We start from the raw sequence: 127,204 nt of genomic DNA, 5'->3' as shown, positions 1-127,204 counted from the left end.
TTTATAATCTGGCTAGATGTCAGACATTTTTTACTTTTTATTGCCTGTCATTACATTTGTACAACAGTTTTAACTTCTGTTTCAGCTTCTGCTTATTTAATTTCTATAACACTGTTTCTCTTCACCTGTGCTGATCGATTACAGCTCTGTCTAATCTATGATCTTTGTACTGTAACTGTTGTCATGTTGACAGTGAACAATATTTCTCTGTGGGAGAAATGATTTGGTTTCCATGCTGATTTATTGATACTTAGTGATGTTATTTTCTTAACTTTTCATCCTTTACTTTTGATATGTTGTGGATCTTAGTCATATATATGTACAATATAATGGTAATGTACTGTAATATCAATGTGTGCAAACAATAAATGGTGAATGAAAGCTTGGGTTTTACTGTTCAGATGATGTCTGTGCAAAGTTCACACATACTGTATTTTAATGGTAACATGACTCTCAGTCACTGAGCAGTGTTGTAATGTTTACGCTGGTAGTCTAACCCAGCGTGAAGTGAAGAAGCTGCTGGTGTAGCTGTGGCCACAGGAGGGCAGGGCTCCAGAGAGCTTTGAATGTGTTCTGAGTGTTGTCACTGAAGATTATCAGAGCTTGTAGACAAGTTGAAAAGCTGATGGTAAGGTACCCCATGTCCTCAGGAAATTCCAACACACACGTTGAGATGGAGCACCTGCAAAATTATTGGATCTGAAATGAAGCAACAAAGACCTGACTTAAAGCTTTAATATGAGGATGTTTGCATCCACATCTGATAAATGGTAAAGATTGTAACACACAGTGGTTTCGCCTACTTAGTCCCACTACACCTCCAGGAGGCTAGGCGGTGAACTCTGGCGCCCCAGAGTCACCCCCCCAGAGCCAGTTCACACTGCTCCTACACAATCCAAACAGCACTGCCACGTTCAACTGACCCAGGCCTGTTTAGGAGATGCTCCAGGTAGTGGCCAGTTCCGATGCTACCATTTAGCTAATGCTAATGCTAACCGCTAAGAAGAACAGAAAGAGACAATACAGTTCCGATGCTACCATTTAGCTAATGCTAATGCTAAATGCTAACCGCTACCTGCTAAGAAGAACAGAAAAAGACAATACAGCTGGATTCACCTATACTGTTAATGTTAACTGCTAGATGCCAATACTAACTGCTAAGATACTATCATACTACCACTGCTTCAGCTATTGTTAGCTGCTACAATGCTACTACAGGCCTAGATGCCACATGTAACTGCCAATTGCAGCACTACCATCATCTAGTTAATCTAGTAAATGAGATCAATGATAAATCAGTCGAGTTCAGACATTGCTGACCTCCCTGGTTTTAACAAAGGGTCAGAGAGATGTTGTGGTTTACACTAAGATGTTATTACTGGTCCATATTCAGTTTTAGGTAAACGTCAGCTGCTCTGTCCTGCTCTTTATTGGATTATGAGAGGTTTACCAGAGACTTGACGTCCATTCCCCTAAATTCTATTGATTCTGCTCTGGATTAGCGCACATGTAGTTTGGATAAAAGTGCAATGTAAATGCACCCACTCCACAGGATTGAACCACATTACAAGGTGCTGTCTGTACCCCCTTGCGGCCAGGGAAACATTTCTTTACACTGTTCTTCCATTCAATGCACAGTCAACCCAGTGCATTTGCTTTCCTTGGCAGATGGTTGGCACCCCAAACTAGCCAGCCTGCAGCCTCTGGTCATGGCCTTTTCACACCCACATGTAGTGTCAGGACTGTTTTTCAGAGAGCAAAAAATAAAGAGATGCATGGGGTGGAGCACCAGTACACAGAAAGTTGTGATGTATTTATAGTGAAACCCTTCCAACCCTTGACTAGCATGTAGGGCAGCCTATATGCATGTTGGTTTATTTTATTCTAGTATCTTAATTTTATTTTATAATCTTTCTTATCTTTCTAATTATCTTGTTTCTAACATGGGGGTTGCAATGCAAATTTCTTTGACATGTCATGCTCAATGACAATAAAGAAATCTTGAATCTTGAATCTTGAATATAGCACTGCATCACCTTTTCTCCACTCACGCTCGTTAAAACAATTTTAGGTCATGTCACCCACCCCTAATATATACCATGCCTGTTGTTTTGCCATACAGAGTCCAACATGCTCTCCTTTTTGACTAACTGGCTTTGTGCCTGAATACCAGGATAGTGTTTGCCTTGGAACCAAATTTAATCTAAATTATAGCAAAGAGTGGTTCTTAGGGCCCCCCACAAATGCCATAAACAAAGAACTTTTTGCAATCAGACCTCCTTTAGAGGTTGCACTGAGACCAAGGCCCATGGATGATTGTCAGTGGCGTATAAAAAAAGAAGTACGGGAATAATATTTTTCTCCTTGTTTTTGCAGTCGTTCTCAAAAGAAAATTGAAGCTTGTGATATTGATCTTACAGATCGAGCACTGAAGGAGTTTATTGTGGACTTTGAAAGGATGTATCGCACTTGTAATGTGTCACTGAGTGTGCCACACTGGCAGCAAGTCTCTGGAGCTGGGAACCTTAGGTACCAATGGTACCCTTTTGTCATTCTTCATGCCCATTCAAGTGGCAAAAAGAGCCTCAACAGAAAACAGGCAAGACCTTGAAGGAAGCAGAGCATAGTGTAAAAGAAGCAGCAACACCTTAACTTCAAACCAGCTTCAAGAGAAAGTACGAGTTTTCTGAAAGCCTGCAGGGCTTAAGGGTTGCTGTTTAGCTTAATATTCACAAAAAACAAAATTCAAAAAACAAAATATCCTTACATTTTACATTATGTGCAATATTACAATAATATGGACTGAATTTAAGTTCTCTTTGAACTGGTTTTGAAACGTGTGAAATGTTTCCGTGACAATAGATGAAGAGAGATGTACCAAGCTTTTACTCTGTTAGTGCTTCCTCACACATACGTGACCATTTGTAGAGTTGTTGCCGTCAATTCCCTCAAAATAAATTGCATTTAGTGGGAAATATTTAACACAACCACATGAGAACATACACCTGAAACAATAAAGAAATAGGAAGTTGAATACCATTTAATGGTAACTGTATAAACCAATTCATTCTTCTTCATTCTTCCTCTTCTTTCTTCCTTTTTTTTCTTCCTCTTCTTTCTAAACTTTTCAGGATCCAACAATTTCAAAACACACGCTCATAAAATGGTGTGTATTTCTGTGTATGAAATGTATTTTTTTAATGTTGCAGCACTTAAAACCATGTAAAGAGGATCAAAGTTTGAGTACTGTGAAATGTCACAAAGTACATTTAGTAACATACTTATAATGCACTATTGAAGAGTATTTCTGAAGTGAAACTTTAGTTTAATACTTTAGTACTTTAAAAAAAGTATATATGTGTATATATTTAGTTAAATAACAGTTTCAGTAAACTTTTTTATATTTCTATTATATATTATATTATAAAATGTACATGTGAAGTGGTACTTAAGTGCAACTTAAATGCTAAAATACAAGTGCCTGTTGGAGAATACTTTCTATAAATATAGTGTAAAAAGCATTAAATACAATAATTAAGAATAGATTGAAAAAATCTCATTTAAACTGAACTTTTGAAGCGTATAGCTACATTTATAAAATTAAACATATATTTAAAAAATGGTGCAACAATGTGCTAAATAAATGAATAACAAATTCATTTGCGTTGCAAAAATGTGTTTTGAATACACGTTGATTCTATGACATGTTTGGAGACAAAACTGATTAAAAATGTGCTTTTTTATTAGACCATAATGATGCATTGTTTTACACTGCAATAGATTGTTTTGAAATCAACAATTTAAATGAACAAGCACTTCTCAGATAGAACAGGCCCTTTCCATGTGATCAGCGATTATTGAGAACACTCTCTGTACAGCTGGAAAGTCAGTTATGTCTCCACCAATCACAGCCTGTCAGCACAGATAGCGGCTGATTGCACAACCATATATGAAAGAAAGAGGAAGACACACATTTCAGACTGAGCACCTGAGGACACCTGAGGACAACCCATCAAGGTACTTTACGGGTAGATCAGTGCTTCAGCTGCATACTTTGTGATGTTAAGGCTGTTTTGCTAATGTAATGTTCTTCATAAATGCTCTCTTATTAGTTTGCACAGTTATTTCAAGCTTCTGATATGTGTCATTTGTAATGATTGTGGAAAGGGTTGTTTCATGCTTATCTGTTAAAGACTTAGAACGCTGCCATCAAAGGGGTTGATTAACCCTTGTAGGTCTTTGCCTCTGCTGTTAACACTAACTCAAACACTGTGCAGGTCTGTAGGCAGCTCTGACTGTGCAGTTACACTATATGACTAAACCAGGCTTCAGTTAGCCAGATTAGCTCTAACTTTATCCTGGATCAGTTTGTTAGGTTCATTCAGGTTCTGTACCAACACACACACACACACAGTGGGGTTTCCATCACTTCAGAGGGCACTAAATTGACCTGTATTCTTTTCCTGGATACTGACTCGGACCCTAACCACTCCTTGCCCAACTTATACCCTCAACGTAACCTAAACCGAACCTTACACAAACCTTAAAGCAAATCTTCATCCTAAAATTGCATCATTCGTCTGTTTAGCGTCTGTATGAAACTGCCAGAAAGCCTTCTAACACACTGTTAATGTTGTGAAACAGTTGCAGTATGGTGCGGTTCAACCTAACCATGCATTCAACCTGACCTCCTCCCGACGTCGCTTTTTAAAATACCCGACTTACTCTGAGTGTCTGATATTGCTGCGGTTGGGTTTACATTGGAGTAAATTGAAAGCCCTGTGTGTCTCTATGCAACAGCAAACCTTGTGCATCTGTATGTGAAGTTGAGGGGCTCAACAAAATGTTAGTATCTGACGACCTCAGAAAAAGAACAGTCTGCTACACTACTTTAGTGGGAGAATACCAGGGGGATGAGCAGTGAGCCGTTTAAAAAATGAAAAGATTCTCACTGAAATATGTGCTGGTTGATGGATCAGATACACGCTGACTTAAACACTGACTCATAACACTGTAACATCAAGGAAAAGCAAAGAGTTCTCCAAACCTAAAAGTGGAAATACTTGTTTCCTGTTGGAAACAGTTTCTTAGCTGGTAGCTGCCTAATTTAATTTCCTATGTTAACAAAAAATGAATGCCACTAATGAACATCATGCATGGTCACTAACAGCTATTAACTGTAAAAAGAGCTCCTCTCTGAAAGCTAGTCAGTGTCTTTGTTTTGATTATTTAACAGATCACAACCAAAACCTACATTTCCTACTTTTATGTATTCTTGAATTTTAGATTGAAAAATGAGAGCTGCTGTGTGTGCCTTCCTTCTCTTGCTGACCCTGTATCAAGGTATGTGTGTTTCTTTTCATATATCCCTCAATAATCCCAAAGGTAAACTACAATACAGCAGCTAAGTTGCACATCAACAATGTGATGCTGTGACTTTCTGTTTATATAAAAGGCCTTTACTAGCTAAGAAATCCACAAAGTTTTCATTGGATTTTGACCTGATTTCATAAATTACTTTTAATTAATACACTTAATTTTCATATCTGTACTGTTCTCAATTTACCTCTTTGTGTGTTTTTTTAAATGCATGTACAGTATTTAGATGGGTTCTATTACGCTACATATTAGGGCTCAGGCCCCTTTGTGCCATACCTGTCAACACTGGGATTTTAAAATAATTGAAATTTTCCAGCACTTGGTCTAACTCCCAGCACTTAGACCAACAAGGACTGAGTTAACTGGTTCCTACATTCAGTGGCTGCAGTTCAGTGGTCAAAGTTAGATACCTGGCTTAAAGTGAAATGCTGTTAACATCACTGTGTTATAGAAATGAAAACACAAAAGGGCCAACAAATTCAGCACTTAGGGTTCAAACCCCCAGGGGGCAGAATCCTATTTTGTTTGTCAGTTTATTCATATTATTATTGTTATTACTGTTAATTGTTTTTGTCTTATGAATGGGCTCAGATCTATCATTATAAATCTTGTTAATTATCTTCAGGCCATGTCTGAAAATGGGCCCAACCAAGCATTTTGAGTCTGACCTATAGGGGGCGTCACAAACACAAAACCCAGTGGATAGAACTACACTCATTTAGGTGTGCATGCTCTGGATGCAAGTATTACAGTTTTTTTCAGTCACTTAGGTGTTTTTCTCAGATCAGAATGAAAATTCTCATAACTATTAGTTCAACCGCCACAACATTTAGTGATTTTTGCACAGCAGAGTAGTAATTTCTCCTTCCTCTGAAGCAATTACAAATGTTTCTGGACATGTTTCAGTTGCTTTCATACAATTCTCTGCTGTTTTAAACATTATCATTTGCTTATGTCACGTCAGTCAAAATGAACTATACTGTCATAATGAAAACATAACAAAGCTATTTGACTATCTTGTTCATACACGATGGTGTCAAGACTTCTCATTTTGATGACACTGGCAGTTTCATTGACATAAATACTTGCTTTTGAGGGATGGACTGTCCATTTTTAACAAGTGATGTGCTTTTGCAGGTTATCCACGAGGTTTTGCAGTTTGCACTAATTGTTCTGAGAAATGCACTAACTGTTGTGCAAATTTTAAGAGTGATGTGAGAAAAGCACCAAAGCCATTGAGAAAAACTGTAACCAAAATCTAGTGGGCGTGGCCTATTAAATATTTGCTTATAACTCTAGATGCCTTTGTAAAATCCTGATTAAACTCACTGGAGACATCCTGTGACATATCAGTGTGTAGTTATTGAAATGCTGCAGTTTTAATGATGATGAAACAGTTGTGTGATTGATAGTGGTCCTTGTTTTAACACTTTTAAATTAGTTTCATCACCTTTGTGAGGCCTGAAATCTGCTCGTTGCTACTCACAGATTTAACTACAGCCAATTGAGCTGCTTCCTTCTTCTGAATGAACCCAGAATCGCCACTTGTGGCTATATTAGTTATTTATTTTCAAAAGCAAAAACGGTGGACTCTCAGACAACAAGCTTTGCCTGCTGAAGATCATCTAGATTGAGACGTTGCATCGGTAAAAGGTTTTGGGAACTTGCAAATGTCAGTGAACAGACAAACTCTTTTTCTTCATATTTATTTTCATTCACTTCCTTCTTTGCTTCAATATGTTCCACAGCTGTATGTTTCATTTTGTTTGCAAATGCTTTTGATATATCTGTGAATTATTTCCTCTGTGTGTGTGTGTGTGTGTGTTTCTGTGTTCATCCCAGGGGAGGCACTGAAGTGTAACTTCTGCCTCTCAAAGGGGGATAACCTCTGCACCCCTACCTCCACCCAGACCTGTACAGGATCAGATAACGCCTGTGGTGCCATCATTTTCCAAGGCCCGCCGGGTAAGTCTGTGGAGGCTGGAGTACGCCACCAGATAGATAATTACCATTTTTCTGTTGTTAATTAGCTTTTCACCTCTCTCTTAATTTATCAATATGCAATTCCTACATTTATATTAAAAAGATGCAAAATATGTCAAACACATTTTTGCACAGAACTTGGACTGTGGATTTTGTCCTCCCTCATCTTTTAATCCAGACCTAAATGTGATTAAAACTGAGGTAAAAACAAACCATTAGATTGACATCCAAGCCACAGTAGTCTTGAATGTGTGTTGGTAATGGTGACACTGTTAACCTCTTCATTAAACATGTCCACATACAAGGTTTAATTATACTTTTTTTTTGTTGTTGTTGTAGAGAACTCTGTCCGTCAGTGCATGAGCATGGCGGTGTGTCAGGGCTACATCGTAACACCTGGTGTGATCGCTAGATGTTGCAACACCGACCTCTGCAACTGAGCCTCTTCACTTCAGCCTGGGACCGAAAGATCTCTGATCAAAGATTTCTGCTGTTCAAACTGTACTCTGTTTGCTTCATATTGCTATTACACTGCTGCCATGCAAATAAAAAAGTCTTTTTGATGTTGTGAAATGGAATTAAATGACATTGGAATGCAGCTATAATCACATTGCATCATTTGAGTGAGGTCAAATTTAAACCAGTTAGGATTAGTACTGTTTAAAGACACTAGATGGCAGTAGAGCACTGTGCAGGACAATGAGCATTCACTCTGCTCACAGCTGCACATTAGTGTTTTTTAAAAAGTGTTATTGAAAGACAAATAATGAAATTGACTGACATTTTGACATTTGAGCTTTGATGTAATTCTTCCTTAAATGGTGGCTTTGAATGACTTGTGGTGAGGCTTATCATCTATTAAAGACAAGTTATTTCAGCCACAGTTTAATCATGGATTATCTACTGAGCAGAACATATGCAAATTCAATGCATTTTCAGTCACAGGCAAAGATCAGCAGAAATAGAGATAGATGTTGTTGCGTGACTATCAAAAACAAATTAGTCACAGAGAGGGGAACACAGGGATCTGTCAAGGAGGGACATTCAAAATAGTTGCTGCATTTTGACTTGTTTATTTGACCCTTTAAATCCAGGTTACCTTCAACACAGAATCTTTGCAGATGGACTTACATTACTGGACTACATGATAGTAAACTTGGCGGTCAACAGAAATACCAGCCCCTGCCTCCTCTCTCCCAGTACCAAGCAAACAAATTCACAGGCAGGTGCAGGTGATATTCATCAGGCAATCACTCACCCCAGTGACACACACACACACACACATACACACCTAATGGCAGGTGAGAAATACATCCCTGCCGCTACAGATGTGTTCTCCTCTGCAGCAGCACTCAGCTTGCATGCCTTATGAACTGATGGCTTGGCTTGTAACTTGTGAGAGTAATTTCGGACACAAAGACTGTACATTAATCAGTCTGTAAAGCAGATTCAGTGCCAGCCAGAGCTAATGTGAGAAAAAGTTCAAGAAAATCAATGAAAGAGTCCCACAGTGTATTTAAACAATGTTCAACTGGCTCACTCTGGCAGGAGTTTTGTTGCTTCTACCAGCACTAAAGAAAACACTGTGCTGAAAACTGTAGATGTGTAAATATATACAGTACCTTTAAATACTGTAATATTCAACCTCAATCATGTGTCTACCGTATTGAATTAAAGTAGATTTCATAAGACTTTTTGGACACTAATCAACACAAAAAGGCCCTTTACTTTTCAAAGCGAAAACCGATCTCTACAAAATCAACTAAATTAATAGGAAATGTAAATTACAAAGTCTGCAGATGGTATATAGTACATGCTCCTTTGGCGGCTGTTCCAGCCTTGAGTCAGGGGGATAGGTGTTTATCAGCTTTGCACATCTGGGCACTGCAGTTTTTCTTTGCAAACCAGCTCTGTCAGGTTAGATGGAGATTATGACCGAAAAGCCTTTTTCATGTCCAGCCACGAATTCTGGATTGGATTGAGATATGTATCCTGCCTCAGCCACTCTGTTTATATCACTGAGCGTAGGCTGAATAATAGACCTCTCAGCATAATGTTGTTTTCAACAGAACCACAAACTACATCCTCATCATGAAGTTCTCTAAAACATTGTCAATAAGAAATAAACATGTAACCTTCATGACAGTAGGATTCCTCTCAGGATTGTTGAATTTTACTGCACTACTTTAATTTAGGTGTACCTAATATACTGGCAAGTCGGAGTATATTTCTTTTGTTTTACTGTGTGTTGAGTTACTAAAAGATAAACATAAAAATGTTGATCATGCTTTAGTTGTCAGAAGTGGATACTTGAGGAAAATAGATGTTGTCCGTGAATGTTTTGCAGATAATTTGAACATTTTGCAAATGTTCATTAAGAACATTTCCTAATTATGTTGATAAAAAAAGTTATCTTTGTGGCATAATCCTTTGTCAGTGTATTTGATGGTGATAATCAGTAATTAAATAGTAGTATAAATGTTCATTTTAAAAGACAGAGTTGGTGGTGGTCGAGACTGGATGTGGTTCTGTCATTCTACCCATCTACAGTTGAGACCTACAGTGCAGCTACATGCCTTAAGAAATGATTGAAATGCAAGTATTGGGTGTTGGGGGTAATCTTAAGGGACAGAATAAAGATCTTATCCACTACACTGCTGACATTTAAGGGAGAAGTAAACCGTTGTAGGACCAAATCAACTTATTTCTAACAAGAAACCTTGAACAACGCACCTGTAACTTCATCTAGGGTCTAGTGCGACATCTAGTGGTAAGGTTGTAGATTGCAACCAACTGATCCCCTATTGTGGCTGTGAAAAATGCTGCTTAGAAGTCTCTTTATCGTCAGTGTTTGTTTTGTCTGCAGAAACATGATGATGCAACATGATTTTGTGGAAGAGGACCCTCTCCTTCTGTAGATATGAAGAGCGAATTCTGAGGTGTCAAAAACATGATTCTGTTGAGAGAATCTCAACACACTAGACCTTTAAATAATCACTCGAAGCTATTTGTACATCATGTATAACCATATCTTACCATATAATCTTGGATTGTACATTGTACAAAAAAAACTTCCATCGATTCAGTTACAATTCAGTTTTATTTATATAGTGCCAAATCACAAGAGCCGTTGTCTCAGGACCCTTTTCATACAGAGCAGGTCAGAGGTAGAGAGAGATCAGGACTGAGTAGAAACCACAGATTCAGAAAAAGTTACCTTTTATTAATTTGTAGGACACATTAAAAAGCTCATAGATTTTGAACCAGAGTTTCACAAAGAAAGACATTTATGTGTAGGTACAAATACGCATAAGGTCATATTGGTCAATGACAAAGATGTGAAAAAAAAAGATTAAAACAAACAAGTTTAAATATAGTTTTCAAAACGAGGCATCAGATGAAGATGAAAACACAACTACAAGCCAGAGGATAAAAGTTGGTCTTAAGGTGCATCTTAAAACCATCAAGAGACTCAGCTGGACTCTACGGAAATGAATTAGAAACAAGGTCAAATGTAGTTTAACACCCAGTGAGTCAGATAAATATAAAAACAGGTTAAACACAATCAGAATCACAAGGAAATGACTAACCTCCTCCTTCATGACGTGTGCCCCATTAATTGGGCTTCCCTTCAGTAACAAGTGCCTGGAAGCACTGTGGAAATACCATTCAGCTGTCTGTGCGGAGCCCCGCAATAAAACTGGGATTCCACCAGCACATGCAGAGAGAAAGACAATGGAATGGAAAACACGTGATGGGAAATCCACAAAAGAGTTGGATTCCTGTGGGTTTTTTAGGCAGAGACTCCCATCTGATATTCATACGTCATTAAAGGAATATTTATAACATCTGGCCGTATTTTTTCTAACTTTGTCCATCATTTTTGTCAGTTGCATTAAATTGTACTCACTCACTCAAGCTAATTACTGAGAACTGGGAGCATTGTGACGTTGCAACAATGAAGTCTGATGTTCAGACAGGTTGTAAACAAACCAACAGTTCATCCAGATTTTCTAAATCAAAACTAAAAAATGTTGCAGATAATTCCTTATTTATCATTTACCTGTGTTCTCTCTTCATTAACCTGTCTGATTAACTGCTCATTTTTGTTGATATACCAGACTTTTTCAAAGATGCCGTCATGTTCCTGGTTTTCAGTTAATGATCCATATCCTCCTACACCCTAACGGAAGGATGTAATTGATATAAAAGAACTATACAGCAAAATGCCCATGGCCATTCTCCTGCTGTTGACAATGTACAATGGCAGACAGGAAATTTTGAATTCTGAAATTTCATGGCATTATTTCAACCTTGAAAAGTCACTATGAATATATAAGCTACAGACACTTGGGCCAAGCATTGTAAACACAGACTTCTCTCATAGTTAGATGAGAAAAATAATTATTTTACTGTTATTGTCATCAGTTACAAGCTTCTTCGATCTGAATAACATAACAATAGTCTTTTAAAATCAATCCTATCGATATGGTGACTCACTCTGAAAGCCTATTTGATGTTGCCTGAGTACAGACCTTTGAATCTGCCCACTCCACCTGGTTCAGTTTACTGATTCAACATGCACTGCAACATGAAATGCAGGTTTCACGTCTGAAAAAGCAGAAGAAACCCCACTACAATTATCCAATCAGTGTCATGGGCTGGACCAACACCATCTGTCAAGCTGTTGAGGAGACTGTCAAACTAGGCGGTGGTGATAAAATATGAATTGAGATGCCTATTTCTTTCCTAATCTTTTCAGAAACACATTTTACTATAGTGCTTAGCTGTAATATGAGAAAGTCTGTGACTCAGCTAGTCAAAACCCAAGTATCGGCCAACTTGCAATGTGTCACCCACCAGCTGGATCTTTCACTGGTCCAGTGCGTCCAAGATACTATAGCCTCTTGTGACTGGTTAGGGAAAATCAAATCCCCTCCACCATGGAAATTGCTTAGAATTGAGGCATTGTCAGACAGAAGACAGGAATGTAACAAGTTGACAGTTCTGATATCTGGCAATGTTTGATGTCCCTTATCATTAAACCTTTAAAATAGATTAGTGATCTTTGTATATTGTGGTTATTATGAGTTTTGATTTTTTTTTTAACACTACTCAACTCTTTTCTATTGCAACTTTGGATGAATTTGGTAGGCCTTATGTTTTAGTAACATAATTTTCTTGAAATTTTCTGTTTTGTTGTGTGTATTTTTTTTTATCATAGCATATTTGGTTTATTCTTGTGTATTAGATCTGTTCTGTCAGATAACATGTACCCACATTGTGAATTTTCTGACACCTGTAAATGTATTGCATGCTTGCAATTGGAAGAGCTTCGTACAGGATTTTATTTATAGTTACTGTACAAGAGTACAGTTACAGTTATTTTATTCACTTTATTGATCCTCCAACCTCTAGGCCACAGATGCCATTACACAGTAATGACATTAATAATAATAGCTGCTATGATAACAATCTGAATATAATTAATAGTAAAACTAGTATATGATAATACAGTATGTATATGGTATATGAATGATAGTATATTTATATCATATTATATGATATATTATAAGTTAATGTTCTTCTAAAAAAGCTCATTTACAGTTGCTTAATGATTTTGCATTGTCACGTTCAATGGTAAATCCATTGTAACAGTGCCCTCTAATTTGGAAGCTCTGGTTTTACTTTCAATTCTGGTGGAAGCTTCCTTTCTGCCAGGGATTGATTATTCTACTGCAAAGAGTCTTTATTCAGTGTACTCTGCTTCTCTATATCTATTGATAAAGTATCAAACAGAATGTGGTGACGGAGGTGTGTGTTTGAGAGTGTGTCTTCTGATTTTTTGAATATCATGTTGTATATTTTGCATTTTAATATGTTCTCATTGGGTGCAGCGACTTCCATGGCATGGTCTCTCTTGTAAAGGAGACTTTTGATTTAGTTTTTCTCCATCGTTTTGAAACCTGCTTCATGTTGTCTTCACTATCAACAATCTCCAAAACTTAAAGGAGAAAACATGAGCAGCCCAGACCGACCGATCACAGTTTTTGTCTTAATTCAGCTCCAATGTGTTAGTAAGGTGTTAGTTCACCATAAGTTTCCAGAGCAGGAGGGATGAACAGCATTCTTCTAAAAGAGTAATTGGTGTTTAGTGATAGTGATGAAGAGAATTCTGCTTTCCATTCTCCCACCCGTGTCCAGCTGGGTTGAGACCTGGTCACTGTGGAGGTCATAGCATATGATTCACATCATTTTCATACTCATTAAACCATTCAGTGAGTCTGCATTTGTAATGTTTCTACACGTATATTAGTTACTGTGCACAGGAAGGAGCCCCAGCCTTAATGAAGCCTTTATTACACATTCAGAAAGACAGCTGTCAGCCTACACTTTCCTATCCTGGCATAAAGGGGGCATCTGGCATCTGCCAATATTCAACACTGCCACATGGAATTACACCCATTTGCCCCTCCACCGCCACCAGTGTCGATGGCTCCCTGGGGGCATCTCTGATTGGCTGCTTTTTCTAGGACTCTATCCACACAGATCTATCTAATCGACGGTGGTGAGCCTTTATAAAATAAAGCCTCATGTTAACTAACTAACTGTATTTCACATTTTGTAAAACGCCAATATTAGCACCAGCACACTGCCATACACAACTGAAACACAATGAGTCAATTACACTCTCCTAGTCTGTTGTTTTTAAGCCAAGCCCTCAGCAGGGAGCTTGCAGGGATTTTCTCCATCCTATTATTTGTGGACCACCACAGCATCAGCTCCACACAGATCTGGAGACACTCACTTCACTAACACCATATTCTAGGAATACCCCTAGTAGATGCAAAACAGAAAGCAGTTCAGAGATTTGGTTGTGAGCTGTATGTTAATTTCTAAAGTGGGTATACTGAGAGGGATTCAGTCAGTTGGGTCACACACATGAAATTCAGTTGGCTTCTGAGAACACCTCGTTGCCTTCTAGTCTATGAAGTTGTACATATAGATGTGTAATGAACCTGACTCTATCTGAATTAGAGGTAAAATCTCTCAGCTGCAAAGGCTCATTAGCCTGAAGACACAGTTAAGAGAGCTAAGAGAGTGTGAGTGTGTGTTTGTAAATGCTACGTGACTGGAAGAAGCTATCTCGTTAACACTGCAGGATGCTCCGGCAGCACAAGTGGGGCCCCTCGCGCCTGGCACGAGAGAACCGCCAAACCGAGGAGGATCTCTTCAGAGTTTCCGACACGTCATGTTTTCTCCTTCCCCTAGGCAAGGAAAGCAGCAGTGCCCTGCCTGCTTATAAGAGATATGCTTGTGGTTTCTTTAATAGAGGAATCCATAAAAATGCTCTTGTTTTGCAGCTACCAATGAACTTTACAGCTGGGATTCCCTGGAAAATATATTGCCTGTGTCCTCCTGAAATTGGTTGCAGTTAGGAGAAAACACTCTCACTCTATGGGAAAGACTTCCACCTGTGTGTTTAAAATAACCAATTCACCAACATAAATGTTTCCTCTGCATTAACAGAACAGCAGAACAGTGTGAGAAGGTTTTCCCCTTGTGCTACAACATGTTGGCTTACTGCACAACCACTGGAAAGACGACATAACAGCTACAGTGGCAGCGTGATTTCAAATACACTCATATGATTCTCAGTGTATACTGTAGTTGTCACCACCCCTGACTGTTCTTGTGATGATGGGTTGTACTTCCATTCTGGGTTCCTGCACATTCCTAGTGGAACTTTTTACTAGAGTTTGGACACACAAAGGAAAAAATGAGCAGAACACATTGTTTTCAAAAATGGTCACACAACATATCTTTGGTCATATTGAAGCACAGACGTTCAGTGTTGACTCGGGGAAATACTATATGGGAAAAAACAATCTAACTTCAATTCACTGCCTTTTTAAGATTTCACATCCCACAGTCTGTATCAGTGATTATAGCTGAATCATGTAATCAGTGAGTAAGTGTAGAGCTTTGGTGGTCATGTGTGAGGAAATATTGGAACTTGTGTGTGTGTGTGTGTATATATATATATATTTTTTTTTTTCTCTTTTTTTGCGTATTTTCCATACATGCATGGTACATACTTCATTGGTCACTTCTTGCACAATATTTCCTCTTGTCTCTTATGGGTCTGTTCAGCCTGTGGAGAGAAAACAGGCTCTGGATATTCAGGAGAAATCTGGAGTGTGGTCAGACATTAATTTTGCAATATGGTGACATTTCCATGTGTAATTGTTGACCTTTCTTAATGTTCTTTCTTTACTAATAAATTCCTACCTGTTTTGACTGAGACCACAACTGATTTTATTTTGTGCCACTATTCAAACATTTGGAATGGTTTCAAAACAAGGGTCCTTGTTGAACAAGTCTGTAATAAACAGCAAAATATGTTTCATCTGAGTTTTTGTTATAGCAAAAAATCCATAAAACAGTCCATAAAACAAATTACACATTGCAAACAAAACATTGTAATGTTCACAAGAACTTGAGTTGAAAAAAGATCTAATAGATTAGGTGATAATATATGCAGTATGCTATATTACCATTTTGGACTAGGAGCACAAATTAATTAACACTGAAACAAACAATAGGGTTAATAGGGTTAATAGGGTAGACTAAGACAGACTCTTCTAAATCAACAGAGACTACCAGAAGCATACCAGTGGGACTAAAATAGGCCTAACAACGCCACTGGTCTTCGGGTCAATTTTGACCCGTTTTCAAGTGTTTGCATATCATATAGTAGATGGGAAGACAATACGAGGGTTAAAGCCGAAGCCTGTAAGCATCCTGACTCATGTTAAAGCTCCTCCCTTTGCTATATAATCATAGTTAAACTTGACTTCCATCAGATCACTCTCCACCGCATCCTCCTGCTTCACAGCCCCACTCCTGGACGCGAGGAAGAAGATGTTGGCCGCAAACATGACGAGCCTATCTCTCTGGACTATTTTCCTCCTCAGCTGCGGTGTCTGCGCCAGAAAGCACCACGATAACGCTGATGATGATGAGACCTGGTCGGAAAGTGTTTCCAGGGCGAGGTGCGCGTCGCGGTGCCTCAGTCTGCACACGGCAGCGTCGCTCCCCACTCCGCTGCAGGTGAGGACGCACGTGCTTGAACTGCCCTTCTTCTAATAAAGTAACTTCACAACTAAGCTGCTCAGCCATAGCGATTTTAAGTTTATTCCGCAAAATTTATGGTACTTTAAATTTATGTCAGAGCCATTAAAGTGATAAAGAACAGGTCGACTTTATAAGTAGATTGTTACGACCCGTATTTACTTTTATTTGGTGTCCAAATAAAGGAGACCAGATCCAGTAATCTAAAAATGCCTGTATATGTTGCACTTTTGGGCCTTAGTAAAGTCAAATATTAATCCAATGCATTGTACCAATCTCATTTAGGGTGCAAAATATAAAAATATACATGTTACAGATGTGAAAATATCTTAATATTTGCTACAGGGTGAATACTCTTGCGTATTTGTGTGTAAATATTTTAAAATCTTGAGGGGAAAAGGAGAAAAGCATGTCTATTTCAATCCCAGCAAAATCCCTAAAGCAGCGTTTCTCATCCTTGGCACCGCAATATTGACTCATGGAAAACCGTCCATGACCTCAACGCATCATAGGGAAGTGTGAGGTGCAGGGCTCCATCTGTGACAAGTGTTTTTGGAAAAGTCGGAGCTTTGTTCCAAAGTCCTTGATGTGTTTATGTAGCACTGTCTCTTGCCCTTGCAGGCTCATACATAGCACATTCAAATTCTTTGCTGTGTCAACCAGAAAAGCCAAATCTGCCAGCAGGACAGGATCTGACAGTTCTTACGTCAGTTGTCCCTCTTCAGCCAAAATAGCCAAATTTCCTTTCTGAGAGAGAAAAAGCACTGCGGTGTCGTTGTAGTGGATAACATCTCCATATTCCACATCGATGTCGAGCAGGCGTGCCATCAGTAATCATTCGACTGACTTCACGACACACTTCACTTAGTAAATCAATTTACACATAATACGCAATAATAACATGCAACTAACGTACAACTAACTGATGATGTTATTTATGTCAATCAACATTTAATTTCAGTCCTGTCAGCATGTTAATCATGTTATAGTAATAGTAATATTAAAGTAAGTAATATTAAATTCCTTTCAATCATATAGACTTTATAATCACTCATGGGAGTAGCTAACTAGAAAAAGAAAATTAATTCCAGCTAATTCACGCTAAATGTTGTGGCAGTAGCTATTTTTTATTTTCATTGTGAAGCATGGTCTCTTAGACTGCAGTGCTATGTGCAAGGGTGGGGAGATTGTGGCAGGTATCAGGTGTATGGGGTGACTTATAGGAATGCTGATAAGAGTTAATTGTATTATAGTCCTATAGCATAAATAAAGCATAAGATGTTGTCCCACTTTACCTGACCAAGGCTGTTCAAGTAAACCTCAACAATGCTGTTCAGGTAAAGGGACCAGAGCAGACATTAGGGTTACTGTCATTCATACAGATCCCTCATTGGTCAGTTTCACACACACACACACACACACACACACACACACACACACACATTGATAATGCAGCGAGTCCCCTTTTTGCTCCAGGCTTTGGAGTGATGCGGACAGCATTCCTTGGTCACTTAGACCAATGATAACTGCACAGAATAATTGTCCAGTCCACATAAAAAGGAGAAATCAATCTAAATCACCACTCCTTAATGCTCTCTTGATAATATGTTGTTTTTATCTCCACCAAAGTATCTCCTGGCTTTAGCTCCAAGTCCTCAAAACTGCACCAGTCTCCATTCTAACGCACCAGCATTGAGGAGAAGTGAGTGAGTGGTAGTTTGATCAGCATTGATCTGAAATCATTGGCTGCTGAAGTGTGACATGCCCTCACATTGACCTCATGGACACGGGTGGGATGGGTTGGGAGGCGTCCGGGTCAGGCCATGACTGGGATCATCTCTCAGACCCATTGACTGATGGGATAAGGTCAATGTACATGTCCACTTGTCTTTCCTTATGCTGTTATAGATTATCTGTCCACATGAACAATATGTCTCTATTGCTGCTATAAGTTATTTCTTTGGTCCAACAAAGTTGTGGAAGTGGCAGCTCTGGTCTTTGGTCTTGTGGCTCATTCAAAATCCAGCTCTATCCTTGACCATCTCTTGACCAAGTTGTTCTCACCAGGGTATGGTCTCTATGAATGGTTTTAATGCCTCCTCTTCCACCTTTAGGTCTGACCTCATAAGCAGGCAGACTGGGCATCCTTCCCACTGCAACAAATGGAGTAGAACTGTGCTTGACTTCCTTCCCCTTTCTTCTTGAGCAAAACTCTGTCACCAATTTCCAGAGACTTGAATCCAATTCTTTTGTCACATGCTGTCGAATTTTTTTGGTGTGTCTTGTTGGCTGTTTCAGAGGCCAGCTGACTCTGCAAATCTCCACTCCACTTCAGCAAATGTTGCGAATGGCTGTCTCCCTGCGGATAATAAGGAGTCTCCGACTTCCAGACTCCCATCATCATCAGGCAATTCTTGAAGTGTTGAATAGATCCTGACGGGCAGGCCATAATGTACAAAGTTCCTGTCAACCAAGATCTTTGTCACAGTCTGAGCCTTCTGGTTCTGATTTGTCCGTGCTTTTAGAGTTGTGTCCCGTTGAAAGGAAATCAACACAGACAAGAACAAGGCACATGCATGTTCTGTTTTTTGATATGTGCTCCAAAGACTTTAACTGCACGTGAACTAGGAAGTTGTAGATGCCTGGAATGCAAACAGGAGAAGCTCCCAAATGATACAGAAAGTGAAACGTCTGAAGGACTGCCTTGAGATGCAGACATGTTGACAGATGGACTTTACACTAGTCTTTGGTCTGTAGTGTTGTCATTATCAGGGAAGTTCCTTGAGAGGAGGTCAGCATCTCTGTTGTACCTGCCTGGTCTTTTGGCTAGGGCTCTAGTTATTCCCTGATACATCCTGACCCTGCTTGGGTCTTTGAAGAAATATTTTCCATAACTGAGGAGGTTCACCATTCCAATGAGAAGATATAATGAAAGAGTAAAGCCTTAAAATGGTTTTGGAGATGACAATAGGGAGATGCTGGAAAAGATATGGAAACTTCAGAGCGATGTCATTTTAATTGAATTTATTCTGCCAAGGACAGCAGGGACCATTAAGAAAACCTTGTTTTGCCATTTTTAAATTCTCTATTGACACATCCCAAGATAGTTGAAATGGTCTTTATATGCCGAGTGCCTGGTTGAGAATGGCCCCACTTGGAACTCAGCTGCATCCTGAGCTGCATAGAACCTGCTTCTCCCTTCAAACCACAACTTTGCTACAACAAAATTAGTACTGAGCTCTGAACCCATCCAATAAGGGTTTATGAAGATGTTATCTGCTTGCTGTGAGATGCCTTGTCTTCTGTAACCTACATTCAGCCCCTTCTCGTAGGCTCATTTCTTTTTCTTTGTTTTACCAGAATTCAAGTTGCTTTGTCCCAAACTTAGTGTGTTAGACACTCTTGTCTGATCACCAAGAGAATAGTGTTATTGAACTATGAATTAAATCTCTGGACAAATAATTAAAGTGCTTTCTTAATAATTCTCATTAATGCCATATAAAAGATTAATAACTACTTTGTTTTTTCCCACAAACTGAGCTACATTTTCCCACTTTCACCTTTATATAAAGTGGGAGGTTACTGAGCTACAAAAACAACGTTTTGTGAAGTTTTAAAATAATCTCTGAATATATATGACAAATTGTGCAAAAATTGCATCATTATATTCTTTTTTTCAAATTTCTGATTTCTTCTAAGTTTCTGATCAGGCATTTACACCCACTTCACTCAGTGGTTGGCCGGGTGTCTCGAGGCGAGAAAGTGGGTGGAGTTTGAACTTCTCTCTATCTTGAAAGTGTGCAGCATATAATGCTCTTATGTACTGTTATTATGCGCCACCCTCCCAATGACTATTGTTTTTTTCATGCCACCTTTTGCATGTGATTGTTCAGAACAGTAATAAACATAAAGAATGTTAGCCCATACCAATTGGCATCCAAGCAGCCGCTTCCCGACATTATTACTACTGCAGCTACTACAGCTCCCTGGTTAGACACTAAATTGTCTGAGCGGCTCTACTGAAGCATAGTGTAATGATTTACAGTGTGGCTCAGTTAGTCCTGAGGAGGTTCAGAGAGAAGAGCAGCCTTCACTTTACGAACACCCAACCCCAGAGGAGACTATTTTACGCAGCTCTCCATCAATAACGCTCTATTTATTTATCGACAGAGCAAATGTCAATGTTTGAAAGGCCACGTGCAAACTGTGTCAGACAACCACCAGCACTCACAACTGTCTATAATCCCAAAATGTTCTGATAATGGTTCTTAGAAATAGTTTCACTCATTGTAAAATGAAAAAGAATATACAAAATATTCAAAAAAAGAACAAATGCTCTGTCCTACATATATATATGACAAGAAAAAAAAAACAAATCAGTTAATGTTGTTCAACTCTAACCTTAATACTGGAGTTGCCATGCAAAAAGAAATTATTTTTAAAATGTTGTCAGTGAACATAATGTAGGGTTTTGCAGTGTTTTCATTTATTTTCTCTCTCTCAGCTCCATTTTTGCAGAAACTTTTGAAAACACATTAACAAACCACACTGTTGCACTGGGTGACATGCTCCGTCATTGCTATGAATGTACACACACTCCAGTTTATTGTGATTCAATCCCACATATACTGTCCCACTGCCCCAAATGCTCATTAGAGAGAGCTAATGAGAGTTTTTTAAGAAAAAAACAAACAGAAAGACAAAATATTTTTCATAGATTTATACTCTGCTGTTGAGGTTAGGGATACACTGTTGTGTGTATAGATAGATAGATAGATACTTTATTCATCTCCAAAGAGAAATTTGCAGTGTATATTTAACACCATAACACATCAAACGAATCAAAAAACAGGAGTGCTGATATCAGATTTCCTTTCAAGTCACATTGAAAGAGTAAATCTATTGTAGCACTGCCTGATGTGACTCGACAAGCGATTCTGCACTCATTATTTTTCAGCCAGCAGCCTCAGGCTCACAGCAATCCGTGAAGGACATCAAGTCCCACAGACTTGAGGAAAAACAGCAATTCGTCTTTATACAGAAAAGTAAAGCTTGTGCTATAACAAGTGTGAACTCAGGTGCTCTATGATGTTCTCTTGACAAACTGTAATTGTACTGGCTGCCCCTGAGTTGTGACAGCACTGTAACCTATAATTAGGGCATTGAAATGTATTCCTGTGCACTTATTTCAGTTAGACCGACTTACTAATTCATGCATCTCTCTTTGTCTCCCTCTTACACTCTTATTCAGAATAATGGCTCCTTGGGCTGGTGTCATAATCATAAACAGTGTGCAAAGGTAAGTACCCAGTGTTTTCCACAGCACTCCTTCCTTGTGATGTTTCTGTCATTGCATAAACTCACACATAAGACAGTGAGCACTCTTTCTCTTTGGCCCTCTATTAGTTGCTTGAAGTATTCAGAGGCTGTCTTCCAAAGAGAAATGACAGCAAATGCCCCCAAACATTTGTTTATGTTAATGTGACAGCACCCTCTAGTGGCAGGAGGAATTAGGAGACTTATGAGCCCATGCAGCAAATGAAGTGAGGTATGACAGAGTCAGAAAATTCACAGAGGGTAGAGGGCAGGGTGGATGAATGGTCATTACCAGCCTTAGCTGCATTTTAAAAAGGGTTTTGAATATGTTTTCACTGTTTTTGGATTATTTTGGTATTATGTTCATCTAATGTCTAAATTTCAGGAAATTAAGATCAGATAATTTCATTTCACATTCTGTCTGTGATCAATCAGCATTTGGTGTTTTTAGATATTTAACAGCCCCCACAAGGAATATTGTCTTCTTGTTGAGCAATAAAGATATTAACACGTCCTAGAAGCCTCTCACTTTGGTAACCATGCAGTTGCAGTGATGTGTATTTGTGGTGACACGCTAGGGCATTAGACTTCTGCCCATCTTATTAAGAGCTTCTAAAGTGAGATCACTAAGCCCTTTAATGAACGATCACAGGGAGAAAAGCGTTTTCACTGCAGTGTGAATGATGTCATGATACGCTACGTCATGAAGAGCTGCTTCATCCTGTCATGTGCAAGGTGCATCATTAGCTTTTTATTAGCGCATGTTGTTTCAATTGTTTTGTCAGTGGAGGATCATACATCTGTTTCACATCCTGAAAACAAAGTATTCATGATGTTTTTGAATAAATAGCTTAAATATACTGAAACAGATGAAGGGAAATTCACAGCAGACCCCTATAGGTCAAGCTTTTACATAGTAGAAAATGGATCAGAGTTATCTTGCTGTAAATTAGTATATTTAATGAATGCATTAAATTAAATGTATATGTATATGCAGTTAGTCAACTTAATTTTGACGATGCTAGTTTCTTAACAAACCTGTGATCTCACTGTTTGGTGTGGTTACAGGTGCAAGAACAGGTCTGAACAAATCCAACCAAAGACATCAGTGATGCTCGGTGTGGTCAGAGGTGTATGTCACATGACTCTGTTGTGGTGATCAGATCAAGAAAAATAGATCTGTTGTTTCAATTAAACTCTGGTGACCGACAGCAGGTCGTCCTGCACGTAACTGAAGCGTATGTGTTTATTTATGTTCTCTGGTGTGGTGAGGGGTCACAAACAGATAACTGATTACTGGCATTAATCATATAAACTTCAGTGCATTCCTCTAAAAGACTGCAGTTTACTCCAGAGCAGCGTGGTAGTCTGTGCACTTAAGTTTTCATCACATCAGGAGAGCTTTGAATGCAGATGTGGTAAACAGTGTCAGATCTGCTCTGTGATGACAGGAGCTCTCTGAAGAATTGCTACTGAATTCAAAGCTCTTCCATCTTGTCGGTAGCTTCTTGATCAAAGGCCTGTTTTATTTGTTGAAGCTGTTGCTCAACTACATGAGGGTTGCGGTCGGCTTCGTTCGGACGCATTGTTTATTTTGTTTTGGATAGTTCGTTAGTTGACATTACAGCTGATCATACTGTGGTTTGGATTATTCAAAGGGTCACTATATGCTAATTACGACCATCTGCATGCTTAAATGGGTCAACTTAGGTCTTGAAGTTTGAACTTTTAATTTTTTTATGCAGTGTTGTGATGCATGGGGTTAGGGTTAGTCAGAACTGCGTGTCGGAAGTGTCAGAAACTAGTGATCCAACATTTATATCTACCTCACTCAGTGACTGGCCAGCTGTGCAGAGGTGAGAGAGGAGCCAGGTGTCAAGCATTTCTCTCTTGTTTTCTCTGTGAGTGCAACACGATTAATTTCTTCTTGGCAACGCTGAAATGTCATACCCATTTTTAAATGACAGGAGAAAACGTTTGGAGCTTTTCCGCTGGGTGAGCAGCTTTCATTCAGATGAGCAGCCGTCATCTTGGAGTTTGGAGTGCCCAGTTCCCATTATACACCCATAGTTATAGTAGCTAGCTGCGCAACATTATGGGTCAGAGGTCTGTGTTTAGATATCAGCTGGCCAAAATATATTTTAACATTTTCAAAAGAGCATGGTTGAGGCCTGATCTTTGAAATTTTTCCTCCTTCTGACCCAGTAGGCAGTAATGGATGGAGGGCACCGGCCTTTAACATGCTGCTGCCACTATCAAGGTTTGGTTGTGGAAATATTCCTCATGCCTTGTTTCATGCTTGAAACTTTCAGTAATGTGGCAATAGCAGTATTGAAACATCCCTGTACACCTCTTAAGCTCAGAGAGGCCTTATGAGAAGCTGGTTGAAGCTTGTTGCTGTGAGACAGCCCATCACTCTGGCTCGTGACCGTTTTGCCCCGTGTCGTCCTCATGGACCCTGGTGGTAATGACTGCTTTAATCCTTCTGTCACTATCTCCTCTGGGCAGACAGCCATTTGCAAGTGCCAGAGTTGATTGGCAACACACTCCCACACAGTCCAGTTCAATTCAGCTCTTTAAAAGGAGCTCAGGATGGCTCTGCTGTAGCATTGGAGCCGTGGAGGGAAATTGTGTATATGCACTGACCCTGGTGTCTTACTTCACAACCGAAACAATTGGCATCAGGCTTGTTGTAATGACCTTTTAGGAGCACTTGGCAGCCAATAGTTGACTGCAATACTCCCTGCATCCTTGTTTTGATGCCTGACTGAGAGCCAGACATCCTTTTCTTTCACTCAGAACTCACATTTTCAAATGAATAAAAGTACTTGTGAAATAATTTGCTTGCAGTTCGCTCCTTGGGAAAAGCTGAGGCCTTGTCTGTGGATGTTTAAAGGTCTGGAACACTTTCAAAGACAGTGCGAGTTGTTGAAACAGGAAGCCAGACAAACACAGGGCCTGTTTGCTCTCAGAGGGTTTGTCTGGGCAGCGAATCAAACAGTGTCAAGCACCAAAAGAACAGCATTTCGCATGGTCAGCAGAGAAGTTGTTTGCCCCATTATCTCTGGTCGGTCCTGGACGAGCGGTACGTACAAACTGCCAAAAGACTCACATACACACACACAGTTTTACGCTGCAGCCAAATATACACAAGTAACAGTCTGTGACTGAAAAGAACAGCTTGGATTCCAAACCAATTCCAATTTGGTGCTAAACTTCGCAGAGACAGAAAGATCTCTGTTGCCTTTACCACCAGTAAAAGCTAAGGTGCTTTCTCAAATCTCTCTCTGCTACATCACAAAGTTCTCCCTGGTCAGCTTTATTTGTGGTATTGTGGAATGGAATGCTTGATTTAAGCTTGAAATGGAGCGGAAAAACTGACACTGAGATGACGCTGGGAATGGCACGAGGGTGGGAATGTCAGCCTGGATTAGTGGACGAGTTCTCCTGTGGAGACCAGGAAGGGGAGATGGGAGATGTCAGGCCTAGCACAGGGCTATCAGACATGCTTCAAGGAGTCTTCATTACATAGCAGGAAGAGCTGCACTCCACGTGCACTGTGTAATCCATTTGGCAGCAACTTTTTCCCCTCTCCTCTCTTACCCTGAAGTGCTGCACAACACTGGCACTAGACACTAGAAAAGCCCCTGAAACAGCATTTTACCATCAGACATTACAAACACCATGTGGCTGTCAAACATTAAACCAGGAGAATAACAAAGCTTACAATAATAACAGAGCATAATTATGCATATGTGGAATATAATCAAAATATGGGAGGTTAAAGCAAGGTATTTCTGTGGAACTGACATTACTGAGTCAGCTTACTGACTTGATAACTCTTCTTAATAAGAAGTTCTTATGCGTTGAAACTCTGCAAGTCCCAGACAATAGCAAGTTTTGTCAGAGGAAAACTCTCCATAGGATTCCCGAACTGGCAGTGCATCTTGATGGGGAGAGTCCTGCTTTTAAAGGGGATGAAAATAGTGAATGTGATTCACTACTGTGATTGTCACAGCCTCCAACACACACACCTATAAGCAAAGGATAATGCCCGACGAGGATGAATGGAGGCGTGAACCGTTGTGTACCGTTAAAATCCTAAGTTTTTCACAAGAAGCGGCTGAGCGGACTATTTAATATCTCTCGTTGTGACGCGTTGCCAAGGTAACCAGCTCTGGCCACAGAACCTGCAGCTCAATGCCGGCTCTCAAAAACTGGCAACACTGTATTCTCATCCTTCCTTAGTCGACTGGACAGACACATAAAACAGTCACAAAATGTCGATGAGAGTAGTGGCAGTGTAGCTCTCAAAGTTGATGTCCATGTTTTTCTGAGCTAGGAAGTCTCAATGTTTTAACTGCCCATTTCGTGGTTTTCTTTGTGATTACCTCGTCCTTTTCATCCTCTAAATTGTTCAGTTCCTCCGGTGTCACCTCCTTGTGTCGCATCTCCTTCTTATATTCTCTTCTCTCTTTCTCTTCTGCTGCATCCCAGTCTTCAAAATGATCAAATTCACCAAATAGGTTAAATGAAACTATAAAATCACTCGTGTGTTGTCTACTGTCTTGCCGTTGTGATAAATAAACTGTGAAATAACATATGTTAACGTATGTTCTGAGTTTCTGTTGCCACGGTTACCAACTAGCGTTTGAGCCAGCGCAAAAATTTAGAACAATCAGGCTATTTGACCGGAACTTCTTTTATAGGTGTCCTATAACAGTTTTTAACGGAAACCCTGCAGCCAATCAGAATCGAGTATTCACCCAGACCATGGTATAACATATGTATTCTTTCTGACCCCGTCCCATGCCCAAGTTTGCCACAGGTGCAGCAGGCAAGCCTGGCACACCCTGACGCACCATGCAGAATGTACTTGACTGTGATCATTTTGTGATCTGCTGCAGTGTTCACAAAAATAGCTCTGTAGAGTAGCAATGCGTGGATTGCAGGTAAATCCATGAGCACTGCTGATTGGGCAGGGCAGGTCATAAAAGTGAACATTCTGATTAGTAGTGAATGCGTTGCAGGTGGGTGAAATAATACACCATCATTAGACGCTGTGCGAATTTGAGCACGAGGCACAGCAGCCTAATTTCTTCGATTATTATTATATCTCCCAACATGCTGACCTGATTGGTCAGGATCTAATGTTAAATAATATTTTTTGGAGTCAAGCAGCTGTCTAGCTTTCTAGCTTTTCTCTTAGCTGCCAGTTTCTATTTTTAGCAACTTTAGCAGCTTTAACTGTGCATATACATTTGTGTTGCAACCACATAACTGCTGTGAAAATGAATTGTCAAATAAGCAAACAAATAAACTATTACTAACAACTAAATAAAACAATGTGATAATTTGTTAATCCTTTATATACTACCATATACTCAAATTGAAAACAGTACAAAGACAATATATTTAATGTTTTATTAACTTATTGAGTTTTGTAATCTGAATTTGATGTCAGCAATATGTTTCAAATGAGGGGCAGGGGCAAAGAAAGACTGGGAAAGTTGCTGAATGCTCCAAAAACACCAGTTTGGAACTGGTGCTGACACTGGTAAACAGGTTCATTGGTAACAAGTGGCATCCTCTAAAGGCTCGTCGTTCACAAGCAGCAAGGTTCACCACTTTGTGAAACACATGATAGTATAAAGGAAATTATTATAAGGGCTTGGGAACACTTCGTACAAGTAAAGTACAAGTAAAAAGTTCCAGTCCTTGTAAGTTAATTCAGCTTACTATACATTTCCCAAAGCTGGGAATACACATTTGAATCCACATTTATGATGAGGTCATATGGTGTGAGACCACAACATCCACCACAGACATCGGATTAAAAAGAACATCTTCAGCACTAAGTAATGCTCTGCGTCAGCTGTATTACGACTAGCTTACAACTAGCTTGTTGCAGTAGCTGTTTCTATGGTGAAAATTCTCAGGAGCTCTAATGCTAACTTCATAACTATAACTACCATAACTTCATAATTACTATAACTTTGTTGTTAGAATCTGGCTCATCAGCATGAATGAAATACATCATTTCACAAAACCATGTCATATAATTGTATATGATTTTACATATCTTCTAATTAATGTTATTGTAACGTGCAAAGAGTAAAATGACAGATGAGACAGATGAGTCTTCACTGTGAGGGTGTTTTGGATGAAGAAATACTACTACTAAAATTAACACAGTCTGTAAACCCTCAATCAGACAACTTATGTTATGTTGTAATATTGTCGTAAACACATAATAAAACATTAATTCCAACACAGTCTGACCGGACACCATGACTTTTTTAACAGTAACAAGACCAGCTGATCCCAGACCTGTGCAGGAGAACTGATCAAAGTAATACTGCTATGTAACTGGCTGTCGATATCTGCCAGATGACTGGAAAAGACAGTGTCGTCTTTTCTTCCAGTAGTGTCAGGACTTTATAGTACATGTATTATGAAACTGCTCACATAGACAGGTAGTCAGGAAGTTAAAAGACAAAATAACAGAGTCATAGTAATTCATGGCTGTGTTTTTTGTTAAGTTTTCTTTGTTAATTAAGTATCTTTGCCGTTGCCCCATACATTTAGTGTTTGTCCATGTGCTGTCTTTGTTCACGTCCAGGTCATGTTTCATGTTAGTGTATTCCTAGTGTTGTCTCAGCCATGCCTTGTTTCTTGTAAGTGTATTCCTGATGTCGTCTAAGTCATGCCATGTTTTATGTAAGAGAGTTTTTGCATTGTCTTAGTCTTAACCCTCGCCCCGTCGTGTTTGCGTGTTTTGTGTTTTTGTGATTGTGCGCTGTCTTTGTCTGGGTTTTGTCACGTCCTGTTTTATTTTGAAGGTTCATGTTATGTGTCTTTGGGTTACTTTACTTCCTGTGTTTTCTGTCCCTGTGATTGTCTGATTGTTTCCACCTGTGTGTCATTAGTGTTCCTGCCCTGTGTATATAAGTCTGTGTCTTTCCCCCTGTGTTTGTCGGGTTGTTGTCTCTGATTCCTTGTTGTCCACGTTCCCTTGCCATAGCTATAGCCATAGCCATAGCCATAGTCCTGTAAGTGAGTGTTCTTTGTTGTGTTTTCTTTGTTCATGTCCGCGCTGTGATTTATGTGATTGTCTCCTTGGTTTGTCTTTGTCTTTTATTTGCCACAGTTCCCGTAAGTTTGTTTCTTGTCTTTGTTCCTGTTTATGTCTTGTTTTATGTTAGTGTTCCACCGTCCTTAGTGTTGTCTGCGTTTCCCTTGTTTGTTTGAGTTCCATGCCATAGTCCGTTGATGAGTGTTATTTGTAACATTTATAACTTAGTTTCTGTTTTCTTTTAAAAGTTTATAGCTTAGCCGATTTGTTCTCCTCGTTAAGAGCGATTTTCTGTTTGATTACTTTGGTTGTTTAGATTCTTGTTCCTCCGTTTGCTAGGAGTGTATTTTGAGTTGTAAGTTTTTCATATCTAGTTCTTTCAGTTGGTCAGTTCCGTTTTTCATAGCCCTTTGTGTTTTCCTTCTTCGGGAGTGTTTTTGGTTTTCTAATTTTGAAGCCGTAGTGTTTTAGTCTAATTTGTTTTTGTTTTTTACCCACGCCACTGCCTAAGTTTGTTCCAAGTCTTGTCTTTGTCTAAAAGCCCGGTTGTTTTCTCTGTTAGTAAGTTTCTTGTGTTGTTTCTAGCTCCGTTGTGTTGCGTGTTAGTGTTGCCCTTGTTTTATGTGTAATCCCTTTTACCCCAGTGTGTTTATTCATAGTTCCCTGAGTGTTGGTATGCCTTCGTGTTCCTTGTGTTAAATAAATGCGTTAAATTATATCTACGTCCTTGTGTCTGCGTCTGGGTTCAACCCATAGTTACCCCTTAAATCCACACCTTCCTGACAGGTTGGTGAAAGAGAAACTGCCCTTCTGGGCAGCCATTGCCTTCAATTTATTTTACCGTTCATTTTGTATGAAATTGAAATCTTTCTGCTTACTGTTGTCAAAGTTGCATTGCTGTTGTGTGCAGTTTTAAGTGCATATTGGTTTGACATATAACCATGATACAAAGGACTTACTATTAAAGCAGGAATTATACAGCTATGTCAAGCACGTTTCCAAACCTATGTGAGTTGATTTTTATGTTGTAGTGGAATGAATGAAAAACAACAGTTGCCTGGAAGGTCTGGAAAAAATTTGTAAATAGGCTATAAAAATGCTGGTCATGCTTTGGAAACTGCTTTGGGGCATGTTATATTCATCATATCAGAGTTGGTTGAGAGTGACTGGATCGTGATTTTTAAAGGATAATCTCTTCGTGTCACTAACGACTTTTTGTTGGAGCCTTGGCATATAGTTATATGACTATTAAACATAAAAGTGGGATTTTCCATATTAATATATTATAAAGCTACACTGAATGCACAAATGAGGGAATAGAGGGGATGGGGTTGTGGTTCGTCAAGGAGGGGTACTGAATACGTATACGGCAGAGCTTTTACATTTGCAAGGTTTTTAACAGTGAGCGCACATCCCTTCACAATCTCCAACAGCTGTTAAAAATGAGCCGGTTCGACTATTTCACTGGGAGATAACATACCACAGGAAGGTGAGAAAAGCCTGTCCCTGCCAGATATTTTATAAAGCTGCCACTCCCTTAGCTTTGGACAAAACAAGTCATTTTTTTAAACCCTGTTTACTACAAAGCCTCAACGCATGTTGTTCTTGAAAGTGTTACACCCTTAAAGGGTCATGGCTACTCCTTTTCTTCTGCAGGGACAATATGCAATGAGGGGCTTCCCATAACTTGAAATATTAAGAAATTTGTGTGGCTTTGGTTTCTGTTATTTCCACAGTATTTTACAAATGGGGTTTCACTAAGAGAGGCCATGCTGATAAGATGCAGATTTATAATGATTTAATGCTTTTTATGGATGGAGGAGCTCATGATGACGGAGGATAATACATTAGGATGAGGGTCGAGGTATGAAGGGATGAAGGGATGACAGTCAAGGGATTAAGGGATGAGGAGATGAGGAGTGAAGGATGAAGGAAAGGAGGGATGAGGTTCAAGGGATGACAGGATGAGGAGCAAAGGATGGAGGAATGGGGGTTGGAGGGATGATGGTCGAGGGATGACAGAGGGGAAGAAGGGTCAGGGATGAGAGGATGAAGGGATGGAGTGCGACGATGGACCTGCTACTGTAACGTTACGTGCTAAATCACAGGTGTTAAATGGAATTACATTACAAGCTCCAGTGTGAGCAAACTAAAAATAATAATAATAATAATCAACATCAACATTAAACCATACATACAAATGCAAAGGCAATAAAACGCATGCATTTAAGCCCACCAGACATAATAGTACAGCCTGGCACAGCAGCCCAATAACTACATACAGTCACACGGTCACAGAAACATCAGCATAAAATCTTCCCTAGTGCTGTAACTTTGCTAAATATATTGAGTATTGAGTTTTTTGAGTATTGTGCCCCCTCCAGGCCACAAGAGGGCACACTAATATGAAATGCTGGTATCGAGTATGCTTCATATGCTTCCTCATCCTGCCTCATGATTAAGATGTAGGCTGCATAAAGCTGGGAACTTATGAAATCAAGAAGACTTTTACTGCTGGTCACAAGATTAAGAAGATAGAAGTATTTAAATCAACATGCAAAACCATCATTAACATGAACAGGCTCTGAAAGTCTAAAAATTAATCAAATTGCAGCAAGCCTCAACAAAATCCACAGACAGTACAAGAAGTCTCTTTGGTATTCTTCAGCATACAGGCAAGGAAAGGGTTAGCACTTCACAGGTTGTGGAGCAGGTCGAGTAGGACGCCATTCACCTTGGAAAATGCATAACTGTGTGTCCAGCGGGATACATCACCAAGTCCACAGCTGCAGAAAAATAGCAGCTGGCACGTTGATCTGAGGTCGAATTTGCATCATCATCCATTCACTTACTGTCTGACGAGAGAAGTGATTTGGTGGGTGTGAATTCCAAGCAAGTGGACACTGGCCCTCCTGAGGCTATGTGTATGACCTGAACATAAGATATGGACAATCCAGGAGCCTGTCGGGGCCATCGCATGCGTTTCAACAGCCCAAAATGCAGTCCAGCATGCCAAAAAGCTGTTTCAGCAGCTCCACAGCACACCGTGAAGCTTCGCATTTCGAGAATCTTATGTCATCTATTTAATGTCTTTCCTTTATTATTTGGCTGTGTGTTGTATTTGATAGGCCTTAGCTGCATCACATTAAAAAAGTCTAAGTGACCAAAGATTATAGTTAATGCCTGTTTTCAGTGGTAGTAATGGCTTTTTATCCACCTGTGATGGTTCCATGGCAGCAGGAGCCTATTTTCTTCTCTACAACACAATATACTGTATATGAGTATCCAAATTCCTGAGACAATTTCTCTGCTGACCTCAGTAAACTCAGAGTTTACAGTGATTCTCTAATTTTCAGCCAGCTTGCCACGTCCTTGTGATGCTGCTGTACGTTGCTCTCCTTCCCACTGTTTCTCACAACAGCATGAAATTACAATCAGTGTACACTCGCTCCCCTGGGCTGCCTCTGCTTACCGGTGCAGGATTCAACTTTACGTTACAGAGGGTGATGCTGTTAATTGGTGACACGCTCCAAAAACAGCCAGAGAATGCAAGATAACATTCATTAGCTTTCCCTCACTTTTTAATGTGTGCATACATATACTGTAGCATCAGCCAATTGAGAATATGCCAATGCTCTTTTACTGACTTTGGATAATACAGCAAACAAGATAAGACAGCGACATGTCACACTGCTTGTTGAACCAATTTGCTCAACCCTGTATCCTACAAAATATGTTTAAATGCTTTTTTCAAATATATTTTGGAGGAAATGTAACTACAACTTGGAATATGTTCACTGACGAATTTTCAATGCTTCCAGTTCAATTAGTACGGAGCCCCTAAAGTGTCATGAAGAAAAAAAAAACTATATCATGCGCACGAGATGCTAAAATGTGCGCACATTTTAATAGCCCTCCAGGTAGAACAAGTGTTAAACACCTGGAGTTGATAATAAACTGGACTAGCAAAAATAAAAATAAAAATCCAGTGAACATCGACTCTTGACATCAGTGTCCAGATGCTTCAACTGTGTGTGACACGTGTGTGACGTAGGTGCGACAGCTGTCATATCACTCAATTTACAGCTGGAAACAATGTAGCCTAATTATATATGAAGGTCTGGGAGACCACTGTGGTTGTTTTAAAGGGGATTAGAATGCTGGCGGATCTATTGTTAAAGGACAAGCATCACCTGATGCTGGATTCATGGTCTGGGTGATGGGGCTCTCTTAGGGCTCTTCCAACCCGACCTTCTCCCACATGCAGCCCCGGTGTGGACAGGTAGCCGGTCATGAACTTCCGGCCAGTGGCGTGCACGGGGGACAGGGGGGGACGACGGCCCCCTTTCGTGGCCCAATTGTTGAAAAACGCGTGCTAAAGTGCCACCTGGGAGCCAAAACGCGCATTAAAGTGCCCTCTTGGGAGCCAAAACGTGCGCTAAAGTGCCCTCTTGGACACCAAAACGCGCGCTAAAGTGCCTTCTTGGACACCAAAACACACGCTAAAGTGCCCTCTTGGAAGCCAAAACGCATGCTCAAGTGCCCCCTGGGAGCCAAAATGCGTGCTAAAGTGCCCTCTTGGACACCAAAACGCGCGCTAAAGTGTCTTCTTGGACACCAAAACACGCGCTAAAGTGCCCTCTTGGAAGCCAAACGCATGCTAAAGTGCCCCCTGGGAGCCAAAATGCGTGCTAAAGTGCCTTCTTGGACACCAAAACACGCGCTAAAGTGCCCTCTTGGAAGCCAAAACGCATGCTAAAGTGCCCTCTTGGACAGCAAAACGCACGCCAAAGTGCCCTCTTGGAAGCCAAAACGCGTGCTAGAGTGCCACCTGGGAGCCAAAATGCGCATTAAGGTGCCCTCTTGGGAGCCAAAATGCGTGCTAAAGTGCCCTCTTGGACACCAAAACGCGCGCTAAAGTGCCCTCTTGGATGCCAAAACGCATGCTCAAGTGAAGTCCTTTTCGCCCCTGCCCTTCAAAAAGTCTGCGCACACCACTGCGGCCGTTGATGGTTCCCTCCGTCATGAGATTACACATTTATTGGTAGTGTTTGCTATATAATATTTGCAATATACTGTAGAAATCAAAATAGTGTGTGGTTCCAGCGCTGCCATGTAGCCTTGCCTGCTGCACTGCCCGAACTGCTGCGCACAGAGCCATCTCCAGGAGTCACCCAACCAATTAAAGATTAAAATCAGATTCAGTCGTGAATGGAGCCCGGCTGTCTATTGTTGTTGCTACCTGTCTGTATAAATCAACAAGTGCATTAAATAAAGCGCACGTTTTATTATCTAGTGCGCACGATATACTTTTCTTTTTCTTCATGACACTTTAGGGGTTCCATAAATTAGTGTCACATTCGTAGACAGAAATCATGCAGGGTGGATGCTTGTGCAGTTCATTAAAAAGCACAGAACTTTTACTCAGGAGAGCAAATGTACAGGGCTGGACTGAGGACACTGATGTTGTGTCCATGGCAGTATTTCTAAACATTTGAGAATTTAATGACTCAGTTACATACATTGTACATACTCACACAGTGAGGAGAAGGCTTTGACACAGCTTTTAGGCTGCAATGGTAGGACTTAATTTAAATTAAATGATAAATAAACTGTCATCTTTTGAGATTTTTTTTTTAATTCCAAGAAAAATATAATTTGTGAATGTGTTTTGTGGTAGCTAGAAACATTTCTTAGGTGGGTCAAGTTGTGCCTATTCATAAAGCCTATACATAAAACCTTCAAAGGCAGTCACGTCAACATAATGATAGATGGATCAGTTTATTCGTCAAAGTAATCACCTCATCATTTTATGGACAAAAAAAACACAGCCACCACATACATACAAACTTTGACGCAGCCATTATAGGCTCATTCTCTTCACATGTTGCCTTTCGAACACTGTGATATTAATGGACCGGATGCGTTGATGGCTAACTTATTTTACAGTGCTCTTGATTTGAAATCTATCGCGTGCTTGTCTAATGTGCATTACCTGGAACCACTGTCTGATTCACAAGGTGATGCAATGTATTGACTATTTAAAGCCTAAACTGTGCCATTGGATGACACCAATAAAATGAAAGATAAGAATGGACACATGCCCACTTTGACATGGTGTCCATGCTTCTGTTTATCTTCACTTTACTTTACTATTCCTTGGATATTCCCATGGTGTTCACAATAGCCTGTGGGTGCCTGAGCTCCAGAGAACCCATGGATGGCAACCTAAACAAAAGCCTAAGAGAACAGCCCTTTATTTACACATTCAATCATACTTATACATATAAAATAGTGAAATTTGATCTCTGCATATTAACCCATCCTTAAGGAGCACTGGGCAGCCGGTGTGTCCAGCTCCAGCCATATGCCAGTGCCTCAGTCAAGGCACTTGCTCAATGTATCTCTTGACTTAAGATACATGTGTTGATAGAGGGGGAAACTGGAGACTAGTGATATTTTAATCACCAATTTAATGACTAATCAGTCTACAGAGACAGATTCACCTCAGCCTCACCTTGTTCATATCTGACTGCAATTTATATCATTACTCACAATTGTTGCTTTCACTTCCACAGTGCCTGGAGCCCTGCAAAGATTCCTGGGAGATGAAGAGGAAAAGCAATTGCAGAGAGCTGTGTGAGGTACACTAGAACACATCCTCACACTGTACTGTTTAAACATGCTTGTTTTCACAAAGTAGAGCTGGATCAGATGGCTGCAGGAGGTGAAGGTCTGATGCGATCACCTCAATATTATTTGATCACTGGGGGTTTTGATTAGACACTCTGCATCAACTATTACACTTTGAGGAATTAAAGTGACTAAACTTTCAGCAAAGACAAAAGTCTAAAAAATGATTTTGGATCAGGAACAAAAAGACCCAGGATCAGAATGAGCAGGTCAAGAAGACAACTACACTCAAATTGTCATGTATTTGTCCTGTATGTATGTAGTAGTATTGTTCTTTCGGGGTTGTTAAATTCAACCAGTAGTCCTTCTAAATGTTTTGGATCTCATTCAAATATTTTCACGTTTTGTATGCTCAAATTAATGCATGGATGTTGTGTTATGCTTGCTTGAAATCCTGGATTAATCAGCTAAAACTGACACTTTTTGAATATCCAAACCATTATTTTAACAACTATTCATAAATGATCCATCCCAAGCTGTCATTATGTAATCATTCCATTATGGTCATCTCTGTAATATTTCTGTAAGGAATATTATACTGAATATTATATTATACTGCAAGCAGTCACACATATTTTTTTATGTCTAAAAAATACATGTGATAATCACTTCAGTACCTTGCACATTTGTATCACTAATCATGAAATGAAAGCCTGGTTTATGCCAGAAATTTAAGCAAATAAGAACTTACTCATTTAGCCTTTCCAAACTTACGTAGAATCCTTCTTATTAAATAAAAAAAGTGCAACATTAGAAGCCCTGAAAACAAATGTAGTTCATATTGAAATTATAAACAGTTAAAGGGAAAAGAAGTAAACTTGTCCCTCCAACCCATTTAGCGAGTCTTTCCCAAGAAGCACTGGGAGTGTGTGACCAGCTGTGAGTTCCTTCAGTCAGTGTTGGCAGTGAAGCAGGGCAGCTGTCCTCCTCCGGAGAAAACCAGTGGCTTTGCAGCGGCTTGTGTGGAGAGCTGTGATCATGACCAAGAATGCTCCGCTCAGAAGAAATGCTGTTCCAACGGCTGTGGCCACACCTGCCAGTCTCCCAAAGACCTTTACAAGGGTAAGTAGAGCCCAAAAATTGCGACTTGTTCCTTGAGTATAGCACTCTGCAGCACCTCTATAGTTGAGGTTTGGTTTGGGTTAGGCACAAAAACTAGTGGGTTAAGATGGGATGAGACAGAACATGGAAAATGCTTGTGCTGGTGAAACCTGCTGATCAGTGTTTTCTATTAATAATAACAATAAACCTGCATCTATTGTCAGAAAAGTGCTGTGGTGTTATTATTCTTATTCATCCCAGCCTGCCTTGGGCCATTTCTCAAATAAATGAAGTAACTCAGGGTGGAAAATTTCTTGCTAACAAATAGTGTGCCGCCGTGCTGCTCTGAGTCTGAGTCAGGTGGAGCTTGCTCTACTTAGGCCTCCATTATCAGGAGATGGATCAAAGAGATCTGAGCAGCAATATGTTCACTGATAGGAAAGAACTGATGTGGGGAAAATCGTTTTGCTTTTTCACTCATTGGTATTGAGCGAAGCCGGACATCCCTACAGCCCTGGGGCATGCTGACTGACCTGACTGAGAACTCGATGTCCTCGCTGTCTTCTCTTGGACATATATTATGCTGAGAATTACAGTAGATGGGAGGGACGCAGAAAAAGACTGATTCTAATCACAACAGTTTGACACATAATCAGTTTGCTGACTCACCAAGCTGATCTTGACCTTTTGTAAAACATCAGATAGGTATAGGTGTGGTATTCAGAGGATAAATTAATTTGAAGCAGTGCTACATCAATCATGAACAGGTTGAGAGCATATGTATAATAAACTGACTGTAGGCTCACAAACGATTCCCTTAGTTTTATTCTATTCTACCACTGGTGGATGGTTATTTCATGGTTTGAAAAGAGGATCATTTTGGTCTCCTAGGTGCTCCTCTAAAGCCAAGAAAGGAGCTGGGATTTGAAGAACTCTCCTCTGGCCAGTTGGAGGTGCGCTGGTCCTCCCGCTTAAACATCACAGCTGAGCCTGTTGTGTATGTCCTGCAGAGCAGATGGAACTTTGGCATCCAGCCCAGTGAGGACACTGCCACCTCCTGGCAGGTGGTTGCACAGGTTAGTTCAGTGCACCCAATCCATGGTTCAATACCAGTTGTGAAAAAATCTATGGACGTTCATGTAATCACAGGTGCACTCACTGTACTGTAGTTCCCAGCTGGCCAAATTTAAATTTTCTTTTTTTTCTGACAGTATCAATAAAAACCTTGTTGACTTCTTTAGCTCTGTGACTGAGGCACAACTATCAAAAGTGGCTGTGGCAGTGTGCTTTCTGTTTTCAAGAGGTTTTATGGCATAACTAATAAACCTGTTGCTTTGAATAAGGATTTGATTGAGGGTTAAGGTAGTGATGCTGCACTGATGAACTGAGGAGATCTCAGTCATCTGTGGGTTGGATTACATACAAAGCCAAACCATCAATACCCCAGAAATACCTACTGTCAACCATTACTCCATTAAAAGATGAAGGAGTGTTATAGAAAAATAGTGGGTGTTTGTTGGAAAACACAGCAACACTGATAGTGCTGCAAATGTCAGGCAAACCCATAATTCCTGTAATTGTCCATACTAAAACACCTCTTCTTCTCCTCGTTTTGGCTTTCAGTTCTCACTAAGTCAGCATTTTCTCAACTGAAAACTTGAGATTTTCGAAAAGGTTCCCTGTAAAGACCTGTTGCACATTTTAGTGTCTAATTGTCTGCATACAGCACAGGTGTTGTCATTCGCATGTATGTGTGTTTATCGTGTTGTCAGATTTAGCTCTGATGCAGTTTTGCTGGAACATGCCCCAGCTGACTGTCACAATATGTGTCTGTGAAGCTGTGGCTCCTCATTTTTTACATCTACACTGTTTGATTATTATGCATGTTTTATTCCTTTCTGACACTATGGGTTAATTTCTTGCCTTGCTTCCTCCAACACTCCACCTGATCCCCCAAAAGACCACGGAACCAGGAGCCAGGCTCTCTGACATTCGGGCAGGTCGCTGGTACCAGTTCAGAGTGGCAGCTGTCAACACCCATGGGACCAGAGGTTTTACCACACCCAGCAGACACATTCAGTCCAGCAGAGGTCAGACAGACACCCTCTGTGTGTGTGTATGTCTATATACAGTATGTGTGCAAGAGAGTGCTTGTTTGTTCTTGTATAACTGTAATTATGAAAGCAAGTATCCTTGAAAGCACAGATTGTATTGGCAGAGAAATGTATTTAGCTGTCTTCACCGGCAACTCAAAGCGCTTGACAAGAGAAGCCAGCATTCGCCCATTTACACACATTCATACACCATCATTCACAAACACTCACACACTGATGGCACAGCACTGGGAGCAATTTGGGGTTCAGTATATTGCTCAAAGACACTTTGACAAGCAGATATACAGTGCCTATCATAAGTATTCACCCCCTTTGATGTTTTACCCTTTTATTGCTTTCATAAATCAATCATGGTCAATAAAATTTGGCTCTCTTAACACAAAAATTTATTGGAAAAAACTCTTTAATGTCAAAGTGAAAACAGATTTCTATAAAGTAATGTTAATGAAATAAAAATATATAAATAAAAATAATTGTTTGCATAATTATTCACCCCCTTTTTTATTTAATGATCTAATTCAATTGAGGTCTATCAAATTGTTGCCAATAATCTCACAGTTAGTGAAATGAAGATCACCTGAGTGGTGTGGGTGTGTTTCAAGTGATTGAGTTGTAAAACACCTGTGTCTGAAGGGTCCAGAGAGTGGTTGATCAGTATTCCTGGCTAACATTACACCATGAAGACAGAACACTCTAAGCAACTCAGGGAAAGGGTTATTGAGAAGTACAATTCAGGGGATGGTTACAAAAAAATTTCCAAGGCACTGAACATCCCCCGGAGTTCAGTGAAGTCAATTATCAAGAAATGGAAGGAATATGGCACTTGTGTGAATCTGCCTAGATCAGGCCGCCCTCGTAAACTGAGTGACCGTGCAAGTAGGAGACTAGTGAGAGAAGCCACCAAGACCCCTACAACTACTCTGAAGGAGTTACAAGCTTCAGCTGCTGAGATGGGAGAGACTGTGCATGTAGCAACCGCTGCCCAGGTTCTTCACCGGTCAAAGCTTTATGGGAGAGTGGCAATGAGAAAGCCACTGTTGAAGAAAAGTCATATTAGATCTCGACTAGAGTTTGCCAAAAAGCACGTGCAGGACTCCATGGTCAAGTGGAAGAAGATTCTTTGGTCTGATGAGACCAAAATTGAGCTTTTTGGCCATCAGACAAGACGTCATATTTGGCGGAAACCGAACACTGCACATCACCAAAAACACACCATCCCCACTGTGAAGCATGGTGGTGGCAGCATCATGCTGTGGGGATGTTTCTCAGCAACTGGACCTGGAAGGCTTGTAAAGATAGAGGGCAGAATGAATGCTGCAAAATACACTGAAATCCTGGGGGACAATCTTTTTCAGTCTGCAAGAGAACTACGACTTGGGAGAAGATTTATTTTCCAGCAAGACAATGATCCAAAACATACTGCAAAAGCTACACAGGAATGGTTAAAAAAAGAACCAGGTAAATGTTCTGGAGTGGCCGAGTCAAAGCCCAGACCTCAATCCTATAGAGAATTTGTGGCTGGACTTGAAAAGGGCTGTTCATGCCCGATACCCACGCAACCTGACAGAGCTTGAGCAGTTTTGCAAAGAAGAATGGAGCAAAATTGCAGTGGGCAGATGTGCAAGATTGATTGAAAGCTATCCACACAGACTCACTGCTGTGATTGCAGCCAAAGGTGCATCTACTAAATACTGACTTAAGGGGGGTGAATAATTATGCAAACTATTATTTTCATTTATATAATTTTCTTTTATTAACATTACTTTATAGAAATCTGTTTTCACTTTGACGTTAAAGAGTTTTTTCCAATAAATTTTTGTGTTGAAAAAGCTAAATTTTATTGACCATGATTGATTTATGAAAGCAATAAAAGGGTAAAACATCAAAGGGGGTGAATACTCATGATAGGCACTGTATATAACATATCAACTTTAGCTAACTATTATCATAAATATTCTTTCAGTCAGAGACGCTTCATCATAAAATTGACCATTTATAGCAAATGGTTATAGATTTAATGGAAAAATCTCTGCTCTTTCAGGGAGTTGGGGGTTATTTTTCTATGTCTGCTTCATGGAAAAGTTCAAAAAAAGCTCAGCCATAATCACCTCAGACATGTTCATGACAGCAAGAGCTGCCTTCGCTCACCTTGGACTGTCTGCATCACAGCTGCTGTAATATTGGAGGCTGTGCCCTCATATGTTCCCTGTATGTTCAGCATCAGCATCAGTTTTTCAGTATCAGCATGTAATATTAACCTGTGACTGCATATGAATGGACATCAACCACATCCCCTCACCCTCAGACCCGTCCAATCCTCCAGCTCCCACTGAGCTGAGAGTGGCCAGTATGAGCTTTGGCCCCGGCAGGGTGGTCTCTGCCAGGCTCCAGTGGAGCATGCCTGCGGACCTGGATGTTTCCGTCCACCACTATAAGGTCAGTTGGAGCTGGACTGCACTTGGACAACCCACTGCTTCATCCCTGACCAAGAGAAGGAAGACAGTCAGAGAGGTGAGGACTGACAGATGCTACAGTGTTCTAAAAGTGTTGTGACACTAAGCGTGAGTGTCCTTTAGACTGAGCTACATATGACTGATTTTCCTTCCTGCTTAAACTATATTCTGCAACAAGCGAAGGAGTGCAAGTAACAGTTAAGACAAATGAAATAATGGACCAAATAAAAGATTCACTGTCTTTAATAAACCCACTTAACTCTGACTTCCCAGCTTTATATGGAATATTTGCCATATAGCAGTTAAATAAAATTTGAGTTAGTTAGTTATCTCATGAGACTTCTTCTTGTAGACAAGACAAGAGACCCAACAATTCCCAATGAGTAGGCACTTGCTGACGGTAGTGAGGAAAAATGTCCTTTTAACAGGCAGAAACCTTTAACAGAACCAGGGTGTGGATGGGTGGCAATGACCTTTGTGGCTCATGGGTCCTGTGGTACTTTGTGTACTTTAACATACCAAACTGAAAGAAAAGTAGAAGTCCCATGTGTGTTTGTTGACAGACTTTGGGCTGATTATTAAAAATTATTTTCACATGCAAGACTAAGATCTTGCGACAGATCTTCATAGGTCAGCATAATTTTTCTTGATGCCTGTTGTAGACACACAGTAGCATTTTCAGCCATCTCCATCGAGTGAGGATTTTTACACCTTTCAGTGACCAAAACAATGAATGAATTATATTTTTATGAATACAGGTAGCTCCAATCTCATTTTATATTCTGGTGTTGTGTCAACTTTCCTGCATGGTCACTTGTGTGTGTGTGTGTGTGTGTGTGTGTGTGTGTGTGTGTAGAGCCAGGTGGAGCTGGACAGCATGCGGTCTAACAGGAGCTACAGTGTGGAGGTCCAGGCTGTGTCCTACTGGGGACAAACTCAGCTGAAAGGACCCCGAGCCATCCTCCACTTCACCACACAGCGCAGTATGTCTTTATTTTTATAATAATAATGATAATAAACTTTATTTCTATTGCACCTTTTCTAAAAAAAAATGCTTTACAACAAAGAAATCACATGCACTAAGTGGTTCACACAAAACAGACAGAGAATGAAAATAAAAACAGGGACAGAACATGAATTTGAAATGAGATGAAGAATAAAACCCACTTGATAATAGCTGTAAAATTAAGACAGAAAAGGGATAAAAGTAAAGATAATGAATAACATAACATGGAAAACAAAACCACTGAATAATAATAATAAAATGAAGTTAAAAGCAGCGTACATAGAATGCATGAAATAAAGTAAAATACAACAATTTAAAAGAAGTACAGCGGTGCATAAGTGCGAGCCAAGCGCTAATATTTCAGGCCTGTATCAGGAATATTTAGCTAGGTAGCTTCCCTGATATCTTTAGGTTGTGTGTTCTAGTGCTCTGGGGCATCACTGACAAAGGCTGCATCCCAGATTTTCTCTCTGCTGCGGCTGGGAACCTTCAATAGACCAGCAGCAGATGATCACAGTGTTTATGAAGGCAAATAGTGAGCAAGGGATTTAGCAGTTTAGCTTGGTCCTTGCCCATTAAGGCTTTGTGTTCAAGGAGAAGGCCCTTAAAATCAGTTCTGAATGTTAAAGGAAGCCAGTGCAGATGATCAAATGGTCTGTGATTGCTAGAGTCATTTGAGAATCCTGCCGGCTGTTAAAATCAAAGAAGAAATAAAGGCATAAATCAGTTTTTCAGCATCTTTTTGTTATGGCAAAGATGAAAAAAGACTGTCCCCACTGTAAGAAACTGAGTCTTGGGTATCAGAATAAGCAGGTTTCATCATGTCTCATGTACAGTAAAGATCATATCATTATTGGTCCGCTCTTGATCATTTACATTGGGTGTAGTTAATTCTCTGTATTGGCCGGCCATATCGAAGGATAGGCCATGTCCCATCCACAAATTCTAATTATATTTTATCTGTTTTGAAGCCACCAGTGCTGTTCCAAGAAACCCTACAGGTGACACTCTGGATGTAGGGACACCATTCTATCAGGACGGGCAGCTCCAGGTTCATGTTTACTGGCAGAGCAGCATGGGTATGTACAGACTGATCATCTGTAATCATGCTGCAGCACAAATGCATTTTATTTATGGATGGCACGGTGTCAATTGAGCCAACAGTCACCAATTTGGGCAGAAATATGTTTTTTTTTGCCTTCTTGCCCATTGGCAGAGTCGTAGCTAGCTAGCGGTTACAGCGGTTAAACTGCTGTGGATTTACAGTATAAGAGTTGCTCTTTTAATGGAGCTACATATCCAAGACCCCCTCTGTCTGAGAAATGAAATTGATATCAACCTTATTTTATGAAGATCCATTCATTGTTGTAGACCTGCTGTTACAGAACAGCGTTGTAAGCTCTTGTTGTTTGTATAGATCCTACAGTAGAATTCTACAGAATCCAGTGGGGGCCAGAGTATTGTGGACACAACCAGACCAGACCCATGGAGAAGACGAGCACACAGGTAACATATTAAAACAAAACAACATTGTCTTCATAAATATGAATATCAAATAAATGATGGGTATATAATGCCACTGGCAATATAAAATACACTTGCAAGACACATAATAGACTTTATGAATAGAAAAGAGCACATTTGTAAATCTTGTTGATGACGCATGATCATTGTTAACTTACTTGCTGTGAAAAGTGACTTAATCTTGGCTCTAGCGTTTTGGGAATCAGCCTCTAAACAGCCTGTTTTTGCAACCAAGATTGTAAAAAAATGAAGTTGCCTTTTATGTCATAAGGGAACTGAGAGCCACAGCTTTTCACAGGACATGATCATTTTCTGCTTTCGTCTGATCCAGGAGAGCTTTGTCAGCCTGCAGGGGCTGCTGTTCTCCTGCAGGTATAAAGTCGTCCTGCAGCCAGTCAGCAAGAAGAGTCATCCTCTGACCGACAGCATCAGCTTCTCCACTCCCTCCTGTGCCACCATCCAGGCCAAAAGTCCACAACTCGTGACCTGTCCTGTAGACAAAGGTTAGACAACTGGAAACTCAGGTCTTATTATCTTATTATTATCATATTATTATCAAGTCAACATATTGTTTGTTTGCTTGTTCACTAAATTGTAAATGTCACTGTGTGATATCTTATAGTACTGACTCTACTCTGAATGCATTCAAGTTGGAAAAAATGTTCACATCAGTCCCTTAATTTTTCACAGTTATAACTCAGTAAAATGAACAGAGCAGACGACATACAGAATAAAGCTGACAAATTGCTTGAGCTACAGGAGTTACTCTATACAGTCTTTGTTTGTATCTGGGATCATGTGTTAACAAACCATTGCAACTATGTAACATGATAAACAGTTTAAGTTTTATTTCCACTCATCTGAAATGGGGTAAATCTTTAACACTGTATGAACGCATTATTCTAAAGTCGTAACAACCTGAGGTTTTTCTTGTTTTTCCTTGAGCACAGAATATTATTTCCCCTGAGCCCACACCCCCACAGCCCCCATTTATTGCATGATTAATTGATGTACTTTCATGACATACAAAATAAACATACAGTATGTGTAAGACACTGGTGCACACTGCAAACACTGTTAGTTTGATCTGATATAATTTCCCCAAATAACTAATAACCATTGAGTTAGAAAATACAGCTTACTTAAAACACCATCAAAGAACAAAAACAAAAAATGAACACAACACTGTAACCCACAGTCACACAGTACGAACCCAACCCACATACTGAGGTCCACAGTAAAAAGAGCATCAGCCCAAGAGCCATGTTTGATTGTTATAATTTTATAATTCTTATGTATTTAGAATTTGTTTATCATACTAACACCTGCGTTCATTTAACCCCTGGCTGTGATTCCTTGGGCAGTGTCCCCTCAGAAGGTCCTGGTGAAGGCAGCCAACCTGACAGCATCCTTTGAGGTCCAGGGCAGCAACATGACAGCCATTTTTGGCTGGGATTTGTCCACTGCCTCACCCCACCAGCAGCTGACTGGTTACCAGGTGACCTGGGCAGAGGTCATCCCCACCAACCGTCACAACAACAACAAACTGCCTCACAGTCTCATCTCCCAGTCCCAAATCCTACCCCCGGTTAGTGCTGTTAAAAACTGCAGTAGTATTTAAATCTTGAGTTTGGTTAAGGTTTGGCTGCATGTTCACTAAAAAGGGAACAAACCCACCAGTGCCACAACTCGAATATGCATAAATTAGAGACGGTGAAATAGCCTTCATTTGTGTCCTCTGTCATTTTTTTTCTGGGGATTTTAGAGTTATAGCAACCAAGGGGTGTTTAAAATAATAATTTATTTTGGAGGTATGTAATTTCCTAATAATTTTGAAGTAAGTTTCCAGGTAATAACTACATGTGGTGGTACAGTTTTTCTGTCAGTATACAGCAGATTGGCTGAACATGCCAAAACATGAAATTTGTCTGCAGGCAACCATACAACAAATGAAGGATAAAGTTTCCAAAAATCAGTAAACCTTTACGTATGAAGGTTTTCATTCAGAGAAATTCCTATTTTCCCTAGAATTAATTCTTAATAACATAGTTTCGACCAATTTTTCAGACATGTGTTTAAAGTTTAAATAGTTGAAATATTCACAGCAAATGTTCATTATTTTATCACTTCATAGGTTTCAAAATATCCTGTCAAAGGACTGCAGTTGGAAATTAGCCAACAGTACAATTACATACATTTTGGCTGTGGGTTGTCCTTTAAAAAAAAAAAAAAAAAAAAGATATGAAATTAAAATGAAATGAAATATTTACATTTGACTTGTTTTAGGCCAACAGTGCAAAGGATCAAAATTTATAAAGAAGGTTTTAAAACACATTGGTGAAGGTTGGTTGGACTCACTACATTAGTATTTATGAAATACCTTCCTATGGCCCTGGTGTGTGAGGGTGGCTTTTGATTTTGCTTTTGCAATTCACTGTTCTTTAATAGCAGGCACTGTTATGCAAGATAATTGAAAACGTGTAATATGTTACAAAATCTGATTTACAGTACTCTACCGCTACAGATAAACAGGCCAAATAAAATAATAATAAAAAATAAAAATAATAAAAAAGAACTTTGTCATTTTCCTTCTAAACTCTCATTTAGTTCTTTACATTTTGTCGATTGCATGTGTGTCAAATTTCCATTGTCAGTTTGTTTCCTTTTTAGTGTTAATTCACGACTAGCACTCCAAATATTTTAATCCATATCTGAGTCAGATTTGTATTTTTCTTGCAGGCAAATCTCAGAGTCCAGTGGGCTGGCCAAAAAATTCAAAACCTTGAGCATTTAAACTCCTTTGTCCTTTCTCTTTCAGGATGATAATGTTCTGATCGTGTCGGGCCTGCACCCCGCCAGTCTCTACAGGCTGGAAGTCCAGGCCATCACAGCTGAGGGTGAAGGTCCTGCAACCAGCCGAGCCTTCCAGACACCAGGACACCAAAGCACCGGGAAATACAGTAAGGAAGGAATAAGAGAAATTAAAGATAAAAACACAGAAGAGAACAGGGCAGCATGAATCAGATGTTGTCCTTATATAACTCAAGTATTCCACATTCACAACCTAAAAAAAATGTTATATTGTAGAATTAAAACCAAGGTTCAAGTGGCTGGGAGCTAAAGAATGGAGGGCTGGACAGGGATGGGGCTGGAGACCTCACTCAGGCAGCCTGGTGGCAGGACAGAAGCAATATAGGAGAAGGGAGGTAGAGCCGAAAGGTGAAGCAGGTGTCAAAGGTGACTGGAAGGCAGAGCAGAAGGGCAGAGCCACTCAGGAGGACAGGCAGGACCTCCACCATGCTGAGGACGATGAGCAAGGCAGTAGTGAGGATGACGAGCTGGGTTGCTTAGAAGCATGACACCAGCGTGAGCCACGCTTCCGGGGGTGGGTTCAGGAAGGGAACTGTCTGGTTTTATGACAGCTGACTGGTCAAGTGTCTGGAGGCTGTCTGGCCCAAGACAAGGTCCAGCAGAAAAGAGACAAAGGATGTGGAAGAAAGGAAACCGGATGACACGGACCCTCAGTGTTTTTTTGGGAGGGCTGTTTTGATAGCTAACCATGTCCTCCAGAAAATTGACCTTGAAATAAAAGCATAAATCAGTTTTATATTTCTAAATGTTCATGCTTTTTCTATGTTTGTAAAGTTGTGAAGTCATCTTGCTGATGCAGGACTTAAATCTTAGATCTGAATCTAGGATGACACCGAGATTTGTCCTGTTTGCTCTTTTCTCTTGCACAAACTAGCAGTGTGCTAGCAGGCACACTTGTGTACCTGTTGTAAAATTAAAAGCACTCTAGGTTTCCCAATAAAAACCTATTGCCCCCTGTTAAAGATACAATGGGTAAGATACGGCCAGAAAAACAGAACATGAAAAAGTAACAGTTCTGATGTTATTTAAAGACCCTCCACTTGCTGCTGTTCCAGACCACAGCTCTCCTGCCGTGTCGTCATCGTCCCCAGACATGGTTGGAGCCCCTGTCAGTCGCCTCGGCACTTCGGTCCTTCGGTCTCGAAGGCTGTATTCCATGAAAATATTATTTATAGATGATATGTTAGAAAATAGATGGAAAAATATTTCAGGGCTAGACATTGCTTTTACCTGGTGGTGATGACCTACCTTTCTCTCGCTGATCCTACTCCAGCTTACTGTGTCTTCATCTGTACCAGAATCAGACTTCTGGTTGGAGATACTGTCAATCACGTTGGCGCTGTTTTTCCAGGCGATGTTTACTGAGATCCTGTTGAGCCCAGAGGTCCGTTTCACAAAGCAGGTTTACTGTAAACTCTGAGTATGTTAACCCTGAAATGAGGGAAACTCTGAGTTTTCCGTTTCACATAGGAAGGTAAGTCAAACCAGAGAAAGAGGGGTAACTCAAGCCTGTTTCAGAGACAGAGGTAAGTTAAACTCTGAGTCAGTTACCGCAGTAACTGACTCTATGAACCTAACCTGGTCGGGACCAGGTTTTACTCAAGGAACCTCGAGTTTCTCTGTGTCTCCGCCCTCTTTCAACCACACACCGCATTCATTTCCTCATTCATTCATTCAGTCGGCAGACGAGTTTTGGCATAGTTCTGCCGTCTGTTATTAAAAAAAATCATTAAAAATATCAGTCAGTGGGAAGTCCATTAGGCACAGTAGGTGGTGACTTTTTTCGTTAACATGGCATGTTAACGTCTTTTGATCATGATCCCGTGGATGAAGGTGCAGCGATACTGCGCAGAGAATTAAATATTCGTCGGGAGATAGTTATCAGACCACGATGTTCTTGCTTTTCCAGACAGTTATCGGTTTTAGGCCACCACCCGTTCTTCGTGCATCTGCCTTCTTTCTGTTAGCTGAGTAAAAGTCTGTGTCAGTTTAAATATAGGCTTAATTATTTAACATAACATGATATAGATGAGAACACTTTTTTCATTTTTAAATTTTATTTCATTCGTTAACAAAAAAAAACATTATATGAACACAATATACCCAATTTTACAATGAAAGGGAGCCACTTAATATTTACTTTACAATGTAAAACATGATCAAAATGAGGGAGCTACCTCCATGAGATCATGCAGAGGTCTTACCTGTTTCAACAATGTTTTTATATTTCATTTTAAGCTGCTGCCAAGTGCGCTTCTCCCCTGCGGGATTGCACCTAAATGAAATAAATTAATAGGCAACCATTCAAGCAGTTTTGCCCTGTAATATTATTGTGATTTCAAAGGACTACATTTATACTCACGCATTGACCCGAGCAGCAATGTTCTCCCACGCCGTCTCCCTCTCCTTTGCAGCTGCAGCGGTGTTGGACTTCTGTCTAAAAACGTGTTCATATTCGCAGTATGAGCGCATTAAAATGTCTAATTTCCAGTGGCGTGAAGTAGGCAGCCTTCCGCTTCCCCGTTGCCATGGTGACTCCTCAAATCGGGGTTCCATTGATGCTGTCTTTTTTAAAGTTGCGGCGCACGCGCTTAACTCGAGGTGAACCTACTCTGAGTTAATCAAACTAACTCAACTCTGCTGTTGTGGAATCGAAAACTCAGAGTTTCCTATCTCAGAGTAGATCAACTCAGAGTTCAGGGTTACACTCACAGTTTGTTGAACCTGCTTTGTGAAACGGACCCCAGTTCTGTTGCCCGTTGGTAAACACCAACAATCCCCCAGTGCTCTGAGCTCTCAGTTGGGGCCGACTCCTGCGAGCTAATAGGGCCACTGGCTGCATGGCTACCTGAGCCAGGTACCTAAACCAAAGATAGCTATAGGAAAGAGCAGTCGACAAGTGGCCAGTTTTTACACATTCTACTTTTAAAGACTCTAAATAGCATAAAGATGTGAATGACTATCTGTCTCTGTCTGCCCTGTCTTGGTGGTGACCTGTCCCAACTAAATGCAAGCTGTGACAGGCTCCAGCACTCATGTAACTCTTCAAATTATACGCAGGAATCCCCAAATCCAGTCACCCCAAGACACTGAATGATTTTAGGCCGGTGGCTCTGACTTCAATAATTATGAAAGTCTTTGAAAAACTAGTTCGTCTAGAAATTCTCAAAAACACAGAGAATGCAATCGATCAATTGCAGTTCGCCTACAGGCCGAAAGGGGGAGTAGAGGATGCCACACTCACTCTCTTTAACTGGCTTTTTAAACACCTCGAAGGGAGTGGGTGTCACGCACGTCTTCTATTCATTGACTTCTCCTCTGCTTTTTACACAATTCAACCGCACATTTTAACACAGAGACTTTTAGAGCATTTTAACTTGAGCAATAACCTTGTGGGCTGGATTTGAGATTTTTTAACAAACAGGACACAGAGGGTCAGAGTTAATGGCTTTTTATCTGACAAGGTGTGCTCCTCCACTGGCTCACCACAAGGGTGCGTGCTCTCACCCTTGTTATTTATACTGTACACTAATATATGTCAGAGCAATTTTAAGAACCGTTTCATTTTAAAATACGCAGATGATTCGGTTATTGTTAGCCTGCTCCAAGGAACAGAAAACAGTCACGGCCCTGTCGTTGACAACTTTGTCAAGTGGTGTGAGGACTCACACCTACAGGTCAATGAAGCCAAGACAAAAGACATGGCCATTGATTTTAGGAAAAATGCCAATACACCTGAACTCATCACAATCAAGAGACAAGCCATTGAGCAAGTGCAATCTTATAAGTATCTTGGGACTATCATCGACTCCACTTTGAATTTTAAATTGAATTGTGAAGCTGTGAGCAGGAAGGGACACCAGCGTCTATTCTGTCTGCGGAAGTTGTCCCGCTTCCACATTGATAGGACCATGATGACACTTTTTTATCGTGCTTTTATTGAGTCGGTTTTAACTTTTTCACTTGTGTCATGGTTTGGAAACCTGCCCTTAAAAGAAAGGAACTCACTGAACCAGATTATTAAATGGTCTGGTCGGCTCATTGGGGAGTCACAGCTGTGCCTACAGTTGCTGTATACTAGGCAGGTACAGCGACTGGCCAGCTCCATCTCCACTGACGACTCCCATCCCCTGGCAAGTGAGTTCCAGCTGCTACCATCTAAAAGGAGACTCATAGTCCCGAGAGTTAGGACCACTCGCTGCAGGAACAGCTTTGTTCCTGCTGCGGTTTCTCTTTTAAATAGGAGGTCTGTCCTATTTTAATGTGGTCTTAACTTGCTTACTTATTTACTTATTTATTTATCATTGTTTTACTGTCCCTTGGATCATGTTTTCTTAGCATGCTCTTAACAGGTCTTATATTGGCATTTTTTGTGATATTTAATGACTTTTATTTATTTTATTTATTTATTTTAGTCTTTTAACCATGATCAGTGAGCTGCTGGGAGTACCTGTCAATGTCTGCTGCTAATCTGTCTCCTGTATGTGTCCTGTGTTTCTGAATGTTGTGTATAATGTTTGAGATGCCCTCTCCAGACTGCAAAACAAATCTACCTACGGGTATCAATAAAGTTACCTTGACCTTGGAATGGATAGCAAACACAAGAATATGGCTGTTTTGTTCTTTTTTCTTGACTTTTTGACTTGTCATACCTGATTAGATCTCTTCTCAGGACTGTGTGGGCACATACAGTGCTTGATTGACATATGCCCCTGTTAGCTTTGTTGTACTGGTTATTGTTGGACAACTTATGCTACTTAAATCATTGTAAGAATCTAGAGTTATATGACATTCCCAGCTCTGCCCAGCTTCATTCTGACCTGAGGCCCAAACAGCCAGACTAACAGAAAACACCTGTGTGGGTGAGGAAGGTAAAATGCACCAACAAGGATTCAAAAGTCCTTGTTTGGTTTATTGTCACACAAACAAATTGTAACTTGATTATTTAATGTCCTGCATGGCAAGATGCACAAGTTGGCCTTAAAACATGAAGTTCTGTGCTCTGGATTTTAGAAGATAAACTGTTAACCAATCAAGTTTTTACTTTCCCTTTCAGGACCCAGGCAGAGGAACCATCAACATAAACAACCAATCATTGAGAGGCAGTGAGGCTAGGCAGCCAATCATCTTGCATGAACCAAGTCTCCCAAACTCAAGATGATCAAGAATCCACAGAGCGGTGAAAACTAATGACAAGTGTAGCCTCGCCAGCTTCATGATGACTTCTCCATAACAAGTAGCAGCAATTTTAATCCCTCCCTGCAGTATCTTACAAAGGACTGGGCTTTTTCCGTTAAAGCTGCTGCAGATGCTGTAGCACATACTGTATTACTGACTCCCAGCTAAGAGATAAATCTCACCACTTCATACATCATAATGGCATGCAGACACATTAGCTATACCATTACCTATATATCTGTGTATGGGTAGAACATATTTTAAAAATGTACTCTGCTGAGAGCCATGCCAGGCTTCGGGCTAATCCATGAAGTTTGGAGCCAGAACCTAAACACTGACAACAGCTTTTACACCAAAAGTAGTTTCTTCAAAAAATGCATTAAATGTTATATCAGATGATAATGGACTTGCCAGAGCAATGTGCTTCTGTCTTGACCTATGTAATATAAGTAAAGCAGCAGCCATTGTTCTTATGTGGCTTAATGTTAGATTAGGCTTTTATGGTCATCTCACAAGTTTTCCTTTACCTGTTCTGTTTGGAGTCCTAGGGACCCAGGGGCCTCCTTAACAGCTCATTTAAGTACATTTAACATTCTTTATCTTTATCTTTATTTCATCTGAACTGCTTGAAAACGTGGTTTTGAATTTGAATAGCTTTTCAGAAGTCCTCTGCAGACAATTATGCAAAATTTCTATTCAAGGTCTCGTAGACCTTATTTATGATTGGTGTTATCAGCACAGTCCATAAAAATGCAGTTGTGTGCATCAAAGAGAACAGAAACCTCGAAATTGATTAATGCTACAATGACACCAAAGGTATGGTAGACCTTAGAAAGAAGTCCTAATCACCCATAGCTGCAAACAAAGGACTTCCCATCGGCATCACCATTGGAACTGTTGCAAATTGAATACGAAGATGATACTTCACATGTACGGCGCTGATGTCTGTGTGACTAGAAACAATGAGGATGCAAATACAACATCAACAAAACAAGAGGGTTAATAAAATATAGCATAAACTAATGAAATTACAATCTCAATCTTACAAAAGAATAATTAAGCAATCCTGTGAATCTGGTTATGCATCTAGAGCCAACTTAGTGCTATTGTATTCCATATTCTGCTGACAGAATTTACTCTCTACTCAAAGACGTATTTAGGTTTGATACCCAGCCCTAATTCCTCGCTATGCCATGATAAAGTTGTTTAGATGGAGCTGCATGCAAACGCCCAGAATGTTGTCAGTGTTATTGAGTGGTACCTTCAGTATATTTTAAAACCTGAAAAACAAATTCCTGCAAATGATTCACTGATGAGATTTGTTATTTAATATGTAATATGTAGCTCCCTTGTATTCTGTAAATGCTGTATAAAATATTTGTCTGTATTTATTAGTTGTGGTATATTTGTGTCTGGATGAGTGTCTACCGTAAACGTTCTACTTCTGTACTGTATGTGTGCTCAGCCTTTTGTAAACTCTAGAGACCCTGTACAAAGATGTTTTTTAACTAAAGATAAATTCCATGTCCACATGTGTACCATGCCATTTTTATTTTCTTATTATTCCATCTTTTTTCGCTCTGCTGCCTCATCAGCCTTTTTTTCCTCAAGTTTTTCAGTGTGCTTGTCACAGACATAAATAATATAGTCCATAGTTACTGTTGTACTCAGGTGTGTTAAAGTGTAGTGTTAGGAAAAGCTATGTTTAGTCTCCCTAGTTCTCTGCATATGATAATGAAGCTCTAATATAATGTGTCTCCATGATAAAGTAGCCTCTAAAACAAAGATGGAGCTTCTACTGGAAAAGGCTACAGACAGACAAACAGTGCAGGGAGTCCATTTGTATAAGGAATAACTCAGCCTGGAGCGTAAAAATCATCTTTACCAAGGATTTATGACCATTTCCAGGTTTTCCACTGACCAACCTAAATATATTTACCACAGTGACAGCAGAATAGAACAGGCTAGAATAGATATTTTGTATGAAAGTTAAGTCACTCAGTGGAAAGAGTATAGATGAAAGAGCAGTTCACCGTTGCATATGAAGATACGTTTGTCATTTTGAGTACAACTCAGCATTTAAAAAGAGTTGTTTAATGTCACAAAGAAGGCTGGACAGCTTGCTTGTTGCCTGAGAGAAAAAAATCTAGAACAGGAGTTTACAAAATACTCAAGGTTTAACACTTTTATCAAGACACACCCTCAGATTTGGGTTTTACTGGTTGCTCTAGTGAATCTTGTAATGAATGAATCAAAGTAAAACCTTAAAAGTGAGGGGGACAGAAATAGGAAAGATGAGGGTGGCTGTTTGAAAAACAAACTACACTCCATTCACTTCCAATGTTTTGGGTTGGAGGCAAAAATCGTACACCTGCAAAAATAAAATGAAACTATCTCACTGAAGAGATGCTACAAACTCTGCGTCCTTTACTGGGATTGGTAGACTCTAACCTCAGTAATGGTCCTAATGCTATAGGAGTGCACAAGAGTTATTGGGGTTGGAAGAGGAGCTGAAAATGAATGTTTCACTTTATAAAAAGGAAGCAAAACATGATTTTCTTTATACTGTGACTGCAAGAGTAATGTGAAAAGAAGGTGTACACCAGTGTAATAAGATAATAGATAATAGCATTATAATTAGGGACACGGGCAACGTCCCGAGTCACTTATTACTATCCCGCATGTTTCTTCTTCTTCTTCTTCTTCTTCTTCTTCTTCTTCTTCTTCTTCTTCTTCTTCTTCTTATTTGGACTCAGGAAGGTCTCGGGAGTTCTCTGAGTCGCAGCCTGCCGGACAGTGTCTTTTTAAATCGACCATTTCGTCATTTCTCGAAAGAATATCTGGACATAAAACACACGTACGTCTGGCCCAGACTTGTCCGCAGTGCTGTATACGCACAAACTCAAATAACCGAGTTCTTCATAAATGAAAGCTTTATCACAGCTATACAAATAAATGAACAAATATACGAACAAATATATTAAATAATATAATATAAAACAAATAATATTGCAGGAATCTAATTTTCTTTTCAGTTTTTTTGGTTGTTTATTGATTTATTGATTATTGATTTATTATTGATTATTTCTCTCCTGTCCTTTCTGATTTGAAGTCTCCTTCTTCTGTGGTTTGTGGATTTTGTTGTCTCTGGGAGCTTCTCATCATCATCATCTTCATCTTCCTCCATGGATTTCAGGGTGGATGTAGCAGTGGTGGCTGACGGCTTCTCCTCAGCGCCTTGAGCTTCTTTCATGGGTTTGAAAGCGGGTGCATTAGGGAGGGATCCCTTTGTGCTTCATTCTCAGGCTTCTCCTCACGCCTGGCCTTTTTCCGGGGAGGTCGCCCGTCTTCTCTCTCCGCCTGGAGCTCGGTGGAAAGCTCAAGGTTGAGTGAGATCTGAGCGCTGAGCTGTGTTTTCAGCTCCCCCACTTCTTTCCCGAACGATCTCTCCCTCTGAAAGACATGTTGCTGCCACAGATTCGTCCCCTCCGTCATCTTTTGGCGAAGAGCGTCCTGTTCAGCCCTCAAGGCGTTGATCACACGCCAGCCCTCTGACACTGTGTCTGCGTGAGACTTGATTTCCTTGTCGAGGGAACACTGAAGGGTGTCAGCCTGCTGTCTCGTGGTGATGAGATCAGCTTCAATCTTTTGGCCCACCACATAGATCTTCTTCAGTTCTTCCTGGAGATGCTTGTTCTTCTCCTTCTCCTCCTTTAGCACAGCAGTGAACTTCTGCTGGCTGGCTGCATATATTTGTTGGAGCTCTTGGTAATCTTTCTGAAGGAGCTCCTTCTGCTGGAGTTCCTTCTCCAGCTGACAGCGAAGGCTTTCAGCCTGCTGTCTGACAATGGTTGTTCTCTTCAGTTCTTCTATGAGATGCTTGTTCTTCTCCTTCTCCTCCTTTAGCTCAGCAGTGAACTTCTGCTGGCTGACTGCATATGTTTGTTGGAGCTCTTGCAAATCTTTCTGAAGGAGCTCCTTCTGCTGGCGTTCCCTCTCCAGCTGACGGCGAAGGCTCTCACCCTGCTGTCTGACCACGCCAATTCTGTCCAGTTCTTCTTGGAGAGCCTTGTTCTTCTGCTTCTCTGCCTGGAGCTCAGCTGTGATGTTGTTCTTACTGATTTTCTGCGTTACTTGCACCTCCTTATGATCTACTTGACAGTGTCTCTTCTTCTTCCTTCTCTTGGCACTATTTCCTGCCTGAGTGTTGGTCTTTGCAGTGTTGAGAGGTTCTGGTTTGCAGAATGTTTCTTGCCTCTCCAGCTCTCTCTTCGTGTCCTTTCCCTCCTTCGTTATGCTGTTACAGACGAGCGTATTTGCGGGCTTGCAAACATCTTTACCACAATCCCTCCAAGACCTGCGTGGTCTTGGAAGGATTGCTCTCTCCATGTCTCTTTTAATCTTCATTTTTTTTGGCTGGTAGAATATGTCTTAAATAAATGATGTTGTCTCACAGATTTGTACTTCTCTCCCTTGTTCACAGTGTTGCTAGTGATGATCCACCTGAACAGCTGTTTATTCATACAGCGACCTAATGACGTCATCGGCATTTTGCCTTGATCTTTGCTGTCATCTTTGCCTTGATCTGTACAGTTTTTTTTGTTGATGTTTAAATTGAAAATTGCACTCTTTTTTCAAACGTAAACAAAAGGACTGCACCACTGACAACTCTCTGAACAGGTTATAACACCTGTTTTTAATCTCACACTGATTGATAAGCAGCGCTCAGGGTAACGCATTAGAAAAGTGGCCGCGACGAATTTGAAATTTACGATTAAGGAACTCCAATGTCTGACTGTGCTGAATGCAGCAGGAGATGAGGCCGCAGCGGCTGCAGCGCATGCGCAGTAAGAGACTGATTTGTTTTGAAAAACCGAGGGAGCCAGGAGTCGCGAGGAAAGAAGACACCGGAGGAAAGAGGTAAAAACTGAGCAACTATCCATATGTCTATCTGTTAAGAAATGTAGTTATAGTTAAAGCACACCAGTATAGTTGCAATGCTGATTTTAAGATGATAACAATGAAGTTGAAGAACGCTGTTTTGCTAACTATACGTGTAATGTTAGCTAGGTCTGCCGTTTTCGGTTTAAAGTAGGCTACAAAAGCCTCTGTTGATTCACCAGGCTAAACTGCTAGTGTATGTTAACACAGTCTGATGGTTATAATTGATTATGTTTTTGCTAGTTATATTGTATAATTAGTTCAGATGTAATGCACTTTGAATCTTTCCCCCCCTCCATCCTCTAGACGTATCCAAGTCCAGGTTTGAGGTACCAGCGCAGCCAACGAGAGGCAGTTTCCCTCAGACCCCCCCAAGGAGGAGCCGGAAGAAGCTCCCGCAGCGACTGCTACAAACTTCATCCCTGGTTAGAAAACCCACAATCAAAAGATGCAGCTTACTGTTTTTGCATGTCGGCATTTTCCGGACAGAAAAGAGGCTATCGAGTTTGGCTGCACTCAGCATTGAATCAACGCACAAAAGCATCAGATCTCGATCAATTTGTGAAGAGCAGCATGGAAATCACCACGTTCAGCTGTTATAGACATGCCAACTTCATGTTATGCTCACTGGTGAGGCTTTACAAAGGTCTTAAAATGATGACCTCAACAGAATCTGCACTTTTTATTTGTTTTTTTTTCTGTATTTATATCTTTGTTTTGGCAATTGAGAAACTCTGATATCACCTTTAATAAAACCTAGTGTTTAAAATTTGACACTGGTGTAAATGGTGTGAATCCTGCTGAACAGGAAGCAGTGTTGTTATTTTTGTTTTTCATTGTCTCTTCTTTTGTATATACATTATAAAACTGTCCAGAAAGGCCCTGTATGAACCAACTCACAAAATAATGTTGTCAGTGAAGAAAATACAACGTCAAAATAATCAGTAAACACATCATCTATCAAAGAAAATGTTCAAGCTACAGAGGGAGAAATGGAGAGTGTGTGTTCTCAGTAAAGAATAAAAGTGATGTCCAGTACCTTGTTTGAGTGCCGTGACCTATTTATTTCCACACAGTGTATTCATGCTCACCTTAGTACAGCTCAGCCCATAGATCTTCATGGGTAAGTTTTTCTCTGAACAGTTTCTTCCTGTCCAAATGCTGCCTGCAACGCTGCCACTCTGACACAGTCAAAAACTGTTTGCTTCCTTTAATGTCTTTCCTGTGATAATGCCCCACCTACACTAGTGTTTCCATACTTCTATCTCCTAATCAGTACTGTACTGTATGAAGTGTTTCACATGAAACTTCAAATGAGATTAAGTTTGTCTGTATGAGTTTGTAAATGGCAGCCTGTGCCCTTATGTTGTGTGTATGTAGACGATAAGATGTTCATGGAACAAATATAAAATGAAGGACTGACAAACTCCTCAGACGTGTTGTGATGACGCTCCCTCCTGCTGCAGGTATTTGAACGGCCTCTGGCAGCAGAAAGAAGTCTGTTCTGTGTTTATGTCCCTCAGAAATGAAAAATGGGGCGAGTGGGTGCAGAGAGCAGGTGCAGCCACTGGGGGCGACACATACTGACAGGTTTCCACCCGAGAGGCGCTTTTACACCGACACACTCCACTGTCAACTTTCAATGATTTATTAATCACATTTCACTCAGGTTTGTCTCAGCTTTGCAACACGATTAGCTGCCTTTTTTCAGTAAGCTAACGCCATACTGCCACTCATTTCAACAGACCAAATAAACAGCAGAGAGGGAGACATTATTAATACGGGAAAAACGACCATATACGTTAACATTATAAATGATTAACCTGCTGCCTGACTGTCTTTCAGATGCCACTGACTAGTTTAAATGCAGTTTTGTCCAAACCAATATCAACACTCCCTCTAAATACATCCAGAGTTGTCACACTTCAAAAAGTTAGACCACTCTGACCTCCATCCGATGCATTTTTCCTCATTGCACTAATTGAAAAGATTTCTGATTTCTGGTTTGAAGCCTTCACTAAATGAATTTCAATTGGAATAAAACGAGGTTAGTGGTGAATAGCGTGTGTATCATTTTCTGGCTCTATATGGGGGCTAGAAAATGATACACATGATACATCCTTAATCACCTAATTAAGGATGATGGTTTCATGTTGTTTCTGGACTTCCATAAAGCGTTCGACTCTATCGAACACGATTTAATTATTAACACATTTAAACACTTTGGGTTTGGTCGCGCATTTCTTGAATTGATTATTATGATTACACACCGATGTTAATAGCTGTTTCCCTCCCAAGAGGCACTGATCTACATTTCAGGATCTGGTTATTTTAAACACAGATGCTTAATGTAAATATTTCAATATTTATCCTCACAATAACAGTGTTACCTACATTGGTAGCAGTAAATCTCATAAAATCATTAGAAAAACACATACGTTGGTTTGGTGCTTATGTCCTAACATTTACAATCATCACACTAAAAGTTCCCGGAGAATTTCTCCGTCTGCAATCTGCTCTTGAGCAAAGTCGCCACCAGAACAACTTTCTGAGAGTCCAGTTGAACCGCGCCTGGTTTGAAAGGGATCAACTCCGGCATGCGAAGCGCACACACGTCTACACTGTGACCGACTTAGAAAAAGAAATACGTGGACTGGAGCGGCGTCTGGAAGAGAAAAGCAGCAGTGAGAGCAGCGCATCAGGTGAATCTGATGTCTCCCCCAAAGAGACGAGCGTGGAGTCCCAGGTGGAACAGGTGGAAAACATCCAGCACCTGGAGAAGAGCGAGATGGCTGAGACTCAGAAGAGACTGCAGATGCAGGTGAACCAGCTGGAGCAGCAGCTGCAGGAGGTTGCAACCCAGTCTCACAGAAAGTCGTGAAACTGTCACGTTAATTAATCTATTGTTTCGTGCGTACCGCCATGATATCCTCACTTTTCTCGTGCTACCCAGAACGGATTTCAAACTAATGTATTTTAATGGAAAGTTTATTTCGTGCGTCCAAGCACGGCAATCACATGCCACGGCATACAGGAGGAGTTGGATTTTATTTAATTTCTGAGCCTTGGGAGCAACTAAATACGACATTCTCCATCATCAGGTATTACTGTTATTTTTTTGTTTTTCTTTTGATGTCAATCCCGAATCAATTGCAGGCTTCCTCGTCATATGCTTTTATTCTTCTTTTCTGCTGCGGATTCAGGCATTTTTGTGATCAGGCAACTCTTTTGTTTTAATCTTTGCTTCCTGCTTTTTAACTATAGCCTACAATATACAGTAGCTCAGGTTATTAAAAATTGCGAGGGGTCAAATCTTTTACATATATATGATCTAATGCTTTTCTTCTTATTTTTGGCTGCAGGATTCAGTGATTAAAAAGTATTTTATTGTTATTTTTAATATCTGTATCCTGCTTTGTCCTAAATGCATTTATTTTTTTTTATTTTTTATTTTTTTTACGGTTTTTAAGGTACCACTACGTTTGCAATGCCATCTCATATTAGTGTCATATCTTTTTGTCTTATTGTGAAAGTATCCTAGTCCTTCCCCCCACGGCTAGCGACACCTGTTGCCGGAAGCATTCTGCCCTTCTCCTGCTACTTGGTAAGATGTGTGGTTTTTCTCTGAGCTGATGTCTTACTTTTCCATTCTTCACACGGTTTATATGTTAAAGCGATGATTAACAGCGGTCTCATTATTAAACACAAGACTATGAAAACGACCTTCTAACTTGTGAAGGGAACAATAGCAACTTTTGTCTGGCTAGCTGAAGACAGCTATGTGTATGCTAATAGTTACTGTGCATACGGTAATGCCGCATCACCAAAGAGTAACGTTATGTTATGCAATAACAGGAGGCATAATGTCTCATTAGGCCTCCTTAAACACTGTGTATTGTTTTAGAAAAAAAAACGTCTGCATCAACAATTATACTTTGAGGAATTAAAGTGACTGAATTTTCAGCAAAGACAAAAGTCTAAAAATTGATTTTGGAATAGGCACAAAAAGAACCAGGATCAGGATGAGCAGGTCAAGAAGACAACTACACTCAAATTTCCATGTATTTGTCCTGTCGAGTATGTAGTAGTATTGTTCTTTCAGGGTTGTTAATTCAACCAGATGTCCTTCTAAATGTTTTGGATCTCATTCAAATATTTTCACGTTTTGTATTCTCAAATTCATGCATGGATGTTGTGTTATGCTTGCTTGAAATCCTGGATTAATCAGATAAAACTGACACTTTTTGAATATCCAGACCATCCTAATTATTTTGTTTTCTTATTTCAACAACTATTTCATAAATGATCCATCCCAAGCTGTCATTATGTAATCATTCCATTATGGTCATCTCTGTAATATTTCTGTAAGGAATATTATACTGAATATTATATTATACTGCAAGCAGTCACACATATTTTTTTATGTCTAAAAAATACATGTGATAATCACTTCAGTACCTTGCACATTTGTATCACTAATCATGAAATGAAAGCCTGGTTTATGCCAGAAATTTAAGCAAATAAGAACTTACTCATTTAGCCTTTCCAAACTTACGTAGAATCCTTCTTATTAAATAAAAAAAGTGCAACATTAGAAGCCCTGAAAACAAATGTAGTTCATATTGAAATTATAAACAGTTAAAGGGAAAAGAAGTAAACTTGTCCCTCCAACCCATTTAGCGAGTCTTTCCCAAGAAGCACTGGGAGTGTGTGACCAGCTGTGAGTTCCTTCAGTCAGTGTTGGCAGTGAAGCAGGGCAGCTGTCCTCCTCCGGAGAAAACCAGTGGCTTTGCAGCGGCTTGTGTGGAGAGCTGTGATCATGACCAAGAATGCTCCGCTCAGAAGAAATGCTGTTCCAACGGCTGTGGCCACACCTGCCAGTCTCCCAAAGACCTTTACAAGGGTAAGTAGAGCCCAAAAATTGCGACTTGTTCCTTGAGTATAGCACTCTGCAGCACCTCTATAGTTGAGGTTTGGTTTGGGTTAGGCACAAAAACTAGTGGGTTAAGATGGGATGAGACAGAACATGGAAAATGCTTGTGCTGGTGAAACCTGCTGATCAGTGTTTTCTATTAATAATAACAATAAACCTGCATCTATTGTCAGAAAAGTGCTGTGGTGTTATTATTCTTATTCATCCCAGCCTGCCTTGGGCCATTTCTCAAATAAATGAAGTAACTCAGGGTGGAAAATTTCTTGCTAACAAATAGTGTGCCGCCGTGCTGCTCTGAGTCTGAGTCAGGTGGAGCTTGCTCTACTTAGGCCTCCATTATCAGGAGATGGATCAAAGAGATCTGAGCAGCAATATGTTCACTGATAGGAAAGAACTGATGTGGGGAAAATCGTTTTGCTTTTTCACTCATTGGTATTGAGCGAAGCCGGACATCCCTACAGCCCTGGGGCATGCTGACTGACCTGACTGAGAACTCGATGTCCTCGCTGTCTTCTCTTGGACATATATTATGCTGAGAATTACAGTAGATGGGAGGGACGCAGAAAAAGACTGATTCTAATCACAACAGTTTGACACATAATCAGTTTGCTGACTCACCAAGCTGATCTTGACCTTTTGTAAAACATCAGATAGGTATAGGTGTGGTATTCAGAGGATAAATTAATTTGAAGCAGTGCTACATCAATCATGAACAGGTTGAGAGCATATGTATAATAAACTGACTGTAGGCTCACAAACGATTCCCTTAGTTTTATTCTATTCTACCACTGGTGGATGGTTATTTCATGGTTTGAAAAGAGGATCATTTTGGTCTCCTAGGTGCTCCTCTAAAGCCAAGAAAGGAGCTGGGATTTGAAGAACTCTCCTCTGGCCAGTTGGAGGTGCGCTGGTCCTCCCGCTTAAACATCACAGCTGAGCCTGTTGTGTATGTCCTGCAGAGCAGATGGAACTTTGGCATCCAGCCCAGTGAGGACACTGCCACCTCCTGGCAGGTGGTTGCACAGGTTAGTTCAGTGCACCCAATCCATGGTTCAATACCAGTTGTGAAAAAATCTATGGACGTTCATGTAATCACAGGTGCACTCACTGTACTGTAGTTCCCAGCTGGCCAAATTTAAATTTTCTTTTTTTTCTGACAGTATCAATAAAAACCTTGTTGACTTCTTTAGCTCTGTGACTGAGGCACAACTATCAAAAGTGGCTGTGGCAGTGTGCTTTCTGTTTTCAAGAGGTTTTATGGCATAACTAATAAACCTGTTGCTTTGAATAAGGATTTGATTGAGGGTTAAGGTAGTGATGCTGCACTGATGAACTGAGGAGATCTCAGTCATCTTTGGGTTGGATTACATACAAAGCCAAACCATCAATACCCCAGAAATACCTACTGTCAACCATTACTCCATTAAAAGATGAAGGAGTGTTATAGAAAAATAGTGGGTGTTTGTTGGAAAACACAGCAACACTGATAGTGCTGCAAATGTCAGGCAAACCCATAATTCCTGTAATTGTCCATACTAAAACACCTCTTCTTCTCCTCGTTTTGGCTTTCAGTTCTCACTAAGTCAGCATTTTCTCAACTGAAAACTTGAGATTTTCGAAAAGGTTCCCTGTAAAGACCTGTTGCACATTTTAGTGTCTAATTGTCTGCATACAGCACAGGTGTTGTCATTTGCCTGTATGTGTGTTTATCGTGTTGTCAGATTTAGCTCTGATGCAGTTTTGCTGGAACATGGAACATCATTTTTTACATCTACACTGTTAGATGATTATGCATGTTTTATTCCTTTCTGACACTATGGGTTAATTTCTTGCCTTGCTTCCTCCAACACTCCACCTGATCCCCCAAAAGACCACGGAACCAGGAGCCAGGCTCTCTGACATTCGGCCAGGTCGCTGGTACCAGTTCAGAGTGGCAGCTGTCAACACCCATGGGACCAGAGGTTTTACCACACCCAGCAGACACATTCAGTCCAGCAGAGGTCAGACAGACACCCTCTGTGTGTGTGTATGTCTATATACAGTATGTGTGCAAGAGAGTGCTTGTTTGTTCTTGTATAACTGTAATTATGAAAGCAAGTATCCTTGAAAGCACAGATTGTATTGGCAGAGAAATGTATTTAGCTGTCTTCACCGGCAACTCAAAGCGCTTGACAAGAGAAGCCAGCATTCGCCCATTTACACACATTCATACACCATCATTCACAAACACTCACACACTGATGGCACAGCACTGGGAGCAATTTGGGGTTCAGTATATTGCTCAAAGACACTTTGACAAGCAGATATACAGTGCCTATCATAAGTATTCACCCCCTTTGATGTTTTACCCTTTTATTGCTTTCATAAATCAATCATGGTCAATAAAATTTGGCTCTCTTAACACAAAAATTTATTGGAAAAAACTCTTTAATGTCAAAGTGAAAACAGATTTCTATAAAGTAATGTTAATGAAATAAAAATATATAAATAAAAATAATTGTTTGCATAATTATTCACCCCCTTTTTTATTTAATGATCTAATTCAATTGAGGTCTATCAAATTGCTGCCAATAATCTCACAGTTAGTGAAATGAAGATCACCTGAGTGGTGTGGGTGTGTTTCAAGTGATTGAGTTGTAAAACACCTGTGTCTGAAGGGTCCAGAGAGTGGTTGATCAGTATTCCTGGCTAACATTACACCATGAAGACAGAACACTCTAAGCAACTCAGGGAAAGGGTTATTGAGAAGTACAATTCAGGGGATGGTTACAAAAAAATTTCCAAGGCACTGAACATCCCCCGGAGTTCAGTGAAGTCAATTATCAAGAAATGGAAGGAATATGGCACTTGTGTGAATCTGCCTAGATCAGGCCGCCCTCGTAAACTGAGTGACCGTGCAAGTAGGAGACTAGTGAGAGAAGCCACCAAGACCCCTACAACTACTCTGAAGGAGTTACAAGCTTCAGCTGCTGAGATGGGAGAGACTGTGCATGTAGCAACCGCTGCCCAGGTTCTTCACCGGTCAAAGCTTTATGGGAGAGTGGCAATGAGAAAGCCACTGTTGAAGAAAAGTCATATTAGATCTCGACTAGAGTTTGCCAAAAAGCACGTGCAGGACTCCATGGTCAAGTGGAAGAAGATTCTTTGGTCTGATGAGACCAAAATTGAGCTTTTTGGCCATCAGACAAGACGTCATATTTGGCGGAAACCGAACACTGCACATCACCAAAAACACACCATCCCCACTGTGAAGCATGGTGGTGGCAGCATCATGCTGTGGGGATGTTTCTCAGCAACTGGACCTGGAAGGCTTGTAAAGATAGAGGGCAGAATGAATGCTGCAAAGTACACTGAAATCCTGGGGGACAATCTTTTTCAGTCTGCAAGAGAACTACGACTTGGGAGAAGATTTATTTTCCAGCAAGACAATGATCCAAAACATACTGCAAAAGCTACACAGGAATGGTTAAAAAAAGAACCAGGTAAATGTTCTGGAGTGGCCGAGTCAAAGCCCAGACCTCAATCCTATAGAGAATTTGTGGCTGGACTTGAAAAGGGCTGTTCATGCCCGATACCCACGCAACCTGACAGAGCTTGAGCAGTTTTGCAAAGAAGAATGGAGCAAAATTGCAGTGGGCAGATGTGCAAGATTGATTGAAAGCTATCCACACAGACTCACTGCTGTGATTGCAGCCAAAGGTGCATCTACTAAATACTGACTTAAGGGGGGTGAATAATTATGCAAACTATTATTTTCATTTATATAATTTTCTTTTATTAACATTACTTTATAGAAATCTGTTTTCACTTTGACGTTAAAGAGTTTTTTCCAATAAATTTTTGTGTTGAAAAAGCTAAATTTTATTGACCATGATTGATTTATGAAAGCAATAAAAGGGTAAAACATCAAAGGGGGTGAATACTCATGATAGGCACTGTATATAACATATCAACTTTAGCTAACTATTATCATAAATATTCTTTCAGTCAGAGACGCTTCATCATAAAATTGACCATTTATAGCAAATGGTTATAGATTTAATGGAAAAATCTCTGCTCTTTCAGGGAGTTGGGGGTTATTTTTCTATGTCTGCTTCATGGAAAAGTTCAAAAAAAGCTCAGCCATAATCACCTCAGACATGTTCATGACAGCAAGAGCTGCCTTCGCTCACCTTGGACTGTCTGCATCACAGCTGCTGTAATATTGGAGGCTGTGCCCTCATATGTTCCCTGTATGTTCAGCATCAGCATCAGTTTTTCAGTATCAGCATGTAATATTAACCTGTGACTGCATATGAATGGACATCAACCACATCCCCTCACCCTCAGACCCGTCCAATCCTCCAGCTCCCACTGAGCTGAGAGTGGCCAGTATGAGCTTTGGCCCCGGCAGGGTGGTCTCTGCCAGGCTCCAGTGGAGCATGCCTGCGGACCTGGATGTTTCCGTCCACCACTATAAGGTCAGTTGGAGCTGGACTGCACTTGGACAACCCACTGCTTCATCCCTGACCAAGAGAAGGAAGACAGTCAGAGAGGTGAGGACTGACAGATGCTACAGTGTTCTAAAAGTGTTGTGACACTAAGCGTGAGTGTCCTTTAGACTGAGCTACATATGACTGATTTTCCTTCCTGCTTAAACTATATTCTGCAACAAGCGAAGGAGTGCAAGTAACAGTTAAGACAAATGAAATAATGGACCAAATAAAAGATTCACTGTCTTTAATAAACCCACTTAACTCTGACTTCCCAGCTTTATATGGAATATTTGCCATATAGCAGTTAAATAAAATTTGAGTTAGTTAGTTATCTCATGAGACTTCTTCTTGTAGACAAGACAAGAGACCCAACAATTCCCAATGAGTAGGCACTTGCTGACGGTAGTGAGGAAAAATGTCCTTTTAACAGGCAGAAACCTTTAACAGAACCAGGGTGTGGATGGGTGGCAATGACCTTTGTGGCTCATGGGTCCTGTGGTACTTTGTGTACTTTAACATACCAAACTGAAAGAAAAGTAGAAGTCCCATGTGTGTTTGTTGACAGACTTTGGGCTGATTATTAAAAATTATTTTCACATGCAAGACTAAGATCTTGCGACAGATCTTCATAGGTCAGCATAATTTTTCTTGATGCCTGTTGTAGACACACAGTAGCATTTTCAGCCATCTCCATCGAGTGAGGATTTTTACACCTTTCAGTGACCAAAACAATGAATGAATTATATTTTTATGAATACAGGTAGCTCCAATCTCATTTTATATTCTGGTGTTGTGTCAACTTTCCTGCATGGTCACTTGTGTGTGTGTGTGTGTGTGTGTGTGTGTGTGTGTGTGTGTGTAGAGCCAGGTGGAGCTGGACAGCATGCGGTCTAACAGGAGCTACAGTGTGGAGGTCCAGGCTGTGTCCTACTGGGGACAAACTCAGCTGAAAGGACCCCGAGCCATCCTCCACTTCACCACACAGCGCAGTATGTCTTTATTTTTATAATAATAATGATAATAAACTTTATTTCTATTGCACCTTTTCTAAAAAAAAATGCTTTACAACAAAGAAATCACATGCACTAAGTGCTTCACACAAAACAGACAGAGAATGAAAATAAAAACAGGGACAGAACATGAATTTGAAATGAGATGAAGAATAAAACCCACTTGATAATAGCTGTAAAATTAAGACAGAAAAGGGATAAAAGTAAAGATAATGAATAACATAACATGGAAAACAAAACCACTGAATAATAATAATAAAATGAAGTTAAAAGCAGCGTACATAGAATGCATGAAATAAAGTAAAATACAACAATTTAAAAGAAGTACAGCGGTGCATAAGTGCGAGCCAAGCGCTAATATTTCAGGCCTGTATCAGGAATATTTAGCTAGGTAGCTTCCCTGATATCTTTAGGTTGTGTGTTCTAGTGCTCTGGGGCATCACTGACAAAGGCTGCATCCCAGATTTTCTCTCTGCTGCGGCTGGGAACCTTCAATAGACCAGCAGCAGATGATCACAGTGTTTATGAAGGCAAATAGTGAGCAAGGGATTTAGCAGTTTAGCTTGGTCCTTGCCCATTAAGGCTTTGTGTTCAAGGAGAAGGCCCTTAAAATCAGTTCTGAATGTTAAAGGAAGCCAGTGCAGATGATCAAATGGTCTGTGATTGCTAGAGTCATTTGAGAATCCTGCCGGCTGTTAAAATCAAAGAAGAAATAAAGGCATAAATCAGTTTTTCAGCATCTTTTTGTTATGGCAAAGATGAAAAAAGACTGTCCCCACTGTAAGAAACTGAGTCTTGGGTATCAGAATAAGCAGGTTTCATCATGTCTCATGTACAGTAAAGATCATATCATTATTGGTCCGCTCTTGATCATTTACATTGGGTGTAGTTAATTCTCTGTATTGGCCGGCCATATCGAAGGATAGGCCATGTCCCATCCACAAATTCTAATTATATTTTATCTGTTTTGAAGCCACCAGTGCTGTTCCAAGAAACCCTACAGGTGACACTCTGGATGTAGGGACACCATTCTATCAGGACGGGCAGCTCCAGGTTCATGTTTACTGGCAGAGCAGCATGGGTATGTACACACTGATCATCTGTAATCATGCTGCAGCACAAATGCATTTTATTTATGGATGGCACGGTGTCAATTGAGCCAACAGTCACCAATTTGGGCAGAAATATGTTTTTTTTTGCCTTCTTGCCCATTGGCAGAGTCGTAGCTAGCTAGCGGTTACAGCGGTTAAACTGCTGTGGATTTACAGTATAAGAGTTGCTCTTTTAATGGAGCTACATATCCAAGACCCCCTCTGTCTGAGAAATGAAATTGATATCAACCTTATTTTATGAAGATCCATTCATTGTTGTAGACCTGCTGTTACAGAACAGCGTTGTAAGCTCTTGTTGTTTGTATAGATCCTACAGTAGAATTCTACAGAATCCAGTGGGGGCCAGAGTATTGTGGACACAACCAGACCAGACCCATGGAGAAGACGAGCACACAGGTAACATATTAAAACAAAACAACATTGTCTTCATAAATATGAATATCAAATAAATGATGGGTATATAATGCCACTGGCAATATAAAATACACTTGCAAGACACATAATAGACTTTATGAATAGAAAAGAGCACATTTGTAAATCTTGTTGATGACGCATGATCATTGTTAACTTACTTGCTGTGAAAAGTGACTTAATCTTGGCTCTAGCGTTTTGGGAATCAGCCTCTAAACAGCCTGTTTTTGCAACCAAGATTGTAAAAAAATGAAGTTGCCTTTTATGTCATAAGGGAACTGAGAGCCACAGCTTTTCACAGGACATGATCATTTTCTGCTTTCGTCTGATCCAGGAGAGCTTTGTCAGCCTGCAGGGGCTGCTGTTCTCCTGCAGGTATAAAGTCGTCCTGCAGCCAGTCAGCAAGAAGAGTCATCCTCTGACCGACAGCATCAGCTTCTCCACTCCCTCCTGTGCCACCATCCAGGCCAAAAGTCCACAACTCGTGACCTGTCCTGTAGACAAAGGTTAGACAACTGGAAACTCAGGTCTTATTATCTTATTATTATCATATTATTATCAAGTCAAAATATTGTTTGTTTGCTTGTTCACTAAATTGTAAATGTCACTGTGTGATATCTTATAGTACTGACTCTACTCTGAATGCATTCAAGTTGGAAAAAATGTTCACATCAGTCCCTTAATTTTTCACAGTTATAACTCAGTAAAATGAACAGAGCAGACGACATACAGAATAAAGCTGACAAATTGCTTGAGCTACAGGAGTTACTCTATACAGTCTTTGTTTGTATCTGGGATCATGTGTTAACAAACCATTGCAACTATGTAACATGATAAACAGTTTAAGTTTTATTTCCACTCATCTGAAATGGGGTAAATCTTTAACACTGTATGAACGCATTATTCTAAAGTCGTAACAACCTGAGGTTTTTCTTGTTTTTCCTTGAGCACAGAATATTATTTCCCCTGAGCCCACACCCCCACAGCCCCCATTTATTGCATGATTAATTGATGTACTTTCATGACATACAAAATAAACATACAGTATGTGTAAGACACTGGTGCACACTGCAAACACTGTTAGTTTGATCTGATATAATTTCCCCAAATAACTAATAACCATTGAGTTAGAAAATACAGCTTACTTAAAACACCATCAAAGAACAAAAACAAAAAATGAACACAACACTGTAACCCACAGTCACACAGTACGAACCCAACCCACATACTGAGGTCCACAGTAAAAAGAGCATCAGCCCAAGAGCCATGTTTGATTGTTATAATTTTATAATTCTTATGTATTTAGAATTTGTTTATCATACTAACACCTGCGTTCATTTAACCCCTGGCTGTGATTCCTTGGGCAGTGTCCCCTCAGAAGGTCCTGGTGAAGGCAGCCAACCTGACAGCATCCTTTGAGGTCCAGGGCAGCAACATGACAGCCATTTTTGGCTGGGATTTGTCCACTGCCTCACCCCACCAGCAGCTGACTGGTTACCAGGTGACCTGGGCAGAGGTCATCCCCACCAACCGTCACAACAACAACAAACTGCCTCACAGTCTCATCTCCCAGTCCCAAATCCTACCCCCGGTTAGTGCTGTTAAAAACTGCAGTAGTATATAAATCTTGAGTTTGGTTAAGGTTTGGCTGCATGTTCACTAAAAAGGGAACAAACCCACCAGTGCCACAACTCGAATATGCATAAATTAGAGACGGTGAAATAGCCTTCATTTGTGTCCTCTGTCATTTTTTTTCTGGGGATTTTAGAGTTATAGCAACCAAGGGGTGTTTAAAATAATAATTTATTTTGGAGGTATGTAATTTCCTAATAATTTTGAAGTAAGTTTCCAGGTAATAACTACATGTGGTGGTACAAATTTGGGGTAAAATACAGAGCGTGCAATTTGTACAATTCCAGTCAGTTAATTCTAAATAACTGTGAGTGGAACCAAGACAGTTTTTCTGTCAGTATACAGCAGATTGGCTGAACATGCCAAAACATGAAATTTGTCTGCAGGCAACCATACAACAAATGAAGGATAAAGTTTCCAAAAATCAGTAAACCTTTACGTATGAAGGTTTTCATTCAGAGAAATTCCTATTTTCCCTAGAATTAATTCTTAATAACATAGTTTCGACCAATTTTTCAGACATGTGTTTAAAGTTTAAATAGTTGAAATATTCACAGCAAATGTTCATTATTTTATCACTTCATAGGTTTCAAAATATCCTGTCAAAGGACTGCAGTTGGAAATTAGCCAACAGTACAATTACATACATTTTGGCTGTGGGTTGTCCTTTAAAAAAAAAAAAAAAAAAAAAAGATATGAAATTAAAATGAAATGAAATATTTACATTTGACTTGTTTTAGGCCAACAGTGCAAAGGATCAAAATTTATAAAGAAGGTTTTAAAACACATTGGTGAAGGTTGGTTGGACTCACTACATTAGTATTTATGAAATACCTTCCTATGGCCCTGGTGTGTGAGGGTGGCTTTTGATTTTGCTTTTGCAATTCACTGTTCTTTAATAGCAGGCACTGTTATGCAAGATAATTGAAAACGAGAAATATGTTACAAAATCTGATTTACAGTACTCTACCGACTCTACAGATAAACAGGCCAAAATTGTACATTTAATAAAAAAGAACTTTGTCATTTTCCTTCTAAACTCTCATTTAGTTCTTTACATTTTGTCTATTGCATGTGTGTCAAATTTCCATTGTCAGTTTGTTTCCTTTTTAGTGTTAATTCACGACTAGCACTCCAAATATTTTAATCCATATCTGAGTCAGATTTGTATTTTTCTTGCAGGCAAATCTCAGAGTCCAGTGGGCTGGCCAAAAAATTCAAAACCTTGAGCATTTAAACTCCTTTGTCCTTTCTCTTTCAGGATGATAATGTTCTGATCGTGTCTGGCCTGCACCCCGCCAGTCTCTACAGGCTGGAAGTCCAGGCCATCACAGCTGAGGGTGAAGGTCCTGCAACCAGCCGAGCCTTTCAGACACCAGGACACCAAAGCACCGGGAAATACAGTAAGGAAGGAATAAGAGAAATTAAAGATAAAAACACAGAAGAGAACAGGGCAGCATGAATCAGATGTTGTCCTTATATAACTCAAGTATTCCACATTCACAACCTAAAAAAAATGTTATATTGTAGAATTAAAACCAAGGTTCAAGTGGCTGGGAGCTAAAGAATGGAGGGCTGGACAGGGATGGGGCTGGAGACCTCACTCAGGCAGCCTGGTGGCAGGACAGAAGCAATATAGGAGAAGGGAGGTAGAGCCGAAAGGTGAAGCAGGTGTCAAAGGTGACTGGAAGGCAGAGCAGAAGGGCAGAGCCACTCAGGAGGACAGGCAGGACCTCCACCATGCTGAGGACGATGAGCAAGGCAGCAGTGAGGATGACGAGCTGGGTTGCTTAGAAGCATGACACCAGCGTGAGCCACGCTTCCGGGGGTGGGTTCAGGAAGGGAACTGTCTGGTTTTATGACAGCTGACTGGTCAAGTGTCTGGAGGCTGTCTGGCCCAAGACAAGGTCCAGCAGAAAAGAGACAAAGGATGTGGAAGAAAGGAAACCGGATGACACGGACCCTCAGTGTTTTTTTGGGAGGGCTGTTTTGATAGCTAACCATGTCCTCCAGAAAATTGACCTTGAAATAAAAGCATAAATCAGTTTTATATTTCTAAATGTTCATGCTTTTTCTATGTTTGTAAAGTTGTGAAGTCATCTTGCTGACGCAGGACTTAAATCTTAGATCTGAATCTAGGATGACACCGAGATTTGTCCTGTTTGCTCTTTTCTCTTGCACAAACTAGCAGTGTGCTAGCAGGCACACTTGTGTACCTGTTGTAAAATTAAAAGCACTCTAGGTTTCCCAATAAAAACCTATTGCCCCCTGTTAAAGATACAATGGGTAAGATGCGGCCAGAAAAACAGAACATGAAAAAGTAACAGTTCTGATGTTATTTAAAGACCCTCCACTTGCTGCTGTTCCAGACCACAGCTCTCCTGCCGTGTCGTCATCGTCCCCAGACATGGTTGGAGCCCCTGTCAGTCGCCTCGGCACTTCGGTCCTTCGGTCTCGAAGGCTGTATTCCATGAAAATATTATTTATAGATGATATGTTAGAAAATAGATGGAAAAATATTTCAGGTCTAGACATTGCTTTTACCTGGTGGTGATGTTCTACCTTTCTCTCGCTGATCCTACTCCAGCTTACTGTGTCTTCATCTGTACCAGAATCAGACTTCTGGTTGGAGATACTGTCAATCACGTTGGCGCTGTGTTTCCAGGCGATGTTTACTGAGATCCTGTTGAGCCCAGTTCTGTTGCCCGTTGGTAAACACCAACAATCCCCCAGTGCTCTGAGCTCTCAGTTGGGGCCGACTCCTGCGAGCAAATAGGGCCACTGGCTGCATGGCTACCTGAGCCAGGTACCTAAACCAAAGATAGCTATAGCAAAGAGCAGTCGACAAGTGGCCAGTTTTTACACATTCCACTTTTAAAGACTCTAAATAGCATAAAGGTGTGAATGACTATCTGTCTCTGTCTGCCCTGTCTTAGTGGTGACCTTTCCCAACTAAATGCAAGCTGTGACAGGCTCCAGCACTCATGTAACTCTTCAAATTATACGCAGGAATCCCCAAATCCAGTCGCCCCAAGACACTGAATGATTTTCGGCCGGTGGCTCTGACTTCAACAATTATGAAAGTCTTTGAAAAACTAGTTCGTCTAGAAATTCTCAAAAACACAGAGAATGCAATCGATCAATTGCAGTTCGCCTACAGGCCGAAAGGGGGAGTAGAGGATGCCACACTCACTCTCTTTAACTGGCTTTTTAAACACCTCGAAGGGAGTGGGTGTCACGCACGTCTTCTATTCATTGACTTCTCCTCTGCTTTTTACACAATTCAACCGCACATTTTAACACAGAGACTTTTAGAGCATTTTAACTTGAGCAATAACCTTGTGGGCTGGATTTGAGATTTTTTAACAAACAGGACACAGAGGGTCAGAGTTAATGGCTTTTTATCTGACAAGGTGTGCTCCTCCACTGGCTCACCACAAGGGTGCGTGCTCTCACCCTTGTTATTTATACTGTACACTAATATATGTCAGAGCAATTTTAAGAACCGTTTCATTTTAAAATACGCAGATGATTCGGTTATTGTTAGCCTGCTCCAAGGAACAGAAAACAGTCACGGCCCTGTCGGTGACAACTTTGTCAAGTGGTGTGAGGACTCACACCTACAGGTCAATGAAGCCAAAACAAAAGACATGGCCATTGATTTTAGGAAAAATGCCAATACACCTGAACTCATCACAATCAAGAGACAAGCCATTGAGCAAGTGCAATCTTATAAGTATCTTGGGACTATCATCGACTCCACTTTGAACTTTAAATTGAATTGTGAAGCTGTGAGCAGGAAGGGACACCAGCGTCTATTCTGTCTGCGGAAGTTGTCCCGCTTCCACATTGATAGGACCATGATGACACTTTTTTATCGTGCTTTTATTGAGTCGGTTTTAACTTTTTCACTTGTGTCATGGTTTGGAAACCTGCCCTTAAAAGAAAGGAACTCACTGAACCAGATTATTAAATGGTCTGGTCGGCTCATTGGGGAGTCACAGCTGTGCCTACAGTCGCTGTATACTAGGCAGTAGAGCTGCACAATTAATCGAAATTTAATCAAAATCGCGATTTTGGCCGCCACGATTATACAAAGCCAAAATCGCGATTTTTTTCCTTTTTTGTCATTTTCTGTATTATTTTATAAGTGGGCGCTCTTCTGACTGCAGCATAAAGAAAAACAGTATATTTGTCCACCAGCCACCAGGGGGCGGCCGTAGTCATAGAGCACGCCGCATCGCATTAGTAGCCACCAACAAGCAAGCTAAACTCAGCTCCTCTCCGCCTAGCGCGGTGCTATCATACCAGTCAAATTCAAGTGGTGAGAGCGAGAGGGATTGGTAGAGTGACCATTGTAGAGCCGATTTCTGAATCAGTGAAAATAAAGATGAGTTCTGGTGAAAATGACTGAACAGACAGTGGGAACAGAAGTTGATCAATCTTCCGGAGGTGAGGAGTCTGAGCTCGTTCCTCGAAAGGGCTACACATCTGTTGTATGGAGCTATTTCGGATTCAGAAAAGGTGATGTCGAACAAAAGCAGGTGTTGTGTAAAGACTGTGGGCGAATTGTGTCCGCTCCGCAGGGGAACACAACTAATCTGTATAACCACTTAAAGAAGAATCATTTGGGAAAATACGACGAGTGTATGAAAAGAAAAGTCCCCAAACCCCCGCATATCCGTCCCAAACACCCAGCGCAGACAACCATAAATGCTACACTTAATCTTGCAACACCATATGCATCAACATCAAGAAGACACCAAGAAATAACACAAGCAGTTGCCATTTATATAGCCAAAGCCATGGCTCCCATTAACACAGTTAACAACGAGGCATTCAAAGAGATGATCAAAACGCTGGACAAAAGATACGAGATGCCATCCAGAAACTACTTCTCAAAGGTGGCATTGCCAGCGCTGTATAAACAATGCCGGGAGGAAATCCGAAAAGAAATAGCAGATCTCCCGTTCTATGCGACCACGACCGATCTATGGTCAAGTAGGACCATGGAGCCGTACATGTCCCTGACGATCCATTACATTGACGAGGATTTTGAAATTAAAACTCGCTGCCTGCAGACGTCATTTTTTCCGGAGGATCATACGGGAGAAGCTATTGCTCAAGGCTTGGTAGAAGCACTAGCTTCTTGGGACCTGCAACAGGAGAGACTTGTCTGCATCACAACCGACAACGGGACCAATGTCGTCAAGGCAGCAGCTCTCAATCAGTGGACAAGACTTCAGTGCTTTGGACATAGGCTCCACTTAGCAATTGGTGAGTAGTGTGGTTACATTTAACATTTTAATTCGTGGGGCTCCATCTTATTGAACATTGAGCCATAGTAAGAACAACATACATTCGCCCTCACTGAACCAGAGGCAATTATCAAACCATATTTATATGTTTTATAAAACCATAGGCCCATATCAAACCAAACTATATGGTGGGGTATGCAAACATTTTAAATTAATCTTTGACAATGTTTATCTTGCCTTTACCTGTAAAACACACATTCACACCGCAAGTGTGTTTGTGATAATGCCAAAGAATTATTAAAAATAAAAATACAATGAAATGTAGTATAACTATTTTGACTGTATAACACAAAGACAAATATGAATGTGCACATATTATGGATAACTCATCATGGTGTGTGTGTGTGTGTGTGTGTGTGTGTGTGTGTGTGTCTGTGTGTGTGTGTCTGTGTGTGTGTGTGTGTGTGTGTGTTTCACAGAGAATGCAATGAAGCATCAACACATTGATCGTGCCATGGGGGTCTGCAAAAAGCTTGTTAGCTGTTTCTCCTACAGTTGGAGGCGCAAAAGGGAGCTTGCACGGGCTCAAAAGGAGCTGAAGCTGCCAGAACATGGGTTGAAGACGGAGTGCCCCACAAGGTGGGGATCAAGGCAAGCAATGATAGCAAGAGTCCTGGAGCAGCAAAAGGCCATTTCTCATGTCCTATCTTCAGACCGAAAAGCAAGAACCCTCATCCCAACATGGCAGGATACTGAAGTCCTGGAATCAATCAACCAAGCTCTCCAACCTCTGCTTGAATTCACCGATGCACTGTCAAGTGAGAAGTATGTCAGTATCTCCTTTGTTAAACCAGTACTCCACCTGTTCAGCACATCCATCCTCAAAACAACTGACGATGCTACAACCCTCACCAATACCATCAAAACCAAAATCCTAACATACTTGGAGGAGAAATACCAGGATCCTGAGACTCAAGAACTGCTAGACATGGCATCTGCTGTCAACCCTCGCTTCAAAATGAGATATGTGAATGAGAACAGAATTGCACCAATCCAGGCCAGGCTCATCTCTGAGATGGTTGCCCCTGCAAACATGGTTTGTAAAAATGACTTGATTATATACATATGTACAGAATGTACAATAAATATAATAATGTTGATTAAATACATTACAATTTGCTAAAAGATGATTGAAATGTGGTAGTAAATACAGACAGTTATTAAATATGTTGCCTAAGACTGATTTTGTTTTCTTTTTCTTATTTTAAACATCATTTACTCTTGAAGGAGATGGGCCCAACTGATCCATGTGGAGGCACCACAGGCAATGCAGAGGATGGACCAAGTGGACCTAAGCGACGGAAGACATTGGGGAGCTTTTTCAAAGGCTCTTGTGGAAGCACATCTCCTAACCAGGAGCAGCAGACTGTGGCATCTGAGCTGCAGGCCTACCTTCAGTGTGCCAGCCTTGACAGCGAAAATGACCCACTGGACTGGTGGAAAGAACACGGGAAATTGTATCCCAGAGTGTCAAAGCTGGCGAAAAAGTACCTCTGCATCCCTGCTACCAGTTCCCCATCAGAACGGGTGTTCAGCACAGGGGGAAATGTAGTCACATGCCATCGGGCATCCTTGAAGCCAGAACATGTGGACAGGCTTGTCTTTCTGGCCAAAAATCTGTAGGCCCACCTTAGTTATTGTCCTCATGCTCTACCGCAATTCACTGAAATCAGCAGTTCAGTTTTATTTTGTTATTCCGTTACGTCAGTGTTACTCAACCGGGATGCTACAGCGTCCCAGGGTGTGTTCGGAAGCCCTAGGGAGGCAGTGAGAAGGATACAGCTTAGGTGGTGCTTAGAGGTGGTGCTTAGTGACATTTGGGACAGTTAGTCCATTTTATATTATAATACTGAGGTGTTGTAGGGTTCAAGAGGGTGTATGGAGGCCTATGTTGTGGCTCAGGGGTCGTTAATTCAAAAAAGGATGAGAAAAACTGTCTCATATAGTAAATTCCTTGGTTATGTTTCATTTTGTGGCCTTAAACTACATTCACTCTGCACTGGATAATTGATTATTGTTTTTTACAGAAGTGCAATAAAAAAATAAAAAATAATAAAAAAAAAACTTTTGCATAATCGTGATTATAATCGAAATCGTGATTTTGATCCAAATAATCGTGATTATCATTTTTTCCATAATCGTGCAGCCTTGCTAGGCAGGTACAGCGACTGGCCAGCTCCATCTCCACTGATGACTCCCATCCCCTGGCAAGTGAGTTTCAGCTGCTACGGTCAAAAAGGAGATTCATAATCCCGAGAGTTAGGACCACTCGCTGCAGGAACAGCTTTGTTCCTGCTGCGGTTTCTCTTTTAAATAGGAGGTCTGTCCTATTTTAATGTGGTCTTAACTTGCTTACTTATTTATTTACTTATTTATTTATCATTGTTTTACTGTCCCTTGGATCATGCTCTTATGTTTTCTTAGCATGCTCTTAACAGGTCTTATATTGGCATTTTTTGTGATATTTAATGACTTTTATTTATTTTATTTATTTATTTTAGTCTTTTAACCATGATCAGTGAGCTGCTGGGAGTACCTGTCAATGTCTGCTGCTAATCTGTCTCCTGTATGTGTCCTGTGTTTCTGAATGTTGTGTATAATGTTTGAGATGCCCTCTCCAGACTGCAAAACAAATCTACCTACGGGTATCAATAAAGTTACCTTGACCTTGGAATGGATAGCAAACACAAGAATATGGCTGTTTTGTTTTTTTTTTCTTGACTTTTTGACTTGTCATACCTGATTAGATCTCTTCTCAGGACTGTGTGGGCACATACAGTGCTTGATTGACATATGCCCCTGTTAGCTTTGTTGTACTGGTTATTGTTGGACAACTTATGCTACTTAAATCATTATAAGAATCTAGAGTTTTATGACATTCCCAGCTCTGCCCAGCTTCAATCTGACCTGAGGCCCAAACAGCCAGACTAACAGAAAACACCTGTGTGGGTGTGGAAGGTAAAATGCACCAACAAGGATTCAAAAGTCCTTGTTTGGTTTATTGTCACACAAACAAATCATAACTTGATTATTTAATATCCTGCATGGCAAGATGCACAAGATGCACAAGTTGGCCTTAAAAACATGAAGTTCTGTGCTCTGGATTTTAGAAGATAAACTGTTAACCAATCAAGTTTTTACTTTCCCTTTCAGGACCCAGGCAGAGGAACCATCACCATAAACAACCAATCATTGAGAGGCAGTGAGGCTAGGCAGCCAATCATCTTGCATGAACCAAGTCTCCCAAACTCAAGATGATCAAGAATCCACAGAGCGGTGAAAACTAATGAATGATAAGTGTAGCCTCGCCAGCTTCATGATGACTTCTCCATAACAAGTAGCAGCAATTTTAATTCCTCCCTGCAGTATCTTACAAAGGACTGGGCTTTTTTCCGTTAAAGCTGCTGCAGATGCTGTAGCACATACTGTATTACTGACTCCCAGCTAAGAGATAAATCTCACCACTTCATACATCATAATGGCATGCAGACACATTAGCTACACCATTACCTATATATCTGTGTATGGGTAGAACGTTTTTTAAAAATGTACTCTGCTGAGAGCCATGCCAGGCTTCGGGCTAATCCATGAAGTTTGGAGCCAGAACCTAAACACTGACAACAGCTTTTACACCAAAAGTAGTTTCTTCAAAAAATGCATTAAATGTTATATCAGATGATAATGGACTTGCCAGAGCAATGTGCTTCTGTCTTGACCTATGTAATATAAGTAAAGCAGCAGCCATTATCCTTATGTGTCTTAATGTTAGATTAGGCTTTTATGGTCATCTCACAAGTTTTCCTTTACCTGTTCTGTTTGGAGTCCTAGGGACCCAGGGGCCTCCTTAACAGCTCATTTAAGTACATTTAACATTCTTTATCTTTATCTTTATTTCATCTGAACTGCTTGAAAACGTGGTTTTGAATTTGAATAGCTTTTCAGAAGTCCTCTGCAGACAATTATGCAAAATTTCTATTCAAGGTCTCGTAGACCTTATTTATGATTGGTGTTATCAGCACAGTCCATAAAAATGCAGTTGTGTGCATCAAAGAGAACAGAAACCTCGAAATTGATTAATGCTACAATGACACCAAAGGTATGGTAGACCTTAGAAAGAAGTCCTAATCACCCATAGCTGCAAACAAAGGACTTCCCATCGGCATCACCATTGGAACTGTTGCAAATTGAATACGAAGATGATACTTCACATGTACGGCGCTGATGTCTGTGTGACTAGAAACAATGAGGATGCAAATACAACATCAACAAAACAAGAGGGTTAATAAAATATAGCATAAACTAATGAAATTACAATCTCTTACAAAAGAATAATTAAGCAATCCTGTGATTCTGGTTATGTATCTAGAGCCAACTTAGTGCTATTGTATTCCATATTCTGCTGACAGAATTTACTCTCTACTCAAAGACGTATTTAGGTTTGATACCCAGCCCTAATTCCTCGCTATGCCATGATAAAGTTGTTTAGATGGAGCTGCATGCAAACGCCCAGAATGTTGTCAGTGTTATTGAGTGGTACCTTCAGTATATTTTAAAACCTGAAAAACAAATTCCTGCAAATGATTCACTGATGAGATTTGTTATTTAATATGTAATATGTAGCTCCCTTGTATTCTGTAAATGCTGTATAAAATATTTGTCTGTATTTATTAGTTGTGGTATATTTGTGTCTGGATGAATGTCTACCGTAAACGTTCTACTTCTGTACTGTATGTGTGCTCAGCCTTTTGTAAACTCTAGAGACCCTGTACAAAGATGTTTTTTAACTAAAGATAAATTCCATGTCCACATGTGTACCGTGCCATTTTTATTTTCTTATTATTCCATCTTTTTTTGCTCTGCTGCCTCATCAGCCTTTTTTTCCTCAAGTTTTTCAGTGTGCTTGTCACAGACATAAATAATATAGTCCATAGTTACTGTTGTACTCAGGTGTGTTAAAGTGTAGTGTTAGGAAAAGCTATGTTTAGTCTCCCTAATTCTCTGCATATGATAATGAAGCTCTAATATAATGTGTCCCCATGATAAAGTAGCCTCTAAAACAAAGATGGAGCTTCTACTGGAAAAGGCTACAGACAGACAAACAGTGCAGGGAGTCCATTTGTATAAGGAATAACTCAGCCTGGAGCGTAAAAATCATCTTTACCAAGGATTTATGACCATTTCCAGGTTTTCCACTGACCAACCTAAATATATTTACCACAGTGACAGCAGAATAGAACAGGCTAGAATAGATATTTTGTATGAAAGTTAAGTCACTCAGTGGAAAGAGTATAGATGAAAGAGCAGTTCACCGTTGCATATGAAGATACGTTCGTCATTTTGAGTACAACTCAGCATTTAAAAAGAGTTGTGTAATAGGTTATCATTTAGATTAGCCAAGCCTTAAGCCTCACCCAGTGATGCAATTTTGAGTTGGTACAGAGGACGCCTACCAATACTCTGTACGGCTGTGATAACTTGGTTGAAAGAAAATCCAGATCCACTCATCTGATGTGGTTCACCCGTTTCTACTGTCCCCTCAAGCTCCAGACAAACTCTGCGTCCTTTACTGGGATTGAAAATGAATTTTTCACTTTATAAAAAGGAAGCAAAACATGATTTTCTTTATACTGTGACTGCAAGAGTAATGTGAAAAGAAGGTGTACCCCAGTGTAATAAGATAATAGATAATAGCATTATAATTAGGGACACGGGCAACGTCGCGAGTCACTTATTACTATCCCGCACGTTTCTTCTTCTTCTTCTTCTTCTTCTTCTTCTTCTTCTTCTTCTTCTTATTTGGACTCAGGAAGGTCTCGGGAGTTCTCTGAGTCGCAGCCTGCCGGACAGCGTCTTTTTAAATCGACCATTTAGTCATTTTTCGAAAGAATATCTGGACATAAAACACACGTACGTCTGGCCCAGACTTGTCCGCAGTGCTGTATACGCACAAACTCAAATAACCGAGTTCTTCATAAATGAAAGCTTTATCACAGCTATACAAATAAATGAACAAATATACGAACAAATATATTAAATAATATAATATAAAACAAATAATATTGCAGGAATCTAATTTTCTTTTCAGTTTTTTTGGTTGTTTATTGATTTATTGATTATTGATTTATTATTGATTATTTCTCTCCTGTCCTTTCTGATTTGAAGTCTCCTTCTTCTGTGGTTTGTGGATTTTGTTGTCCTTGGGAGCTTCTAATCTTCATCATCTTCATCCTCCTCCATGGATTTCAGGGTGGATGTAGCAGTGGTGGCTGACGGCTTCTCCTCAGCGCCTTGAGCTTCTTTCATGGGTTTGAAAGCGGGTGCATTAGGGAGGGATCCCTTTGTGCTTCATTCTCAGGCTTCTCCTCACGCCTGGCCTTTTTCCGGGGAGGTCGCCCGTCTTCTCTCTCCGCCTGGAGCTCGGTGGAAAGCTCAAGGTTGAGTGAGATCTGAGCGCTGAGCTGTGTTTTCAGCTCCCCCACTTCTTTCCCGAACGATCTCTCCCTCTGAAAGACATGTTGCTGCCACAGATTCGTCCCCTCCGCCATCTTTTGGCGAAGAGCGTCCTGTTCAGCCCTCAAGGCGTTGATCACACGCCAGCCCTCTGACACTGTGTCTGCGTGAGACTTGATTTCCTTGTCGAGGGAACACTGAAGGGTGTCAGCCTGCTGTCTCGTGGTGATGAGATCAGCTTCAATCTTTTGGCCCACCACATAGATCTTCTTCAGTTCTTCCTGGAGATGCTTGTTCTTCTCCTTCTCCTCCTTTAGCTCAGCAGTGAACTTCTGCTGGCTGGCTGCATATATTTGTTGGAGCTCTTGGTAATCTTTCTGAAGGAGCTCCTTCTGCTGGAGTTCCTTCTCCAGCTGACAGCGAAGGCTTTCAGCCTGCTGTCTGACAATGGTTGTTCTCTTCAGTTCTTCTATGAGATGCTTGTTCTTCTCCTTCTCCTCCTTTAGCTCAGCAGTGAACTTCTGCTGGCTGACTGCATATGTTTGTTGGAGCTCTTGCAAATCTTTCTGAAGGAGCTCCTTCTGCTGGCGTTCCTTCTCCAGCTGACAGCGAAGGCTCTCACCCTGCTGTCTGACCACGCCAATTCTGTCCAGTTCTTCTTGGAGAGCCTTGTTCTTCTGCTTCTCTGCCTGGAGCTCAGCTGTGATGTTGTTCTTACTGATTTTCTGCGTTACTTGCACCTCCTTATGATCTACTTGACAGTGTCTCTTCTTCTTCCTTCTCTTGGCACTATTTCCTGCCTGAGTGTTGGTCTTTGCAGTGTTGAGAGGTTCTGGTTTGCAGAATGTTTCTTGCCTCTCCAGCTCTCTCTTCGTGTCCTTTCCCTCCTTCGTTATGCTGTTACAGACGAGCGTATTTGCGGGCTTGCAAACATCTTTACCACAATCCCTCCAAGACCTGCGTGGTCTTGGAAGGATTGCTCTCTCCATGTCTCTTTTAATCTTCATTTTCTTTGGCTGGTAGAATATGTCTTAAATAAATGATGTTGTCTCACAGATTTGTACTTCTCTCCCTTGTTCACAGTGTTACTAGTGATGATCCACCTGAACAGCTGTTTATTCATACAGCGACCTAATGACGTCATCGGCATTTTGCCTTGATCTTTGCTGTCATCTTTGCGTTGATCTGTACAGTTTTTATTGTTGATGTTTAAATTGAAAATTGCACTCTTTTTTCAAACGTAAACAAAAGGACTGCACCACTGACAACTCTCTGAACAGGTTATAACACCTGTTTTTAATCTCACACTGATTGATAAGCAGCGCTCAGGGTAACGCATTAGAAAAGTGGCCGCGACGAATTTGAAATTTACGATTAAGGAACTCCAATGTCTGACTGTGCTGAATGCAGCAGGAGATGAGGCCGCAGCGGCTGCAGCGCATGCGCAGTAAGAGACTGATTTGTTTTGAAAAACCGAGGGAGCCAGGAGTCGCGAGGAAAGAAGACACCGGAGGAAAGAGGTAAAAACTGAGCAACTATCCATATGTCTATCTGTTAAGAAATGTAGTTATAGTTAAAGCACACCAGTATAGTTGCAATGCTGATTTTAAGATGATAACAATGAAGTTGAAGAACGCTGTTTTGCTAACTATACGTGTAATGTTAGCTAGGTCTGCCGTTTTCGGTTTAAAGTAGGCTACAAAAGCCTCTGTTGATTCACCAGGCTAAACTGCTAGTGTATGTTAACACAGTCTGATGGTTATAATTGATTATGTTTTTGCTAGTTATATTGTATAATTAGTTCAGATGTAATGCACTTTGAATCTTTCCCCCCCTCCATCCTCTAGACGTATCCAAGTCCAGGTTTGAGGTACCAGCGCAGCCAACGAGAGGCAGTTTCCCTCAGACCCCCCCAAGGAGGAGCCGGAAGAAGCTCCCGCAGCGACTGCTACAAACTTCACCCCTGGTTAGAAAACCCACAATCAAAAGATGCAGCTTACTGTTTTTGCATGTCGGCATTTTCCGGACAGAAAAGAGGCTATCGAGTTTGGCTGCACTCAGCATTGAATCAACGCACAAAAGCATCAGATCTCGATCAATTTGTGAAGAGCAGCATGGAAATCACCACGTTCAGCTGTTATAGACATGCCAACTTCATGTTATGCTCACTGGTGAGGCTTTACAAAGGTCTTAAAATGATGACCTCAACAGAATCTGCACTTTTTATTTGTTTTTTTTTTTCTGTATTTATATCTTTGTTTTGGCAATTGAGAAACTCTGATATCACCTTTAATAAAACCTAGTGTTTAAAATTTGACACTGGTGTAAATGGTGTGAATCCTGCTGAACAGGAAGCAGTGTTGTTATTTTTGTTTTTCATTGTCTCTTCTTTTGTATATACATTATAAAACTGTCCAGAAAGGCCCTGTATGAACCAACTCACAAAATAATGTTGTCAGTGAAGAAAATACAACGTCAAAATAATCAGTAAACACATCATCTATCAAAGAAAATGTTCAAGCTACAGAGGGAGAAATGGAGAGTGTGTGTTCTCAGTAAAGAATAAAAGTGATGTCCAGTACCTTGTTTGAGTGCCGTGACCTATTTATTTCCACACAGTGTATTCATGCTCACCTTAGTACAGCTCAGCCCATAGATCTTCATGGGTAAGTTTTTCTCTGAACAGTTTCTTCCTGTCCAAATGCTGCCTGCAACGCTGCCACTCTGACACAGTCAAAAACTGTTTGCTTCCTTTAATGTCTTTCCTGTGATAATGCCCCACCTACACTAGTGTTTCCATACTTCTATCTCCTAATCAGTACTGTACTGTATGAAGTGTTTCACATGAAACTTCAAATGAGATTAAGTTTGTCTGTATGAGTTTGTAAATGGCAGCCTGTGCCCTTATGTTGTGTGTATGTAGACGATAAGATGTTCATGGAACAAATATAAAATGAAGGACTGACAAACTCCTCAGACGTGTTGTGATGACGCTCCCTCCTGCTGCAGGTATTTGAACGGCCTCTGGCAGCAGAAAGAAGTCTGTTCTGTGTTTATGTCCCTCAGAAATGAAAAATGAGGCGAGTGGGTGCAGAGAGCAGGTGCAGCCACTGGGGGGCGACACATACTGACAGGTTTCCACCCGAGAGGCGCTTTTACACCGACACACTCCACTGTCAACTTTCAATGATTTATTAATCACATTTCACTCAGGTTTGTCTCAGCTTTGCAACACGATTAGCTGCCTTTTTTCAGTAAGCTAACGCCATACTGCCACTCATTTCAACAGACCAAATAAACAGCAGAGAGGGAGACATTATTAATACGGGAAAAACGACCATATACGTTAACATTATAAATGATTAACCTGCTGCCTGACTGTCTTTCAGATGCCACTGACTAGTTTAAATGCAGTTTTGTCCAAACCAATATCAACACTCCCTCTAAATACATCCAGAGTTGTCACACTTCAAAAAGTTAGACCACTCTGACCTCCATCCGATGCATTTTTCCTCATTGCACTAATTGAAAAGATTTCTGATTTCTGGTTTGAAGCCTTCACTAAATGAATTTCAATTGGAATAAAACGAGGTTAGTGGTGAATAGCGTGTGTATCATTTTCTGGCTCTATATGGGGGCTAGAAAATGATACACATGATACATCCTTAATCACCTAATTAAGGATGATGGTTTCATGTTGTTTCTGGACTTCCATAAAGCGTTCGACTCTATCGAACACGATTTAATTATTAACACATTTAAACACTTTGGGTTTGGTCGCGCATTTCTTGAATTGATTATTATGATTACACACCGATGTTAATAGCTGTTTCCCTCCCAAGAGGCACTGATCTACATTTCAGGATCTGGTTATTTTAAACACAGATGCTTAATGTAAATATTTCAATATTTATCCTCACAATAACAGTGTTACCTACATTGGTAGCAGTAAATCTCATAAAATCATTAGAAAAACACATACGTTGGTTTGGTGCTTATGTCCTAACATTTATAATCATCACACTAAAAGTTCCCGGAGAATTTCTCCGTCTGCAATCTGCTCTTGAGCAAAGTCGCCACCAGAACAACTTTCTGAGAGTCCAGTTGAACCGCGCCTGGTTTGAAAGGGATCAACTCCGGCATGCGAAGCGCACACACGTGTACACTGTGACCGACTTAGAAAAAGAAATACGTGGACTGGAGCGGCGTCTGGAAGAGAAAAGCAGCAGTGAGAGCAGCGCATCAGGTGAATCTGATGTCTCCCCCAAAGAGACGAGCGTGGAGTCCCAGGTGGAACAGGTGGAAAACATCCAGCACCTGGAGAAGAGCGAGATGGCTGAGACTCAGAAGAGACTGCAGATGCAGGTGAACCAGCTGGAGCAGCAGCTGCAGGAGGTTGCAACCCAGTCTCACAGAAAGTCGTGAAACTGTCACGTTAATTAATCTATTGTTTCGTGCGTACCGCCATGATATCCTCACTTTTCTCGTGCTACCCAGAACGGATTTCAAACTAATGTATTTTAATGGAAAGTTTATTTCGTGCGTCCAAGCACGGCAATCACATGCCACGGCATATAGGAGGAGTTGGATTTTATTTAATTTCTGAGCCTTGGGAGCAACTAAATACGACATTCTCCATCATCAGGTATTACTGTTATTTTTTTGTTTTTCTTTTGATGTCAATCCCGAATCAATTGCAGGCTTCCTCGTCATATGCTTTTATTCTTCTTTTCTGCTGCGGATTCAGGCATTTTTGTGATCAGGCAACTCTTTTGTTTTAATCTTTGCTTCCTGCTTTTTAACTATAGCCTACAATATACAGTAGCTCAGGTTATTAAAAATTGCGAGGGGTCAAATCTTTTACATATATGATCTAATGCTTTTCTTCTTATTTTTGGCTGCAGGATTCAGTGATTAAAAAGTATTTTATTGTTATTTTTAATATCTGTATCCTGCTTTGTCCTAAATGCATTTATTTTATTTTATTTTTTATTTTTTTTACGGTTTTTAAGGTACCACTACGTTTGCAATGCCATCTCATATTAGTGTAATATCTTTTTGTCTTATTGTGAAAGTATCCTAGTCCTTCCCCCCACGGCTAGCGACACCTGTTGCCGGAAGCATTCTGCCCTTCTCCTGCTACTTGGTAAGATGTGTGGTTTTTCTCTGAGCTGATGTCTTACTTTTCCATTCTTCACACGGTTTATATGTTAAAGCGATGATTAACAGCGGTCTCATTATTAAACACAAGACTATGAAAACGACCTTCTAACTTGTGAAGGGAACAATAGCAACTTTTGTCTGGCTAGCTGAAGACAGCTATGTGTATGCTAATAGTTACTGTGCATACGGTAATGCCGCATCACCAAAGAGTAACGTTATGTTATGCAATAACAGGAGGCATAATGTCTCATTAGGCCTCCTTAAACACTGTGTATTGTTTTAGAAAAAAAAACGTCTGCATCAACAATTATACTTTGAGGAATTAAAGTGACTGAACTTTCAGCAAAGACAAAAGTCTAAAAATTGATTTTGGAACAGGCACAAAAAGAACCAGGATCAGGATGAGCAGGTCAAGAAGACAACTACACTCAAATTTCCATGTATTTGTCCTGTCGAGTATGTAGTAGTATTGTTCTTTCAGGGTTGTTAATTCAACCAGATGTCCTTCTAAATGTTTTGGATCTCATTCAAATATTTTCACGTTTTGTATTCTCAAATTCATGCATGGATGTTGTGTTATGCTTGCTTGAAATCCTGGATTAATCAGATAAAACTGACACTTTTTGAATATCCAGACCATCCTAATTATTTTGCTTTCTTATTTCAATAACTATTTCATAAATGATACATCCCAAGCTGTCATTATGTAATAATTCCATTTAAATGTACAGGTGCTTATATTTTATGTTCACCTCCGTGATATTTCTATAAGGAATATTATACTGAATATTATACTGCAAGCAGTCACAGGCATCTAAGCAACATTATATTTTTTTATGTCTAAAAAATACATGTGATAATCACTTCAGTACCTTGCACATTTGTATCACTAATCATGAAATGAAAGCCTGGTTTATGCTAGAAATTTAAGCAAACAAATAAGAACTTCATCATTTAGCCTTTCCAAACTTACGTAGAATCCTTCTTATTAAATAAAAAAAGTGCAACATTAGAAGCCCTGAAAACAAAAGTAGTTCACATTGAAATTCTAAACAGTTAAAGGGAAAAGAAGTAAACTTGTCCCTCCAACCCATTTAGCGAGTCTTTCCCAAGAAGCACTGGGAGTGTGTGACCAGCTGTGAGTTCCTTCAGTCAGTGTTGGCAGTGAAGCAGGGCAGCTGTCCTCCTCCGGAGAAAACCAGTGGCCTTGCAGCGGCTTGCGTGGAGAGCTGTGATCATGACCAAGAATGCTCCGCTCAGAAGAAATGCTGTTCCAACGGCTGTGGCCACACCTGCCAGTCTCCCAAAGACCTTTACAAGGGTAAGTAGAGCCCAAAAATTGCGACTTGTTCCTTGAGTATAGCACTCTGCAGCACCTCTATAGTTGAGGTTTGGTTTGGGTTAGGCACAAAAACTAGTGGGTTAAGATGGGATGAGACAGAACATGGAAAATGCTTGTGCTGGTGAAACCTGCTGATCAGTGTTTTCTATTAATAATAACAATAAACCTGCATCTATTGTCAGAAAAGTGCTGTGGTGTTATTATTCTTATTCATCCCAGCCTGCCTTGGGCCATTTCTCAAATAAATGAAGTTACTGAGGGTGGAAAATTTCTTGCTAACAAATAGTGTGCCGCCGTGCTGCTCTGAGTCTGAGTCAGGTGGAGCTTGCTCTACTTAGGCCTCAATTATCAGGAGATGGATCAAAGAGATCTGAGCAGCAATATGTTCACTGATAGGAAAGAACTGATGTGGGGAAAATCGTTTTGCTTTTTCACTCATTGGTATTGAGCGAAGCCGGACATCCCTACAGCCCTGGGGCATGCTGACTGACCTGACTGAGAACTCGATGTCCTCGCTGTCTTCTCTTGGACATATATTATGCTGAGAATTACAGTAGATGGGAGGGACGCAGAAAAAGACTAATTCTAATCACAACAGTTTGACACATAATCAGTTTGCTGACTCACCAAGCTGATCTTGACCTTTTGTAAAACATCAGATAGGTATAGGTGTGGTATTCAGAGGATAAATTAATTTGAAGAAGTGCTACATCAATCATGAACAGGTTGAGAGCATATGTATAATAAACTGACTGTAGGCTCACAAACGATTCCCTTAGTTTTATTCTATTCTACCACTGGTGGATGGTTATTTCATGGTTTGAAAAGAGGATCATTTTGGTCTCCTAGGTGCTCCCCTAAAGCCAAGAAAGGAGCTGGGATTTGAAGAACTCTCCTCTGGCCAGTTGGAGGTGCGCTGGTCCTCCCGCTTAAACATCACAGCTGAGCCCGTTGTGTATGTCCTGCAGAGCAGATGGAACTTTGGCATCCAGCCCAGTGAGGACACTGCCACCTCCTGGCAGGTGGTTGCACAGGTTAGTACAGTGCACCCAATCCATGGTTCAATACCAGTTGTGAAAAAATCTATGGACGTTCATGTAATCACAGGTGCACTCACTGTACTGTAGTTCCCAGCTGGCCAAATTTAAATTTTCTTTTTTTTCTGACAGTATCAATAAAAACCTTGTTGACTTCTTTAGCTCTGTGACTGAGGCACAACTATCAAAAGTGGCTGTGGCAGTGTGCTTTCTGTTTTCAAGAGGTTTTATGGCATAACTAATAAACCTGTTGCTTTGAATAAGGATTTGATTGAGGGTTAAGGTAGTGATGCTGCACTGATGAACTGAGGAGATCTCAGTCATCTTTGGGTTGGATTACATACAAAGCCAAACCATCAATACCCCAGAAATACCTACTGTCAATCATTACTCCATTAAAAGATGAAGGAGTGTTATAGAAAAATAGTGGGTGTTTGTTGGAAAACACAGCAACACTGATAGTGCTGCAAATGTCAGGCAAACCCATAATTCCAGGATTCGTCCATACTAAAACACCTCTTCTTCTCCTCGTTTTGGCTTTCAGTTCTCACTAAGTCAGCATTTTCTCAACTGACAACTTGAGATTTTCGGTTCCCTGTAAAGACCTGTTGCACATTTTAGTGTCTAATTGTCTGCATACAGCACAGGTGTTGTCATTTGCCTGTATGTGTGTTTATCGTGTTGTCAGATTTAGCTCTGATGCAGTTTTGCTGGAACATGCCCCAGCTGACTGTCACAATATGTGTCTGTGAAGCTGTGGCTCCTCATTTTTTACATCTACACTGTTAGATGATTATGCATGTTTTATTCCTTTCTGACACTATGGGTTAATTTCTTGCCTTGCTTCCTCCAACACTCCACCTGATCCCCCAAAAGACCACAGACCCAGGAGCCAGGCTCTCTGACATTCGGCCAGGTCGCTGGTACCAGTTCAGAGTGGCAGCTGTCAACACCCATGGGACCAGAGGTTTTACCACACCCAGCAGACACATTCAGTCCAGCAGAGGTCAGACAGACACCCTCTGTGTGTGTGTATGTCTATATACAGTATGTGTGCAAGAGAGTGCTTGTTTGTTCTTGTATAACTGTAATTATGAAAGCAAGTATCCTTGAAAGCATAGATTGTATTGGCAGAGAAATGTATTTAGCTGTCTTCACCGGCAACTCAAAGCGCTTGACAAGAGAAGCCAGCATTCGCCCATTTACACACATTCATACACCATCATTCACAAACACTCACACACTGATGGCACAGCACTGGGAGCAATTTGGGGTTCAGTATATTGCTCAAAGACACTTTGACAAGCAGATATATATAATATATCAACTTTAGCTAACTATTATCATAAATATTCTTTCAGTCAGAGACGCTTCATCATAAAATTGACCATTTATAGCAAATGGTCATAGATTTAGTGGAAAAATCTCTGCTCTTTGAGGGAGTTGGGGGGAGATAGTTAATTATTTTTCTATGTCTGCTTCATGGAAAAGTTCAAAAAAGCTCAGCCATAATCACCTCAGACATGTTCATGACAGCAAGAGCTGCCTTCGCTCACCTTGGACTGTCTGCATCACAGCTGCTGTAATATTGGAGGCTGTGCCCTCATATGTTCCCTGTATTTTCAGCATCAGCATCAGTTTTTCAATATCAGTATGTAATATTAAGCAATGACTGCATATGAATGGATATCAACCACATCCCCTCACCCTCAGACCCGTCCAATCCTCCAGCTCCCACTGAGCTGAGAGTGGCCAGTATGAGCTTTGGCCCCGGCAGGGTGGTCTCTGCCAGGCTCCAGTGGAGCATGCCTGCGGACCTGGATGTTTCCGTCCACCACTATAAGGTCAGTTGGAGCTGGACTGCACTTGGACAACCCACTGCTTCATCCCTGACCAAGAGAAGGAAGACAGTCAGAGAGGTGAGGACTGACAGATGCTACAGTGTTCTAAAAGTGTTGTGACACTAAGCGTGAGTGTCCTTTAGACTGAGCTACATATGACTGATTTTCCTTCCTGCTTAAACTATATTCTGCAACAAGCGAAGGAGTGCAAGTAACAGTTAAGACAAATGAAATAATGGACCAAATAAAAGATTCACTGTCTTTAATAAACCCACTTAACTCTGACTTCCCAGCTTTATATGGAATATTTGCCATATAGCAGTTAAATAAAATTTGAGTTAGTTAGTTATCTCATGAGACTTCTTCTTGTAGACAAGACAAGAGACCCAACAATTCCCAATGAGTAGGCACTTGCTGACGGTAGTGAGGAAAAATGTCCTTTTAACAGGCAGAAACCTTTAACAGAACCAGGGTGTGGATGGGTGGCAATGACCTTTGTGGCTCATGGGTCCTGTGGTACTTTGTGTACTTTAACATACCAAACTGAAAGAAAAGTAGAAGTCCCATGTGTGTTTGTTGACAGACTTTGGGCTGATTATTAAAAATTATTTTCACATGCAAGACTAAGATCTTGCAACAGATCTTCATAGGTCAGCATAATTTTTCTTGATGCCTGTTGTAGACACACAGTAGCATTTTCAGCCATCTCCATCGAGTGAGGATTTTTACACCTTTCAGTGACCAAAACAATGAATGAATTATATTTTTATGAATACAGGTAGCTCCAATCTCATTTTATATTCTGGTGTTGTGTCAACTTTCCTGCATGGTCACGTGTGTGTGTGTGTGTGTGTGTGTGTGTGTGTGTGTGTGTGTGTGTGTGTGTGTGTGTGTGTGTGTGTGTGTAGAGCCAGGTGGAGCTGGACAGCATGCGGTCTAACAGGAGCTACAGTGTGGAGGTCCAGGCTGTGTCCTACTGGGGACAAACTCAGCTGAAAGGACCCCGAGCCATCCTCCACTTCACCACACAGCGCAGTATGTCTTTATTTTTATAATAATAATGATAATAAACTTTATTTCTATTGCACCTTTTCTAAAAAAAAAATGCTTTACAACAAAGAAATCACATGCCCTAAGTGCTTCACACAAAACAGACATAGAATGAACATAAAAACAGGGACAGAACATTAATTTGAAATGAGATGAAGAACAAAACCCACTTGATAATAGCTGTGAAATTAAGACAGAAAAGGGATAAAAGTAAAGATAATGAATAACATAACATGGAAAACAAAACCACTGAATAATAATAATAAAATGAAGTTAAAAGCAGCGTACATAGAATGCATGAAATAAAGTAAAATACAACAATTTAAAAGAAGTACAGCGGTGCATAAGTGAGAGCCAAGCGCTAAAATTTCAGGCCTGTATCAGGAATATTTAGCTAGGTAGCTTCCCTGATATCTTTAGGTTGTGTGTTCTAGTGCTCTGGGGCATCACTGACAAAGGCTGCATCCCAGATTTTCTCTCTGCTGCGGCTGGGAACCTTCAATAGACCAGCAGCAGATGATCACAGTGTTTATGAAGGCAAATAGTGAGCAAGGGATTTAGCAGTTTAGCTTGGTCCTTGCCCATTAAGGGCTTTGTGTTCAAGGAGAAGGCCCTTAAAATCAGTTCTGAATGTTAAAGGAAGCCAGTGCAGATGATCAAATGGTCTGTGATTGCTAGAGTCATTTGAGAATCCTGCGGCTGTTAAAATCAAAGAAGAAATAAAGGCATAAATCAGTTTTTCAGCATCTTTTTGTTATGGCAAAGATGAAAAAAGACTGTCCCCACTGTAAGAAACTGAGTCTTGGGTATCAGAATAAGCAGGTTTCATCATGTCTCATGTACAGTAAAGATCATATCATTATTGATCACTGATCTTGATCATTTACATTGGGTGTATTTAATTCTCTATATTGGCCGGCCATATCGAAGGATAGGCCATGTCCCATCCACAAATTCTAATTATATTTTATCTGTTTTGAAGCCACCAGTGCTGTTCCAAGAAACCCTACAGGTGACACTCTGGATGTAGGGACACCATTCTATCAGGACGGGCAGCTCCAGGTTCATGTTTACTGGCAGAGCAGCATGGGTATGTACACACTGATCATCTGTAATCATGCTGCAGCACAAATGCATTTTATTTATGGATGGCGCGGTGTCAATTGAGCCAACAGTCACCAATTTGGGCAGAAATATGTTTTTTTTGCCATCTTGCCCATTGGCAGAGTCGTAGCTAGCTAGCGGTTACAGTGGTTAAACTGCTGTGGATTTACAGTATAAGAGTTGCTCTTTTAATGGAGCTACATATCCAAGACCCCCTCTGTCTGAGAAAGGAAATTGATATCAACCTGATTTTATGAAGATCCATTCATTGTTGTAGACCTGCTGTTACAGAACAGCGTTGTAAGCTCTTGTTGTTTGTATAGATCCTACAGTAGAATTCTACAGAATCCAGTGGGGGCCAGAGTATTGTGGACACAACCAGACCAGACCCATGGAGAAGACGAGCACACAGGTAACATATTAAAACAAAACAACATTGTCTTCATAAATATGAATATCAAATAAATGATGGGTATATAATGCCACTGGCAATATAAAATACACTTGCAAGACACATAATAGACTTTATGAATAGAAAAGAGCACATTTGTAAATCTTGTTGATGACGCATGATCATTGTTAACTTACTTGCTGTGAAAAGTGACTTAATCTTGGCTCTAGCGTTTTGGGAATCAGCCTCTAAACGGCCTGTTTTTGCAACCAAGATTGTAAAAAAATGAAGTTGCCTTTTATGTCATAAGGGAACTGAGAGCCACAGCTTTTCACAGGACATGATCATTTTCTGCTTTCGTCTGATCCAGGAGAGCTTTGTCAGCCTGCAGGGGCTGCTGTTCTCCTGCAGGTATAAAGTCGTCCTGCAGCCAGTCAGCAAGAAGAGTCATCCTCTGACCGACAGCATCAGCTTCTCCACTCCCTCCTGTGCCACCATCCAGGCCAAAAGTCCACAACTCGTGACCTGTCCTGTAGACAAAGGTTAGACAACTGGAAACTCAGGTCTTATTATCTTATTATTATCATATTATTATCAAGTCAAAATATTGTTTGTTTGCTTGTTCACTAAATTGTAAATGTCACTGTGTGATATCTTATAGTACTGACTCTACTCTGAATGCATTCAAGTTGGAAAAAATGTTCACATCAGTCCCTTAATTTTTCACAGTTATAACTCAGTAAAATGAACAGAGCAGACGACATACAGAATAAAGCTGACAAATTGCTTGAGCTACAGGAGTTACTCTATACAGTCTTTGTTTGTATCTGGGATCATGTGTTAACAAACCATTGCAACTATGTAACATGATAAACAGTTTAAGTTTTATTTCCACTCATCTGAAATGGGGTAAATCTTTAACACTGTATGAACGCATTATTCTAAAGTCGTAACAACCTGAGGTTTTTCTTGTTTTTCCTTGAGCACAGAATATTATTTCCCCTGAGCCCACACCCCCACAGCCCCCATTTATTGCATGATTAATTGATGTACTTTCATGACATACAAAATAAACATACAGTATGTGTAAGACACTGGTGCACACTGCAAACACTGTTTGATCTGATATAATTTCCCCAAATAACTAATAACCATTTAGTTAGAAAATACAGCTTACTTAAAACACCATCAAAGAACAAAAACAAAAAATGAACACAACACTGTAACCCACAGTCACACAGTACGAACCCAACCCACATACTGAGGTCCACAGTAAAAAGAGCATCAGCCCAAGAGCCATGTTTGATTGTTATAATTTTATAATTCTTATGTATTTAGAATTTGTTTATCATACTAACACCTGCGTTCATTTAACCCCTGGCTGTGATTCCTTGGGCAGTGTCCCCTCAGAAGGTCCTGGTGAAGGCAGCCAACCTGACAGCATCCTTTGAGGTCCAGGGCAGCAACATGACAGCCATTTTTGGCTGGGATTTGTCCACTGCCTCACCCCACCAGCAGCTGACTGGTTACCAGGTGACCTGGGCAGAGGTCATCCCCACCAACCGTCACAACAACAACAAACTGCCTCACAGTCTCATCTCCCAGTCCCAAATCCTACCCCCGGTTAGTGCTGTTAAAAACTGCAGTAGTATTTAAATCTTGAGTTTGGTTAAGGTTTGGCTGCATGTTCACTAAAAAGGGAACAAACCCACCAGTGCCACAACTCGAATATGCATAAATTAGAGACGGTGAAATAGCCTTCATTTGTGTCCTCTGTCATTTTTTTTCTGGGGATTTTAGAGTTATAGCAACCAAGGGGTGTTTAAAATAATAATTTATTTTGGAGGTATGTAATTTCCTAATAATTTTGAAGTAAGTTTCCAGGTAATAACTACATGTGGTGGTACAAATTTGGGGTAAAATACAGAGCGTGCAATTTGTACAATTCCAGTCAGTTAATTCTAAATAACTGTGAGTGGAACCAAGAGAGTTCTTCTGTCAGTATACAGCAGATTGGCTGAACATGCCAAAACATGAAATTTGTCTGCAGGCAACCATACAACAAATGAAGGATAAAGTTTCCAAAAATCAGTAAACCTTTACGTATGAAGGTTTTCATTCAGAGAAATTCCTATTTTCCCTAGAATTAATTCTTAATAACATAGTTTCGACCAATTTTTCAGACATGTGTTTAAAGTTTAAATAGTTGAAATATTCACAGCAAATGTTCATTATTTTATCACTTCATAGGTTTCAAAATATCCTGTCAAAGGACTGCAGTTGGAAATTAGCCAACAGTACAATTACATACATTTTGGCTGTGGGTTGTCCTTTAAAAAAAAAAAAAAAAAAAATATGAAATTAAAATGAAATGAAATATTTACATTTGACTTGTTTTAGGCCAACAGTGCAAAGGATCAAAATTTATAAAGAAGGTTTAAAACACATTGGTGAAGGTTGGTTGGACTCACTACATTAGTATTTATGAAATACCTTCCTATGGCCCTGGTGTGTGAGGGTGGCTTTTGATTTTGCTTTTGCAATTCACTGTTCTTTAATAGCAGGCACTGTTATGCAAGATAATTGAAAACGAGAAATATGTTACAAAATCTGATTTACAGTACTCTACCGACTCTACAGATAAACAGGCCAAAATTGTACATTTAATAAAAAAGAACTTTGTCATTTTCCTTCTAAACTCTCATTTAGTTCTTTACATTTTGTCGATTGCATGTGTGTCAAATTTCCATTGTCAGTTTGTTTCCTTTTTAGTGTTAATTCACGACTAGCACTCCAAATATTTTAATCCATATCTGAGTCAGATTTGTATTTTTCTTGCAGGCAAATCTCAGAGTCCAGTGGGCTGGCCAAAAAATTCAAAACCTTGAGCATTTAAACTCCTTTGTCCTTTCTCTTTCAGGATGATAATGTTCTGATCGTGTCGGGCCTGCACCCCGCCAGTCTCTACAGGCTGGAAGTCCAGGCCATCACAGCTGAGGGTGAAGGTCCTGCAACCAGCCGAGCCTTCCAGACACCAGGACACCAAAGCACCGGGAAATACAGTAAGGAAGGAATAAGAGAAATTAAAGATAAAAACACAGAAGAGAACAGGGCAGCATGAATCAGATGTTGTCCTTATATAACTCAAGTATTCCACATTCACAACCTAAAAAAAATGTTATATTGTAGAATTAAAACCAAGGTTCAAGTGGCTGGGAGCTAAAGAATGGAGGGCTGGACAGGGATGGGGCTGGAGACCTCACTCAGGCAGCCTGGTGGCAGGACAGAAGCAATATAGGAGAAGGGAGGTAGAGCCGAAAGGTGAAGCAGGTGTCAAAGGTGACTGGAAGGCAGAGCAGAAGGGCAGAGCCACTCAGGAGGACAGGCAGGACCTCCACCATGCTGAGGACGATGAGCAAGGCAGCACTGAGGATGACGAGCTGGGTTGCTTAGAAGCATGACACCAGCGTGAGCCACGCTTCCGGGGGTGGGTTCAGGAAGGGAACTGTCTGGTTTTATGACAGCTGACTGGTCAAGTGTCTGGAGGCTGTCTGGCCCAAGACAAGGTCCAGCAGAAAAGAGACAAAGGATGTGGAAGAAAGGAAACCGGATGACACGGACCCTCAGTGTTTTTTTGGGAGGGCTGTTTTGATAGCTAACCATGTCCTCCAGAAAATTGACCTTGAAATAAAAGCATAAATCAGTTTTATATTTCTAAATGTTCATGCTTTTTCTATGTTTGTAAAGTTGTGAAGTCATCTTGCTGACGCAGGACTTAAATCTTAGATCTGAATCTAGGATGACACCGAGATTTGTCCTGTTTGCTCTTTTCTCTTGCACAAACTAGCAGTGTGCTAGCAGGCACACTTGTGTACCTGTTGTAAAATTAAAAGCACTCTAGGTTTCCCAATAAAAACCTATTGCCCCCTGTTAAAGATACAATGGGTAAGATACGGCCAGAAAAACAGAACATGAAAAAGTAACAGTTCTGATGTTATTTAAAGACCCTCCACTTGCTGCTGTTCCAGACCACAGCTCTCCTGCCGTGTCGTCATCGTCCCCAGACATGGTTGGAGCCCCTGTCAGTCGCCTCGGCACTTCGGTCCTTCGGTCTCGAAGGCTGTATTCCATGAAAATATTATTTATAGATGATATGTTAGAAAATAGATGGAAAAATATTTCAGGGCTAGACATTGCTTTTACCTGGTGGTGATGACCTACCTTTCTCTCGCTGATCCTACTCCAGCTTACTGTGTCTTCATCTGTACCAGAATCAGACTTCTGGTTGGAGATACTGTCAATCACGTTGGCGCTGTTTTTCCAGGCGATGTTTACTGTGATCCTGTTGAGCCCAGAGGTCCGTTTCACAAAGCAGGTTTACTGTAAACTCTGAGTATGTTAACCCTGAAATGAGGGAAACTCTGAGTTTTCCGTTTCACATAGGAAGGTAAGTCAAACCAGAGAAAGAGGGGTAACTCAAGCCTGTTTCAGAGACAGAGGTAAGTTAAACTCTGAGTCAGTTACCGCAGTAACTGACTCTATGAACCTAACCTGGTCGGGACCAGGTTTTACTCAAGGAACCTCGAGTTTCTCTGTGTCTCCGCCCTCTTTCAACCACACACCGCATTCATTTCCTCATTCATTCATTCAGTCGGCAGACGAGTTTTGGCATAGTTCTGCCGTCTGTTATTAAAAAAAATCATTAAAAATATCAGTCAGTGGGAAGTCCATTAGGCACAGTAGGTGGTGAATTTTTTCGTTAACATGGCATGTTAACGTCTTTTGATCATGATCCCGTGGATGAAGGTGCAGCGATACTGCGCAGAGAATTAAATATTCGTCGGGAGATAGTTATCAGACCACGATGTTCTTGCTTTTCCAGACAGTTATCGGTTTTAGGCCACCACCCGTTCTTCGTGCATCTGCCTTCTTTCTGTTAGCTGAGTAAAAGTCTGTGTCAGTTTAAATATAGGCTTAATTATTTAACATAACATGATATAGATGAGAACACTTTTTTCATTTTTAAATTTTATTTAAACAAAAAAAAACATTATATGAACACAATATACACAATATACCCAATTTTACAATGAAAGGGAGCCACTTAATATTTACTTTACAATGTAAAACATGATCAAAATGAGGGAGCTACCTCCATGAGATCATGCAGAGGTCTTACCTGTTTGAACAATGTTTTTATATTTCATTTTAAGCTGCTGCCAAGTGCGCTTCTCCCCTGCGGGATTGCACCTAAATGAAATAAATTAATAGGCAACCATTCAAGCAGTTTTGCCCTGTAATATTATTGTGATTTCAAAGGACTACATTTATACTCACGCATTGACCCGAGCAGCAATGTTCTCCCACGCCGTCTCCCTCTCCTTTGCAGCTGCAGCGGTGTTGGACTTCTGTCTAAAAACGTGTTCATATTCGCAGTATGAGCGCATTAAAATGTCTAATTTCCAGTGGCGTGAAGTAGGCAGCCTTCCGCTTCCCCGTTGCCATGGTGACTCCTCAAATCGGGGTTCCATTGATGCTGTCTTTTTTAAAGTTGCGGCGCACGCGCTTAACTCGAGGTGAACCTACTCTGAGTTAATCAAACTAACTCAACTCTGCTGTTGTGGAATCGAAAACTCAGAGTTTCCTATCTCAGAGTAGATCAACTCAGAGTTCAGGGTTACACTCAGAGTTTGTTGAACCTGCTTTGTGAAACGGACCCCAGTTCTGTTGCCCGTTGGTAAACACCAACAATCCCCCAGTGCTCTGAGCTCTCAGTTGGGGCCGACTCCTGCGAGCTAATAGGGCCACTGGCTGCATGGCTACCTGAGCCAGGTACCTAAACCAAAGATAGCTATAGGAAAGAGCAGTCGACAAGTGGCCAGTTTTTACACATTCTACTTTTAAAGACTCTAAATAGCATAAAGATGTGAATGACTATCTGTCTCTGTCTGCCCTGTCTTGGTGGTGACCTGTCCCAACTAAATGCAAGCTGTGACAGGCTCCAGCACTCATGTAACTCTTCAAATTATACGCAGGAATCCCCAAATCCAGTCGCCCCAAGACACTGAATGATTTTAGGCCGGTGGCTCTGACTTCAACAATTATGAAAGTCTTTGAAAAACTAGTTGGTCTAGAAATTCTCAAAAACACAGAGAATGCAATCGATCAATTGCAGTTCGCCTACAGGCCGAAAGGGGGAGTAGAGGATGCCACACTCACTCTCTTTAACTGGCTTTTTAAACACCTCGAAGGGAGTGGGTGTCACGCACGTCTTCTATTCATTGACTTCTCCTCTGCTTTTTACACAATTCAACCGCACATTTTAACACAGAGACTTTTAGAGCATTTTAACTTGAGCAATAACCTTGTGGGCTGGATTTGAGATTTTTTAACAAACAGGACACAGAGGGTCAGAGTTAATGGCTTTTTATCTGACAAGGTGTGCTCCTCCACTGGCTCACCACAAGGGTGCGTGCTCTCACCCTTGTTATTTATACTGTACACTAATATGTGTCAGAGCACTTTTAAGAACCGTTTCATTTTAAAATACGCAGATGATTCGGTTATTGTTAGCCTGCTCCAAGGAACAGAAAACAGTCACGGCCCTGTCGTTGACAACTTTGTCAAGTGGTGTGAGGACTCACACCTACAGGTCAATGAAGCCAAAACAAAAGACATGGCCATTGATTTTAGGAAAAATGCCAATACACCTGAACTCATCACAATCAAGAGACAAGCCATTGAGCAAGTGCAATCTTATAAGTATCTTGGGACTATCATCGACTCCACTTTGAATTTTAAATTGAATTGTGAAGCTGTGAGCAGGAAGGGACACCAGCGTCTATTCTGTCTGCGGAAGTTGTCCCGCTTCCACATTGATATGACCATGATGACACTTTTTTATCGTGCTTTTATTGAGTCGGTTTTAACTTTTTCACTTGTGTCATGGTTTGGAAACCTGCCCTTAAAAGAAAGGAACTCACTGAACCAGATTATTAAATGGTCTGGTCGGCTCATTGGGGAGTCACAGCTGTGCCTACAGTCGCTGTATACTAGGCAGGTACAGCGACTGGCCAGCTCCATCTCCACTGACGACTCCCATCCCCTGGCAAGTGAGTTCCAGCTGCTACGGTCAAAAAGGAGACTCATAGTCCCGAGAGTTAGGACCACTCGCTGCAGGAACAGCTTTGTTCCTGCTGCGGTTTCTCTTTTAAATAGGAGGTCTGTCCTATTTTAATGTGGTCTTAACTTGCTTACTTATTTATTTACTTATTTATTTATCATTGTTTTACTGTCCCTTGGATCATGCTCTTATGTTTTCTTAGCATGCTCTTAACAGGTCTTATATTGGCATTTTTTGTGATATTTAATGACTTTTATTTATTTTATTTATTTATTTTAGTCTTTTAACCATGATCAGTGAGCTGCTGGGAGTACCTGTCAATGTCTGCTGCTAATCTGTCTCCTGTATGTGTCCTGTGTTTCTGAATGTTGTGTATAATGTTTGAGATGCCCTCTCCAGACTGCAAAACAAATCTACCTACGGGTATCAATAAAGTTACCTTGACCTTGGAATGGATAGCAAACACAAGAATATGGCTGTTTTGTTCTTTTTTCTTGACTTTTTGACTTGTCATACCTGATTAGATCTCTTCTCAGGACTGTGTGGGCACATACAGTGCTTGATTGACATATGCCCCTGTTAGCTTTGTTGTACTGGTTATTGTTGGACAACTTATGCTACTTAAATCATTATAAGAATCTAGAGTTTTATGACATTCCCAGCTCTGCCCAGCTTCATTCTGACCTGAGGCCCAAACAGCCAGACTAACAGAAAACACCTGTGTGGGTGTGGAAGGTAAAATGCACCAACAAGGATTCAAAAGTCCTTGTTTGGTTGATTGTCACACAAACAAATCATAACTTGATTATTTAATATCCTGCATGGCAAGATGCACAAGTTGTCCTTAAAAATATGAAGTTCTGTGCTCTGGATTTTAGAAGATAAACTGTTAACCAATCAAGTTTTTACTTTCCCTTTCAGGACCCAGGCAGAGGAACCATCAACATAAACAACCAATCATTGAGAGGCAGTGAGGCTAGGCAGCCAATCATCTTGCATGAACCAAGTCTCCCAAACTCAAGATGATCAAGAATCCACAGGCCGGTGAAAACTAATGACAAGTGTAGCCTCGCCAGCTTCATGATGACTTCTCCATAACAAGTAGCAGCAATTTTAATCCCTCCCTGCAGTATCTTACAAAGGACTGGGCTTTTTTCCGTTAAAGCTGCTGCAGATGCTGTAGCACATACTGTATTACTGACTCCCAGCTAAGAGATAAATCTCACCACTTCATACATCATAATGGCATGCAGACACATTAGCTACACCATTACCTATATATCTGTGTATGGGTAGAACATTTTTTAAAAATGTACTCTGCTGAGAGCCATGCCAGGCTTCGGGCTAATCCATGAAGTTTGGAGCCAGAACCTAAACACTGACAACAGCTTTTACACCAAAAGTAGTTTCTTCAAAAAATGCATTAAATGTTATATCAGATGATAATAGACTTGCCAGAGCAATGTGCTTCTGTCTTGACCTATGTAATATAAGTAAAGCAGCAGCCATTGTCCTTATGTGGCTTAATGTTAGATTAGGCTTTTATGGTCATCTCACAAGTTTTCCTTTACCTGTTCTGTTTGGAGTCCTAGGGACCCAGGGGCCTCCTTAACAGCTCATTTAAGTACATTTAACATTCTTTATCTTTATCTTTATTTCATCTGAACTGCTTGAAAACGTGGTTTTGAATTTGAATAGCTTTTCAGAAGTCCTCTGCAGACAATTATGCCAAATTTCTATTCAAGGTCTCGTAGACCTTATTTATGATTGGTGTTATCAGCACAGTCCATAAAAATGCAGTTGTGTGCATCAAAGAGAACAGAAACCTCGAAATTGATTAATGCTACAATGACACCAAAGGTATGGTAGACCTTAGAAAGAAGTCCTAATCACCCATAGCTGCAAACAAAGGACTTCCCATCGGCATCACCATTGGAACTGTTGCAAATTGAATACGAAGATGATACTTCACATGTACGGCGCTGATGTCTGTGTGACTAGAAACAATGAGGATGCAAATACAACATCAACAAAACAAGAGGGTTAATAAAATATAGCATAAACTAATGAAATTACAATCTCAATCTTACAAAAGAATAATTAAGCAATCCTGTGAATCTGGTTATGCATCTAGAGCCAACTTAGTGCTATTGTATTCCATATTCTGCTGACAGAATTTACTCTCTACTCAAAGACGTATTTAGGTTTGATACCCAGCCCTAATTCCTCGCTATGCCATGATAAAGTTGTTTAGATGGAGCTGCATGCAAACGCCCAGAATGTTGTCAGTGTTATTGAGTGGTACCTTCAGTATATTTTAAAACCTGAAAAACAAATTCCTGCAAATGATTCACTGATGAGATTTGTTATTTAATATGTAATATGTAGCTCCCTTGTATTCTGTAAATGCTGTATAAAATATTTGTCTGTATTTATTAGTTGTGGTATATTTGTGTCTGGATGAGTGTCTACCGTAAACGTTCTACTTCTGTACTGTATGTGTGCTCAGCCTTTTGTAAACTCTAGAGACCCTGTACAAAGATGTTTTTTAACTAAAGATAAATTCCATGTCCACATGTGTACCGTGCCATTTTTATTTTCTTATTATTCCATCTTTTTTCGCTCTGCTGCCTCATCAGCCTTTTTTTCCTCAAGTTTTTCAGTGTGCTTGTCACAGACATAAATAATATAGTCCATAGTTACTGTTGTACTCAGGTGTGTTAAAGTGTAGTGTTAGGAAAAGCTATGTTTAGTCTCCCTAATTCTCTGCATATGATAATGAAGCTCTAATATAATGTGTCCCCATGATAAAGTAGCCTCTAAAACAAAGATGGAGCTTCTACTGGAAAAGGCTACAGACAGACAAACAGTGCAGGGAGTCCATTTGTATAAGGAATAACTCAGCCTGGAGCGTAAAAATCATCTTTACCAAGGATTTATGACCATTTCCAGGTTTTCCACTGACCAACCTAAATATATTTACCACAGTGACAGCAGAATAGAACAGGCTAGAATAGATATTTTGTATGAAAGTTAAGTCACTCAGTGGAAAGAGTATAGATGAAAGAGCAGTTCACCGTTGCATATGAAGATACGTTCGTCATTTTGAGTACAACTCAGCATTTAAAAAGAGTTGTGTAATAGGTTATCATTTAGATTAGCCAAGCCTTAAGCCTCACCCAGTGATGCAATTTTGAGTTGGTACAGAGGACGCCTACCAATACTCTGTACGGCTGTGATAACTTGGTTGAAAGAAAATCCAGATCCACTCATCTGATGTGGTTCACCCGTTTCTACTGTCCCCTCAAGCTCCAGACAAACTCTGCGTCCTTTACTGGGATTGAAAATGAATTTTTCACTTTATAAAAAGGAAGCAAAACATGATTTTCTTTATACTGTGACTGCAAGAGTAATGTGAAAAGAAGGTGTACCCCAGTGTAATAAGATAATAGATAATAGCATTATAATTAGGGACACGGGCAACGTCGCGAGTCACTTATTACTATCCCGCACGTTTCTTCTTCTTCTTCTTCTTCTTCTTCTTCTTCTTCTTCTTCTTCTTCTTATTTGGACTCAGGAAGGTCTCGGGAGTTCTCTGAGTCGCAGCCTGCCGGACAGTGTCTTTTTAAATCGACCATTTAGTCATTTTTCGAAAGAATATCTGGACATAAAACACACGTACGTCTGGCCCAGACTTGTCCGCAGTGCTGTATACGCACAAACTCAAATAACCGAGTTCTTCATAAATGAAAGCTTTATCACAGCTATACAAATAAATGAACAAATATACGAACAAATATATTAAATAATATAATATAAAACAAATAATATTGCAGGAATCTAATTTTCTTTACAGTTTTTTTGGTTGTTTATTGATTTATTGATTATTGATTTATTATTGATTATTTCTCTCCTGTCCTTTCTGATTTGTCTCCTTCTTCTGTGGTTTGTGGATTTTGTTGTCTCTGGGAGCTTCTTATCATCATCATCTTCATCCTCCTCCATGGATTTCAGGGTGGATGTAGCAGTGGTGGCTGACGGCTTCTCCTCAGCGCATTGAGCTTCTTTCATGGGTTTGAAAGCGGGTGCATTAGGGAGGGATCCCTTTGTGCTTCATTCTCAGGCTTCTCCTCACGCCTGTCCTTTTTCCGGGGAGGTCGCCCGTCTTCTCTCTCCGCCTGGAGCTCTGTGGAAAGCTCAAGGTTGAGTGAGATCTGAGCGCTGAGCTGTGTTTTCAGCTCCCCCACTTCTTTCCCGAACGATCTCTCCCTCTGAAAGACATGTTGCTGCCACAGATTCGTCCCCTCCGCCATCTTTTGGCGAAGAGCGTCCTGTTCAGCCCTCAAGGCGTTGATCACACGCCAGCCCTCTGACACTGTGTCTGCGTGAGACTTGATTTCCTTGTCGAGGGAACACTGAAGGGTGTCAGCCTGCTGTCTCGTGGTGATGAGATCAGCTTCAATCTTTTGGCCCACCACATAGATCTTCTTCAGTTCTTCCTGGAGATGCTTGTTCTTCTCCTTCTCCTCCTTTAGCTCAGCAGTGAACTTCTGCTGGCTGGCTGCATATATTTGTTGGAGCTCTTGGTAATCTTTCTGAAGGAGCTCCTTCTGCTGGAGTTCCTTCTCCAGCTGACAGCGAAGGCTTTCAGCCTGCTGTCTGACAATGGTTGTTCTCTTCAGTTCTTCTATGAGATGCTTGTTCTTCTCCTTCTCCTCCTTTAGCTCAGCAGTGAACTTCTGCTGGCTGACTGCATATGTTTGTTGGAGCTCTTGCAAATCTTTCTGAAGGAGCTCCTTCTGCTGGCGTTCCTTCTCCAGCTGACGGCGAAGGCTCTCACCCTGCTGTCTGACCACGCCAATCCTGTCCAGTTCTTCTTGGAGAGCCTTGTTCTTCTGCTTCTCTGCCTGGAGCTCAGCTGTGATGTTGTTCTTACTGATTTTCTGCGTTACTTGCACCTCCTTATGATCTACTTGACAGTGTCTCTTCTTCTTCCTTCTCTTGGCACTATTTCCTGCCTGAGTGTTGGTCTTTGCAGTGTTGAGAGGTTCTGGTTTGCAGAATGTTTCTTGCCTCTCCAGCTCTCTCTTCGTGTCCTTTCCCTCCTTCGTTATGCTGTTACAGACGAGCGTATTTGCGGGCTTGCAAACATCTTTACCACAATCCCTCCAAGACCTGCGTGGTCTTGGAAGGATTGCTCTCTCCATGTCTCTTTTAATCTTCATTTTCTTTGGCTGGTAGAATATGTCTTAAATAAATGATGTTGTCTCACAGATTTGTACTTCTCTCCCTTGTTCACAGTGTTACTAGTGATGATCCACCTGAACAGCTGTTTATTCATACAGCGACCTAATGACGTCATCGGCATTTTGCCTTGATCTTTGCTGTCATCTTTGCCTTGATCTGTACAGTTTTTTTGGTTGATGTTTAAATTGAAAATTGCACTCTTTTTTCAAACGTAAACAAAAGGACTGCACCACTGACAACTCTCTGAACAGGTTATAACACCTGTTTTTAATCTCACACTGATTGATAAGCAGCGCTCAGGGTAACGCATTAGAAAAGTGGCCGCGACGAATTTGAAATTTACGATTAAGGAACTCCAATGTCTGACTGTGCTGAATGCAGCAGGAGATGAGGCCGCAGCGGCTGCTGCAGCGCATGCGCAGTAAGAGACTGATTTGTTTTGAAAAACCGAGGGAGCCAGGAGTCGCGAGGAAAGAAGACACCGGAGGAAAGAGGTAAAAACTGAGCAACTATCCACATGTCTATCTGTTAAGAAATGTAGTTATAGTTAAAGCACACCAGTATAGTTGCAATGCTGATTTTAAGATGATAACAATGAAGTTGAAGAACGCTGTTTTGCTAACTATACGTGTAATGTTAGCTAGGTCTGCCGTTTTCGGTTTAAAGTAGGCTACAAAAGCCTCTGTTGATTCACCAGGCTAAACTGCTAGTGTATGTTAACACAGTCTGATGGTTATAATTGATTATGTTTTTGCTAGTTATATTGTATAATTAGTTCAGATGTAATGCACTTTGAATCTTTCCCCCCCTCCATCCTCTAGACGTATCCAAGTCCAGGTTTGAGGTACCAGCGCAGCCAACGAGAGGCAGTTTCCCTCAGACCCCCCCAAGGAGGAGCCGGAAGAAGCTCCCGCAGCGACTGCTACAAACTTCATCCCTGGTTAGAAAACCCACAATCAAAAGATGCAGCTTACTGTTTTTGCATGTCGGCATTTTCCGGACAGAAAAGAGGCTATCGAGTTTGGCTGCACTCAGCATTGAATCAACGCACAAAAGCATCAGATCTCGATCAATTTGTGAAGAGCAGCATGGAAATCACCACGTTCAGCTGTTATAGACATGCCAACTTCATGTTATGCTCACTGGTGAGGCTTTACAAAGGTCTTAAAATGATGACCTCAACAGAATCTGCACTTTTTATTTGTTTTTTTTTTCTGTATTTATATCTTTGTTTTGGCAATTGAGAAACTCTGATATCACCTTTAATAAAACCTAGTGTTTAAAATTTGACACTGGTGTAAATGGTGTGAATCCTGCTGAACAGGAAGCAGTGTTGTTATTTTTGTTTTTCATTGTCTCTTCTTTTGTATATACATTATAAAACTGTCCAGAAAGGCCCTGTATGAATCAACTCACAAAATAATGTTGTCAGTGAAGAAAATACAACGTCAAAATAATCAGTAAACACATCATCTATCAAAGAAAATGTTCAAGCTACAGAGGGAGAAATGGAGAGTGTGTGTTCTCAGTAAAGAATAAAAGTGATGTCCAGTACCTTGTTTGAGTGCCGTGACCTATTTATTTCCACACAGTGTATTCATGCTCACCTTAGTACAGCTCAGCCCATAGATCTTCATGGGTAAGTTTTTCTCTGAACAGTTTCTTCCTGTCCAAATGCTGCCTGCAACGCTGCCACTCTGACACAGTCAAAAACTGTTTGCTTCCTTTAATGTCTTTCCTGTGATAATGCCCCACCTACACTAGTGTTTCCATACTTCTATCTCCTAATCAGTACTGTACTGTATGAAGTGTTTCACATGAAACTTCAAATGAGATTAAGTTTGTCTGTATGAGTTTGTAAATGGCAGCCTGTGCCCTTATGTTGTGTGTATGTAGACGATAAGATGTTCATGGAACAAATATAAAATGAAGGACTGACAAACTCCTCAGACGTGTTGTGATGACGCTCCCTCCTGCTGCAGGTATTTGAACGGCCTCTGGCAGCAGAAAGAAGTCTGTTCTGTGTTTATGTCCCTCAGAAATGAAAAATGAGGCGAGTGGGTGCAGAGAGCAGGTGCAGCCACTGGGGGGCGACACATACTGACAGGTTTCCACCCGAGAGGCGCTTTTACACCGACACACTCCACTGTCAACTTTCAATGATTTATTAATCACATTTCACTCAGGTTTGTCTCAGCTTTGCAACACGATTAGCTGCCTTTTCTCAGTAAGCTAACGCCATACTGCCACTCATTTAAACAGACCAAATAAACAGCAGAGAGGGAGACATTATTAATACGGGAAAAACGACCATATACGTTAACATTATAAATGATTAACCTGCTGCCTGACTGTCTTTCAGATGCCACTGACTTGTTTAAATGCAGTTTTGTCCAAACCAATATCAACACTCCCTCTAAATACATCCAGAGTTGTCACACTTCAAAAAGTTAGACCACTCTGACCTCCATCCGATGCATTTTTCCTCATTGCACTAATTGAAAAGATTTCTGATTTCTGGTTTGAAGCCTTCACTAAATGAATTTCAATTGGAATAAAACGAGGTTAGTGGTGAATAGCGTGTGTATCATTTTCTGGCTCTATATGGGGGCTAGAAAATGATACACATGATACATCCTTAATCACCTAATTAAGGACGATGGTTTCATGTTGTTTCTGGACTTCCATAAAGCGTTCGACTCTATCGAACACGATTTAATTATTAACACATTTAAACACTTTGGGTTTGGTCGCGCATTTCTTGAATTGATTATTATGATTACACACCGATGTTAATAGCTGTTTCCCTCCCAAGAGGCACTGATCTACATTTCAGGATCTGGTTATTTTAAACACAGATGCTTAATGTAAATATTTCAATATTTATCCTCACAATAACAGTGTTACCTACATTGGTAGCAGTAAATCTCATAAAATCATTAGAAAAACACATACGTTGGTTTGGTGCTTATGTCCTAACATTTATAATCATCACACTAAAAGTTCCCGGAGAATTTCTCCGTCTGCAATCTGCTCTTGAGCAAAGTCGCCACCAGAACAACTTTCTGAGAGTCCAGTTGAACCGCGCCTGGTTTGAAAGGGATCAACTCCGGCATGCGAAGCGCACACACGTCTACACTGTGACCGACTTAGAAAAAGAAATACGTGGACTGGAGCGGCGTCTGGAAGAGAAAAGCAGCAGTGAGAGCAGCGCATCAGGTGAATCTGATGTCTCCCCCAAAGAGACGAGCGTGGAGTCCCAGGTGGAACAGGTGGAAAACATCCAGCACCTGGAGAAGAGCGAGATGGCTGAGACTCAGAAGAGACTGCAGATGCAGGTGAACCAGCTGGAGCAGCAGCTGCAGGAGGTTGCAACCCAGTCTCACAGAAAGTCGTGAAACTGTCACGTTAATTAATCTATTGTGTCGTGCGTACCGCCATGATATCCTCACTTTTCTCGTGCTACCCAGAACGGATTTCAAACTAATGTATTTTAATGGAAAGTTTATTTCGTGCGTCCAAGCACGGCAATCACATGCCACGGCATACAGGAGGAGTTGGATTTTATTTAATTTCTGAGCCTTGGGAGCAACTAAATACGACATTCTCCATCATCAGGTATTACTGTTATTTTTTTGTTTTTCTTTTGATGTCAATCCCGAATCAATTGCAGGCTTCCTCGTCATATGCTTTTATTCTTCTTTTCTGCTGCGGATTCAGGCATTTTTGTGATCAGGCAACTCTTTTGTTTTAATCTTTGCTTCCTGCTTTTTAACTATAGCCTACAATATACAGTAGCTCAGGTTATTAAAAATTGCGAGGGGTCAAATCTTTTACATATATATGATCTAATGCTTTTCTTCTTATTTTTGGCTGCAGGATTCAGTGATTAAAAAGTATTTTATTGTTATTTTTAATATCTGTATCCTGCTTTGTCCTAAATGCATTTATTTTATTTTTTTTTTTTACGGTTTTTAAGGTACCACTACGTTTGCAATGCCATCTCATATTAGTGTAATATCTTTTTGTCTTATTGTGAAAGTATCCTAGTCCTTCCCCCCACGGCTAGCGACACCTGTTGCCGGAAGCATTCTGCCCTTCTCCTGGTACTTGGTGAGATGTGTGGTTTTTCTCTGAGCTGATGTCTTACTTTTCCATTCTTCACACGGTTTATATGTTAAAGCGATGATTAACAGCGGTCTCATTATTAAACACAAGACTATGAAAACGACCTTCTAACTTGTGAAGGGAACAATAGCAACTTTTGTCTGGCTAGCTGAAGACAGCTATGTGTATGCTAATAGTTACTGTGCATACGGTAATGCCGCATCACCAAAGAGTAACGTTATGTTATGCAATAACAGGAGGCATAATGTCTCATTAGGCCTCCTTAAACACTGTGTATTGTTTTAGAAAAAAAAACGTCTGCATCAACAATTATACTTTGAGGAATTAAAGTGACTGAACTTTCAGCAAAGACAAAAGTCTAAAAATTGATTTTGGAACAGGCACAAAAAGAACCAGGATCAGGATGAGCAGGTCAAGAAGACAACTACACTCAAATTTCCATGTATTTGTCCTGTCGAGTATGTAGTAGTATTGTTCTTTCAGGGTTGTTAATTCAACCAGATGTCCTTCTAAATGTTTTGGATCTCATTCAAATATTTTCACGTTTTGTATTCTCAAATTCATGCATGGATGTTGTGTTATGCTTGCTTGAAATCCTGGATTAATCAGATAAAACTGACACTTTTTGAATATCCAGACCATCCTAATTATTTTGTTTTCTTATTTCAACAACTATTTCATAAATGATACATCCCAAGCTGTCATTATGTAATAATTCCATTTAAATGTACAGGTGCTTATATTTTATGTTCACCTCCGTGATATTTCTATAAGGAATATTATACTGAATATTATACTGCAAGCAGTCACAGGCATCTAAGCAACATTATATTTTTTATGTCTAAAAAATACATGTGATAATCACTTCAGTACCTTGCACATTTGTATCACTAATCATGAAATGAAAGTCTGGTTTATGCCAGAAATTTAAGCAAACAAATAAGAACTTCATCATTTAGCCTTTCCAAACTTACGTAGAATCCTTCTTATTAAATAAAAAAAGTGCAACATTAGAAGCCCTGAAAACAAAAGTAGTTCACATTGAAATTCTAAACAGTTAAAGGGAAAAGAAGTAAACTTGTCCCTCCAACCCATTTAGCGAGTCTTTCCCAAGAAGCACTGGGAGTGTGTGACCAGCTGTGAGTTCCTTCAGTCAGTGTTGGCAGTGAAGCAGGGCAGCTGTCCTCCTCCGGAGAAAACCAGTGGCCTTGCAGCGGCTTGCGTGGAGAGCTGTGATCATGACCAAGAATGCTCCGCTCAGAAGAAATGCTGTTCCAACGGCTGTGGCCACACCTGCCAGTCTCCCAAAGACCTTTACAAGGGTAAGTAGAGCCCAAAAATTGCGACTTGTTCCTTGAGTATAGCACTCTGCAGCACCTCTATAGTTGAGGTTTGGTTTGGGTTAGGCACAAAAACTAGTGGGTTAAGATGGGATGAGACAGAACATGGAAAATGCTTGTGCTGGTGAAACCTGCTGATCAGTGTTTTCTATTAATAATAACAATAAACCTGCATCTATTGTCAGAAAAGTGCTGTGGTGTTATTATTCTTATTCATCCCAGCCTGCCTTGGGCCATTTCTCAAATAAATGAAGTAACTCAGGGTGGAAAATTTCTTGCTAACAGATAGTGTGCCGCCGTGCTGCTCTGAGTCTGAGTCAGGTGGAGCTTGCTCTACTTAGGCCTCAATTATCAGGAGATGGATCAAAGAGATCTGAGCAGCAATATGTTCACTGATAGGAAAGAACTGATGTGGGGAAAATCGTTTTGCTTTTTCACTCATTGGTATTGAGCGAAGCCGGACATCCCTACAGCCCTGGGGCATGCTGACTGACCTGACTGAGAACTCGATGTCCTCGCTGTCTTCTCTTGGACATATATTATGCTGAGAATTACAGTAGATGGGAGGGACGCAGAAAAAGACTAATTCTAATCACAACAGTTTGACACATAATCAGTTTGCTGACTCACCAAGCTGATCTTGACCTTTTGTAAAACATCAGATAGGTATAGGTGTGGTATTCAGAGGATAAATTAATTTGAAGAAGTGCTACATCAATCATGAACAGGTTGAGAGCATATGTATAATAAACTGACTGTAGGCTCACAAACGATTCCCTTAGTTTTATTCTATTCTACCACTGGTGGATGGTTATTTCATGGTTTGAAAAGAGGATCATTTTGGTCTCCTAGGTGCTCCTCTAAAGCCAAGAAAGGAGCTGGGATTTGAAGAACTCTCCTCTGGCCAGTTGGAGGTGCGTTGGTCCTCCCGCTTAAACATCACAGCTGAGCCCGTTGTGTATGTCCTGCAGAGCAGATGGAACTTTGGCATCCAGCCCAGTGAGGACACTGCCACCTCCTGGCAGGTGGTTGCACAGGTTAGTACAGTGCACTCAATCCATGGTTCTATCCCAGTTGTGAAAAAATCTATGTACGTTCATGTAATCACAGGTGCACTCACTGTACTGTAGTTCCCAGCTGGCCAAATTTAAATTTTCTTTTTTTTCTGACAGTATCAATAAAAACCTTGTTGACTTCTTTAGCTCTGTGACTGAGGCACAACTATCAAAAGTGGCTGTGGCAGTGTGCTTTCTGTTTTCAAGAGGTTTTATGGCATAACTAATAAACCTGTTGCTTTGAATAAGGATTTGATTGAGGGTTAAGGTAGTGATGCTGCACTGATGAACTGAGGAGATCTCAGTCATCTTTGGGTTGGATTACATACAAAGCCAAACCATCAATACCCCAGAAATACCTACTGTCAACCATTACTCCATTAAAAGATGAAGGAGTGTTATAGAAAAATAGTGGGTGTTTGTTGGAAAACACAGCAACACTGATAGTGCTGCAAGTGTCAGGCAAACCCATAATTCCTGGATTCGTCCATACTAAAACACCTCTTCTTCTCCTCGTTTTGGCTTTCAGTTCTCACTAAGTCAGCATTTTCTCAACTGAAAACTTGAGATTTTCGAAAAGGTTCCCTGTAAAGACCTGTTGCACATTTTAGTGTCTAATTGTCTGCATACAGCACAGGTGTTGTCATTTGCCTGTATGTGTGTTTATCGTGTTGTCAGATTTAGCTCTGATGCAGTTTTGCTGGAACATGCCCCAGCTGACTGTCACAATATGTGTCTGTGAAGCTGTGGCTCCTCATTTTTTACATCTACACTGTTAGATGATTATGCATGTTTTATTCCTTTCTGACACTATGGGTTAATTTCTTGCCTTGCTTCCCTTAACACTCCACTTGATCCCCCAAAAGACCACGGAACCAGGAGCCAGGCTCTCTGACATTCGGCCAGGTCGCTGGTACCAGTTCAGAGTGGCAGCTGTCAACACCCATGGGACCAGAGGTTTTACCACACCCAGCAGACACATTCAGTCCAGCAGAGGTCAGACAGACACCCTCTGTGTGTGTGTATGTCTATATACAGTATGTGTGCAAGAGAGTGCTTGTTTGTTCTTGTATAACTGTAATTATGAAGCAAGTATCCTTGAAAGCATAGATTGTATTGGCAGAGAAATGTATTTAGCTGTCTTCACCGGCAAATCAAAGCGCTTGACAAGAGAAGCCAGCATTCGCCCATTTACACACATTCATACACCATCATTCACAAACACTCACACACTGATGGCACAGCACTGGGAGCAATTTGGGGTTCAGTATATTGCTCAAAGACACTTTGACAAGCAGATATACTGTATATAACATATCAACTTTAGCTAACTATTATCATAAATATTCTTTCAGTCAGAGACGCTTCATCATAAAATTGGGCCATTTATAGCAAATGGTTATAGATTTAATGGAAAAATCTCTGCTCTTTGAGGGAGTTGGGGGGAGATAGTTAATTATTTTTCTATGTCTGCTTCATGGAAAAGTTCAAAAAAAGCTCAGCCATAATCACCTCAGACATGTTCATGACAGCAAGAGCTGCCTTCGCTCACCTTGGACTGTCTGCATCACAGCTGCTGTAATATTGGAGGCTGTGCCCTCATATGTTCCCTGTATTTTCAGCATCAGCATCAGTTTTTCAATATCAGTATGTAATATTAAGCAATGACTACATATGAATGGATATCAACCACATCCCCTCACCCTCAGACCCGTCCAATCCTCCAGCTCCCACTGAGCTGAGAGTGGCCAGTATGAGCTTTGGCCCCGGCAGGGTGGTCTCTGCCAGGCTCCAGTGGAGCATGCCTGCGGACCTGGATGTTTCCGTCCACCACTATAAGGTCAGTTGGAGCTGGACTGCACTTGGACAGCCCTCTGCTTCATCCCTGACCAAGAGAAGGAAGACAGTCAGAGAGGTGAGGACTGACAGATGCTACAGTGTTCTAAAAGTGTTGTGACACTAAGCGTGAGTGTCCTTTAGACTGAGCTACATATGACTGATTTTCCTTCCTGCTTAAACTATATTCTGCAACAAGCGAAGGAGTGCAAGTAACAGTTAAGACAAATTAAATAATGGACCAAATAAAAGATTCACTGTCTTTAATAAACCCACTTAACTCTGACTTCCCAGCTTTATATGGAATATTTGCCATATAGCAGTTAAATAAAATTTGAGTTAGTTAGTTATCTCATGAGACTTCTTCTTGTAGACAAGACAAGAGACCCAACAATTCCCAATGAGTAGGCACTTGCTGACGGTAGTGAGGAAAAATGTCCTTTTAACAGGCAGAAACCTTTAACAGAACCAGGGTGTGGATGGGTGGCAATGACCTTTGTGGCTCATGGGTCCTGTGTACTTTAACATACCAAACTGAAAGAAAAGTAGAAGTCCCATGTGTGTTTGTTGACAGACTTTGGGCTGATTATTAAAAATTATTTTCACATGCAAGACTAAGATCTTGCAACAGATCTTCATAGGTCAGCATAATTTTTCTTGATGCCTGTTGTAGACACACAGTAGCATTTTCAGCCATCTCCATCGAGTGAGAATTTTTACACCTTTCAGTGACCAAAACAATGAATGAATTATATTTTTATGAATACACGTAGCTCCAATCTCATTTTATATTCTGGTGTTGTGTCAACTTTCCTGCATGGTCACGTGTGTGTGTGTGTGTGTGTGTGTGTGTGTGTGTGTGTGTGCGTGTGCGTGTGCAGAGCCAGGTGGAGCTGGACAGCATGCGGCCTAACAGGAGCTACAGTGTGGAGGTCCAGGCTGTGTCCTACTGGGGACAAACTCAGCTGAAAGGACCCCGAGCCATCCTCCACTTCACCACACAGCGCAGTATGTCTTTATTTTTATAATAATAATGATAATAAACTTTATTTCTATTGCACCTTTTCTAAAAAAAAATGCTTTACAACAAAGAAATCACATGCACTAAGTGCTTCACACAAAACAGACATAGAATGAACATAAAAACAGGGACAGAACATTAATTTGAAATGAGATGAAGAATAAAACCTACTTAATTATAGCTGTAAAATTAAGACAGAAAAAGGATAAAAGTAAAGATAATGAATAACATAACATGGAAAACAAAACCACTGAATAATAATAATAAAATGAAGTTAAAAGCAGCGTACATAGAATGCATGAAATAAAGTAAAATACAACAATTTAAAAGAAGTACAGCGGTGCATAAGTGAGAGCCAAGCGCTAAAATTTCAGGCCTGTATCAGGAATATTTAGCTAGGTAGCTTCCCTGATATCTTTAGGTTGTGTGTTCTAGTGCTCTGGGGCATCACTGACAAAGGCTGCATCCCAGATTTTCTCTCTGCTGCTGCTGGGAACCTTCAATAGACCAGCAGCAGATGATCACAGTGTTTATGAAGGCAAATAGTGAGCAAGGGATTTAGCAGTTTAGCTTGGTCCTTGTCCATTAAGGGCTTTGTGTTCAAGGAGAAGGCCCTTAAAATCAGTTCTGAATGTTAAAGGAAGCCAGTGCAGATGATCAAATGGTCTGCCGGGTGTTAAGATCAAAGAAGAAATAAAGGCATAAATCAGTTTTTCAGCATCTTTTTGTTATGGCAAAGATAAAAAAAAGACCTTGGGTATCAGAATAAGCAGGTTTCATCATGTCTCATGTACAGTAAAGATCATATCATTATTGGTCCGCTCTTGATCATTTACATTGGGTGTAGTTAATTCTCTGTATTGGCTGACCATATCGAAGGATAGGCCATGTCCCATCCACAAATTCTAATTATATTTTATCTGTTTTGAAGCCACCAGTGCTGTTCCAAGAAACCCTACAGGTGACACTCTGGATGTAGGGACACCATTCTATCAGGACGGGCAGCTCCAGGTTCATGTTTACTGGCAGAGCAGCATGGGTATGTACAGACTGATCATCTGTAATCATGCTGCAGCACAAATGCATTTTATTTATGGATGGCACGGTGTCAATTGAGCCAACAGTCACCAATTTGGGCAGAAATATGTTTTTTTTTTGCCATCTTGCCCATTGGCAGAGTCGTAGCTAGCTAGCGGTTACAGCGGTTAAACTGCTGTGGATTTACAGTATAAGAGTTGCTCTTTTAATGGAGCTACATATCCAAGACCCCCTCTGTCTGAGAAATGAAATTGATATCAACCTTATTTTATGAAGATCCCTTCATTGTTGTAGACCTGCTGTTACAGAACAGCGTTGTAAGCTCTTGTTGTTTGTATAGATCCTACAGTAGAATTCTACAGAATCCAGTGGGGGCCAGAGTATTGTGGACACAACCAGACCAGACCCATGGAGAAGACGAGCACACAGGTAACATATTAAAACAAAACAACATTGTCTTCATAAATATGAATATCAAATAAATGATGGGTATATAATGCCACTGGCAATATAAAATACACTTGCAAGACACATAATAGACTTTATGAATAGAAAAGAGCACATTTGTAAATCTTGTTGATGGCGCATGATCATTGTTACCTTACTTGCTATGAAAAGTGACTTAATCTTGGCTCTAGCGTTTTGGGAATCAGCCTCTAAACAGCCTGTTTTTGCAACCAAGATTGTAAAAAATAAGTTGCCTTTTATGTCATAAGGAAACTGAGAGCCACAGCTTTTCACAGGACATGATCATTTTCTGCTTTCGTCTGATCCAGGAGAGCTTTGTCAGCCTGCAGGGGCTGCTGTTCTCCTGCAGGTATAAAGTCGTCCTGTAGCCAGTCAGCAAGAAGAGTCATCCTCTGACCGACAGCATCAGCTTCTTCACTCCCTCCTGTGCCACCATCCAGGCCAAAAGTCCACAACTCGTGACCTGTCCTGTAGACAAAGGTTAGACAACTGGAAACTCAGGTCTTATTATCTTATTATTATCATATTATTATTATCAAGTCAAAATATTGTTTGTTTGCTTGTTCACTAAATTGTAAATGTCACTGTGTCATATCTTATAGTACTGACTCTAGACTGAATGCATTCAAGTTGGAAAAAATGTTCACATCAGTCCCTTAATTTTTCACAGTTATAACTCAGTAAAATGAACAGAGCAGACGACATACAGAACAAAGCTGACAAATTGCTTGAGCTACAGGAGTTACTCTATACAGTCTTTGTTTGTATCTGGGATCATGTGTTAACAAACCATTGCAACTATGTAACACGATAAACAGTTTAAGTTTTATTTCCACTCATCTGAAATGGGGTAAATCTTTAACACTGTATGAACGCATTATTCTAAAGTCGTAACAACCTGAGGTTTTTCTTGTTTTTCCTTGAGCACAGAATATTATTTCTCCTGAGCCCACACCCCCACAGCCCCCCATTTATTGCATGATGTGTAAGACACTGGTGCACACTGCAAACACTGTTAGTTTGATCTGATATAATTTCCCAAAATAACTAATAACCATTTAAGTTAGAAAATACAGCTTACTTAAAACACTATCAAAGAGCAAAAACAAAAAATGAACACAACACTGTAACCCACAGTCACACAGTACGAACCCAACCCACATACTGAAGTGCACAGTAAAAACAGCACCAGCCGTGTCAGCCCAAGAGCCATGTTTGATTGTTATAATTTTATAATTCTTATGTAATTAGAATTTGTTTATCATACTAACACCTGCGTTCATTTAACCCCTGGCTGTGATTCCTTGGGCAGTGTCCCCTCAGAAGGTCCTGGTGAAGGCAGCCAACCTGACAGCATCCTTTGAGGTCCAGGGCAGCAACATGACAGCCATTTTTGGCTGGGATTTGTCCACTGCCTCCCCCCACCAGCAGCTGACTGGTTACCAGGTGACCTGGGCAGAGGTCATCCCCACCAACCGTCACAACAACAACAAACTGCCTCACAGTCTCATCTCCCAGTCCCAAATCCTACCCCCGGTTAGTGCTGTTAAAAACTGCAGTAGTATATAAATCTTGAGTTTGGTTAAGGTTTGGCTGCATGTTCACTAAAAAGGGAACAAACCCACCAGTGCCACAACTAGAATATGCATAAATTAGAGACGGTGAAATAGCCTTCATTTGTGTCCTCTGTCATTTTTTTTCTGGGGATTTTAGAGTTATAGCAACCAAGGGGTGTTTAAAATAAAAATTTATTTTGGAGGTATGTAATTTCCTAATAATTTTGAAGTAAGTTTCCAGGTTATAACTACATGTGGTGGTACAAATTTGGGGTAAAATACAGAGCGTGCAATTTGTACAATTCCAGTCAGTTAATTCTAAATAACTGTGAGTGGAACCAAGAGAGTTCTTCTGTCAGTATACAGCAGATTGGCTGAACATGCCAAAACATGAAATTTGTCTGCAGGCAACCATACAACAAATGAAGGATAAAGTTTCCAAAAATCAGTAAACCTTTACGTATGCAGGTTTTCATTCAGAGAAATTCCTATTTTCCCTAGAATTAATTCTTAATAACATAGTTTCGACCAATTTTTCAGACATGTGTTTAAAGTTTAAATAGTTGAAATATTCACAGCAAATGTTCATTATTTTATCACTTCATAGGTTTCAAAATATCCTGTCAAAGGACTGCAGTTGGAAATTAGCCAACAGTACAATTACATACATTTTGGCTGTGGGTTGTCCTTTTTAAAAAAAAAAAAAAAGATATGAAATTAAAATGAAATGAAATATTTACATTTGACTTGTTTTAGGCCAACAGTGCAAAGGATCAAAATTTATAAAGAAGGTTTTAAAACACATTGGTGAAGGTTGGTTGGACTCACTACATTAGTATTTATGAAATACCTTCCTATGGCCCTGGTGTGTGAGGGTGGCTTTTGATTTTGCTTTTGCAATTCACTGTTCTTTAATAGCAGGCACTGTTATGCAAGATAATTGAAAACGTGTAATATGTTACAAAATCTGATTTACAGTACTCTACCGCTACAGATAAACAGGCCAAAATTTTACATTTAATAAAAAAGAACTTTGTCATTTTCCTTCTAAACTCTCATTTAGTTCTTTACATTTTGTCGATTGCATGTGTGTCAAATTTCCATTGTCAGTTTGTTTCCTTTTTAGTGTTAATTCACGACTAGCACTCCAAATATTTTAATCCATATCTGAGTCAGATTTGTATTTTTCTTGCAGGCAAATCTCAGAGTCCAGTGGGCTGGCCAAAAAATTCAAAACCTTGAGCATTTAAACTCCTTTGTCCTTTCTCTTTCAGGATGATAATGTTCTGATCGTGTCGGGCCTGCACCCCGCCAGTCTCTACAGGCTGGAAGTCCAGGCCATCACAGCTGAGGGTGAAGGTCCTGCAACCACCCGAACCTTCCAGACACCAGGACACCAAAGCACCGGGAAATACAGTAAGGAAGGAATAAGAGAAATTAAAGATAAAAACACAGAAGAGAACAGGGCAGCATGAATCAGATGTTGTCCTTATATAACTCAAGTATTCCACATTCACAACCTAAAAACATTTTTATATTGTAGAATTAAAACCAAGGTTCAAGTGGCTGGGAGCTAAAGAATGGAGGGCTGGACAGGGATGGGGCTGGAGACCTCACTCAGGCAGCCTGGTGGCAGGACAGAAGCAATATAGGAGAAGGGAGGTAGAGCCGAAAGGTGAAGCAGGTGTCAAAGGTGACTGGAAGGCAGAGCAGAAGGGCAGAGCCACTCAGGAGGACAGGCAGGACCTCCACCATGCTGAGGACGATGAGCAAGGCAGTAGTGAGGATGACGAGCTGGGTTGCTTAGAAGCATGACACCAGCGTGAGCCACTCTTCCGGGGGTGGGTTCAGGAAGGGAACTGTCTGGTTTTATGACAGCTGACTGGTCAAGTGTCTGGAGGCTGTCTGGCCCAAGACAAGGTCCAGCAGAAAAGAGACAAAGGATGTGGAAGAAAGGAAACCGGATGACACGGACCCTCAGTGTTTTTTTGGGAGGGCTGTTTTGATAGCTAACCATGTCCTCCAGAAAATTGACCTTGAAATAAAAGCATAAATCAGTTTTATATTTCTAAATGTTCATGCTTTTTCTATGTTTGTAAAGTTGTGAAGTCATCTTGCTGACGCAGGACTTAAATCTTAGATCTGAATCTAGGATGACACCGAGATTTGTCCTGTTTGCTCTTTTCTCTTGCACAAACTAGCAGTGTGCTAGCAGGCACACTTGTGTACCTGTTGTAAAATTAAAAGCACTCTAGGTTTCCCAATAAAAACCTATTGCCCCCTGTTAAAGATACAATGGGTAAGATGCGGCCAGAAAAACAGAACATGAAAAAGTAACAGTTCTGATGTTATTTAAAGACCCTCCACTTGCTGCTGTTCCAGACCACAGCTCTCCTGCCGTGTCGTCATCGTCCCCAGACATGGTTGGAGCCCCTGTCAGTCGCCTCGGCACTTCGGTCCTTCGGTCTCGAAGGCTGTATTCCATGAAAATATTATTTATAGATGATATGTTAGAAAATAGATGGAAAAATATTTCAGGTCTAGACATTGCTTTTACCTGGTGGTGATGTTCTACCTTTCTCTCGCTGATCCTACTCCAGCTTACTGTGTCTTCATCTGTACCAGAATCAGACTTCTGGTTGGAGATACTGTCAATCACGTTGGCGCTGTGTTTCCAGGCGATGTTTACTGAGATCCTGTTGAGCCCAGTTCTGTTGCCCGTTGGTAAACACCAACAATCCCCCAGTGCTCTGAGCTCTCAGTTGGGGCCGACTCCTGCGAGCAAATAGGGCCACTGGCTGCATGGCTACCTGAGCCAGGTACCTAAACCAAAGATAGCTATAGCAAAGAGCAGTCGACAAGTGGCCAGTTTTTACACATTCCACTTTTAAAGACTCTAAATAGCATAAAGGTGTGAATGACTATCTGTCTCTGTCTGCCCTGTCTTAGTGGTGACCTTTCCCAACTAAATGCAAGCTGTGACAGGCTCCAGCACTCATGTAACTCTTCAAATTATACGCAGGAATCCCCCAAATCCAGTCGCCCCAAGACACTGAATGATTTTAGGCCGGTGGCTCTGACTTCAACAATTATGAAAGTCTTTGAAAAACTAGTTGGTCTAGAAATTCTCAAAAACACAGAGAATGCAATCGATCAATTGCAGTTCGCCTACAGGCCGAAAGGGGGAGTAGAGGATGCCACACTCACTCTCTTTAACTGGCTTTTTAAACACCTCGAAGGGAGTGGGTGTCACGCACGTCTTCTATTCATTGACTTCTCCTCTGCTTTTTACACAATTCAACCGCACATTTTAACACAGAGACTTTTAGAGCATTTTAACTTGAGCAATAACCTTGTGGGCTGGATTTGAGATTTTTTAACAAACAGGACACAGAGGGTCAGAGTTAATGGCTTTTTATCTGACAAGGTGTGCTCCTCCACTGGCTCACCACAAGGGTGCGTGCTCTCACCCTTGTTATTTATACTGTACACTAATATATGTCAGAGCAATTTTAAGAACCGTTTCATTTTAAAATACGCAGATGATTCGGTTATTGTTAGCCTGCTCCAAGGAACAGAAAACAGTCACGGCCCTGTCGTTGACAACTTTGTCAAGTGGTGTGAGGACTCACACCTACAGGTCAATGAAGCCAAAACAAAAGACATGGCCATTGATTTTAGGAAAAATGCCAATACACCTGAACTCATCACAATCAAGAGACAAGCCATTGAGCAAGTGCAATCTTATAAGTATCTTGGGACTATCATCGACTCCACTTTGAACTTTAAATTGAATTGTGAAGCTGTGAGCAGGAAGGGACACCAGCGTCTATTCTGTCTGCGGAAGTTGTCCCGCTTCCACATTGATAGGACCATGATGACACTTTTTTATCGTGCTTTTATTGAGTCGGTTTTAACTTTTTCACTTGTGTCATGGTTTGGAAACCTGCCCTTAAAAGAAAGGAACTCACTGAACCAGATTATTAAATGGTCTGGTCGGCTCATTGGGGAGTCACAGCTGTGCCTACAGTCGCTGTACACTCGGCAGGTACAGCGACTGGCCAGCTCCATCTCCACTGATGACTCCCATCCCCTGGCAAGTGAGTTTCAGCTGCTACGGTCAAAAAGGAGATTCATAATCCCGAGAGTTAGGACCACTCGCTGCAGGAACAGCTTTGTTCCTGCTGCGGTTTCTCTTTTAAATAGGAGGTCTGTCCTATTTTAATGTGGTCTTAACTTGCTTACTTATTTATTTACTTATTTATTTATCATTGTTTTACTGTCCCTTGGATCATGCTCTTATGTTTTCTTAGCATGCTCTTAACAGGTCTTATATTGGCATTTTTTGTGATATTTAATGACTTTTATTTATTTTATTTATTTATTTTAGTCTTTTAACCATGATCAGTGAGCTGCTGGGAGTACCTGTCAATGTCTGCTGCTAATCTGTCTCCTGTATGTGTCCTGTGTTTCTGAATGTTGTGTATAATGTTTGAGATGCCCTCTCCAGACTGCAAAACAAATCTACCTACGGGTATCAATAAAGTTACCTTGACCTTGGAATGGATAGCAAACACAAGAATATGGCTGTTTTGTTCTTTTTTCTTGACTTTTTGACTTGTCATACCTGATTAGATCTCTTCTCAGGACTGTGTGGGCACATACAGTGCTTGATTGACATATGCCCCTGTTAGCTTTGTTGTACTGGTTATTGTTGGACAACTTATGCTACTTAAATCATTATAAGAATCTAGAGTTTTATGACATTCCCAGCTCTGCCCAGCTTCAATCTGACCTGAGGCCCAAACAGCCAGACTAACAGAAAACACCTGTGTGGGTGTGGAAGGTAAAATGCACCAACAAGGATTCAAAAGTCCTTGTTTGGTTTATTGTCACACAAACAAATTGTAACTTGATTATTTAATATCCTGCATGGCAAGATGCACAAGATGCACAAGTTGGCCTTAAAAACATGAAGTTCTGTGCTCTGGATTTTAGAAGATAAACTGTTAACCAATCAAGTTTTTACTTTCCCTTTCAGGACCCAGGCAGAGGAACCATCAACATAAACAACCAATCATTGAGAGGCAGTGAGGCTAGGCAGCCAATCATCTTGCATGAACCAAGTCTCCCAAACTCAAGATGATCAAGAATCCACAGAGCGGTGAAAACTAATGAATGACAAGTGTAGCCTCGCCAGCTTCATGATGACTTCTCCATAACAAGTAGCAGCAATTTTAATCCCTCCCTGCAGTATCTTACAAAGGACTGGGCTTTTTTCCGTTAAAGCTGCTGCAGATGCTGTAGCACATACTGTATTACTGACTCCCAGCTAAGAGATAAATCTCACCACTTCATACATCATAATGGCATGCAGACACATTAGCTACACCATTACCTATATATCTGTGTATGGGTAGAACGTTTTTTAAAAATGTACTCTGCTGAGAGCCATGCCAGGCTTCGGGCTAATCCATGAAGTTTGGAGCCAGAACCTAAACACTGACAACAGCTTTTACACCAAAAGTAGTTTCTTCAAAAAATGCATTAAATGTTATATCAGATGATAATGGACTTGCCAGAGCAATGTGCTTCTGTCTTGACCTATGTAATATAAGTAAAGCAGCAGCCATTGTCCTTATGTGGCTTAATGTTAGATTAGGCTTTTATGGTCATCTCACAAGTTTTCCTTTACCTGTTCTGTTGGAGTCCTAGGGACCCAGGGGCCTCCTTAACAGCTCATTTAAGTACATTTAACATTCTTTATCTTTATCTTTATTTCATCTGAACTGCTTGAAAACGTGGTTTTGAATTTGAATAGCTTTTCAGAAGTCCTCTGCAGACAATTATGCAAAATTTCTATTCAAGGTCTCGTAGACCTTATTTATGATTGGTGTTATCAGCACAGTCCATAAAAATGCAGTTGTGTGCATCAAAGAGAACAGAAACCTCGAAATTGATTAATGCTACAATGACACCAAAGGTATGGTAGACCTTAGAAAGAAGTCCTAATCACCCATAGCTGCAAACAAAGGACTTCCCATCGGCATCACCATTGGAACTGTTGCAAATTGAATACGAAGATGATACTTCACATGTACGGCGCTGATGTCTGTGTGACTAGAAACAATGAGGATGCAAATACAACATCAACAAAACAAGAGGGTTAATAAAATATAGCATAAACTAATGAAATTACAATCTCAATCTTACAAAAGAATAATTAAGCAATCCTGTGAATCTGGTTATGCATCTAGAGCCAACTTAGTGCTATTGTATTCCATATTCTGCTGACAGAATTTACTCTCTACTCAAAGACGTATTTAGGTTTGATACCCAGCCCTAATTCCTCGCTATGCCATGATAAAGTTGTTTAGATGGAGCTGCATGCAAACGCCCAGAATGTTGTCAGTGTTATTGAGTGGTACCTTCAGTATATTTTAAAACCTGAAAAACAAATTCCTGCAAATGATTCACTGATGAGATTTGTTATTTAATATGTAATATGTAGCTCCCTTGTATTCTGTAAATGCTGTATAAAATATTTGTCTGTATTTATTAGTTGTGGTATATTTGTGTCTGGATGAGTGTCTACCGTAAACGTTCTACTTCTGTACTGTATGTGTGCTCAGCCTTTTGTAAACTCTAGAGACCCTGTACAAAGATGTTTTTTAACTAAAGATAAATTCCATGTCCACATGTGTACCGTGCCATTTTTATTTTCTTATTATTCCATCTTTTTTCGCTCTGCTGCCTCATCAGCCTTTTTTTCCTCAAGTTTTTCAGTGTGCTTGTCACAGACATAAATAATATAGTCCATAGTTACTGTTGTACTCAGGTGTGTTAAAGTGTAGTGTTAGGAAAAGCTATGTTTAGTCTCCCTAATTCTCTGCATATGATAATGAAGCTCTAATATAATGTGTCCCCATGATAAAGTAGCCTCTAAAACAAAGATGGAGCTTCTACTGGAAAAGGCTACAGACAGACAAACAGTGCAGGGAGTCCATTTGTATAAGGAATAACTCAGCCTGGAGCGTAAAAATCATCTTTACCAAGGATTTATGACCATTTCCAGGTTTTCCACTGACCAACCTAAATATATTTACCACAGTGACAGCAGAATAGAACAGGCTAGAATAGATATTTTGTATGAAAGTTAAGTCACTCAGTGGAAAGAGTATAGATGAAAGAGCAGTTCACCGTTGCATATGAAGATACGTTCGTCATTTTGAGTACAACTCAGCATTTAAAAAGAGTTGTGTAATAGGTTATCATTTAGATTAGCCAAGCCTTAAGCCTCACCCAGTGATGCAATTTTGAGTTGGTACAGAGGACGCCTACCAATACTCTGTACGGCTGTGATAACTTGGTTGAAAGAAAATCCAGATCCACTCATCTGATGTGGTTCACCCGTTTCTACTGTCCCCTCAAGCTCCAGACAAACTCTGCGTCCTTTACTGGGATTGAAAATGAATTTTTCACTTTATAAAAAGGAAGCAAAACATGATTTTCTTTATACTGTGACTGCAAGAGTAATGTGAAAAGAAGGTGTACCCCAGTGTAATAAGATAATAGATAATAGCATTATAATTAGGGACACGGGCAACGTCGCGAGTCACTTATTACTATCCCGCACGTTTCTTCTTCTTCTTCTTCTTCTTCTTCTTCTTCTTCTTCTTCTTCTTCTTCTTATTTGGACTCAGGAAGGTCTCGGGAGTTCTCTGAGTCGCAGCCTGCCGGACAGTGTCTTTTTAAATCGACCATTTAGTCATTTTTCGAAAGAATATCTGGACATAAAACACACGTACGTCTGGCCCAGACTTGTCCGCAGTGCTGTATACGCACAAACTCAAATAACCGAGTTCTTCATAAATGAAAGCTTTATCACAGCTATACAAATAAATGAACAAATATACGAACAAATATATTAAATAATATAATATAAAACAAATAATATTGCAGGAATCTAATTTTCTTTACAGTTTTTTTGGTTGTTTATTGATTTATTGATTATTGATTTATTATTGATTATTTCTCTCCTGTCCTTTCTGATTTGTCTCCTTCTTCTGTGGTTTGTGGATTTTGTTGTCTCTGGGAGCTTCTTATCATCATCATCTTCATCCTCCTCCATGGATTTCAGGGTGGATGTAGCAGTGGTGGCTGACGGCTTCTCCTCAGCGCCTTGAGCTTCTTTCATGGGTTTGAAAGCGGGTGCATTAGGGAGGGATCCCTTTGTGCTTCATTCTCAGGCTTCTCCTCACGCCTGGCCTTTTTCCGGGGAGGTCGCCCGTCTTCTCTCTCCGCCTGGAGCTCGGTGGAAAGCTCAAGGTTGAGTGAGATCTGAGCGCTGAGCTGTGTTTTCAGCTCCCCCACTTCTTTCCCGAACGATCTCTCCCTCTGAAAGACATGTTGCT

The 127,204-nt window shown here is 40.5% G+C and overlaps 4 protein-coding genes and 1 pseudogene across 4 annotated transcripts; all 5 read left to right on the top strand.

Annotated features, from left to right (window-relative positions):
• Positions 1 to 16,287: 16,287 nt before the first annotated feature.
• LOC121627410 (anosmin-1-like) lies at positions 16,288 to 51,971 on the top strand. Its single transcript, XM_041966308.1, has 14 exons — positions 16,288 to 16,476; positions 21,749 to 21,796; positions 35,467 to 35,532; positions 36,421 to 36,643; positions 37,514 to 37,698; positions 38,583 to 38,712; positions 41,042 to 41,247; positions 42,046 to 42,172; positions 43,167 to 43,274; positions 43,613 to 43,701; positions 44,051 to 44,222; positions 45,084 to 45,307; positions 46,538 to 46,679; positions 51,647 to 51,971. The coding sequence occupies exons 1-14, from the start codon at positions 16,288 to 16,290 to the stop codon at positions 51,697 to 51,699; spliced, it is 1,962 nt and encodes a 653-aa protein (XP_041822242.1). The 3' UTR covers positions 51,700 to 51,971.
• A 4,601-nt stretch (positions 51,972 to 56,572) lies between these two features.
• LOC121627128 (anosmin-1-like) lies at positions 56,573 to 72,084 on the top strand. Its single transcript, XM_041965812.1, has 13 exons — positions 56,573 to 56,688; positions 59,239 to 59,530; positions 61,390 to 61,612; positions 62,483 to 62,667; positions 63,513 to 63,642; positions 65,972 to 66,177; positions 66,980 to 67,106; positions 68,101 to 68,208; positions 68,547 to 68,635; positions 68,985 to 69,156; positions 70,018 to 70,241; positions 71,544 to 71,685; positions 71,813 to 72,084. Exons 1-13 carry the CDS (start codon positions 56,573 to 56,575, stop codon positions 72,082 to 72,084), a joined length of 2,286 nt encoding a protein of 761 aa, XP_041821746.1.
• Positions 72,085 to 75,087: 3,003 nt separating this feature from the next.
• On the top strand, positions 75,088 to 77,898 carry LOC121627127 (E3 SUMO-protein ligase ZBED1-like). Its single transcript, XM_041965811.1, has 3 exons — positions 75,088 to 75,559; positions 76,254 to 76,636; positions 76,828 to 77,898. The coding sequence occupies exons 1-3, from the start codon at positions 75,088 to 75,090 to the stop codon at positions 77,221 to 77,223; spliced, it is 1,251 nt and encodes a 416-aa protein (XP_041821745.1). The 3' UTR covers positions 77,224 to 77,898.
• A 5,556-nt stretch (positions 77,899 to 83,454) lies between these two features.
• Positions 83,455 to 102,296, top strand: LOC121627126 (anosmin-1-like). The gene is made up of 13 exons (XM_041965810.1): positions 83,455 to 83,570; positions 86,124 to 86,415; positions 88,312 to 88,534; positions 89,405 to 89,589; positions 90,469 to 90,598; positions 91,306 to 91,511; positions 92,342 to 92,468; positions 93,466 to 93,573; positions 93,911 to 93,999; positions 94,349 to 94,520; positions 95,378 to 95,601; positions 96,899 to 97,040; positions 102,023 to 102,296. Exons 1-13 carry the CDS (start codon positions 83,455 to 83,457, stop codon positions 102,073 to 102,075), a joined length of 2,067 nt encoding a protein of 688 aa, XP_041821744.1. The 3' UTR covers positions 102,076 to 102,296.
• Positions 102,297 to 111,466: 9,170 nt separating this feature from the next.
• On the top strand, positions 111,467 to 123,956 carry LOC121627404 (annotated as a pseudogene).
• The last annotated feature ends 3,248 nt before the right edge of the window (positions 123,957 to 127,204 follow it).

Source organism: Chelmon rostratus, chromosome 24 (assembly GCF_017976325.1).
Source record: "Chelmon rostratus isolate fCheRos1 chromosome 24, fCheRos1.pri, whole genome shotgun sequence".
NCBI lineage: Eukaryota > Metazoa > Chordata > Actinopteri > Chaetodontiformes > Chaetodontidae > Chelmon > Chelmon rostratus.
Note: the sequence above shows the minus strand (reverse complement) of the source record. Positions and strands in the feature narration are given on the sequence as shown.

What these genes read in the sequence shown, in the direction of transcription:
- LOC121627410 (XM_041966308.1), top strand. Translation starts at nt 16,288, where the DNA reads ATGTTGGCCGCAAACATGACGAGCCTATCTCTCTGGACTATTTTCCTC. An exon ending in ATTGCAGAGAGCTGTGTGAG is followed by an intron (nt 35,533 to 36,420) that starts GTACACTAGAAC and finishes CAACCCATTTAG; the next exon opens with CGAGTCTTTCCCAAGAAGCA. An exon ending in TTACTGGCAGAGCAGCATGG is followed by an intron (nt 43,275 to 43,612) that starts GTATGTACAGAC and finishes TTGTTTGTATAG; the next exon opens with ATCCTACAGTAGAATTCTAC.
- LOC121627126 (XM_041965810.1), top strand. Translation starts at nt 83,455, where the DNA reads ATGCAGCAGGAGATGAGGCCGCAGCGGCTGCAGCGCATGCGCAGTAAG. An exon ending in ACACATTCAGTCCAGCAGAG is followed by an intron (nt 90,599 to 91,305) that starts GTCAGACAGACA and finishes CCTCACCCTCAG; the next exon opens with ACCCGTCCAATCCTCCAGCT. An exon ending in TGGAGAAGACGAGCACACAG is followed by an intron (nt 94,000 to 94,348) that starts GTAACATATTAA and finishes CGTCTGATCCAG; the next exon opens with GAGAGCTTTGTCAGCCTGCA.
- LOC121627127 (XM_041965811.1), top strand. Translation starts at nt 75,088, where the DNA reads ATGGCTCCCATTAACACAGTTAACAACGAGGCATTCAAAGAGATGATC. An exon ending in TAGGCTCCACTTAGCAATTG is followed by an intron (nt 75,560 to 76,253) that starts GTGAGTAGTGTG and finishes TCCTATCTTCAG; the next exon opens with ACCGAAAAGCAAGAACCCTC. An exon ending in TGGTTGCCCCTGCAAACATG is followed by an intron (nt 76,637 to 76,827) that starts GTTTGTAAAAAT and finishes TTACTCTTGAAG; the next exon opens with GAGATGGGCCCAACTGATCC.
- LOC121627128 (XM_041965812.1), top strand. Translation starts at nt 56,573, where the DNA reads ATGCAGCAGGAGATGAGGCCGCAGCGGCTGCAGCGCATGCGCAGTAAG. An exon ending in TTACTGGCAGAGCAGCATGG is followed by an intron (nt 68,209 to 68,546) that starts GTATGTACACAC and finishes TTGTTTGTATAG; the next exon opens with ATCCTACAGTAGAATTCTAC. An exon ending in CCAAAGCACCGGGAAATACA is followed by an intron (nt 71,686 to 71,812) that starts GTAAGGAAGGAA and finishes GTTATATTGTAG; the next exon opens with AATTAAAACCAAGGTTCAAG.